At 37.0% G+C, this 110,450-nt stretch overlaps 9 protein-coding genes and 3 pseudogenes across 11 annotated transcripts; 7 read left to right on the top strand and 5 right to left on the bottom strand.

Annotated features, from left to right (window-relative positions):
• Positions 1-7,935: 7,935 nt before the first annotated feature.
• LOC126611617 (probable carboxylesterase 15) lies at positions 7,936-13,745 on the bottom strand (annotated as a pseudogene).
• A 26,047-nt stretch (positions 13,746-39,792) lies between these two features.
• On the top strand, positions 39,793-42,047 carry LOC126613700 (WAT1-related protein At5g07050-like). The gene is made up of 6 exons (XM_050281279.1): positions 39,793-40,200; positions 40,323-40,439; positions 40,568-40,817; positions 40,925-41,086; positions 41,173-41,324; positions 41,619-42,047. Exons 1-6 carry the CDS (start codon positions 39,935-39,937, stop codon positions 41,857-41,859), a joined length of 1,188 nt encoding a protein of 395 aa, XP_050137236.1. The 5' UTR covers positions 39,793-39,934; the 3' UTR covers positions 41,860-42,047.
• Positions 42,048-47,473: 5,426 nt separating this feature from the next.
• On the bottom strand, positions 47,474-49,497 carry LOC126613704 (65-kDa microtubule-associated protein 5-like). Of its 2 annotated transcripts, none has more exons than XM_050281283.1 (3): positions 48,569-49,497; positions 48,416-48,483; positions 47,474-47,996 (listed from the first exon to the last, which is right to left on the bottom strand). In XM_050281283.1, the coding sequence occupies exons 1-3, from the start codon at positions 48,788-48,790 to the stop codon at positions 47,798-47,800; spliced, it is 489 nt and encodes a 162-aa protein (XP_050137240.1). In that variant the 5' UTR covers positions 48,791-49,497; the 3' UTR covers positions 47,474-47,797. The 2 variants fall into 2 exon arrangements, with proteins under 2 accessions (XP_050137240.1, XP_050137241.1); XM_050281284.1 differs by having other exon boundaries at positions 48,957-49,497.
• Positions 49,498-50,555: 1,058 nt separating this feature from the next.
• On the bottom strand, positions 50,556-55,742 carry LOC126613702 (ATP-dependent Clp protease proteolytic subunit 3, chloroplastic-like). Its single transcript, XM_050281281.1, has 5 exons — positions 55,314-55,742; positions 54,862-54,976; positions 51,906-52,081; positions 51,094-51,189; positions 50,556-51,008 (listed from the first exon to the last, which is right to left on the bottom strand). The coding sequence occupies exons 1-5, from the start codon at positions 55,626-55,628 to the stop codon at positions 50,745-50,747; spliced, it is 966 nt and encodes a 321-aa protein (XP_050137238.1). The 5' UTR covers positions 55,629-55,742; the 3' UTR covers positions 50,556-50,744.
• A 1,912-nt stretch (positions 55,743-57,654) lies between these two features.
• On the top strand, positions 57,655-64,261 carry LOC126613699 (uncharacterized). The gene is made up of 7 exons (XM_050281278.1): positions 57,655-58,084; positions 58,748-58,947; positions 59,650-60,294; positions 61,326-61,476; positions 61,741-61,917; positions 62,517-62,686; positions 63,681-64,261. The coding sequence occupies exons 1-7, from the start codon at positions 57,784-57,786 to the stop codon at positions 63,780-63,782; spliced, it is 1,746 nt and encodes a 581-aa protein (XP_050137235.1). The 5' UTR covers positions 57,655-57,783; the 3' UTR covers positions 63,783-64,261.
• Positions 64,262-65,609: 1,348 nt separating this feature from the next.
• Positions 65,610-67,520, top strand: LOC126613703 (cysteine proteinase inhibitor 6-like). The gene is made up of 3 exons (XM_050281282.1): positions 65,610-65,873; positions 65,970-66,341; positions 67,164-67,520. The coding sequence occupies exons 1-3, from the start codon at positions 65,646-65,648 to the stop codon at positions 67,299-67,301; spliced, it is 738 nt and encodes a 245-aa protein (XP_050137239.1). The 5' UTR covers positions 65,610-65,645; the 3' UTR covers positions 67,302-67,520.
• A 1,237-nt stretch (positions 67,521-68,757) lies between these two features.
• Positions 68,758-69,940, top strand: LOC126613706 (cysteine proteinase inhibitor A-like; annotated as a pseudogene).
• Positions 69,941-74,239: 4,299 nt separating this feature from the next.
• On the bottom strand, positions 74,240-76,965 carry LOC126613707 (rust resistance kinase Lr10-like; annotated as a pseudogene).
• A 2-nt stretch (positions 76,966-76,967) lies between these two features.
• Positions 76,968-83,945, top strand: LOC126613698 (rust resistance kinase Lr10-like). Of its 2 annotated transcripts, XM_050281275.1 has the most exons (4): positions 76,968-77,874; positions 82,211-82,246; positions 82,332-82,358; positions 82,576-83,945. In XM_050281275.1, exons 1-4 carry the CDS (start codon positions 77,106-77,108, stop codon positions 83,736-83,738), a joined length of 1,995 nt encoding a protein of 664 aa, XP_050137232.1. In that variant the 5' UTR covers positions 76,968-77,105; the 3' UTR covers positions 83,739-83,945. The 2 variants fall into 2 exon arrangements, with proteins under 2 accessions (XP_050137232.1, XP_050137234.1); XM_050281277.1 differs by lacking the exon at positions 82,332-82,358.
• A 263-nt stretch (positions 83,946-84,208) lies between these two features.
• On the bottom strand, positions 84,209-89,242 carry LOC126613701 (uncharacterized). The gene is made up of 6 exons (XM_050281280.1): positions 88,932-89,242; positions 87,444-87,516; positions 87,251-87,344; positions 85,938-86,060; positions 85,789-85,846; positions 84,209-85,263 (listed from the first exon to the last, which is right to left on the bottom strand). Exons 1-6 carry the CDS (start codon positions 88,962-88,964, stop codon positions 84,667-84,669), a joined length of 978 nt encoding a protein of 325 aa, XP_050137237.1. The 5' UTR covers positions 88,965-89,242; the 3' UTR covers positions 84,209-84,666.
• Positions 89,243-94,067: 4,825 nt separating this feature from the next.
• Positions 94,068-99,114, top strand: LOC126610015 (protein ABA AND ROS SENSITIVE 1-like). The gene is made up of 7 exons (XM_050277985.1): positions 94,068-94,408; positions 95,086-95,185; positions 95,694-95,910; positions 97,193-97,370; positions 98,386-98,461; positions 98,547-98,593; positions 98,701-99,114. Exons 1-7 carry the CDS (start codon positions 94,320-94,322, stop codon positions 98,879-98,881), a joined length of 888 nt encoding a protein of 295 aa, XP_050133942.1. The 5' UTR covers positions 94,068-94,319; the 3' UTR covers positions 98,882-99,114.
• Positions 99,115-105,252: 6,138 nt separating this feature from the next.
• Positions 105,253-106,284, top strand: LOC126603210 (uncharacterized). Its single transcript, XM_050269980.1, has one exon. It carries the CDS (start codon positions 105,253-105,255, stop codon positions 106,282-106,284), a length of 1,032 nt encoding a protein of 343 aa, XP_050125937.1.
• Positions 106,285-110,450: the final 4,166 nt, after the last annotated feature.

Below are 110,450 nucleotides of genomic sequence, written 5' to 3'. Positions count from 1 at the left end.
GTACTCATCTTCAACATCTTATGCTTCTAGAAAAGACACCACATCTGCCTGAGGAACGGATAGGGCAAGTGAGAATGATACAAGGAATCATGTGAAGACAAGCACAACAGAACACATGCCGATTCATCTATTACTTCGTCAACAGCAAAAGTATCCCATATCATCATGGTCGAACGCACTCTTGATTTGATGGACTTGTTTTGACCCTCAAATTCTTGAGTCGGCCTTATACTCTGGAGGAAACCAGAAAACCCTCCAGCCTAGTTCAAGAATAAGTCTGTGGAAAGTTACTCCTTCAAAAGAAAAAGTATCTCATATCATCTCTTCTCTATTTGTTTCTCCTTATCCTTGTTACTGTTTACGACACAAGAAGAATGAGAACAATCAACAGGAAGACGAAGTTGAACCTCCGATCCAGGTTGCTTGCTTGGAAGTCAGATTACTTACCTTGTCTATTACCTCTTTCGGCAAATCTCCTAGCTCGGCGACTTGGGGGACTCCTACTATAGGGTTTTGTATCGCACTTGACCAAGCCTGAAACTACAAGTAAACTTCAAGTGAAATTGATACATTACCTTGTGCATCTTCATCGGTTAAAGATACCACCCCTGGATGGAGGAAAATTACTTCAAGAGAAGATGTCACATCTACGTATGAGACAGATAAGGCAAGTGAAAATGATACCACACTTCGGTACTTAGAAGTTTTGTGATTACTCAATGGCTTGGATCTTGCAAGTCCCCAACCGAGGAGCTTCCCTCACTCGGGAACTTAGGGGAGCACTGTTTGTACCATACTTGACCAATCCTAAAACTACTGAGCACCAATCAACGTTGTACCGTCAAGGACCCAGAAGAGTTTCTCTCCAACCAGGAGGCCAATCATAACGTGACACGTGTCGACATCAGAAGCCAATCATAGTGCGACACGTGTCAACATCAGAAGCCAATCACAACACGACACGTGGCAATGTTAGAATGAAACTAGAAACTCTCTTCTATAAATAGAGATCATTCTCTCACAATATTTCCTAATGTCATTTGTACTAAATCATTCACTTGTACTCACTAAATGAGAGCTTGAACCTATGTACTTATGTAAACCCTTCACAATTAATGAGAACTCCTCTACTCCGTGGACGTAGCCAATCTGGGTGAACCACGTACATCTTGTGTTTGCTTCCCTGTCTCTATCCATTTACATACTTATCAATACTAGTGACGTGAGCAATCTAACGAATGTCACAAACTTAACATTTTCTGTTGTACCAAAGTCCTCGCTGATTTTGTGCATCAACATAAGTAATACAAACATAGTTATTCCACAACGTACTAACCCCCAAAGTTTATGAAAACTAATAGTATAATATGTGATAGGTTTTATGAAAACCCTAGCATGCCATAAAACCTTTCATAAAACATATATCATATATAGTGTGCTAAATAGTGGTATATATATATATATATATATATATATATATATATATATATATATATATTAAGGCATATACATATATATATATAATATTTCATTTGCCCGAAGGCATATAGAACACTTCTTCATTCATCCGAAGGTTCTACATCACACGCCCGTCGGTAGGTCATTCGCCCGTAGGCAAATCATACGCCCGTAGGCAAAACATACGCCCGTAGGCAAAATCATTCGAATAACCACTAAGTAAGTATGTAAGGACATTAACATAATATTTCCAATATATATATATATATATATATATATATATATATATATATATATATAAATCTTGATTAGAGTTTAGTAGCTAAAACGTCATATCTCAAAACATTTTCATAGTATATAGTCATCGATCATATATACTACAAAGAACATGAAAATCGATAAAGTATGGTATTCCAAAATATTCTCAGTAAAGCATGATATCTCATAAAGTGTATATCCAATTTACTCATAAACGTTTCATAAAAAAGTCCAAAGTGAAAGGGGAGAGAGGCTAGGGGACAAAATAATAGGGTGGGCTCTATGTGGCTCACCAATTAAGAATAGAAAGCAAACCCAAAATGAAATATCTAGCCCAAAGTGAAAGTTTACGAAAAAGTCCTTTTGTTTCGTAAAATCCAGGACAGGTTGTCACAACGCGTGATGAATGAAGATTTGTGTGTCGTTTGTGATGAGAAAGTCGAGTCTGTCAAGCATGCCTTACGAGATTGTACATTGGCGAGGGCGGTATGGTTCCGAAGTTTGGGATTGAGGGTGGAGATGGATCATGGGCTATCTCTAGTGTACTAGATTTCTCGGTTGTCAATGCAGCTGTAGTCATCTAGGTTTGAATTTTGCTTAATGTTGTTTTGGGCTCTCTGGAAGCAAAGGAACGACATGGTTTGAAACGGTAGGTCGCTTCCTTTGCATGAGGTTGTGATAAGAGTTGAGGGTTGGTTAATTGAATTTCAAAAGTGGCATAAAAGGGCGGCTAAGAAGACTCGCCGAGAGGTGCAACAGTGGCAGAAACCCGAAGTTGGATGGGTCAAGTGCAACTTTGATGGGGTTGAAGTTGAAATGGGTGTTGAGGGGCCTTTGGGGTGGTTATTCGTAATCACTTAGGGGAGTTTCTGGCTGCTTCTACAGGTCTAATTATGATGACTTAATCTGCATTTCACGCGGAATTGTTAGCTCTTCGAAGTGCAGTTTTATTGGTTATAAATAATTGTCCTCTCGGTTGGAAGTAGACTTGGCATTCGTGTCGTGTTTTCCGTGTTTGTGTCGTTTTCGTGTCATACCCGATATCTTAACGGGTCGTGTCGTGTAACACCCGTTAAAATAAACGGGTAAAATGACCCGACTCGAAATCGACCCGATAATATTAACAGGTAATATGACCCGACCCGTTACCCGTTAAGGAAAATATATTTTAAACCAATAAATAATCAAATGAAAAACATAATACTAAATAAGTATATACATTCCATATTATCACATCCAAAACATAAAAACGCAATTTTGTTTTAAGTATATTTTCGCTTACCTAAAGTCTTTAATAGTTTTTTAATTAATGTAGAAGTGTAAAAAATATAGAAAAAAATATATAAACAGTCGTAATGACAAGCTTTATAACTTTCATGAAGGGCTTAACTTCAAAATTCACCACTATAATCATATAAATCATAGATCAAAATTTAACCGTTGATTGTTGTTTACATTTATGCTTCATTGTTCTCATCAAATTTGGTTTTTTTAGATTTTCTTTTTTGAAAACATGATCTATTAGAGGGTGCAGGTAGATGAACGGTTTGGATCGTTGATATTATATTTAGAGTTTTACGGTTAGTGAAAATATTGCTTGATGTTTATAAAGTTTCTACAAATTATATGACATTGACTCATATTTCAGTTAACCGTAAATATCGAAACGTGATATCATCTTCTTACATCCGCCTGATGATCATGTTTTCAAAAAATAAAATTTTAAAAATGAAATTCAGTCAGAAGAATAAAGTGTAAATAACAATTGACGGTTAAATAAATTTAAGGTTTCACTACTACAAAATTATCTATTGCTGGCGGTCCAAAAACTTTTTTCAACGATCCAACCTTCAAACTTATTTGTACACATTCCAAGATTGCACACGTAAAAAATCGTAAAAAACAAACATTCAAAGATTACGTAACGGAACAAAAGTTTTCGACGGTTATAAATGAAAAATCACAATTTAACGGTTATTTTAGCTCCGATTTTGATGATTTTTTACAAATACACTCCTCGACCCTATAAGAATGTAATGAATAAATTTGATCTTTAATTTAAAGTATTTACACTAGTGGATACCACAAAAACTTATTTTATACTTAATAGAAGTATAATATTAACTCTAAGTGTTTGTTTAATCTACCGTTTTGACGCAATATGCATTCTACAAAACTTTTTTCAACGATCCAACCGTCAAACTTATTTGTACACATTTCGAGATCGCATACGTAAAAAATCGTAAAAAACAAACATTCAGAGATTATGTAATAGAACAAAAGTTTTCGACAGTTATAAACGAAAAATCACAATTTAACGGTAATTTGAGCTCCGATTTTGATGATTTTTTACAAATACACTCATCGACCCTATAAGAATGTAATGAATAAATTGGATCTTTAATTTAAAGAATTTACACTAGTGGATACCACAAAAACTTATTTTATAGTTAATAGAAGTATAATATTAACTCTAAGTGTTTGTTTAATCTACCGTTTTGACGCAATATGCATTCTACGCAACTTTTTTCAATGATCCAACCGTCAAACGTATTTGTACACGTTCCAAGATCGCATACGTTAAAAATCGTAAAAAACAAACATTCAGAGATTGCGTAATGGAACAAAAGTTTTCGACGGTTATAAACGAAAAATCACAATTTAACGGTTATTTCATCTCTAATTTTGATGATTTTTTACAGATACACTCCTCGACCCTATAAGAATGTAATGAATAAATTTGATCTTTAATTTAAAGTATTTACACTAGTGGATACCACAAAAACTTATTTTATACTTAATAGAAGTATAATATTAAGTGTTTGTTTAATATACTGTTTTGACACAATATGCATTCTACAAAACTTTTTTCAACGATCCAACCGTCAAACTTATTTTTACACATTCCGAGATCGTATACGTAAAAAATCATAAAAAACAAACATTCAGAGATTACGTAACGGAACAAAAGTTTTCGACGGTTATAAACGAAAAATCACAATTTAACAGTTATTTTAGCTCCGATTTTGATGATTTTTTACAAATACACTCCTTGACCCTATAAAAATGTAATGAATAAATTTGATCTTTAATTTAAAGTATTTACACTAGTGGATACCATAAAAACTTATTTTATACTTAATAGAAGTATAATATTAACTCTAAGTGTTTGTTTAATCTACCATTTTGACGCAATATGCATTCTACGAAACTTTTTTCAACGATCCAACCGTCAAACTTATTTGTACACATTCCAAGATCGCATACGTAAAAAATCGTAAAAAACAAACATTCAGATATTACGTATGGAACAAAAGTTTTCGACGGTTATAAACGAAAAATCACAATTTAATGATTATTTTATCTCCGATTTTGATGATTTTTTACAGATACACTCCTTGACCCTATAAGAATGTAATGAATAAATTTGATCTTTAATTTAAAGTATTTACACTAGTGGATACCACAAAAACTTATTTTATACTTAATAAAAGTATAATATTAACTCTAAGTGTTTGTTTAATCTACTGTTTTGACGCAATATGCATTCTACAAAACTTTTTTCAATGATCAAACCGTCAAACTTATTTGTACACATTCCGAGATCGCATACGTAAAAAATCATAAAAAATAAACATTCAGAGATAACGTAACGGAACAAAAGTTTTCGACGGTTATAAACGAAAAATCACAATTTAACGGTTATTTGAGTTTCAATTTTGATGATTTTTTACAGATACACTCCTCGACCATATAAGAATGTAATGAATAAATTTGATCTTTAATTTAAAGCATTTACATTTTTTTATATATGAGTGATTGTATATATATTTTTTTTACATGTTTTACACTTCTACAATAATTATTATTAATTTTATTAATTTTGCCCTCAAATAAAAAACATTATTCATGAGGGTTTGAAGGATTTTAAAAATCTAAACGATAATATAAGTGTAACAATTATCTATTCGTAGAGGAATAATGATAAATCACGAGTGTTTATATATTCTTTCACATTTTTCATACTTGTATGTATGTCTTCTTTGTTCTTGCATATACAAATACTATACCAGTATATTTTAATTTTGGACAAGAATATGTTATGTAAAATTTATCCTAGTAATGATAATAAGGAACTCTCATAATAAAAATAAATAATGACTAAAACTTTTTTTTAATTTTTTTATAATTTATATAGAACAATAATACAATACTATATATTTAATATAGAATATATTGTATATATTAATATGACTATTGTATTTTATAATAAATCTTTTAGTAATTAAACTTTAAAATTATTAAAATAATTTTTTTCTTAACGGGTCGAAATGGGTTACCCACGTGTTACCCGCGTGTATACCTGTTAAGAACCCGTTATTAACGGGTTCTTAACGGGTCACCCGATAGTGACCCGATAAGTTATCGTGTTGACCTGAAACCCGTTATTTTCGTGTCGTTTTCGTGTCGTGTCACCGTGTCGTGTCAAAAACTGCCAAGTCTAGTTGGAAGGTTATATTTGAAGGTGATTCTAGCTTGGTGCTGACAACAATGAAGGATCAAGAGGAAGATTGCTCACCTTTGGGTCCTGTAATAAACGATGTTAGATTCTTCCTCAGAGGGATGGCTCACTCGAGGTTTAATCATGTGCAGAAGAGGGTAATTCAGCAGCTCATCGCCTTGCTTATATGGATATTGGGAGTTCTTATGTGGTTTAAGGAGCCTTCGAACTTACTCCAAGATGTTTTAGTTGAGGAAGGAATGTAATTTATTTATTGTTTAGCTGAGGATAGGTTACATTGTTGTGCGGGACACTCTTTTTCCCTTAGACCGAGTTGAAAGTCTCGGCAAGGTTTTTATCGAGACCCAGTATGCACATTATCCTCAGGTTGCATGTATTCTTTGCCTCTTAATGAATATCGTACCGTTTTCTCAAAAATAACCAAGCAAAATTGGACTATACCTCATAAAGGCTCACAAAATTAGACTCATATCAAAATTTTCCCTTATAAAATTAATAAATGCAGCCTTAATTTCTTGCATTATTTTGCAAATGAAGATCACGCTAGTTATTATTAATAAGAAGTATAGGATGTATATATTATATATAATGGGTATACTGAGTAATGTTAGGAATACCAAATTTCTAAACTAATTTTTGTAAACCAAATGATGTGGATGTTGAAGATTGAATTATTATGTGTTAATTACCATGCTTATTTTATATTGATAACACATCATTTTATTTGCAAATTTGATTTAAAAATTTAATCTCCTTATCATATAGCATCTAAATATGTAAGACTTCCTTGATGTGCACCACAAATTGTTCGCTCACCAATTTAGGCAAAAGTCATGAATAATGATATAAACATGACAGCTGTGATAGCGATCCATAGATATAGAGATAATGAAACTTGGCACAAATAAAACCTCAATTTGTATAAGAGTTATAACGTGTTGAAAATAAAATGTGGAGTAAGATAGAATAAAGACAAACGAGAGAGAGTATGGGAGGAGAAATGAGAGTATCATTTCCTTCTTATTAGAGTGTCTATATAGAGGCTTAGGGTCAGTTTGAGATTGTTGTACTTTTTTAATAAATTACTTCTGATGTGCTTTAAGAATAATCAACTATAAAATAAAACAGTTGAGCTTTTGATAAATTGTATTTTCAAAAGTGTGGTAAGTATAAAAAACAGTGTAAAAGCAATGTTATAATGTCATTGTTTAAAATTAATGAGCTTATTACAAGATTTAAAAATATAACAGTGTAAAAGCAATGTCTAGGAGGATAAATAATGTCATTGTTTAAAATTAATGAGTTTATTACAAGATTTAAAAATATTCTAAAGATTGAACTCTGCTCTTTATTAAAGCAGCTTTTAAAATCAACCAATATACTGCTTTTAAAAGCTACTGTGCTTTTAAAAACTACCGTCTGAAACCATTGCTTTTAAAATAAGCATTATATTTTATTTTTACCAAACATTTTTTTACTGCTTAACTTTATAGTAAAGCAGTTTTTAGTAAAATAAAAAAAATGCAATACCAAACTGAGACTTAGCATTTCATAAAAAAAAATATACTAACTAATTACATATTCACTTAGACATGATAAATAATATTTACAACATAAAATGCTTTATTAAAACATCATAGGTAAATAATAAATATAGCCAAAAGTCCCTTCAACCACAAACGTGAGAACATGAATATATTGGTAATTTTATTGAAGACATTCGCAGTCTGAAAACAATCAAAAGGTATGACAATAAAGAAAAATAACGTAAGACACTCTTTGGGCTAGTAAACACTTCTGCAAAGAAAAAAGAAGAAAAAAAAAACTTAGGAAGCCGATAATGTTCCAACAATATATATCTCATCATCTTATCAATGGGATCCCTCACTTTTGTATGCGGATCTAAAAAACATGTGTGGCACACCTCTCTTGCATTAACCAAAGAACAAAATATAAAAAATAAATAAATCGTTACCAAAACCCAAAATTATATAAAAACTGAGAAGGCCAAAGTCCTTCAATCATAGTGGTTCTTGATAAACTGTTTGATCCCTGCAATCAGACGCTCAGTTTCTGCGGCTGTTTCCGGGTCCGTGTCCACAGCAATTATGTTCAGATAAAAGCAATGAGTCACCCCCTCGTTGATTAGAAGTTCCACATCCTTGTTGGCCTTCTTCATGGCCTCAAAGTACTCCATTTGCGTGTCTATGATCAAGTCCTTGGAAGCAACGCAGAGAAGGAACGGCGGAAGCTTCAAATTATCCAACGGTGGGGCCTTGGGACCCATCGGACAAGTTATGGGATGGTTCTTGGTGGACCCCGCTGGAATGGCTAACCCTAACAACTTGTCCACCATGTCTAGGGTAAGGAGAGGTGACTGAGGCTGCTCCAACTCCGACTTACTCCGCTCCACTCGAACAAAACCAGGGTGGATTGGAATCCCGCCGGCAAGTCTTAAGGGACTCAGATCCGCAGTCCTCGCTTGAGCCGCCACGTGGTGGACTATGTTTCCTCCGGAGCTATCTCCAATAAGAAACTCACGGTCATAGTCTGCATGGCTGAGGCGTGGCGTTTTGCTCACCTCGAGCCAATGATCGGAGCCAAAGGAGAGCGGAATAGCCGTCCTCAATGGCAGCCGGGAGACGGTGCTCCGGTGCGAGCCTCTGATAGACAGAGACTATAATGGCATTCATGGAGCGAGATAGTTTAGTGCATATGTGGTAGTACATGTACCAATCAGCTTGAGTTATGCAAAAGCCACCCCCGTGGAAATGGAGGATTATTGGTAGCTTGGTGTCATAACCCTCCGGCTTTCGCTCCGGTAAATAAATTCAGACGCGAAGGCCGGATGATTTGTCGGCAACAACATCTTTTGTGGAAATGCCATCAACAAATTCATCGTGGGCTGCCACGAGTTCCACCATGAACTGTGGTGATGCACAAAACCGGAGGTCTTAAAATAACGTAAATCTGACCGTGAATCTGCAAGTAATGTAAATAACACAAGATGTATCATGGTTCACCCCAAGGTTTGGGCTACGTCCACACTGATTATGTATTTATCTGAGGGAGAGAGAGCTCTGAGAGTGAGAGCTTTGAGAAGGGGTGAGAGGGCCTAGGAATTGGCATCTTCTAATTGTGAGGGTGAGGGGTCCTTTTATAGAATAAGGACTCCTCAATTATTACATATTTGCCCCTTCCTTTATTACATAATTACATTTAAGTCCCTTGAGTATTTATACGATGTCTAAATACGGAGGCCCTAAATATGGTATAAACAGTAGTCCCTCAAGTCTTCAGTCAAGAGAGTCTTTTGGTTGGAGACTTGAAATTCAGTCTATGTGTGGGCCGAAGTAACTAGATGTTGTCTTGAACTGATGCTCGATATGAGGTAGTGCTCAATCTGAAATGATACTCAACTAGAAGTAGCACACGCTGCGAGGCTGTTCGGCTCGTGGCTTATGTTGCCTTGGTTAGCTCGGCTTGTAGCGTTTGAAGGTGAGAGAGTCCCTTTTATAGAATAAGGGCTCACTCCTCAATACATGAATGATGGCTAGAGTTCATGGTCTCTAATGATGGTGAAGGAGTCCCTTTTATAGAATAATGGCTGGCTCCTCAATACATAAATGATAGGTTAGGAGTGATGTTTGCGGCGAGGCGGTTGCTCAGCTAGCGGCGATGCTCTCTAACGAAGGTGAGGGAGTCCCTTTTATAAAATAAGGGCTCGCTCCTCAGTACATGAATAATGGGTTAGGAATGATGCTCATGGCGAGGCGGTTGCTCAGCTGGCGGCGATGCTCTCTAACGAAGGTGAGGGAGTTCCTTTTATAAAATAAGGGCTCGCTCCTCAATACATAAGTGATGGGTTAAGCCCCCCAAGTATTTTTCATGAGTGCTCTCTAATGAAAGTGAGGGAATCCCTTTTATAGAATAAGGGCTCGCTCCTCAGTACATAGATAATGGGCTAAGTCCCCCAAGTATTTTTCATGAGGGCTCTCTAATGAAAGTGAGGGAGTCCCTTTTATAGAATAAGAGTTCGCTCCTCAATACATAGATAATGGGCTAAGTCCCACAAGTATTTTTCATGAGGCCCAGTTGAGGCCCAATATATGGTACATAATGTAGTCCTCCAAGTCTTCGGTCAATAAAGTCTGTTGGCTGGAGACTTCAAATTGAATCCATGCGGTTGTTCGGAGGCGGTATTTGTATACCCTGCACTGAAGCTTTTGTAGGTAAAACTTTGTAAGTGAAGCTTTGAAGCTGAAGCTCTGTAAATGAAGCTTTTGAAGCTAGAGTTTTGTAAATGAAGCTTTTGAAGCTAGAACTCTATAAATGAAGCTTTTGAAGCTAGAGCTTTGTAAATGAAGCTTTCAAAGCTGGAGCTTTGTAAATGAAGCTTTCAAAGCTGGAGCTTTTGTAAATGAAGCTTTTGAAGCTAGAGCTCTGTAAATGAAGTTTTTGAAGCTAGAGTTTTGTAAATGAAGCTTTTGAAGCTGTTTGACATGAATGATGCTCATGAATGTTTATGTTGATTGTCATGAGTGATGCTCATGGATGTTGTCATGAGTGATGCTCATGAATGTTAACATGAGTGATGGTCATGAATGTTGACATGAATGATGGTCATGAATGTTTATGTATGATTGTCATGAGTGATGCTCATGAATGTTTATGTATGAATGACATGAGTAATGCTCATGTATAATTTGGAGTACTTGGCGTACTTTTGATCACCTGGTTGGTGGCATAAAGGAGAGTACAGGTTGTACATTTCATCACCTGGTTGGTGGCATAAAGGAGAGTACAGGTTGTACATTTCATCACCTGGTTGGTGGCATGAATGGCTAGTTGCCAAATGATATTAGAGTACGTGTTGTACATTCATCACCTGGTTGGTGGCATCAATGACTAGTTGCCAAATGATATTAGAGTACGGGTTGTACATTTCATCACCTGGTTGGTAGTAATAGCGGCAGGTTGCCGAATAATTGTGGAGTACTGGGCGTACTTTTGATCACCTGGTTGGTGGTAATAGCGACAAGTTGTCAAATAATTGTAAAGTACTGGGCATACTTTTGATCGCCTGGTTGGAGCTATTTTGGGCTTATGGGCCTTCGCTCTCCACACAATATTCCAGCCATTTTATTTTGGGCTTTGCCCTTTTTTTTTTTTTACCCTCTGATAGGGTTTAAACAGATGTCTCCGAAAAATAGGAAAAATAAATTACATCATACATATGCCAAGAAAAGTAAATCACATCATTCTGGTGGGGTGTTTATTCCTTGCTTTTGCAGGTTTGCGTGCCTGTTATCCATAGCTTTTCTGTGGGTGGTCGACAAAATGAAGAAAGCACCAACTTGCTTCAGCTTTCAACTAAAGAAAGCATAATTCTTTCTTTTCTCTTTTCCTTTTTGCTTTCCTTTTGCTTTGGTTTCTGTTTCCCACTGTGCCTTTCTCTGTCTCTCCACCTCCTTGCAGACTTGCTTTTCCTTTTCCTTTCCACTGCGTTTTATTTTTTGCTTTTTCTTTCCATTGCGTCTGGACACTAGCTGGTGTAGTCCAGCTGTAAAATATATGAGATATGGAGAGAGCTGGCTGGAGAAATGCAATAGCTGAGAGATCTTCATCTGAATGCGGGGCCTCTGTAGACAGAAAGGCCAAGACTAGCTGATGGTTGAAGAATATGGGCTTGCAGCAGGATCGCATGGGCGTGCAGCAAGGCGACATGTCTCTCTCAAAACCCATGAGCAATCGAATGGGCATGCAGCAACATCGTATATATCTCATCCATAAACCCCGAAGCGGCCGACACGGCAAAAGCGTAGGTACAATTGTCGGGTTTAAGATTAGTATTCTTCCGCAAATGGGTGTAGAGAGAAATCGTAAAGGAAGGCGCGGCATTAATGGTGGAGCCTCGGATGACGACATTGTAGAGGAAAAGGTCGGGTCTTGGGATGGAGAGGAAGATGTCACGTGTGTTGCGCATGGCCTTCAGGTCAGAGAACTTATGGGTGAGCTTAGTGACGATCGCCACTCTTGATCAGCACTGGGCTCACCGGCCCAACCCTCGCCCTGTACGGCTTCACGTCCACCATTGACCCGTACCTATATGCTCCGCCGTCGCTTTTGTCACCTTCGGGGTTGTTGTACCAGGTGGCGGTGGCTGGGGGCCAGCGGGGAGCAAAGGTTGAGTTGCGTGGGGGAGGTGGAAGGAGTCGGACCAGATCTGGATGAGGCAATGCAAGTTACGGTGTACTCACCGACCGGAGTTATGACGAAACCCGTCGACAAGTGGAAGATGAAGCGGACGCTCATTGACTTCCTCAAGAACTCGTTTTTCGTCCCCATCACTATCCCCAAAAATGACCTCTAAATCCAGCGGCTTAGAGACCTCAAGAAGCGGAAGCGCGATGACTCCGTGGCTTTTGGTGTTCTCGTGATTCGCGACCTAGGTTTTCTGAAAAAGGGCGGGAAAATAAGTGACGTGGAAGAAGAAGAGGATGCGAAGGAGTTGGAGAGAGAGTTGCCTCTGGTTTGGTGGGAACTCTTCAGATCTGTCGGAAGTGCAGACCATCAGACGACAACTGGGTCCCGGTGCTTAATCTCTCACTGCTCCGGTTTAAACCACTGGGTTGATCATCCTTAACTCTCCACTGGGTGTGATCAGGGGTCAGGTGTAGGGACAACCGTTAGATGCAACGGCTGATGTCCTGGGTTGCGAGGGTGGAAAGGCAGAGGGATTTGTAAAGTGTGTCTTGGCATGCCCAATGGGCTATTTCTAGAACCTGTTTTTTAATGTGGTTTTGGAAATGGATTTTTGGGCTTTTTGAGTTTGAGTTTTTGAAGTTAGAAACAATGTTGAGAGCAAGATTTTTGTTCTTCTTAGATTGTACATGGCTGTGTGTTTGTGTCCATTTCTGGGTTTCTAAAGAGAGAGAGATGGGACTGGGATTTTGGTTTGGTGTTTCTGCAGATTCACGGCAGAGGTGAAAAAAAATGAAAGATAACCGACATAGTTTTTTGTGTCGTTTCCCACAGACGGCACCAAATGTTGATGCACAAAATCGGAGATCTTGGAACAACGTAAATCCGACCGTGAATCTGCAAGTAATGTAAATAACACAAGATGTATCGTGGTTCACCCCAAGGTTTGGGCTACGTCCACACTGATTATGTATTTATCTGAGGAAGAGAGAGTACTGAGAGTGAGAGCTCTGAGAAGGGGGTGAGAGGGCCTAGGAATTGGCCTCCTCCAATTGTGCGGGTGAGGGGTCCTTTTATAGAATAAGGACTCCTCACTTATTACATATTTGCCCCTTTCTTTATTACATAATTACATTTAAGTCCCCCAAGTATTTCTACGAGGTCTAAATACGGAAGCCCTAAATATGGTATAAACAAACAGAATCTCAGGAGGTCCAGTCCACTCTCGATCGACCGAGCCATCGTCGAAGACTCTGAGCCAACCAGACACCTCCTCAACTAGCCCTTTATTTTCACTGACCATGGTGATGGTAATATGGCAACTGTAATTTGATTAAGAATTAAAAAGGTTGGAATGTGAGAGAGTTTGGATTGAGCTACCAGTTTTTATAGGAATATGTCATAGGTGTGACTCCAAAATGATAAAGATAATGCTAAGGTGATTAAATGTGAAACATGGTATGAATAACATTACTCTTATCATGCCACATTACGTAAAAAGGGAAAGATATCCTCTTCGAATCCTTTGCACCTGAGCCTCTTGATCAACAAATCCGAATCTTTAAAATTTGATATTCACACACCTAAGTCACATAATAAGTAACTTAATTTGGTATCGAATTCGCCATGTACGAGATTCGAACTGAAGATCTATTATTTACAAGTAAAGAGGAATATCATCAGACTATAATACTAAGTTGCCTTAAAGAGTTGTTAATAATCTTTTTTTTTTTTTTAGTTTCATTTTTTTAGCAGTTATAAATGAAGAGAAATCACATAGAAAAACAAATAGCATAGAAAAAAAAAATAGAGATCAATGGTGATAGTAGAAATTAAGAGAAATAGATCATTTCCGGATCTCTCCCACTAAGATCACCGGATTAAGTGATCCGGACTTTCCAAATTTCATTTAACAGTCCACCTGTTTTGATCAATTAAAAGCTGTGATAATTTTTAACCGTTAGATAAAATTTGAAAAATCCAAATCACTTGATCCAATGATCTTGATGGAAGAGATCATCTCTGAATCTCTTTCCGAAATTAAGAATATGAAAAGGGTGCACACCATGAAAACCAAAACCTAAAGTGAACCATAATCTCCCGACCATTTTTCACCATCTTTTGTTTTTTTTCATCTGACTATTGAAAGTTAGTATAACATATTTTATTAGAAATTACGAGTGATAGAGTATTACCAGATGGTCAAGTCACAAAGGTTTAATTTTGAAAGCAGCCGTGGGTGCCACGTAAGGGCATATAAATTTTAGACAAATGTTAAGGAAACTCTTTTAAAGTGGAATTTTTTTATAAATTTTTCGTCACCTTATGTTTTTAGCATAATTTTTGTCCCAAAATATGAATTTTGTGTCAAAAACATGAAGTAACGAAGAATTCATGACAAGTTACACTTTAAAAAAGTTTTCTCAAACTTCCTCTGTAATGTTTGGAAGTTGAGGCGAACTGGGACCTTAGAAATTACTTGGGTTAGTTACTCCGAACCAATTAACAATTCCTAATTTTTCTTTAGTCATTTAGACTTGGCCATTACGGAAGACTAGAAAGATAGTGCATGTCGACTCATCGAATCACTTGGTAAGTTAATAAAGTGTTTTAGAGTCAAAATAATCTAAAAATTATGGAGCTGACATATTACTAGAATAAAGCACTTGCCCTACGAGATTTGGCCTGACAAGCCACATTTTGTCAAAGAAAACAATTTGATCCGACAAAATATTTAGATGGTCGTACAAAACTGATCAACATTTAGAATTTTGTCAAATGCTTTGAGTGACAAAAATTTTACAGAGGGCAAGAATGAATTTGTCAGGCAACATTGGCGCCAAACGATAAAAATGGCGCGTATTGTGTAAGCATTTGCTTGATGACCCATAAAGGTTTTGTTGCGCAAAGCCTTAGGGTTTAGAGTTTAAGGTTTCATTTCATTAGGTAAGTTGGTATATTCGTCGGGCAAAGTGAGAGACATGGTTGGCATATTTAATTTTTTCGATAATTTTCGCATCCTACGAAACTAGTTTCCATGATCAACTGCAAACTTTTTTAAATATACTTTGAGATCTGATATGTAAACAACAAAAGCAAATGTATTGAGATTAGGTAACGAGACAAAATCATTCAACGGTTATAAAAAATCATGATTTAATGGTTGGTTTAGCTCAGATTTTGATAATTTTTTACAAATCCACTCCTTTACACTAGAAGAATACAGTGAACAAACCTGATTATCAATTTAAAATACTAGTGGATACAACATAGCTTACATACTACTTAATAGAAGTACAGAATAACTCTAAGTTTTTGTTAAATCTATTGTTTTGACAGGTGCGATGGCAAGTGCCTTCGCCCATGAGCGGTAGGTCTCGGGTTCGAGACTCGGGAGCAGCTTCTCCATGAAATGGGGGTAAGGCTAGCCGACATTCACCTCTCCCAGACCCTGCGTAAAGCGGGAGCCTTGTGCACTGGGTACGACCTTTTTTTTTATTGTTTTTACAGGAGCACATTTACGAAACCAGTTTTTATGATCCAATCGTCAAACTTATTTGAATATGCTTCTAGATCTGATACACCAAAAATTACAAAAAACAAATGTTTAGAGATTAGGTTATGAGATTAAATCCTTCGACGGTTAGAATAAAAAATAATCATGATTTAACAGTCATTTTAGCTTTGATTTTGATGATTTTTTTTATATAAATACACTCATAGACCTCGAAGCATACAATGAACAAACCCGATCATTAGTTTAAAATATTTACACCAATGAATACTGTTAACGCTCAAAATTTACAGGTTAACAAATTAAAATACTTAACTCTTGATGGGCTTTGGGTATGGACTGAAATGAAAACATTGCTAGTTCTCTTTGGAATTGTGTCAAACTCAGGAGGAGTATCCTGAAGTATACTTACTTGATCTTAATGTACTAATTTTCCCTACAATTAGGAGCATTTTTCCCACTGGGTTTTTGCTACTAACTAGGTTTTAACGAGACACCCACCTTGAGCTAATCATATCCTTGATGACGTAGACATTTCATTTGACTTTGCATTACTCACGCATTTTTCCTTAGACTATGGATTTTGTCCCTACTTGGGTTTTTGCCATAGCCTCAGGGTGTTTTATTGTGACTTACTTCCTTATGCAACTTCCTACCTTATTGAGAATAGTGTTGTTCCTAGAATCAATGCCGACGAGTCAACTTCCTCAACTTCTACATGATGCTGAATCTACCTTGAGTATTTACACACTCAAGGGGGAGCGTTATGAACTTTCCTAGTTTAAGTATGATTGTGTAAATCCTAGATTGAATTTTATTCTAATTATTCTTTCCTATATGGACATGTATTCCTTGGGGATGAATGAATTCTTCTCCCTCTTATTACTATAAATAAAGGCACTGCGTATGAGGGAATAACACACACATGCCCCTACGATTCTACAAACACATCTCTTTCTACAATCTGTCCTTGCCACCGGCCCCTTCCCTTTAGTCAGATAAAATAGGCCACAACACTTTTATTGTTTTAATTAACTTAATAATAAAGTTAAAAGAATAACATGGTTAAATTTGAAGTTAAGTTAGAGGTCACTTATCATAAGACTAGAAAGGAGACAAAAGCAAACATGCAATTTGGGACAACAAAATCCTAGGCCCACTAGTTGCATCCATGCATGAACTTTTATTCACTATTGACAAGATTGCCTTTATTAATTGGCAAGGCTCACATTTATTTCACCAACAGTTTAACCACCAAGAAGCCTTTAGATCATCTCAAAATGAAATGTCAAATTCTAAACATAAAATTTAAATCTAAAGGTTTAAGTGGCACCTTGATCGTATTTTAATTTTATCTCCACCTGATATGTCAAATTTAACCTATTATTATTACCTTATTTACTTTTCATATTTGTAATAAATATTTTTTATAAAAATAACAATAATCAAAATGACGAAGAACATTTATTAATCACTAAAAATAGATCTGAAGTTGTTGTCAATCCACATCATGCCACATTGAAATTGGCATTTCTGCTCGAAATCACTAATTTTATCTTTTTATTGCTATTATTGCTAATATGGATTTTTTGACTCCTCCGTTGGAGATGCTCTTAGCGGCATACTACAACTTCTTCGATCTTCGTTTTTCATGGCAAGGAGATAAAGACAAAGAAACTAAAGTAGAATCAATGTGTAAAATTTCTTCAATACGGTCGATATTTTCATAGAAATATCCACACACAAAAAAAAAATGAGAGAATGATATGAAACTAGAGGGAGGGGTGAAGTCTAAACTTCACCTCAGATCGGAGAAATTCTTAAGTTTAGGCTCAAAACGACAGATATCGTCGATCTTTCTGACACATCTGTTAAATATCGAATAAACTCTTACATTTTGTCCAACTAATGTTTGACAATCCCTAAAGTTTCATTTTAAACTCTCATCATTTGCATGGAAAGCAACTTATATCGATATTGTTATATCCGCCGATATTTTCACAAATTTGCATGTTGATATCTCCACCAATACTAATATTTTATACATTGAGTAGAATTAATAACGAATTCCTACCTTTAATATTTCCTAATTTAAGACATATTCATTTACTCAAGAAAACATAATCAAATCCAATCAAGGATTCTCCAAAGATAATTTTTAGGATATTATTATTAATTATAATGATATCTTAGGGGTAATTCTTAAGCATCTTTAAAATATTTCAGCATTTTAAAGATACTTTCTTACTGCATCCAACATTTGACACACTCTAACCAATCAAACGCGAACACATGGCATATGAACCCTACACATGTGGTCGACCATATGCTCCCTATAAGTAGCCTTCCTACAAACAGGTTTTCAATAAGACAATTCAAAACCACTCAAAACTTTCTCAAGCAAACATCCATGTCCCACTCCGTTGGGTGCATGGCTTTGAATGTAACTTAAGTTGTTTAATTTGTTTTGTAGGTATGTCACTGCCATTATATCATGGTCATCATAATTGTATAAATTAAAGTTTTTTTTTTTTTAAAAAGAAAGGAAATTTATGTACGCCACCACCATCATATCATGGTCATCATAATCGTGCCCACAATCACCATAGTGGCCATCACCACCTCTGATCACGATTGCCGCCACCACTTCCACCATCATCACCCCCACCACACCATCTCCGCAGCCATCACCCCACCACCACTCAGTACTCACCACCATGGTTCACTACGTAGGATCGTTAAATCTCTAGGGAACAATACACAAAGACTAATCTCTTGGCATGTACCTACCATTTTTGTACAATGATTGTGGTTTCTATTAATTTGTGGTCCAATGCTGTCTTTTATTGAAAAGTGTAATTAACATGTTTCTCATATGATAGGAAAATCGTGTACTAGCTAAGGTAAAAGTTGAAGAAACCATGCATCATTTTTTGTTGAGATAGGTATAAAACATGAAAAACATACATTGGAAACATTTTGGATAACGGATTTTTGTATAGGGCTTTAGGCCCACTAAATAAGCCCATTTAAAGTTATTCTCTAATTTTGTCATTTGATAATATATACATATCTATAAATATCCCGCGGCATGCATGAGTAAACTAGAAAACTTGATTTTGAATGTATCTACTTCTCTCATCACGGGTATATCGTGGAAATAATTAAGAATCTCTTCTATGTTGAGATATGATAAAACGTCAATTCTGTTATGTGATAACACGTTCATTAAATTACAAACTCTCTGTAGCATAAAATTAATGTTATGATGTTTTCATTTTCTCAAATGATGGACTAGCATTAAACAATCAAGAACGAGCGGTTCCATCTTGGAGGTGATGACTGCGGCTAGGAGGCGTTCCCCATCCTTTCCCGTATCTGTGAGATGTGGAATTCCTTCCTGGCTTGTGACTGGTCTTGGGTTCTAATGTCAGCTAACACAGCAACGGATTTTGGCGCATCACATTATGATGCGGAGATGTGCGACTCTGTCTGAATTGAAAGACCTCCATCTTCACTTGCTGGTATTCATAACAAAGATGACCTTTCATGCCTACTATTTTGTTTGTAGTGGGTTTGGGTTTGACGCCTTGGCTTTGGTTGCATCTGTTTGGACTCCCTGTCTCGCTTTCTGTTAGTTTCCTTGCTTATTAGCCCCTGTTGACTTTCTGTCCTCTTTAGCTCAACCTGGTTCTATATTAATTAGTTTTCCAAAAATAAAAAAGAAGTAGTATGAAGCCACTCAGCCACATCCATGATTACATCCCACACAAAATTGCATTGCACTTTACTTATAGGACACATGTTCTTTTATTTTTTCCATTCACCAGTTGTAAAAAAACTAAAAATAATTTGAACAAAGAATGGGTGTAGATTGGGCCTTTAATCCTATGATAACTCAAATTCTTTTTCGTGGCTAGTCATTCATTAATGAGATAAGTATTTAGAAATCGGAAATTTCATTCAAAATTTTCAATCACACAACCAATACAATGCCATGAGGTTTCATACTTCATTGTGACGCCTCAAAAAGTTAAAGAGCTTTTCTATGAGGCCACTACTACGATGGGTGACTTCCTTCGGCAATTCTCCGTGCTAACTTAGAGCACGTCTAATGGTAATTAAGGGTAAGGATCATGGGTTAAAGACAAATTCTAGCCTCCCAAATTGATTTTAGCCTTCTAAACTTTTTGGTGTCCGTATGGTGAGAGAGGCTAGAAGCTAAAAAGTGTTAAGTGATTAGTTTTCATTAGTAACCATATTTGTGTAAAACTAGCCCCTTGAGTAGTCTTGGGCAAGAACTGGGACTAAACCGCCCAATGCTATTTTAGCCTAGACTAGATGCGTTTCATTAGAAAATTTATTTTTTTCTTTTTGATTTTAAATAACATTTTAGCCTATGCTCATTTGGAGCCACAAATTGACAAGAGCGTCCATATATAGGTCGTTGTTGCATGAAATAAAATTAGGAGACACATTGTATTTAAGCCAATTTTTTTTCTTTCTACCATATAGATTTTTTATTTTGACAAATAATAGGATAATTTACATTATACTCATCTAAACTACGAGAAAAAGATTAGAACACAAGAAATTAGGTGCAAAGGTGAATACACTGAGCTACAAGTCATTTGCAACATAGACCGACTAACAGCTTTTTTTACATAAGCTGTTACCACAAGGACAATGAACAAAAGTCGGTCAAAATTCAAGCAAATATTTTGGGCATGCTTCGCAATGATTTTAGAAGGGCTAAAATTAAATTACACATGGAATATTATAAAAAAAAATTAGTATTTTATAAAAAAGCACTTAGCAAGTAGCAAGTGCTTTTTCAAAAATATAACAAGTCGTCTTCAAAAAGTACTTTGGAATATTTTTCAAAGAAGTAGATATTTTAATGAAAATTAGTAATAGTGCTTCTAACGAAAGTGTAACTTAGTTGCTTCTAAAACTAGTAACGTATGAATCGAATAACTACGCTTACATACTACGGACTCCAAGTGCAGAGAGAGTTATGCAATTTCTAATATTAACAAAGCAACAAAAGACACAATCCTATTGATGAATCGATCATCAAATTAATTAGCACAGCACGCTATGTTTTTTTTTTTGAGTAATTAGGTTTTCATCCTTATTTTTACTACTCTATTGATTAAAACCTTATTACTTTTCAATTTTTGATCAAGGTCCTTTGTATTAATAATATCATTAATTATTTCAATAATAAAATATTTTTTATTTCTAAATATATTCATTTAATATTAAAAATGTTACAATTAGTATATTTATATTTATGGCTAAATTTTTTATCATATATTTTTATTTTTAGTTTGTACCCATTTTTAATTTGCAACCCTTTTTTAATTTGTACCAATTTTCCTTTCAATTTTAATTTGTACCCATATATTAATTTCTTTTTGTGCCCATATTTTTTAAAGTTTTATTTGTATTGTACCCATATTTTTTTATTTATTTGTACCCATTTTTATTTTTGCTAAATGTACCCATTTTGAAGAATGTACCCATGTTTTGATACAATAATTTTTTGGTTATTTTTTATGAATGTACCCATGTTTACACACACACACACTAGTATATTTATATTTTAATATTTTTAATCCCACAAATTATGTTTTTTATTTAAAATCTCATTACTATAAACAACTATAAATTTTAATTTTTAATTTAAAAAATATAGTAACGTACATAGAAATAAATTATCAATTAATTTTAGGGACTTGGATCAAAAATTGAAAACTAACAAAGTTTTAGTCAAAGATTATTCATAACTAGGGACCGCATCCAAAGTCTCCCTTTTTTTTTCTCTCTCTCTCTTTGGCTTGCGACTGTTCTTTCTTGCGGATAATTCAGAACAAAGTGGCCTGAGGATAGGAAAGACAACTTCGACTTCACAAGCAATTGAGTAGAATGAAACACTAAAAAGTAAGATTAAAGCTAGACAAATTTACTGTGGCAAGCAACAAATTTCGATCCATGACGAATAAATTGCGTCAATCATGATATATATAGCACAAAACATATCGCTATCAAAAACTTTAAAAAATATGTGTATATCGCCATCAAGTAAATCACTTTCATTTTTCTAATCAATTATCAAGTATCACTTTCAATTTTTTTTTTAATTATCAAGTATATATCACTTTCATTAAAGAAGAAGATTAACAATTCTTATACATTTTCACCCCAAAACGCTTGAGAATGACAAATTAACAACAAATTGGACAAATTTGGACAAATTTGCAACTTAGTAAGATGACCATTTTTGCGCACAAATTATTGTCACCCTATGTAGTAATATTCCTAGTCTAAACTATACTTGTAGTCCCAATTTCCCAAACTTCCATTGTAAACATGCATTTCACCTCAATTAAAAGAAAATTGGTTGTGCCTTTAGATTCCCTTTTTATTTATAACATTTTATTGTTCTCTTGCTGACCAATGTGGTCTCCTTCATCTAAATGAATTCAACAATGATCAACTAATAGAGCTATCAACCAAAGCTTTAACAAAAAAGGAAAATGTTTATAAGTTAAGTGCTTCTCTTTTTTCTCTTGGAGCATGCGTTTTCGATTAATACGCCATTTGTGCAAGCAATTGCAAAGCTGTTCGATAAGCCAAAACAGAGAAAGCTGTAAAGCAATTGCACGTAATTGTTTTCATGAAAAGATATTCGTCAAATGCGGGGTTAGAGAAATGAATTTTTTTGACCAGACACTTTTCAAAGTGATGATGATCTTGTAGATTCAATAATACAAGGCTTTTTGGTCAAAGAAATTATAACTTTTCCTCTACGTGCATGATCAAAGTTGCAAAAAGACCCAACACAAAATGTTTTGTCCTTTGCTTAAACCCCAATTAAGCATCACGTTGTAGTGGTATGTTTTTCTACTGGCAAGTTGAAAGTTTGAGTTTCGACTCTTATGAATGACGAATGATACCAAATTATTACTAGTTCTTTGTGTATAACTCAACCTCCACTCTCAATATAGTTGTACAAGAAAAGTAAGTTATTGGGTGGAAGAGTAGGTGGACCCTTGAGTACATTTGCTTCTATTGTAGGCAACAAATTTGTACATCAATTAAAAAGATTAAGGAATTTGGCCTGTTGGATCGGAAAGCCTACTCTAGCTAAACAGATGGAAAGTGCCTCCAAAGGAAATGCTCAATTTTCAGAAGATCGTAATGGTGTATTAGGTCATTGTTGTTGTACGTACTTTTTGTATACAAATTAAAAGGTTGCAGCAACTTAGCTCTAAGACGCAACTAAGCAAATGTATATGGGAAATTTTAAGCGCACACACCTGATTTATTTAAAGGTCGGATTAGTTCTATGTTGACCTAAAAATTAATTGAGCAGATATGCATCCATCCCCTCACTCATTTGCTTCCCTCTTTCCCAGTTTTGTCCTGTATTCATGAATTACGTGCACGTAATTGTTATTGTTGGTAATTAACCATTTCGAATTTAAGATGAACCATGCATGCATGATCGTGTATATGCATGAGTCAAGGAAGAGGGAAGAACCCTTGTGCAAATAGGATTACCCTTATTTCAATTAAGTGAAAACTACTTTTGGACCAAACGAAAAAATTAATTAAAGTAACACTTTAATCAAAAGCAACTTAATTTCCAAGAAATTTAAAACCATACACTTAAAACGTGTAGGTCCAAAGTAGAAGAAGATGTCATGCAAATAAATTGATTAAATCAGTTTCTCAAAAAAATAAAAATAAATAAATTGATTAAATCGTGATAGTGATCACTGATCAGCTAAGTAATGGACTTCTATTTCACTAAAAAAAGTTATTGGACTTAATTATGAGATATACATGGACAATCCACCAATTGCAGAAGCCCTATACATTAGAATCAAAATTCTATTAAATGGGGGAGTATGATGGAACAAAATCCTCAGTTGCTCGCGTTCATTATGCTCTCAATTAATTTTTTATTTAAGATTTCTTTTGTCAAAAGGTAGAATGAATGATTTATTTAATGTTAAATACTAACTTAAAAAATGAAGAAACATTGACATCGGTGGCCAAAATATTTAATAAAAGCCCTATGGGTTTAAAATGATCCCATGATTACCGAATTCTCCCTAGCTAGCAGCAAAGGAAGCAATAGTATGTGCTGCCAAGTTGGTATTTTCTGACATTTTTCATTGTTTCCGAACGATCTTCAATATATTACTGCATTTTTTTTTTGGGCCAACTATGCTTGATTCCAACTTTCTAGAATTTAAACCGTAATACCTCAGGTAGGTTGTTGATTAATTAAGCATTTTTTTCTAAGCCCTAATTGTTTGGTAATCAAAGATAGAAGCAACATACGCATGAACAAGACAGCCTTTGCTCTGGTCAGATCAAAGGAAGGTTGTGTATTTGTAAGCTTTAACTATTTCACCTATTGCGCGATGCATCAAAACTGAAGTTGGGATGTCAAACTTCATTGCAAAAACAAGAGAAGAAGAAGGGAGGTGATTGGTTAGAGAAGTATATACGGACATTTTTACCCCTACATTTTGATTGGAAAACAGCTAGGCTTTGAAATATAAGAACCAACAAGCAGATCAGGCGAACACGCCTTGATCGACAAGCTATAAAGTTCACCTATGAAGTAAATATTAACTTTATTTAATACGGAAAAGCTACTGCACAACAAGCGGGAAATCCTCGCGGAATAATGTTATACTTTTCAACTTTTTCATATTACATTTCTATAGTCTTTTTATTAAAGATAGATTTACTAACATATGTATGTCACATTTTTATTAGAGAGGGTAGGTTTCATTATAAAACCAATTGATGATACGTGGAGTAGCGCAACTTATTTATAAGCTCTTGCAAGATTTCTCCTTTTACCAATTAATGTGAGACTCATTTACCCCACATTTTCACGCACCCCCTCACGTGTGATGAATTTTCAAGCCAAACACGTCGACAACATGAATTAGGTGACATGGAGCATATGTAGCCATTGCACTTCATACATGGGCACTAGTAGAAAAAAACTCATCTATCACGGTCGATGCCCGTGGTAGATTGCAATCCACCACAGACACTGTGCCTGTTAGTAATCTGGTTGTGATAGAAAGTCATAGATTCTACCACGGGGTTATGCTCGTTGTCAATTGTAATATAACCACAGATTGTGCCCGTTGTAGATTAAGATCTAACACCACGTGCACTATAACCATTGTGGATTACAAATTGGGCAAGGCTAATGCCCGTTATAAAAAAAAATTCTAAAAATAAAAAAAATTAATAAAATATTGTTTAATAAATGTATTATATAATATTTATAAACAAAATTACACATTTACTATAATATAACTATTAAATAAAAATCATAAATTCAAACATTACAGTTGTGCACTAAACTAAAGCTAACAACAAAACGATGAGATATACAAAGAAATATCAAATTATCCAGAGACCTCCAACAAACAACGACTTTGTCACTTGAAGACTTCACATTTCTTTGAACACCTCCAAACAAAGGACCTTGAGAGTGAACTACTGCCCCTAATGCTTGAGCCTCAGTAATTGTTGCCTCTCTCTATCTAGATGGACATAAGCATATGGATCAAGAACAAAAATCTTGTACCCGAATTAATCACATGTTGTCAATAAATAAGGGAAACCATTATTCTTTTAGATAAGAGGAAAGGCAAAATTCCCAAGTTTTCAACCTGTATAGTTGCAGCAGTCACTGTATCCAAAAGGATGTTGGCAGTGTAACTATTTGACTGCATCTAAAGAAAAATAAACATACAAATTACTTTTACCTCAATACATAAATTAGAAGTTCCTTAACGAACTTGATGCTAAAGTAAAATGAACTTACATCACATCTTGTAACGGTGTCGAGGGGAAAAACCAGGGATAATGGATAAATAAAAAATGGAGAATCGAAGAAAGCAATGAAAGTTGAAAATGAATGCACAGTTACAAATTAGTTTTCTTTGAGAACAAAAAACAAACACCTAGTGTGCAAGTCTGAAAGTTGAAAACCAAGCTCTGATGCTTCACTTGATGATTAAACCTTGATGGTCGTGAGTGCAGACACTGTTCTAAAAATCCCCGCCTAGCGCCGCCTAGGCCCCGCCTAGGCGCTAGGCCCCAGCCCACCGCCTAGACCACCTAGGCACCCGCCTAGACCACCTAGGCACTCGCCTAGACCACCTAGGCACCCGCCTAGCCCGCCTAGGCACCCGCCTAAGTTGCAACTCACTTAGACAGAAAATACATAACTTTCATTTTGCATTTTGTTTTTTTTCCAATAAATTGTAAGAGGCTTGTTGCATACTTGAATGAACAAATATTATATCCTTATTTCACATATTTTCATTATGTTCCAATACTTCATGATATATATGCATTCTCTTTTGTAGTTTATGATGAAATTATATATATTTCAAGTAGAAGCAGACACTTATTTACATGAAATATAATAGATTTACTTAAATCTGCCTAGTCCGCCTAGGCACCCGTCTAGGCGCTAGGCCCCAGCCCGCCGCCCGACTAGCGCCTAGCGACTTTTAGAACCTTGAGTGCAGATATCAGAGAGGCGCACTGCCGTACTTGCTTTTCTCAGAAGTAGAATCAAAGAAAGCAAGCTAGAGTAATTCATTAAAAATCATCTTATATGACTCACTAATCACGATAGAGTGATGATTTGCAAACAAATATGGGAGGACTTGCCCGCTATTAGACAATTATAACTAAACTGAACCTATCATAATGAAATTGTCTATCCCTCCTAAACACAGTCGCCATACTCGCATCAGGACCACATCATACCGCTTCCCATATAAATCTGAACCCAAATCGGATCGGCTTCGGTTGTATCCTCTATACCTATCATCTAAATAGGAGCCGCCGGAGCCACCACTGTGATCGAATTTCAGAGAATTCTCGTATGGATTTTTCATATACAGAACACATACATGAGCATATTGGAACAAGCTTTGGGATTTTTACCTTACAGAAGAAGCTGCGGACTTGGGTGCGCAGTCGACGGAAGGGAGGACGAGTTCGCGAGGAACTCGCCGGGTCTGCAATTAGAGATGGTTTTGTTTCTGATTTCGAAAAGGTTGAATTGGGCTCGAGTATGCAAAGTGGAGGCGTTTGGAAATTTCTGAAGAGAACAGAGAAGCTGCAAGAGAGAAATGAAAATGAGAAGGGAGAGCTAACGCGCTCTCTTTGAAAATAGGAAGTTAGAGATTTTGGGCGCCATGCCAAAATTTTAGCAGCCCTCCAAATTTTTAATCTCCCGCCTCCTCCAAATGTTTTCAATTATGAAGATAAAAACATCCACCACGGGCCAAAGGCGTGGTGAATTCACAAAAGACGGTGTGGTAATTTGAAGTAACTATTACGAGCATATCTCGTGGTAATTATAATATTTTATCACGGATATAAATGTTCGTTGTAGATTATTCGTTTTAAACAACGGGTCAAAATTTGACCGTAGTGAATTAATGCTATCTACCACGAGTTAAACTTGACCGTGGTAATTGAATAGTTTTTACCACAAGCTATATATGTCTGTGATAGAATTGACGTGGTAGATGAACTATTTTGTTCTAGTGGGGCCAACATGGCTCTGATATCATGAATAAATTGGGGTTTCTCCATAAAACCAATCAACAATATGAGTAATCTAACTACTTATAAGCATATGCAAAGCCCTTCTTCCCATCAATGTGAGATTCATTCTCAACAAGCTCCTCACATATGGCGAATTTTCAAGTCTAACACATGGACAACACAACTTGGGTGACCTAGAGCAGGTATGGTCATTGAGCTTCACACGTGGGATAACTTACTCTTATACCATGAAGAAAGTTGAGGTTCTACCATAAAACCAATTGGCAATATAGGCAATAGCCCAACTTACTTATAAGCTTTTGCAAGGTTTCTCCTTTCACCAATGTAGAACTCTTTTACCTCACATTCTCACACAAATATGACATGAAAAATGTGGTAAGAATAGCTTTGCACCATTTCAATCACATTAAAATATAATTTAAACTAAGTGACACATCTACGTTTAAAAAAAAAAGGAAAATGACTTGTCTATTTCGGTAAGTGATTTGTCCAAAATACCCTCACTTACAATTGTGAATCAATCTTTGTAATATATAATTATTACAAATGAAAATAAATATCGTTAGACCGTTGTATTAAGTGGCAATATTTCCTCTACTATTTAGTTTCACCGGCATATTTTCGTAATTACATATTGGATTTTATATACATTAATACATGACCATGACGAGAAAACTAGTTTGCTTTTGGTTTTCTTGGCACTAGAAGCCAGGGAAACTAAATATATTTGCAGTTTGTTTTTTATCTTCTTGCTAGGTAAACTAATTAAAATATAGTAAGTTACCTTCATGACGCTAGCTAGCTAGCAAGGGATAGTGCTTCACAGATTCTGGACAGGGTGACATGAAAGTTAAATCCTATTCAAATGAAGACATTCTAGAAAAACTCTTTGGTAGTAATTTAGAGAAATTATGTCGACCGGAGAAAACACCATAAAGCTTCGAAATAAAGGAAAGGAAAATGATAAATACACATTTTTTTAAGCATGTCATTTACTGCTATTTAATCATATGAATTATTTTTGTTTAATTATTTATTTCGATGGTAAAAAATAAAGGGAACATGTGAGAAGTTTAAAAAAATTGTGTAAAAATTATGTCCGTAGAAGAAAATCAAGAAAGAACAAAAGAAAAGTCAGACAAAGAAAGATATAAGAAACACCTTTGTTTTCTCCCTTTGAGAAACGCCTGGCAAGTTCCAACACAATTACAGCCTTTGCAGGACATGCACCCAAACCCACTCTCCCCACACTTCACTGGCCGGCACACACCACATTTGCACTTGTACTCAATTGGAGTCCAATCACACATTTTTTTGAAGGTGTGAAACACTCAAACACCCACGACAACTCCTTTGCCTCCCCCTGAAATATTGTTTGCTATAATTTCCCTAGACCGATGCTTATGATCCCCTTTCATTTCAAACAAAATGAGCAAACCACTAATATTAGCTACTACTCATTTATTTGTTTTTCTTTCTCCATTGTCCATATGTACAGGTCCCCTCGGAAATTTGTTGAGTCACGTATGATCCACAATTGATATGCAGTGATCAATTATAAAAAGATTGTATCCATGAGATTTTAGTGTGTGTACTGTGCATGTTATGCAGATATGATACTCAGAGGCCTCTAATTCCCGTATGCGATCACAAATCATTTGAGATGATTGGGGAGTGATTAGACGCCCATTTGTACACTTGGTTAATGCTCCACTTGAGAGTTTCCAAGACTTGGTTACCAGCTGACAGTGAGACTAGAACTATGTAGTGGCCAAATGCAGAAGCTGTACCAAGGTTCACTTGCAATCAGGAACAAATGGACATTGCGAGCCCAATGCATTGTATCTATTTCATATATTTCAGGATGTATAGAAAAGCAATAGTGGACATCATCCGCTCAGTGTTTAAAATATTCACGAAATTGTCGATATTTCCATTTAAATATCAAGAAAAATCAAGGATCGATATGGAAATGGAGAGTGAAATGAAGACTTCACTCTATATTGGTGACATATAAAAAAAATCAACGAATATCAATTATTTACCAATTCAGATTAGAAACTTTGCCAGAACCTATTGCAGTTGAACTTTTTTGAGAAATTTTTCTCTAATTTTGACTAAATCTGAGTAAGTTGTTATACCCACTCATTATAAATTTTCATAATTTCCATTGAAAAGCAGTCGATCGATATTTCTATAAATTTGCATAATAATACTTTCACCTATATCGATATTTTAGACACTACAAACACTACGTATAGTGAAACAACATAGTAATAATTTGGGTGGACTCGTCATTCCATGTTTAGCATGTCACGTGTTAGATTACCTAGATGGATATTTGAATGTATCTAGAGATTCGAAGTATTTTAAATTTCTAATCCCATTTCTTCCTATATTTTGCAACACTTAATTTGATCAGATATATTCTGAACTTTTATAGTTATTTACTAATTGTATGTATCTTATAATCAGGTTTTACATTTTAACGTGTTCATTGTCAGTTTAGGATATAGTTATTCATTACATATTAAATCAAACACATTCATAATTCAAGTAATGCTCTTATAAAGGCTATTTAGCTAAAATAGTTTCTAAGATTGACATAACTCATCACTTTGGTTCCTGAAATTTGAAATTGATAGGAGTGGTCCCTGAATTTGTCCACCATCAATCATTTTAGTAATTCCATGAAAAATCTTCATTAAATAAAAGATAAAATGAAAAAATACCTCAAATGTTATCAAATCATTGTGGCCCATTGTTTATTAAATTAAGGGTATGTTTGTCATTTTGGTCCTTATTTAACAGAATTTTCACGAAAATACCAAAATGATTGATGGTGGACAAACTCAGGAACCATTTCTATTGATTTCAAATCTCAGGAATCAAAGTGAGAAGTTATACCAATCGCATGGACTATTATGAATAAAAAGCCTCTTATAAATGAGGAATATGATCTTATTAGTATAAAACTTAAGAGAAATTGAAATTTTCTATGAATCCATAAAATGTCTCTTTACACTCATCTTACTCTTTACACACATATATATTATGTTTAATTAAACTATCAAAAGCTCTTTAAGCTCAATTTACTAACTAAATTACCCTCATAAACCCAATTCAACATGTAAATTTATCTTTACACTCATTTGAAAAATAAAAAACCAAAATCAAAGCATTCTCTCATCTGACATTCTCTTCTTCCAATAGTTGCTTTTAATGGAGTCTCTATCGTCCTCTCTACAACGTTGCTCTCGATAAATCTTAATTTGCTTTGTGTGACCATGTTAAACAAGCCGTCCCTCTAAACTACCCTCTTACATAAATTTACTTTGGTTTCTCCAGCACACTCAATGGTGTATGCATATATATGCACCTAGAAGTAGTTCGAAGGAAGATAGAAGAAAACCTAGTTGAGAGAAACTCCGTTTGGTGAGAAAACTTCTTGTTCGTTTGTACTGGGTGCTGTTATTTTTGGTGTAAGAGAAAGAAGCATGAACATAAACATAAAAATTGTATTGCTAATCAAGTTTTAATAACGTGATTTGTACGGGTTGTTGTCATTTTTTGTAGGGCTGGAAAAAAATACCGAAAATCCCAAACCATACCGAAATCATACCGAAACCAAACCGAAAAAATACCGAACCAAAAATCCTGAAAATTTTAGTACCGAAACCGAACCGATCCCGAATTGTTTGGTATGGGATTCGGTCTTACAATTTGAAATATTCGGTATTCCCGATCCCGAACCGAACTTTATTAATATTATATTAGGTATATTATATATATGTGTGTGTGTATGTGTCTGTGTGCGTCTGTGTGTGTGTGTTGGAATGTGTGTGTGTGTGTGTGTGTGTGTGTGTATGTATATGCGTCAGTGTGTGTGTGTGTGTATATATATATGTATATGTGTCGGTGTGTGTGTGTGTGTGTATATATATATATGTATATGTGTCAGTGTGTGTGTGGTGTGGTGCTGACAAACGTTGCATCAAGCACATGGGAAGGGATGGGTCACGCAAGGCAAGGGTGCTTGCTTTCTGAAGACAGAGCCGTCTCTCTCTCTTCCCTATTTTCTGTCTCATTAGTCATCTCTCTTCTTGATTATCTCCCAGACTCCCTCTCTCTACAACCCATAACCTAACCCTTCATCTCTCTCTTATTTTCTGTCTCGTCTCTCTCTACAACTCATAACCTACCTAATCCTTTATCCCTCTCATTTTTTCTGTCTCATCTCTCTCGTATTCTCTCTCTCTCTCTCTACAACCTAGAAACCACCTAACCTTTCCTTCCACTCAATCCAAAACCAAGCCAAGCATCCCTACTCACTCTCTCTCATTTCATTTCGCCTCTTATCTGCCTTCACTCAGTCTCAGACTCTACCTCTCTTTCTCAGATTTGAAGCTTAGCAGCCACCCACCGTCTAGCAATCTGACTCCGACGAACTATCTCCACTCCGGCCACCACCACACCTCATGGCTTCATCCCCACCTCCGGTTCTCTCCAGTGATTCTCTGTGTGTGTGGGATTTCGAATTGAGGTTAGGGTTTTGAATTGGGGCTTAGGGTTTCGAATTGGGGGCTCGGGTCAGGAGGAGGTCCCTCTCTTCACTCTGCTTCTTTCTCAACCATAAATCTGATAAAGTTGTTAGGATTTCTAGCCGTTAACTGATAGGGTTTACTACTAGGGTTTCCTAGTTTTTAGGATTGTTAATCACGTAAGAGTCCAATAATCCATATACTTGAGGGACAAGCTACATTTCCTTGTTTGACGTAGTCTTTACCACGATTATAGGACCTGTAAAATCGTGGGCAGTTGATTTCCTTTATGTTCGAATGTAAGGCTATTTAATAGCCATGATTGTTGCTTTCATCTAATAAGAATTCTCCCTGGTTTTATGTAAGCTTTCGAACCTTGTGTTACTATACGCTCTTTTCAAGTTTCTGGTTCTAACATCTGGTATCAGAGCCTCACTACGGGGCCTGATCGAAAGCTTGCAACCCAGGTGCGTGAGTGAAGAAACAACAACATGGCGTCTGAGAACAATTTTGTGCAACCAGCCATTCCGAGGTTCGATGGACACTACGACCATTGGAGTATGCTTATGGAGAACTTTCTTCGTTCCAAAGAATATTGGAACTTGGTGGAGATTGGGATCACTGCTGCAGCAGGAGGGTCAGATTCCAGTGAAACACAGAAGAAGACGTTGGATGAACTGAAGTTGAAAGACTTGAAGGCCAAGAACTATTTGTTCCAAGCCATAGATCGGTCAATATTGGAGACCATTCTGAAGAAGGACACTGCCAAGGACATATGGGACTCCTTGAAACAGAAATATCAAGGAACTGCACGTGTAAAACGTGCTCAGTTGCAGGCTCTTCGCAAGGAGTTCGAAGTGCTGCATATGAAGAGTGGAGAAACAATCAATGCCTATTTTGGGAGAACACTGGTTATAGCCAACAAGATGAGAACTCACGGAGAGAAGATGGATGATGTGGTGATTATCGAGAAAATTTTGAGGTCCATGACTTCGAAATTTGACTACGTTGTTTGTTCGATTGAAGAATCAAATGACCTAGATGTTATATCTATCGATGAACTTCAGAGTAGTCTGTTGGTGCACGAGCAAAGGATAAGTCGACATGTGGAGGATGAACAGGCACTCCAAGTTACACATGGAGTCCAGCAAGGAGGACGAGGTCGATAGACTTATCGAGGAAGAGGAAGAGGACGGGGAAGGCAAGGGTTCGATAAGTCAACCCTAGAATGTTACAACTGCCATGACTTAGGGCATTTGCAGTGGGAGTGCCCTAAGAAATCTAAGGAAGAGAAGACACACTATGCAGAGACAAAGGAAGAGATGCTGTTGATGGCACTTGTGGAATTCAGTGAAGCACCAAGAGAGCACACTTGGTTTCTCGACTCGGGGTGCAGCAATCATATGTGTGGTAAGAAAGACCTGTTTAGTGAGTTTGACAGCAGTTTCAAGGAATCTGTGAAGCTTGGAAATAATTCAAGTTTAACTGTGCAAGGCAAGGGAAATGTACGAATAGAGGTGCATGGCATTATACATGTAATCACGGGCGTGTTCTACGTGCTAGATTTGAAGAATAATTTGTTAAGTATTGGTCAGTTGCAAGAGAAGGGGCTCACGGTGCTCATCCAACATGGAAAGTGCAAGATTTTTCATTACGAGAGAGGTCTAATCATGGAGACCAAGATGAGTTCTAATAGAATGTTTGCAGTGTCGGCTCGATGCCCACTAAAGGAACAGAAATGTCTCTCCTCTCAAACCACTGATCAAGCACAACTTTGGCATTGTCGCTATGGGCATCTTAGTTGGAATGAGCTTAAAGTACTTCAACAGAAGCAGATGGTGGAGGGTTTGCCTCAATTTGTCGCATCTCAAAGTGTGTGTGAAGATTGCTTGGTAGGCAGGCAACACCGTGACCCATTTCCTCAAGAAAGTCTGTGGAGAGTCTCTAAGACCCTTCAACTAGTGCATGCCGACATATGCGGACCAATCAACCCCATCTCAAACAGCAATAAAAGGTATCTTATTACCTTTATAGATGATTTCAGCAGGAAAACATGGGTGTACTTCTTGGTGGAGAAATCAGAAGCATTTAGTACATTCAAATCCTACAAAGCACGGGTAGAGAAAGAAACTGGAGCTTTCATACAAAGTCTAAGGACGGATCGAGGTGGAGAGTTTACCTCACATGAGTTTGCAAATTTCTGTCATGAGAATGGGATTCATAGGTAATTAACTGCAGCCTACACTCCTCAACAGAACGGTGTGGCAGAAAGGAAGAATCGCACCATCATGAACATGGTGCGAAGCATGCTGTTGGCCAAACAAATTCCCAAAACCTTTTGGCCTGAAGCAGTAAATTGGGCAGTGCATGTGTTAAATCGATGTCCTACTCTTGCCGTGAAGAGCAAGACACCTGAGGAGGCATGGAATGGACGAAAACCATCTGTGGACCATTTCAGAATCTTTGGTTGCATTGCTCATGCTCATGTACCTGACAGCAAAAGGGTGAAGCTCGATGCCAGGAGCTGTAAATGCATATTTCTTGGGGTAAGTGAAGAATCTAAAGCCTATCGATTGTTTGATCCTGTTTTACAGAAAATAATAGTTAGCCGAGATGTTGTGTTTCAAGAGGATCAACAATGGAGTTGGGGTGACGGTTACAAGGAAGTCATAGTGGCCGATCTTGAATGGGACATTGATGAGGAAAATATCAATATCACTCCCGAGTCTGGAAGTAATGAAGCAGCGGAAGAAACTGAAACCGAGTCTGATCATGGTGGCATGCTAATTGAAGAAGACAGCCAAAGTGACATACTCTCACCTCATTTGGGACGAACTCGAAGACCACCAATTTGGATAAGGGACTATGAAACAGGTCAGGGCCTATCGGATGAAGAGAATGATGACATGGCTCACTTAGCCTTATTCATCGATCAAGACCCCACAACCTTCGAAGATGCAGTGAAATCAGAGAAATGGAGACAAGCTATGGATCAGGAGATACAAGCTATTGAAAAGAACAACACGTAGGAGTTAATGGAGCTGCCACCAGGAGGAAAAACTATTGGAGTAAAGTGGGTGTTTAAGACAAAGCTCAAGGAGAACGGGGAAGTGAATAAGTATAAGGCACGACTAGTTGCTAAAGGTTACTGTAAAAAATATGGGATCGATTATGCAGAGGTGTTTGCACCGGTGGCTCGTCTAAACACCATTAGAATGGTAATTTCTCTTGCTACGCAGAAGAACTGGGAAATCTATCAGCTTGATGTCAAGTCCGTATTTTTGCATGGGGAGATAGATGAAGAAGTGTTTGTTGATCAGCCACCTGGATATGAACAGAAGGGGTAGGAGTCAAGGGTGTATCGACTAAAAAAAGCTTTATATGGACTTAAGCAGGCTCCCCGAGCCTGGTATAGTCGTATAGAGTCATATTTTATTAAGGAAGGATTCACCAAAAGTCCTTATGAGTACACTTTGTTCATCAAAACAAAGGAAGGAGGTAAGATTTTGATAGTGTGTCTTTATGTCGATGACCTTATTTTCACTGGAAATGATGAAATGATGTTTGAACAATTCAAGAAGTCTATGATGCTTGAGTTTGACATGTCTGACCTAGGGAAAATGAGATATTTCCTTGGGATTGAAGTGATACAAGGTTCTGATGGGATCTTCATTGGTCAAAGGAAGTATGCCCAAGAAATCCTGAAGAGATTCAACATGGATCAAAGCAACCCAGTACAAAATCCTGTGGTTCCGGGTTTCAAACTCACAAAGGACGAAGGAGGAGTAGAAGTTGATAGCACGGCTTACAAGCAGATGGTGGGAAGTCTCATGTATCTAACAGCCAAGCGTCCTGATTTAATGTTTATTGGAAGTTTGATCAGTCGATACATGGAGCGACCAACTGAGATTCACTTACAGGCAGTAAAAAGAGTTCTAAGGTACGTTAAAGGGACTACTGACTTGGGGATATTCTACAGGAAGGGAGGAACTAAGGAACTTATTGGGTACACAGATAGTGACTATGTGGGTGATCAAGATGATAGGAAGAGCACCTTCGGTTATGTATTTATGATGAGTTCAGGTGCTGTTTCTTGGTCCTCAAAGAAGCAGCCTGTTGTTACCTTATCCACTACTGAAGCGGAATTCATAGCAGCAGCATCGAGTGCATGCCAAGTTGTTTGGTTAAGAAGGATCATGAAGAGTCTTAATCAGGAGCAATATAGCCCAACCTTGGTGCATTGTGATAATGTTTCGACTATCAAACTTTCAAGGAATCCGGTGATGCATGGTCGAAGCAAGCATATTGATGTAAGGTTTCATTTCCTTCGTGATTTGGTTAAGGATGGAGTTTTAGAGCTGGTGCAATGTTCATCTTAGGAACAAGTCGCAGATGTTCTAACTAAACCACTCAAGGTCGATGTGTTTTTGAAGATACGAGAATTGATGGGAGTTTGCAAGCTTCCAGGAGTAAACTGAATATCTGTAATATTCAGTTTAAGGGAGGATGATAAAGTTGTTAGGATTTCTAGCCGTTAACTGATAGGGTTTACTGCTAGGGTTTCCTAGTTTTTAGGATTGTTAATCACGTAAGAGTCCAATAATCCCTATACTTGAGGGACAAGCTGCATTTCCTTGTTTGACGTAGTCTTTACCACGATTATAGGACCTATAAAATCGTGGGCAGTTGATTTCCTTTATGTTCGAATGTAAGGCTATTTAATAGCCATGATTGTTGCTTTCATCTAATAAGAATTCTCCCTGATTTTATGTAAGCTTTCGAACCTTGTGTTACTATACGCTCTTTTCAAGTTTCTGGTTCTAACAAAATCTTTCACTGATTCACTATCACTATGTCTCTGATTTCAATTTGGATTTTTAATGCAGGTTCGGATGATTTCAATATTAATCTAAGACGATTTGGATTCTGATGATGTTCGGTTTCGGGAAATTCCGAAATACCAAAAATATTTCGGGAATCTCGAAATTTGGGAATCCCGAAATTTCGGTTCGGGATCGGTCATGAGATTTATGTCCCGAAAATTTTCGGTTCGGGATTTGATATGCCATTTTTGGTTCGGTATCCCATACCGAACCAGCCCTAATTTTTTGTTAGGGTTTGATTATTGAGCATGAGTTTATTAATAAATCTTATTTTTATTGTTAATTTCATCTTGTACTTGATGGTAACTATGTAATAGGGTGATAAAAACATTTCACATTTAAAATTTAAGTTAAGTGTATATAACTATATATAGATTATATGATTTCAAATAAAATTTTTCACAACTTATGTGTTTACATGTATACCAGTGGTGGAGCCACTAACGAAATAAAGCATGACAATTATGAACTTTTTTACCGTAAAATACTAATGGGGTGGAGTCAAGTTTAATTGCTGTGTTTTCCACAGTGAAAAATAATAATAATAATAAATCAATCAATTGAATATCTTTTTTTCTTCGTCAACTAATATCCATTCAATAATATAGCATTTGGCTTTCTATATCTCAGTCCTTTCTATCATCACTTTTAAGCTCGAATTTGAAACCTTCTCATTAGGATGTTGTAAAAATTTGGAAAACTCATTAAAAATAAATAGATCAATGCAATTAACAAGTTCGCTTTTTAATTGCTAAATGAAGATATATAACTAAGGAGTAAGAGAAGTAAGCTAAAAGGATATTGGAAAAAGAGAAAAAATTAAAAACCACAACATCGATGGTTAGCATTAAGAAATGAGATGTCCATGCATAAGTTGATCATGATGAATGGAAGTTTTTATATGACGATTTGGCTTTTTAAAAATTTAAAGTTGGATTGATCGGAGGGTGTTGATTTGTTGAGACAAATAAGCACGTCAAGGAACCGATGTTTGCTTTCGCCATGCAATTGGTCGACCTTATTAATTTACTAGCAAATGGGGTTAGTTCTCTGTCATCAAAAGCATACAACACCCTCACCACTTTGATTACCTTGATTGCCTTGTCAAGAGAATGACACGCGTTTTCCACCTCTCCTAGCTCAAATAAGGTCAAACTTATAGGTTGGGAGTTTTTCGTGTATTCGGAAGATCGTTGGTGTTGATCGATAATATTCTCTTTTAAGAAAAGTTTATATTACTTATAGTGGAACATGGAATCTACCTCAGTAATTATAGTTTTATTTCATAAATTTTCGTTGGTGAAAATGTCTTATGGGAGAAATATCTGATAGAGTGACACCGCAAGAAGGATACTGCACTTTAGTTTGTAGGCTAAGGTGACGACTGAAACCACATACTTAAAAATACCATGACATTCTAACACAAGTATGCTTTGTAAACATGAAAATCCTATAGTAAATCAAACAAGAAAATGTATATAAAGTAATATTATTTGTATTAATGTAAACGTAGGGTTACAATCTCACGGGTTTGAAGAAGAATGCGGAAAATTTTCCGAGTCACCTTGAGTGTTTTGAATGTTTTGAGTGCTCAAGAGGTTCAGAGTTTCAAAGCTTCAACATCTGGACGTGATTGATTTTTTGGCCCCTTTTCTTTGTCTTTGAGCCTCGTACTTATAGACTCTCCAAGCTTTGCTCATGAAAAAACCAGGACTTGATTTGTGTCTTAATTCGTGATTTGTGATTTTACTCCATCAATTAATATTTGATTTAATCAAATAAATCAAATTAAAATCAAGCAAATCAATGACTCGTCCGCCCTCGCATGCCATGTAAGCCTTCGTATGCCAAAATTTAATGTGTTAGTGAACATTTAATTTTCCACCGAAATTTGCATGTCTACTTGCTTAACTAAGAATATGAAATTTCAGTTGCTAGACCCCTTTTTTTTTTGTGCTTGTAAACTTTTTTTTTTTTAGTACATCGATATTTTTACAGTAGGAGGAGGGGGAGTTCGCCTAAGCCACATAATGGACAGCCTAATTTGGCATCGAATTCATCATCCATAATATTCGAACCTAAAACCTCTCACTTTTAAGCGAAAAGAAATACCACCAGAACGTATTAAAAAATAAAAAATAAAAAGAAGCCGGTATTGTATGTATGAAGAAAATGTCTTTGTTCATTTTTAGATTCTTGAGAAATGCAAAATCTCAATCTTTTGTTTCTTTGGCAGAAAAGCAAAATCTCAGTCTCTAACTCTAGCGACGTGCGTGTAACTCAAACACAACAAAATTAATAGAAAAGTTTATGTACCTGCAGGTAATTAGGTGAAGAATCGAAACATTATCCGATCGATATGTACCTATGTGTGTGTGTGTATCAATATTTTGATATGTATGTGCAGATCATAATATAAATAAAAAAAGAATGGAATGAAACTACACACATTTTCCATTACTACTATAGGAGGGATATTTTATACCAAAGAAAATACTAAAAGCGATATGATTCTTATATAGGAATCTTTAGCAAAAATTTGGAATATAAATAGAGAGACGGAGAGTATTAAACAAAAAGAAATACTTAATGGAAAGAAAAGAAAAGAAAACGATGTAGAAGTAGGGTTCATTTCGTTAATTCCGACATTATTGTATAGTGGATGTTAAATTTGTGAAAGTTGGGTCGCAAGTTGAGAGTGACGGTGAATGGCACAGTAGTATATATCAATACGAACAGTTCCCTCCCACCTGATATAAATAGGTGTGGCCACTCCCTTACTCCTCTCTAGGGAGAAACACATAATCTCTTTGAGTAGTGGTTTGTTTCCTCTCTGGCCTTGTGTTTTTCTCAGTGAGATATATCAGTTCTAGTTCTAATTAGCTAAGTCCTTTAGTTTTTTTTCTCTTCAAAAATGGAGAAGGCTGGTTGCTTCGGCAGCTTTCTTGAGAGCTCAAAACCCTACTTTGCAATGATCTCTCTGCAATTTGGCTACGCCGGTATGAACATCATTACCAAAGTTTCTCTCAACAGAGGAATGAGTCACTATGTGCTTGTGGTTTATCGACATGCCATTGCTACTGCTATTATAGCCCCATTTGCCTTCTTTTTTGAGAGGAAGAAGCAACCAAAAATGACATTCTCAATGTTCATTCAAATATTTATCCTCGGTCTTCTCGGGTTAGTTACTATATATGTTAAATCAGTTATACAAATTAGTATGTTTCTCTTGTCAGACAATTTGATTAATATTTTCCCCTAACCATAACAACATTATTAACCCTACGCCTTTCATTGTGTAGTCCGGTGATTGACCAAAACTTCTACTATGCCGGGTTGAAGTTTACGTCTCCAACGTTCTCTTGTGCCATGAGCAACATGCTTCCGGCTATGACTTTTGTCCTGGCCGTCATATTCCGGTAAGGGCACAATAACTATCAAATACGTATACATGCAATAATCGCACATTAATTTATGATTTAGTTGTTAATGATCATGATTAATATAGTACATATTAATTAATTTGATTTTTTGGAATGAAAATTAGGATGGAAGTGCTAGACATCAAGAAAGTAAGGTGCCAAGCAAAGGTTCTCGGAACCGTATTGACAGTGGCGGGGGCCATGCTGATGACCTTGTACAGGGGGCCTATTGTAGAGATGTTGTGGTCTAAGTATATTCATCCACGAAAATCATATGTCACAGATACCACTGGAACTGGTGACAAACACTGGTTTTTGGGATCCATTATGCTAACCATTGCTACTCTTGCCTGGGCTTCTTTGTTTGTGTTGCAAGTAAGAGTTATAGAACAAACAAATTCTGCATTTCGATCGTTTTTTAGTTTAAGAAAACTATTTAAAATCTAAAAAATTTGTTTAATTTGTTTGTTGAATTTATGCAGAACAACGCGTTGAAGACCTACAAGAACCATCAGCTGTCTCTTACATCAATGATATGCGGCATAGGAACTCTACAGGCTATTGCTGTTACATTTGTGATGGAACACGAACCCTCCGCCTGGAAAATTGGTTTTGACATGAACCTCCTAGCTGCTGCCTATGCTGTATGTTATAACAACTCACTCTCTCTCTCTCTCTCTCTCTCATGAATAGTGAAACTAACTTTGTTTTTTATTTTCATTTGTTAAAGGGGATTGTCACATCAAGCATTTCATACTATGTACAAGGGCTAGTGATGAAGACAAGAGGTCCTGTATTTGCAACTGCATTTAGCCCTTTGATGATGATCATTGTAGCAATCATGGGTTCCTTCATCCTGGCAGAAAAAATATTTCTTGGAAGGTAATTAATTTTCTATTCCCTTTAAAAACCCCGTCTTTGCATGTATGCCTGTGTAGAACATTTCTATTGCTTTCTAGCACCTTTATCCACAAACACCATTCTCTTAGTGTAAATACACACACCCACACAATTTTGTTCGAGTGATGCTATTTGGGACCTATTTATTGATCACGTTATTGATTACCTCTGTAACATTGTTAATAATAGCCTATAACTATAACATTTTGTTTTCAGTCTTCGTTAACATTTCTAATCCCCTCTTGGCTGATTTGTTAACTTCACCTGTGCGTGCAGTGTACTAGGAGCCGTGTTGATCGTGTTCGGGCTTTATGCAGTCCTGTGGGGTAAACACAAAGAAGGATTGGAGAAGAAAGAGGAGGAGATCCCGGAAGCAATAAAGGGTTCTCAAGTTAACGGCACGTCGATGTCCACCATTAACGGAGATGTTGGAGCTCACTACAAGCTCTCCTCCGTTGCTATTTCAATGCCTATCAAGGAGCCCCCCATGGAAGCCAACCCAAAGCCAACAGCCTAAATTAGAGATCATCATGCATGCATGGCAATGGGCTTTTTTGTCTTTTCAGCACCTCATTTTCTTAAGAGTTTTAGTATTTAAATTTTATGGGGTTTTGCTGTGCTAGCTTTATCATGAATGTAATGTGTTATATATTGTAATGATTTTGAGCTAATGGAATTAAGAGAATCGCATTGCCTCTTTTACAATTCTCAATTGGTCTCTCTCTCTCTCTCTCTCTCTCTCTCACACACACACACATTTGGAATGTTTGTATGTTTGTGACGCGTGGCATAGTTGCTTACGTCTGATTCAGATTCCACTAAGGGATACTGCATGCATGCGTGGTCGACACTGAGATATGTTGGGGCTACCCTTTTAGCTAGTTGAGTCAATATTGGCTAGTTTATGTTCCCAGAATCTTATTTGATTTGTATCCACTATTTGCATCCGATGCCTCCATTCCCTTGATACAATTTAATTCCACCATTATAATATTTCTAGTGCAGAATATGTATATATACGACACCAGCTACCAAATGATTGATTCCTTCATCAATCATATAACAAATCTATACGGTATGCTATATTTAGTACTTCGTGTGCTTATGTAGTATGTATAAACAAAATTACTTTTAGTTTATTTCATTTAATTTTTTATTATATAAACCATAACTCTTATATTTCGTTCTTGCACAGTTGCAAACATATAAACACTATTAATCTTTAACTTGAGTTGCAATTCTTTGCATAAATTAAGTGTTATATATATATATATATATTCTAATTCGTATGAATACAAAATATATAAAAAAATAAAATAAAATAAAATAATAAAATAAAACCTATAGAGCATAATATTTCAATTGGATGACCTGTATTTATTGTATTTCTAGTTATATATAGATAGTAATAAACAAAATATTCTAAATGATTTGAGTCTTGATTTAGCGGCTTAAAGGATGAGTATGAACTTGATAAAGAATAAATTAATCATGCGTATGTTTTCTGACTTTTTCTTCTTATTACTACGTTCGAAAGCGTATCATGTATAGCTTATCACTGTACGTTCGAAATAGCCAGTTAACTGCATGCATAACGTTGCTTGATGAGAAATCAAATCCACTCTAGCACTGCCTTGAATTAGTTCCTCTATCTTTCTTGCATTGTGAAGACAAAACTTCATGTTTGTAAGAAGTCATGACGCGTTGAATTGATATTATCCCAAATTAATCATCAAAGAATAACTATATTAAAATAGCATATGAGGATATAGCTAGGATTTTGTTCTAAAATGCCACAATACAACTGAATGAGATCTACCACTTAATTAATATATGTATCAGTTTATAGACAATAACTTTCTCAATGTTGGAGGCAATATAAGAACAATGGTGCTTTTCACACGCTCTTCTTTACCTTTCACATATTTCTTAATTTTCATAGTCAAATTAAATGAATTTGTAGATGATCGATGACAAAAGTTAACATGGATATGTGAAAGGTAAAAAAACGTGTGTGGATGGCACCACCTATAAAAATATATGTGGTTAATAATGGAAAATATTATATATGTGTGGTTATTAACACACCATAGAAAGATCAGTTTCCTTCAAACTTTTGTGTCCATTATGAAGACAGTACTGTTAAATGTCCCATTCTTGTTTTTTACCTACGAATTCTAAAATTCCATCTGACTGCATACTAACAAAGTTGAAGGTCATATTAATTGGAAGATGATGCATGCGTCGTAAATGGCTGTCATTTTCTATTGCAATGGCTATTCTTTCGCCATCTCTTAGCACCTAATAAATAAATAGTGCATTATTATATGTATAATACTTTCAATAAAATTATTAAGATGATAATTAAGTGCACCATCAAAGTATTTAGCGATTTGATATGTACTTTTAAAATGACTAAAAGAGCTTTAAAAGAAAATGTTTTTTATTTTCAAAAGCACTTGAAGTGTTTCTGCGAAGAAGCATCAGAAAGCACTTCAAGTGTTTTTCAAGATTCACTTGCGTCTTTACCACAAAAGCTTTCAATTATTTTAAAAACACTTCCAAACGAGTTTTAAGTTTGCAAGTCTTGTTGCTCTCAATATTTAAGCTTTCCAAAGGAAAAGAAAAGGAAAAGTTTGTAATATAAATATTCAAGCAACCAATAATACTTTGTTTTAGTCAGTTTTAAATATACCAATAATTGTCTCAATGCTTAGTACAATTAATACAAAGTAATCATTTGATATTATTAAACATAATTTTGGTTACCTAGTCGGCAATGCATTCAGCTTCCAAAGCCCTTTAAATTTGTATATATCTTTCCGACCAATTTCATAAAGTGTGCTTAAAATTCCATGAAATAGTAATTCCATAGGATCTGTACTTAATTCCCATTATCCACCGGACTCCGTCACTCTCCACACAGCATATAAATTTTAAGTGGACAAATTGCATCAGTTCCTTATTACAAAGAATATCACCCACAGCCATGTATATATGCGGATATCTATCTGCTTTCACATCATCAAGTACGCAAGATTACCACAATATATTCTCTCCTTGCACAAAATGGTTGATAATTTTCTGGATTCTTAGTGTCGTGAACAAATTGGATTTGATACGTATATATACATATATCTATATACACACACATATATCCCAGCAGAAAACAAAATCAAGGAAATTAATTTTAAAATGATAATGTTAGACTGTGGAGATATATACTTTGATGATGGCAGCAAAACTTTCAACCTTATCCACATTGACGATATAAGCAAGCATTCTACGCCACAGCATTATATACGATCAATATCAAAGAGTTAACCTCGTTTAATTTTTTTTCTACTTAAAAATAAAAATAAAAAAACAAAACTTATCAAAAAGAAAAATGTATTCACTATTACTTATGTCAACTATATTATATTAATTTGATCTCTTATGTGCACTAAAATATGCAGATATGAACATGCATGTGCTTTAGCTTTGAAACATGCCTGTATTTCAATGAAAGTTTATCGAATAAAACGTTCTTTTGGCTGCTTATAGTATTCAATTATCATCTTTTCACCATATTAGTTCTAGACGTCTCTACAAAAATGTGCCCCACTTGGTTCTGAAAGTGCCCCAACCAGGTTTCATTCCACTCAGAAATTCAGAATCTCTTTTTGTAATATTTTTATATTTTAAAATTTGAGTTGGTATTGATTCAAAGGAGACATTTAATTCACAAAATATATAAAAACGGAAGAAAAAAAGCTCAGAGCTAATTCCTAACTTCCTACTTGTGTTTTAGTTGGATCCTAATCTATGCATGAGCAGCCTGAGTACCAATTTGGGAACATCATGTTGTGGTGCAGATCCTACTCATCAACTATACAAATCATGAACAAAGCCAAAAACAAAAAAAAAACTCAAGTAATGTGTTTACAATGGACGTATCGATTAGTTAAATAATTCCATTTAGATGCACAATATAATATTAATATGTTTGTTAATTATAATATTGTCTCACACACAATAGACATGCCATTGGAGTATCCATCCATTTTTCAGAGTAGAAATAATACAATTACAAGCGTAATTATCTGCATGCATGCATGGCAACCACTAGGGTTTGTTTAATCATATGCAACAACTGTTGATTCTCCACATACTAGTTGTAGCTGCCGTGTGCTGCCTTTTGTAGTAGTGAATGTTGCTAAGTATCATGGAGACACTCTACATTCATCAAAACCAAATCCGTTTAAATTATTCCCACTAGCTGCTACTTTAACTTATATGCTATTCGATTTATGTTTCTCATTTTTCAAATGGAAAATTATAAACACAGCCTTTTTTTTATTACATGCCATTGTTTAATTTTATCTATTGTTTTCATTTAATTTATTCAATCTGATGACAAAAAAAAAAGTGTGTAAAAAGCTAAAAAATATATACGAAAGTCAGCTCTCTTTGCAAATTTTTATGTATGTCGCGCGCATTCGTGTTTCTATCAATCTTAGGGGTTTATATAAAATATTAAGAAAGCAGTTGTTCATGATTAGTTTGGAGAAACTTTATTTTGGTCGAGTTCCATATATGATTAGGAGGAGAGGCACTAAAAGGTAAAACGATTGAAGTATTCAGAACCCACTAATAAATACCTAGCATAAAACAGTTTGAATAAATACATAGCATAAAAAAGTTTGCTCTAGAGGCAAACTCTGATACTTTAACAAGTATTAGAATCCAATACGAAATGTTAAACTATTTCCATCATCAAACCTAATGTACGAAACTTCAAAATACTAATTAAAAACTTCAAAATTGTAACTATAAAAATAAAAAAGGAAAGAACAATTAACTATTAAAAACATAAACAGAAATACTAATGATTAAAAATGAGAGGAATAAGAGTTACTTCTTCCGGATTCGTTGAAAATACGATTCTAGTTTTTCTTCGATCTTAATATTCTTTCGTGAGGATACAATACAAGAGTCTTGCTCTCCTAAGGTTCTCATTTCTAGGACTAAATGCATATTAGCTACAAAATCATATTAGTTTAGATCCAAAACCTTAAAATATTTGACAACTCATTTTCTTACAAGTAACACGTTATATCATATTCAATTATTTTCTTACAAGTAACAGCTTGGGAGGACAAGGAAGAATCAGACCAACATCAACTAACAATTTGCATATCCAAGTAAGTTATGCGGCAGTGTTAGCGAATGATCGATACTCTGCTTCAGTTGATGGCCCTGCTATCTAAGTTGTTTCTTGGCACTCCAACTAATGATGGAGTTGCCCAGGAAAACACAAAACCCACTTGTGGATTTTCTAGCAACATGTCCATTCATCATTTGAAAATGCATTTATAATGAGAGGTGTAGAACATTTAGAAAACCATAGTCCAAGATCCAAAGAGCCTTTGAGATATCTAAGAGTTCGTTTGACTACTTGGAAATGAGATGCCCTGGACTATGAATGAACTGCCATACAAGGTTAACTGCAAAGGATAAGTCTGGTTCATGTGAGATATTGCAATCCACCAACAAGAGATCTATAATCTGCAGGATTCGTAAGTAGAGGAGATGAATGATCCAATTTTGAAGTACTCGGTGGAGTAGAGCAAGGTTTCGCACCATCCATTTTTGCTTTCTTGCCCATATATTTTTGGTCTGAGAAATAAAGATGTCAGTGGAGGATCTTTTAACTTCAAGACCAAGAAAGTAATGTAATGGTCCAAGATCTTTAGTAGGAAACATGGCACTGAGTTTAGAGATAGTATCTTGACATGCTTGAGAAGAAGGTCCAGTCACAATGATATCATCAATATACACTAGAACAAAAACCAGTGAGGGACCCTTTTTGACAAATAATGAGTGATCATTATGGGAACCAATGAAACCAAGAGAATTTAAAGCACCATGTAATTTCTCATACCAAACTCTAAGAGCTTGTTTCAAACTATAGAGGGATTTATGGTGTTGACAGATATGATGAGGCTTACTAGGGTCTTCAAATTAAGCCTGGTGGTTGTTTCATGAAAACAGTCTCTCAAAGATTGTCATGTAAGAAGGTATTTGCTCACATCAAGTTGGTTCAAAAACCAATCACATTGAACTGCTAATGTGAGAAGAAGCCTGGTACTTTCATTGATTGAATAATAATAATCTTACAAGTGGTATTTATACAAAACTCAACACACACACACTTGTGTGGACCGCTAAGCCTAACAAACAAAACTAACTTAGCCAAAACTAACTCAATAAACTAACAAACTATTACAAGAAAATAACAGAATCAAAACCAAGCTAGGTTTTATTTTTTACATGAGAATTGTCCTCATCCTTTCGACGAATTTGTCGATTGGAATCTGGTTAATCGAAACTAGTGATTGAGATGTGCTCTTTAGTTTCTCCGAGAAACTGATTCGTCCTTTGGAAGAGCAACATAGTTAATGGGCATTGCGTTATGTGCCCTTCCGCTTTCTCTGCGTTCCTTCCCAGCTGAGACACTCTATGACGGCCCAAGGGTGTACGTCGACTGATTGGTGTGCCAACCATATTGTTAGCGCTGGTGCTTTGTCCCAGTGGCTTCTTTGTAGAAGGCCTTGAACCAAAGATTGCCTCCTGTTCTGCATTAAATTGTTCTTGAAGCCGTTTTTGCTCCTGTAAAGATTAACCATAGGCCAAATTGTTATCACCTTTCTCCTAATTTCGATTGGCATGCCCCGCACAATCCATGAGAGCAGCAGAAACAATGAATATGCCGAATGAACGGTGATACATAGTGATAGCATGTTTTTATAACTATTATCAAGATGATCTACCATATCCAGGAGTCAGGACAGACACATGGATATGAGGAGACTAAAGTCGCCAAATTGACAAAGAACAATGAGATTATTTCTACTTTTCGGGTAGCAATTAGGCTACATTTAGCATTTTACGCAACAGATTAAACTAAAGGATCATAAGATGGGCATTGTACGTTATTTGCACTGCAGAAAGCATGAAAGTCAAGATGGAAAGGTGTTTCATCTGCATATTAGCGAACGCGTGAGTAGAAGTAGCAAGTCTAAGCATACCCGAAATTTACGCTTATCCTCCTCACTCTCCTGTCGTTGTGCAGTGTACTCCTCCGTAACAGGGGAACCTGGAATGGATGTAGGTGTTGACTAAGCACAGAAGATTAAGAAAACATACAAGTTATAAAAACAAAAACACCTAATAAACCATACAGGATTCCAATTCGTCCACACCAGGTTTGAGGGCAGACAATTGGTCTTCGAGGGTCCCTCTTTCGCTAGAAAAGGAGTCAACTTCCCAAGGGCCGAAACAATGTCCTTGATCTGGGTTTGACCGTCGGGTAAGTACCGGTGCAAATCGGCCCTGTGCTTCCTGGTCATTTCGATCTTCTTCCGGTAAATATCAAGACACTCTTGCTCAAGCTGTAGAAGCATCTTGTCCCTCTGATCCTCACTCTCCCCAATTTCATCCCAAATTATGTGAAATTTTCAAAATCCAAAGTTCCAATTAAACCCTCCTCCTCCTCCTCCGCCGAGAATACCAAAATTCACCTGGAAAACAAAAAGAAACGAAAACCAGATAGAGAGAGAGAAATGGAACCTGCAATTTGCGGAGGAGAGAAGCGCAGGTGGTACGAGAGGGAGAGAGGTACGACGGCTTCACGGTCATCGCGAGTGACGAAATGTTAGGATTGACGCGGCGTCTTTTTGAAGATCTGAGTAGTAGCAGACTAGCAGTAACTGATATTGGAGGAGAAAGGGGACGAACAAAACCCCAGAGAGAGAGAGGGGGAGAGAAATGTGGTGGCGTTACGATTGCGACACCATTTTTCCGGGTTTGTTTGACGAATTAAAATTGGAACCTGGAAGATCCCTAGAGATCGATAGAGATATGGTTAACTGTGAGTTATGAATGCGAGAGGGGGGAGGGGTACGTATTTTTCCAAAAATTGGCGCCAAGAACAGTGCCCTTTGTTTCCGGTTTGTTTTTTTATTTTTCTCTTAACTTTTTCTTTTTTTTTGGGGCCTCCATCAGTGAAATGGATCGGCCGGGCCCGGACCATGAGAGAAAAGGCCTAATAAAGAGAATATGACTTTCACAACTCAAATAAATTACATTACATTGTTGATATTAGCACTCTAAAAATATCATTTTACATTTTTTCATATAGGAATTTTCTCGTGATTTCTTCAGTTTCGGAACCAATTATGACCTTTATGAGGTTTCAATGACACAACTCCCATAAAATAAAACTTAATGAGTCATTTGTTTAGGGTTGCAATTATGGAATTCCTCTTTAGCAACATGCGCTTCAAACCGAATATTTCACAATTTCCCTGCACTTGCAAAAGGAGTGCAAAAGGGTAAATCGAGTGTGACAAGATCTTGTTTATCCCGACGCTAACTTTTTGTTTCCATATCGAAACAAGGGCTTGTTAAGCGATCAGTGTAAAGTGTGTTATATTTTATTGTACCAGTTAGTTACCGCCACTGCTCGCATTATATGTTTCAGGTTTTAACCTAAACCTGTACAACAACTCTATACTCCAAAGTAATCAACATGTTAGTTGAATTGAAGCACCGTGCTTGTACGTATTAGACAAGAGACCTTGAGACCTTACTCCACCGGCATTGTCCTCTTGTCTTGGAGGTTCTTTTGAAGTTACCACATATGGCATCACAAGCGCAACTTGATCTTGATGTTGCATGAAAGGTTTTGCTATCAATCTTCTTGTTGGTTTAGTTTCAGAGGCCGAGTTACTGAACACGGCTCAGCTCCTCACAACTGCTTAATTGTAAATCATAAACTGACATATACACTCAAATTGTAATTTGTTTAGTAAACTCAAAGCGATACGTTTAGATACTTCTTTGCTGGGTTAGGCCTTTCGCGTGTCACGCCGGAACACTCATCGCCGATGTTGCTATACTTGTGGCTGGGGACGCTATTTGGCCAGCCAGTTATCGGAGTATCGTTAGTTTGGTCTGTCTTTAAAGAAAAAACTTGTGCGAATGAACATTGACAAACAAGAAAAGGTCCAAACGCATCCCCATTCCTCTAGCCGGAGGGTTTTGGCCAGCTAAGTACCTAATGAACATAGCCAAACACTTAACAAGTTTGCCGTTTTACTCTGGCCAAAACCCTCCGCCACTAGCAAGGAGTACACGCCAACGATACGATAGAGGACGGAGAAGAAATTCTGTGAAACATCTAAATGTGCCCTTTCCGACACGTAAAATTGAGAAATATGTCAATCTCCGAGCAGATATTGAATAATCTACTTTCACTATTTGACAAATGACCTACGTTACAATACTATGAGGAGTGAGCATTACAACATAATCAAAATAAACCAGAGGTGAAAAGCACAAGACTAGTATAATGTTTCATATAGCAGTGGGTGCTTCCTTTTCCTTCTCAGCCCCTCTCCCATTGTCAGAAACTCTTTGCTCTGAGGGCAAGTTCTTTCTCGATTTCTTGCTCCCTTCAACTTTCCATTGATCCCAGACTCGTGTTCTGGGTGGAGGTGTGAAATCTCCAACGGGCGCAACTAAGCCTGGCTTTCCATCATCGATAACAAAATCAATCAACCCGTAATCCTTAGCTTCCCAAGGATTCATGAAATTATCACGGTCTGTGTCCTCTTCAATCTGCACCAACAAAATAAACTTAAAAAAAGGGGAATGAGACCGTCACAGAATATTTACTATGGAGAGATCTTATCTGATGCCTGACCTGCTCTAAAGGCTTCCCTGTGATTCTTGAAAATATTTTGTTCAATTTAATCTTGTGGTACACCATTTCTCTGATTCGAATACCCATTTCCGTTGCCTGAACTCACATGCAAAAGGGTAAAATAATGAAATGCCGATAAATGTATCAGCCTTGTAAACAAAAAACAATATCTTAACAGCATATTCAAACAATACGTATGTGTCCTCCATGATACAGGTAATGCATGCATCATATGTTAAATACCAAAAGTTTAGCCATCGTTGTAAAAATAAAATAAATCTAAACGAGAACTTGCCAAGTACATAATCTAAGAGCATATCTGCATTGTTCTACCTTCCTGTGCATAAGTTAGAACTTAAAAAGAACATCAAATTTTCAAACCAAAATAGAACGTAGATTCTTACAAAAAAATCAAATTGATGAAATAATGTTCTGAAAGAAGATGCTTACTACCATAGACCATACTTCAAACCAGAGACTATCAGGCTGGGGTGAGCTAATACAAACTTAAAGAACAATGGTCGTCTATAACTTTGTAAGAACAACATATGATAATATATACCATGCCTCAAACCCGAGACTATCAGGCTTGGGGAAACTAAGTTTGTAAATGCATCTTAAGCAACTAATGGTCGGCTACAACTTCGTGATAAAAACACTAGATAACATCATCTACATGCAGTGGAATCAAGGATAAAGATATTGGTATCCGTGAAAAGCCAGATTTATAATCATGTTGAAAACATTATGGAAAACAAACAGTACTTAAAAACATGGACATCAACAGCAATAAGCAGAAAACAAGCACTTACTTTTCCTCCTGCAGTTCCAAGGGGTTGATGGATCATCACTCTTGCATTGGGCATGCAGAATCTCTTTCCCTTAGAGCCTGCAGCAAGGAGAAAGGCCCCCATAGAAGCAGCAAGCCCCAGGCAAACAGTTGAAACATCTGCCTTGCACAATTTCATTGCATCATATATTCCCATTCCTACAAGATGGGGCAGGTTGGTAAGAACATAAAAGAAGAATAATGTGGAGAACTTTAAAAAGAAAAAAAATACTCAATCCAACACACGTCGCATCACAATAACAAGGGAGTGGGGTGAGGCTAAGCTGGAGAACAGCTACTTTGCTTCCCAAAAGCAGAAATAGATAGAAACTTTTTCAATTATTTTATTTGTTTTCAGCAAAACTCATTCAATCTTTTCATTGACACTAGCCTACTCAGCCTTCTGTCCTCTTTTCTTTCCACAAAAATTTCCCGTTCTCTATCTCATTCAAATTTCAATACGCATTACGCATAACAACAGATAAACTGTTGGAGTTTCAGATAAAAGAACCATGTGGACTCAAAACAAAACCCCACGTCAAACATATATCACTCCAATTTTGTTCGATGTTACAAAAGGGACCCAAACGTCAAACCATACATATCTTCTTTGTTCCACACAGTAATCAACTTAGAATCTCCCTCCTCATTCCGTATCACTTGTTAGTTTCTTGTGTTGTTGTTTCCTTTTTAAGTCATTGTTGCTTGTCTAATTCCCCTAGCTAATCGTTTTTGTCCCTTACACTAAAATCATCTTCACATTGGTTTTTATAAGAACATAGAATATGCCTTTGGGGAGCAGACTCACTCTATCCCCAAGCTAATCATCTTTGTTTTTCTTTGTATTTCTTCTTGTTTACTATCATCTTTTTATAACTTTATAAACAAAATTTAGTCTATTCCCAACCAAACCTTTTGCTCGCTACACCTTGCTCACCTACATAAATCCTTTTTACCATGTACTTCAGGCAACTATAGATTTCCAAAACATGTCATGTAGTGGTTTACACTGGGAAGAATTGGACTAAAAGTTCAAAATAATATACAGATATATCGATTCCATTGCACAAACTATCCACCATCCGTGGTAGGTGCTATTGAAGTGTTTTTGTAGAAACTAAAGACTATGCATGATATATATCCTTGAGGTTACTCAAAATGAGTATTTAAAACGATATAAAAGATATCATAGCTTAATTACAATACTGACTCGGAGAATTAAAAAAATTAAAAAATCAAGAAAAAAAAATTTGATGCAAATCCTAGTTATAAAGTGTGTGCTGGTTTAATCTCTCTACCAATATCCCAAAGTTGGTACTGGTTAAATCGTTTAGCATAATCAATGACCATGCACACACACCCTTGAGCTTCCTCAATTAAATTAGACAAAAAGCTTATGAAATATGCAATAGCTTGGATGCAATACATAATTAGAAATTGACAGATTCTATAAATAAACAACACTAGTGACTGGTCTATTCATACCCTACTTTTAATTATCAAGTTGTTGTTATTGTTACATGTCAATAGAAATCAATGGTGTATTATTTTAACTACGCTCTCATATCCAAAGTAGAAGAAAAGAAAATTAATAAAAAGAAATGGACAATCAGATCAAAAAGTCAATACTTATCTTCACAAGGCACACAAAATATATTTATAATAAAATTATACAAACAATATTTTTTTGGTAATGACTTTTTCGTATAAGCCATAGACATTGCTTATACTCCAAAGGCACCGTATATGGCAGAAAAACAGTTGAAACACTTTTCTAGTATGGAAAAAACTCAAAATATTTTTTCAAGTAGGATGGGAAAAAGAAATCTAAACACTTTTTCTTGTAGAAAACTCTAAAATCAAAGGAACATAATGCAATTACTTTATGTCTGCATTCTGAAAGTTTAGTGATTCCATAGGCATTAAAGATTATCAACAATGACACAGATAGCTATCTCTACTTCTCAACTCTCTTTCATTTTTTTTTTTCTCTTCAATTTTTTATGAGGAGAGCAGCTTTGATCAAATAAAAGAGATAAGATACAACACATGGGACAAGGTATCACCTAAAAGAGCAAACATCTAACTTACATCTAAAACAGAAAACCAACACAAAAAATTAATTGCCAACATTGTACTACAAGATAACAGCACCACAACCAAAGAATAGAACGAAAAGATCAATCCAGAAACGCATGGAATTGAATGATCCACCTCCTCCCCATTACACCTTCAAATACCTCCATTTCTCTCCAACCAAACCACCAAAAAGTTTCCTTACACAGCACGCTCTCTAGCACCAAACCCTTTTAGACCTCCGGGAAACATTAATTTTCTTATAACAGAGCATCACAAGAGGCTAGAATTGCCCAACTAAAATCAGCCTGATCCACAAAGAATAAGCATCTGGAGAATGGAGTAGCAAATGGTTAAGCATCTGCATGATTTCTGCACATCAGACAAAGAGCAATTGCCCAAGCTACAATCTTTATCTTAGGTGTTACATTAACCTTTCAAATTGTTTGAGAGGGTCATTCTGAAAAGTTAACACAAGAAGTATATTGACACAACTTCCTGAATAATCTTTTTCTTAGGGATATTCAACGTCTTGGCAGTTTATTCTTCCAGTGCTCTCCTTTTAACATTTCCTCATCCATTATGTTGCAAAAATAAGGTAGTAAATGCATGCAATCCTTTGTGCTTTGTTACCAAAGCCTGGCGTTATGATATGCTGTTCTCATTTACTACTTAACTTGCATGCCAATGCTTCAAGTTATGTTACAATTGACAATTGAAAATCGATTTACCTACTTATGTAATAACAATATGTAGTTTTTTGTATGTCTTGTTATCTCCAATACCAGGGATATATTAGAATCAAAAGCAATGAAAGAAGAGAGGTGCCAGGATCAAACATGCCGAATATATTTAAACCATACCAGCAGTAACAGAACCACCGGGTGAATTGATAAACAATTTAATGTCTTTTTTGGGGTCCTCAGCATCTAGAAATAGAAGTTGGCTTATGATCAAATCCGCGGTCATGTCATCTACCTGCCCACGGGCGGAAATTGAAGAGAGAGTTAAATACAGCAACGCTTCCTCTTCATAAGTTAGTAAACACAACAAACGCACAGTAATCCCCTAAAATTTCTAACTCCTAACTTTCAAGTTTCAACAAACAGAAAAAAAGTGCAAATTTACATACAAGTTCAGTCTTCTAGTAAATAAGAAATACAAACACACACAGTAATCCCATCAAATTTTTAACTTTTAACCTTCAAAAAACAGTAAAGAGTGCAAATTTCACAAGTAGCAGCAAAACCCATGTCGAAAAATTAGATACTGATGCAAGAAAACCAAAATTGAGAGAGAGAGAGAGAGGGAAAACCTGAGAACCCAGAAAGATGATTCTCTGACGGAGAAGCATGTTGGTGGTATCGAGTTCTTCGAATCTGGGCAGCCTTGGAGCCGAAGTAGTAGCCGACGGAAAATCCCAGTTGCTCGACAAGGTTAGTCTTGGGGGAGACGAGCTTTTCATGGCCTTAATTACACAGACGCCACTGCTTCTCCGACGGCAACTGGTAATACCACTGCAGCTGCTGCTGCTGCTGTTGAGGGCAGTGCCCCTCACAATCGGTGAAATGGGCACTTGGGTTTGTGAAGAACACGGCGGCCTTGAAGCTGTGGCTGCGTACGTCATCATCTCTCTCCTGTGAGTGTGCTTTCTCTCTCTTCTTTGTTTCTGAACTTTTTTTCTCCTTTATCTCTGTTTTTTCCTGGGAAAATTGGGATGGAAGGAAAAATGAAAGAGCTTTTTCGACAAAGAGGACAACTGCCAAATCGGCCTTTTTAAGAAGGGCCGGTGCCCAAATGGGCTGGGCTCGGCAGGGTTTTTTGGGCCGTGGATTAGCCCCGGCTGGTAATTAAGTTTTAAGTTTTGATTAAGTTTTAATTTAATTTTGCAAAACTTAAAGTAAAATAATTCTTTTTAGAGTAAGGCCCGGTTGGTAATCTACTTTTTCTTTTCAACACAAGCTGCTTAAAGTTTTGTCACTTAAAATTGCGTCCATTGAAAACAACTCAATTTGGGATTGCACTAACACTGCAAAAGTTGAAGGGTATATTTATTGATTTGTCATCTGAAACTATCTTTTACCATCTGAAGCTAGATTTCTTATTTTATCATTTGAAACTATCAAAAATCAAGTCAGTTCGCTCTATTGGTTAATTATACTTGTAGACGTTAAATGAAAAGGTAGTGTAGGCATTTCATATCATGCTGGTAGAGATGAGTCATTATTATTAGCGAGGTATGAAATTTTCACTTACAAGTTACAACTCTAAAATTGTTAAATTTTTATTAGTGTGGACATAAATGAGGTCAAATCACTTAATTTTGACAGTTTTAAAAGATAAAGTGAGGTTAAAAGACGAAATCAATTTTTTTTTTACCCAAAATGAGTGTGACCTATTTGGGGCTCAATTGTTGACTAACACGTATTTATAAACTTACTTTTTATTAACTTTACTGTCATAAACTTAAGGGTGACTTTGGATGCGGTCCCTATTTATCAACGTTCTTTGATTGAAACCTTATTTATTTTCAATTTTTGATTGAAGTCTATAAAATTAATAGAATAATGCATTTCTATGTAGGTTATTATAATTTTAAATTAAAATTTGATATTTGTAGTTACTTATATTAATGGGCCTCTAAATAAAATACATGATTTGTCTGGAATTGAAAATATTAAAATAAATTATACTTATATAAAAAAAAGTATAATTCATCTTAATGACATGATTTGTCATTAAGATAAATTATATTGAAATAAAACCCATGATTTTTCATTACTTATATTAATGACCTTTTACATACAAAAAATTGGTAATTTTTATATGGTACATTTTACATACTAAAAGTTGGTACATTTTATACAAAAATGGTGGTACGTTTTATATGAAAAAATTGGTACATTATATATATAAAAATAAACAATGTATACATTTCAGATTAAAAAAAAAAAGGATTTACATTAAAAATCAGATACATTTTACATAAAAGAATGGTACTTACAAAAACAAAAATTGGTACATTTTACAATACACAAAGTGGTACATTTTAAAGACAAATGGGTACATTATTAATAACTCATTGGTACAAATAAAAGGTTAAAAAATGAGTACAAATAAAAGTTTAAAAAATGAGCACAAATAAAAATTTAAAAAATATGAACACAAAAAGAATTTAATATATGCGCATAAATTAAAATTGAAAAAAAAATTAGTACGATTTAAATAAAGAATTACAAATTAAAATAGGTACAAATCAAAAATAAAAATATATAATACAAAATTACAGTCATATATATATATATAAAGGATAATAACCTAATTTTGCTTATATTTATTATATTATATATCAAACCATAATTAAGATTACAGGACTGCCAAATTCATTTTGAACGCAGAAAATTGTCTGTCTAACATAGAGCAAATCAATAAACAAGCAAAGTTGAAACCAATCACGTCTCGTCTCCAAGATTAGAACTCTACAATCATGTCAGTCATATTCGTTGGTTCAAATTCAAATGCCCAATTTTCTCATTAAAAAATGAGAGAAAAATACACCTGCACAAACGTGGCACATGCACCACCATTCGCACTTCCAAACAACCAAACAACCAAACAAATCGACACGCGCACACTGAAAGCAAAAGGTCAGACATATCGGCAACTCCAAAAGTCCAACTCCCCAACTTCCAACCCTGTATATCTTGATACTTTATACTTGTATCGATTACGTTCGCACCATTTCTGTTGATCCTGCCCTGTTTCTTCTCTTCTGCTATGAGAAAATGACATCCTCTTCTTCTTCTTCCTCCTGCGGATCAAACACCCTCTTTACACTTCTCTTCCATTTCTCGAGATCCGGAGCTTGCGATTCCGACGAAAGTTGCTGCCGAGTTCTTCTCAGAGATTTGGCCGCCAGAGAATTCAATGCCTTCCTTTGGGTTTCCCTCATCGCCGTCACCGCTCTCTTGCTCGCAAGGGTTTTTAAGCTGCTCTGCTTGTGGGTCAAGGCCAGGTCCATCCCCGGCCCGCCGTGCCCTTCCTTCTACGGCCACCACAAGCTCCTTTCCCGCGAAAATTTTACCGGTCTCTATCTCTAATGCATTTTTTTGTTATTGGAATTTTTCTGGTTATGTATGGTAGATTAGCTTTGCTGTTGGGTTCGGCTCAACTTCTGCTTTTGGTTGCTGGGATGTTAATGGAAGTGAAAGTTTTGCTTATTGTTCCTGTTTCTGTGCTTTCATCAAAATTTAAAATTGAAGTGGGGTTCCAGGAGTATAAGCAAACAAGGTTTTTGGGTTTTCTCAAAAGTATTGAAATTGAAGTAAAGCAGTAGTAATAAGTGTAAAAAGGGTTTCTTTGTTTTCATCAAAATTTAAAATTGAAGTGGAATTCCGGGAACATAAGCAAACAAGGTTTTTGGGTTTTCTAAAAAGTTTTGAAATTGAAGTAGAACAGTAGTAATATGTGTAAAAAAGGTTTCTGGGTTTTCATCAAAATTGAAATTGATGTAGGACACTAGGTATATAAGTTGAAATTTTGAAATTTATGTTGAACACTAGGAATATAAGTTGAAGGAAGGAGAATCGATACAAATTTTGTTGATTTGTTGAGTTTTCCTATGTTCCCGCAAACATGAAGAGGTTGAGGAGTAGAAAATACATCTATTTTTTGGTGACTATGAATTTGTGATTTGGATGATAGAGTGAACAATGTAACTGATTACTCTTTTCGTTTGGCGTTGATCAGATGTGCTATCGGGTTTGCACAAGAAATACGGGTCTGTTATAAAGTTATGGTTGGGTCCTACTGAGCTATTAGTGTCAATAAAGGATCCAATTCTGATCAAAGAGATGCTACTAAAGGCTGCTGATAAATTGCCTTTGACTGGAAGGGCATTCCATTTGGCCTTTGGAAAGTCAAGCCTCTTTGCTTCTTCTTTTGAGATGGTATGAGCTCCATTTTATGCCTCCTCTTTCTCTGCTTTCTTTACTTTTGTATTTGTGATGCTTAGAAGCTTACTATGTTGTACCGGTGTTTAGTGTCTGCATTGAGATTGCATAACATTAATGCCAGAAGAGAAAAAAGCCTGTGTTTCTGTTTCTGCACGTAGGTGCTATTTCTTGGTGGCATTTTATTGACGGAATGTTAAAGGGAAGGAAAAGAAAGCAGTAAAATGACTGCCTTATCAATTATCATCAGCTTATCAGCTGGTCTTACTTGAAACACTTGGGAAAGGACAAAGGGAAGGAAAAGAAAGAAATAAACGAATTTATGGATGTAACTGAACGATTAGTTTGTTGATCTAACCGCTGGTTCTCCTACAGTTTAACTGTAAAATATCAGTCTTCCTCTAACATACTAAAAGGATTTTAAAATTAGATATGTTACTGCCTTGTAGAAAGCACGATTTTTTTTTTCCTAATGTAGTCCCAATTCCTGAACATTGATTGGTCTATGCATGTTACATATGGAATCAAACGAGAAGTTTAATATCTTCCAAACATAAATTTATTATCAATATTTGTTTATCATGTATGATCTTTTGTCAAAGACTGAATGAAAAACTTCACAACTTTTCTTGTGTGATTATTCCCAATTTCATTTGGCAGCATTCATTGCTGTTTCCTGAATGATATTCTCATTTGCAGGTGCAAAAGAGACGGGAAGCATTATTCACAGAATTAAGTGGAAAAATTCTTGAGAGTGAAAATGTGATTCGTAGAAAGGCTGTGGATTCTATCTTGGCGAGAATACAAACTTTTATGGCGAAAGCCAGTGTTGACAGTAAAATGGTTTCTCAACGTATGGCTTTTACCATGCTCGGAGCCACACTCTTTGGAGATGCATTTTTAGCTTGGTCGAACGCAACTATCTATGAGGAGATCCTTATGAAGATAGCTAAGGATGCTCGTCTTTGGGCTTCTTATAATGTTACTCCTGTTTGGAAGCGTGGATTTTGGAAGTACCAGTCTCTGTGCACAAAGCTGAAATGCTTAACACAAGATATTATTCGACAGTGCAAAATAAACTGCATGCTATTTGGTCAGGATCATAGTCACCGTAGTGAAACAGAAAACTGGGGAAAGGAGTTTGCATCTGATGGACCATCTTGCTCTGAAGTTGTAATAGTAAATGACCTAATCTTTCAGGAACTTAATGGCCATCTTAATCCTAGGGAAGAAGAACCATGTAGGAATCTTATGGGCATTATGTTTCATGGATGCCTTACCACAGCTGGTTTGATTAATAATATTTTGGTGAGCCTTGTTACACACCCACAGATACAAGATAAGGTAATCTGCTCTTCTGTCTTCTTTTTGCCTCTCTCTCCGTTGCTCCGTCCGTCTCTGTCTGTGTCCTTTCTAGTTAATGTTTCTGCATGAAATTATCCTGTCAAAACTGACATTTGATCTAGTTGACAGGGCACCTCTTTATGTTCTCTTTCTTGGCTCATTGTGCTTCATGTCTTCATTTTATGATTTTTCTGTCTCCTTTTTTGAAGTCCCTAAACACACCCCCCACCGAAAAAATTAAAGCTTCCCCATATTAGAGACTGCTCTCGCTAATGATAATAATAGTGATAGTTCATTATAATTTGTTGAGTTATAATGATAATTTATTATTCTTATTACAATTCTATTCGTTAGATGGTCGATAGGTTTCATGTGTTATTACATATTCATCTTAAGCAGTATCAGTTTGAGTGACTATATAAGACAATCACTACTTATCATTGTAGGAATGAAAACTCACAATGATATATCGACCAATGTTTTGAAAATTAAACTGATTGGCATGTCCAAACTGAGTCAAATATAGAGGTTGTGGTGGGACAACCGGCAATTTATATGGTACTTTTTTGTTAAATGGTCACTTGGGCTGCAGAACTGAGAATAGATTACTTTATTTTTATGAAAAGCCTATCCAACACTACTAACCTATGTATTGATATTAGGGTGCTGATCACCCATGCCATGTGACATCACGTATCTGTGACATTGTGCAGGCAATCAGAATTCTTGACATATATCATAACTTAGCTAGGGTAGTTGTCTTTCATAGTGGCACAGGGAAATTCATGGCTAGTCTGGTTGTAACTTTGGAGACCCCTATAAGTAAACATGTTAGAAAATCTACTGGGTTTTTGTGATTATAAGGAGACGTGAAAGGAATGATATCCAAAACACATTGCACTTGTGTGATCTGATTGAGTCTTATAATACCTCTTTTGGTTGCTGTTTATAATATTGATGATTGTGCTTTTGTGTGCATCACAAGCATTAACTTGTTATTGTCCTAAATTTCTTTATTTATGTTTCCAAAGATCTACTCGGAGATAACTATGGCACGAAATAGTTCATTGGAAGAAGGCCAACTGGATATTCATAAGATGGTTTTATTACTGGCAACTGTTTACGAATCTGCTCGTCTTGTGCCACCTGGATCTTTGATACAGAGATGTTCTCTCAAACATGGTAAAACTTCTAATCTGTTTCTTAGAAGCTTAATTTTCTGTATCGAGATATCACTCACTCTACATCTCTGCTTTTGTGTGTTGTGTGTGAATTCCGTTCAGATAATGCTCCTTGAGATTCTTACTTATCTTTAGTTGCAGCATACACAATTGTGGTGCTAAGTTCAACATCATTTACCCCCTCTCCCCTCTTCCATGATGGTTGTGATTTCATTTTTTACTAGAATAGGCGTTTAAATTGATTTTCTTTCTTTTCTCTTTGAAGACTTGAATCTTAAAGGTGGTGCAACCATACCTGCTGGAGCAGGGGTGGTTATACCCGTACAGCTGGTACAGATGGATGATTACAACTGGGGAAGTGATGCTGGTGATTTTAATCCATATCGCTTTTTAGCGAAGTCTAGAGAGGGATCTGATATATTGCTCAATAAATCATTCTCAGGTTTCATTCCTACCCATTCCCATGATGTGTATATAGTTTTCAAGTTCGCTTCAGTACATTTTCAGTTATACCAGTATTAACCAATCATACTTTGCCTTTCCCATTTTCTTTGCGAATGCAGCAGCAATATATGGCTTTTACCTTATTACATCATTTACCCTTTCCAATCTTTTATGCTATTTTGTTACACAACTCGCTGATTTTATATTCAATGAATATTCTTGTATAGAACCTGCTTTTTCACGCGAATTTAAAGTTAGTTTGGATATGAATTGACACTTCACTGTCCTAAACTGCATGATAGGGAGTTTACTCTGTACAATATGTTAATAACCGTAGAGAGAATTTTTTTTGATATAAGCATCCTTAATAACCCTAGGCAGTTTAATCTGTATAGAATTAGAACCTGCTTTTTTCATGCGAATTTAGAGTTAGTTTGGATATGAATTGACACATTCACGATCCTAAACTGCATGATGGGGGAGTTTAATCTGTATAATATGTTAATAGCCGTAGAGAGAAATTTGTTTAATATAGCATCACACATCAAGATTTACATGCTGTGTGTGTGACAAAACTTGGTTCTTAATTGTTCTCAGGGCCTGCTGAAAAAATTGTGCATACTGGAGAGAGCTCCTTTGTTTTGAATGATCCAGATAAAAATCCAGCGTTCGTGTCCTTTGGCTCTGGCATTCGTGCCTGCATTGGCCAGAAATTTGTAATTGAAGGAGTTGCAACATTATTCGCTTCATTGCTTGAACACTATGAGGTATGTACTGTTTATTTTTAACTCTCTGTCTGTTTCTCTTTAACTTACTTTATAAGCAATTTTTGTTTTAAAACTTGCTGCGGAAAGAAATTTACTTTCAATGTTAAACTTGGGATAATGAACTTAGATTTGAATGTGTTAAGTCCCTGTATCTTTACACTAGTTTTGAATTCCCGACGTCCAATGACAACTATATTTAAAATTGTGATACAGAGGTGAGCTCACAGATGGGCTCTTGGGGGCTTGAATCACATTTTTCGGTTAAAAGTAAATAATTTATTCAATAAAAATGTTAATAAGTTCAATTTAAATTGTGATATTCTTCTCATAGTTACCGATTTTCTTACATTGAGTTTTTACTTAATTTTTTCGTAATTTTTGACCTGGAATATTTCTGTCAACAGAGATGTTGAATACCTTTTTTTTGTCAGCAACCATTTAGGATTTTCCAAGAAAATAATTTTCATCTCTTGTATCTTGCCTTCATGCACTTTCATTAGTAACTTGATACTGAACATTGACCTAACCACTATACTGTTTTATGGGACTGACGTGCCCATGTGGGACGGAGGGTTTTATAATCGGTGTTTCTTTGGTATTGAGTATCATTCCGAATTGTCAGATCGTTTTCAATTGGTTCCCGCACAAATTATAAGGTTGTGTCTTACGTGGCAAACAAAAAGCACTTGCATGCTTAAACCGGACGCGAAACAACTTTCGTCCTAGAAGAGAAGGAATTGTGGACGAAAGAAGGAATTCTGATGTTAGCTTGTGAAACCATTTTTCATCTATTTCTCAATTTTTTTTCTCTTACTAACCTACTTTTCACACTCTATACATAGATTTTTGCAAGGATGTGCACACGACGTAAACATTTTGGGGTTCATATCTCGTTTATATGTTTGTCTTAGATGTATACTTTAGTAACAACTGCGTAGTTTTTGACATTGCCATATATCTTGTCTAATGTTGTTTAATTGTTAATATATTACAGATAAAGCTCCATCAAGAAGCCGAGGATAACCCGAAACCAAGCAACTTTGCGTTCCAGCTTCTTTCAAGTTCACAGATAGTATTTGTAAAAAGGGACAGTTGAAAGAACGAGGGAGCAGAAAGTCTGTGTTGTGGATATTTGCTGCTTCTTCACATGATTCTGCATTCCCAGGTCACTAATAGGAAGACTTCTCCTGTCTAACTTTTCCCCACCCCGGGTTTTGATGACGGGATCTCTTTTCCGCTCGTTAGCTATTAGATCGGAGGATGTTACGCGAGTAAGTTTTGTGGCTCGTGTTTTTTTCCTCCATCTTTATGATAGCACAAGCGCTTGTTTTATGGACGTGCCAGTTTTTAAAATGTTTTCTATAAGTACTCTGGGACTACCGTTGTAGCAGAGCCTTATCGTTTCCCCCGTCGTTGGATTTGCAGCTTCATCTTATATGTTGAACTTTTTTCTCTCCCGAAACCGAAAGGCCTAAAAAGGGAGTTCATGTTGTGTTTTCAATTAGCTGGGAGAGAATCCCAGTAAATTGTATACATGTATGTTGTACTATTCAATAGAAGTTTTATAGTTACAAATGGCCTTCCCCTGCATTATATGGTATCCCGGGTCACTGTTCGCCGGTTATTCTTCCATTTCCGTTGCTATGTTCCCGGCTTTAGCGTTGTTTGTGAGTGCGCCCTCCTTCCCTGGACTCGCCTCCATGACGAAAGGTTTCAATTTCTCATATTCCGATCATCGGAGAAGTCGCATACAATTTGGTGTTCAATTTCATCTCTCCTCCAAATAGAAATTGTATTATCTTGGGTTCACACAAATAGTTCGCAAGCGTTCGTTCTACTGTACATCAATGCAGGTATGCATTGCGGTTTAAGCGACATGGATGCACCCGTTAAATTCCCTCCAAAGCTGAAAACGATTTCCCAACTCTTGAATTTTTAAGGTCATCTCTAATGGCGGGGTTTAAAGGTTTAAAAGTAAAAAAAATAGCTTGATCTGTTAAAAACCTCATATTTAGCCAAAAGGTATCAAACTAGCTAAATGTAACTCGTGTATTAGTCTATTTTTAAGATTCAACTCTTCAATTGCAATATTATTTCAATTCAACGCTTAAATTTGAAAATATTCAACTTTAGTTTAATTAAATTAATCAATAATTTAAAGTATAAAATTGCTGAGCGAGCTAAGTTTGAAGATGGCCTTGGCTCCTAGACGCTGCATGGCTCACCCTCTTTGCCCACAAATACTATCATCAAAACAGTCTGTCTTGTACAGAACAATTCTCACTCGCTCGTCATGTCATAAGTTTTGGACAGGTACGGTCAGACCCATCTGTCTTTCTTGCACCCTCTCCAAGCATCCGTTCCCAACAAAGTCACTTCCCCTTTGCAAAGTGCCCACCAGGTGTTTGGTGAGGGCAAGGATTCTCTCCGGATTCTATTCGTGGGATTAATTAATCTTGTTCGTTTATTGTATATTGTGCGATCATTTTTCATTAGTTAATCTTTATATTTAATGTAAAATTTAAAATTTAAAATAATTTATAATTATACGATGTACGATAAACGACGCGATTGATTGATCTTCCGGATTCTCACAAAGAGAACCCGAACAGGATCCTCGTCTGTTTGGTGAAATGCCCGACAGAAATGTGGTTCTGTTGGACCTGGTTTCTCTGCCTCCTAGTTCTCATACACGCCCATTCCCTTCTATTTGTGTGGTCACGATTAACTATGATCGCACAAAATAAAAAGAGATGAGAGTGTATGGAAAGTGGAAAGGTAGAGAAGCCGGGTCCGGTTCTGTGTTCAAAACTGCATGAGTTGGGGTTGCTTACCGACTAAGCAAAGTTGGTGCTGGAATCGACACGTGTATGACACGTATCACAAAAATCCCGATCACCGAAAGCAATAAATTCCAATCTGCAGGGGCTCGAAAAAACCCCAAACCCAAAAAACGCAGATGAAATCGGAATCTTATATTTCTCTATTAATTGCTTCCTTCTTCGTCCTCCTCCTCCCCGCATTCTCATCCGCCGCCGAAGAATCATCAACCCCAATCGGCTGCGGCCACACCTCCCACCGCAACATGGCCACACTCGGCGGAGTCCACGAGTCCCACGGCGCCCAAAACAGCGCCGAAGTTGAAGACCTCGCTCGCTTCGCAGTCCAAGAACACAACAACAAGGAGGTACTCAGTTTACCCTCCTTCCCTTTTTTCTTTATCTAGTTATGCAACAATTTCGATTAATTTAACGATTTGGTTAATTAAATTATAATTGTGCAGAATGCTCTGCTCGAATTTGTGAGTGTTGTGAAGGCGAAAGAGCAGGTGGTTGCCGGAACTCTGCACCATCTGACAATCGAGGCGATCGAGGCCGGCAAGAAGAAGCTGTACCAAGCAAAGGTGTGGGTGAAGCCTTGGATGGGCTTCAAGGAAGTGCAGGAGTTCAAGCACGCTGATGAGGAGGAAACGCCGTCGGTTACATCTTCCGATCTTGGCGTCAAGCAAGGCGGTCATCCTCCTGGGTGGCAATCTGTGCCGCCGCATGACCCGCAGGTGCAGGATGCGGCTAACCATGCTGTTAAGTCCCTCCAGCAGAGGTCTAATTCCTTGTTGCCTTATGAGCTTCAAGAAGTTGTTCACGCTCAGGCTGAGGTTTGTGCCCTTTCATTTTCCACTTCAGTATTGGGTGTTAGTATTTGTTTTGAATTGGGTATTAAAATCCACCTAAATGCAATTGGAGGAATTGGGTATTGTGGGTAGTTTCTTGTTGTGTTGAATTGCATGCTAAAATTTTTCGAAATGGATTTCGGAGAATGGGGGGGGGGGGGGGGGGATAGTGTTTGGTTGTGCTAGATTGGCGTTTAAATGCAGTTTGGAGAATTGTATTGTTTCGTGTTGAGAGCGTCGATTTCATTGCAATTTGGAGAACTGGGGATTGGGGGATAGTTTTTGGTTGTGTTGGAATGGGGTTCAAGTTCATTTAAATGCACTTTGAGTAGTGCGTAAAGGGTCCAATATTTGGATGTGTTGAATTGAGTACGAAAAAACCATTAAATGTATTAGAAGATGCGATCTCAAGGCAAAAGTAGTAGAAGATGACCTAGGAAGGCTCGGAAAAAGATTCTTAAGAGAAGTCACAAAGTACTGGGAGCTAACGGAACGCCTGGCGCAAAACCAAGTGCAGTGGTGTTTTAGGATTCATTTAGTCGACCCCATTTTGTGGGACAAGTGTTTTTTGTTGTTGTTGGGATAGGAGGTTTGGATTAGCCTTTAGGCAATTCAGAAGATTAAAACACATTGTTCCCTTGTCAATTTTGCATTCAGTACACACGTCAATTCTTTCGCTCTTTTCTGTTTTGCCGTGTTGTATTTCAAAAATAATATACTCAGTTAAATGTGAATGCTTTCTATAGACATCATCGTTGAGCTCGGTGGGATTAATACTGAATTGTATGTGTAAACTATGGGGAGCAGGTGGCAGAAGAGCATGCAAAGTTTAACATGCTTCTGAAGGTGAAGAGGGGAAGCAAAGAAGAGAAGTTTAAAGCCGAAGTGCATAAGAATATGGAAGGCACCTTCAGTCTGAATCAGATGGAGGCAGATCACTCCTAAATCCAAGTAAACTAACTGAATGCGTGTTCACATGCTTTGCTTGCTTTTAGTACACCTTGTATGTCCCGATACCCAAGACTAAGCTGTATTTGTGTATCTAAATAATGTGTGTGTTTAATGCTAATACTACTTTTTTAAGCTCTGATAAACCATCTCTAGTTGAGAATGCACTTAACAGGAAAACAATGCAAGGTAATGAACAGTTTCTTCTATCTGAAATGATGCTTCGTCCCGCGCTGCCGGGCTATCGGTCAATTTACATTTTTCAATCACCCTTATTGATACTTAATGTAATCATTCGTAGGGAACTGGCAAATAGATCCAGTCTAGCTATATTTAACCTCTTAACTAAACGAAACAAGTGTAGTGAATGGGACGCTGGTTCCATTAGTTTTGTTTTTATTCCTCGAAGACTCGAGGACTTAGAACTAAATGGGTGATATGCTTGCCTAAAATGTAAATAAAGAGCCATTTAGTATTTAGGATTACGGTCTAATGATATTTTTCTTTCACTTGTAAGTGAAGTGAGAGACGGTAGGTTCGATTTTTGCGAATGGCGAATTTGAACCATATTATTCTCATCTTATTGTGAGGTTAAAGCTAACTCTCTCATTTTTAGTGTAAGTAATATCGTTTGTTAAAAAAAGATGTAAATAAAAAGGGTGAAATGAAGGAAGATTGGTTTTAATCGCGTCATTGCTAAAACAGGAACACTAATCTCGAAAAGAAATGCATTGACCAAATAACATGACTAGGTGAAGTATAAGAATGTAAAGAAAACTGTAAATCTAGCACGATTCAAGCCATGAGAGGCATGATAATTCAGATTTAAGCCATGAGAGGCATGATAATGCTATGTAATAAAACCAATGGCATAATATCGAATTGAGTCAAGTAAGCAACGCAAAAACAAATAAACAAACAAGAAGAAAACAAAGTTTACAGACTAAGCAAACAAAATGAAACTCCAACACGTGTCAAGATATCAAAGGATCCTTCCAGAGAGTGTATTAAGACCATCTCCAACCGAAGGAGGGTCAGATGACTCGTTTTAGCCCTTTGGTTCTTCAAGAAATTAATATTTTAATGAACAGCGCAGAGTCATATTTCTTACCATCTCCAACCGATGGCCAAAGGGCCATAGGACTCGTTTTAGCCTTGTCACAAAAAATTATCTCCAACCGAGGGCCAAACATAATTTATTATTTAAATTTAAAAACTACAATAACTTAAATTTAAAAATTACAACTTATATTTAAAAACTTCAACTTAAATTTAAAAACTACAAATTAAATTTAAAAATTACAACAACTTAAATTTATATGGAAAAAAGGAGAATTTTTTAATATATTTTTTTTTTAAATTTGGCCAAATTCAAATCCAATGGATTTGAATATATATATATATATATATATATATATATATATATATATATTTGAATTCAAATCTCTTTCAATCTCTTTTAATTCAAGTTTACAATGAATTCCAACTTTGAATCCTCTTCAAATTCCAACTGGAGGTCCTTATCCAATTCCGAATTGGAAGAAAAATGGGTGCAGATGAGACGAGAAGATGAGGAGTCTGATGAAGAAGATGTAGCATGGCGGCGCAATACACAATATGTGGTAGCCATGGCTGCGGCCATGGTGTGTTAGCCACAAAAGTCCTCTTCTTCTTCTACAGGAAAAAATATAAAAGTCCAAGTACACATAGAGCTCGCCGCATAATCAAATATGGCCGCAGTTGGTACAGTCCGCGATAACGAAGGTTTTGCCAACAACATCGAGACCGAAAGCCTCGCTCGCTTCGCTGTTGATGAACACAACAAGAAGGAGGTACATTCCACTTCCATACCCTTGTTCTTCGCATCAAAATTGTCCATGGATTATTTGTGGCGTCGTAGAAGCACTTTCTAGAGAAGCACCTTCCATATGCTTCTTCATCAAGTGCTTTTTCTTGGATTGTTAATGAAGTTGAATAAAGAAATTTATTGATTAATTGAATAGCCACTGAGTCATAGAAGCACTTTCTAGAAGCACCTGCCGGATGCTTCTTCATGAAGTGCTTTTCTAGTAGACACTTGGATTTTTTATAAAAAAATTCGGTGGCTTCGTAATGAAAGCAATATTAATAGAAGCGCTTATAAGCAAAAGTTCTTCCTAGGATAGAGTCCTAATTATTTATTGATTGATTTGTTGAATATTGTGCAGAATGCTTTGCTGGAGTTTGTGAGGGTAGTGCAATAAAAGGTACAAGTGGTTTCAGGCTCTCCGCACCATCTGAAAATTGAGGCCACCGATGGCGGAAAGAAGAATGTTTATGAAGCCACGGTGTGGGTAAAGCCATGAGAGAACTTCAAGCAAGTGCAGGAGTTCAAGCTTGTTTTGGACTCCTAGTTTGTCTTCAAGGTTTCTGCCCTTTCATTTGTTTTTGTTGTCTTTTAATCTCAATAACTGCAGGTTTACTTGTTTTCGGAGAATTGATATTGATAGAAAGCATATAAGGTTGTAGATTAGGATTTATGATGTTAATGCCAATTTCTCTATTCAACTTTATTGTAACTGCTACTTTAGAATTTTACTGGGGTGATTACTCTACTTGAGAGCTTTAATAATGTATTGACGGAGGGATTCAAGGCTCGATGGAGGCAGTTGACAATAAGAATCTTAATTTCCTTTGTTTACACATAAATTTGATCGTTTAAGATTTCTAAAATTCAATTATAAGCAATGTAGACCCAAAAATAGAATCGATCCCTCAATTTGAAAACTTGGATCCTCTCTCCGGCACAGGGTGCCCTGCTACCTTGCTTTCTCATCTTAACCGTGTATATCCATTGAATATATACTCATTTTGTCCTCCTTTTTCTTGATTCTTGAGTGGTTCCCAGTAATAACATTCCGAATTTGTTAAGTTATTTTTAGTTTCCTCGTAGTGGTGGGCATTTCTGTATTCTTCTTCGTCTCATAGTTGGGAAGGTCAAGGACTGAATCTTCTTACAACAACAACAACAACAACAAAATCTTTTCCCACTAAGTGGGGTCGGCAAGGACTGAATCTTCTTGTTGAAAAAAAGAAGAAAGAATGATAAGAAAGGTCTGTAAAGTAAAAAAACCATTAAAAGTAGGGGTTGGCACGTTTCATGAACTTGAGCTTGCAAGTAAGTCAGTAGACTCTTGTTATGTTTAAAATCAGTATTTAGGTTTTTAAATTTGCATTTAAACCTGTTTCATGCACATGAGCTTGCAATTAAGTCAGTAAACTTTTGTAATGTGTATTGAACATAATAGATATGTTGTGCCCTAATCAATACCAAAACTAGTCAGTACAGTGGTGTTGTGTGCTCGTTTTTCCAATTTGTAATTTTATATCTATGGTATAAGGTGTTTATAACACTTGCTTATGATCTTGATTTCAAATTCTCTCTACTCTCCTCTTCCGTATGCATCTTCTTTGTTGTTTCCTTTTCCTCTTCTGTGGCATCTTCAGTTAATATGTCGTCTCCTTCGCTGAATTGTTCATAAACCCCAGTGGGCTGCAAGCCTGCAACTGCAGCTGCATTCAAATTCTTTCGTCACCTTCGCTGAATTAATTTCGTTGGTATATTTGTCATGTAGTAATCAATCCGTTTTCGACCTATATCAAAGCTCTGCAATCATGAGAGTTCACATCCGTATACCAGTTTCATTGTCGATGTCTATGTAGGAAATGTTCATGTTCCTTGTACCAGGTCATGATGTCATAACTATAAGCTCAAGACGGCACCTATTCCTCGAATCGGGATGAGAGAGTGCAATGCGAATGCCCACAGGTCATGAAAATTATATACTTTGGCAGTTCATTCGGATCCATGTTCTTGAAAGCGGAGCTGACACCCCATCTGATATCGAGTTTATGAACTTAACACTGGTAAATGAATTCTGGTTACTGAAGTCAGCGTTCCGCATCGAATTTATGTTATGTTATCATAATGTTGCTGATCATCCTTAGCAGCATTGACAGTTCCGCATGAACAGTATATGCCAACAAAGGCTACGTAGAATGATATTTAAATTACCACAAGATTAAAAAGATCTTAACTTAGGTATAATCATAAATTTAACTTGTTTATCCTAAATGAAAAACTTAGGTTTATCTTACGAGTTATCAATGGGCTTGTAGCTCAAGTGTTAAAAGAGTGTTTAGTCTTACACTCGTAGTCCTGTGGTGGAATCTGCTCGCCCAAACAATATCATCTTGTGCTTGATTGTGGCCACAGTTAGGGTGAAATTCTCTATAGCCTCTTTAGGCCCGAAATAGTTGAATAATTGTGGCTTGCCACCAGTTGTCTTGTGATGGAATCCGCTCACCCAAACAATATCATCTTGTGCTTGTTTGCGGCCACGGGCAGGATGAAATACTCCATAACCTCTCCGGACCGAAAAGGGGCGGAGAAACGTATGTTGCCCCAGTTGTCCCCCCTAAAAAAAATTAAAAAAAAACAATTTCATCTTGAAATATTTATAATTTTAATTGTGATGTAGATGTTGATTTAAAGTATTTGACAAAATCAAACAAATACGAAATTAAATAAATTTGACAAAATCAAACAAATATGAAATTAAATAAATTCTAGATGGACCAAAATTAGAGGGGGAAAAGTCATACACCAATTAGCTCAGCAAATTAAATGTAATTGGTTAGTAGACCCTCAGATGGAGAGATTTTTCAATGTGATTGGTATATGAGATGGTACATCACGTGTCATTATATAAATAGTGGGATATGTGTGTTAAAAAGTTAATAACTTAAAAAAAATAAAATTTCCCATCACTTATATAAAAACACGTAGTATACCTCCCGTGTTTAGGTCACAATGAAAAATTTATTCCTCTCTTAATCTATATTTAAGAGGAGTGACGGGGGTCAATTGACTCTTCTGGCATTAGCAAGCTCCGGCATTGACTTGGACAACTACGACTAAGTACTGGTTTGGAGTTGTGGAAAAATTAGTTTATTTTATAATTTTTTATGTTTACGGTGTTTAGTAAACTTAACAAAATTGATTATTTTTAGGAAGTTTTGGTGAATAAAGTAGAAAAGTCAAAGCAGCAGCTTCAGTTTTTTTTCAACGGAAAATGTTAGGGAGATCAAAATTTTAAATTAAATTTACAAATCAAATGATATGTCACTAATAGTAAATAAGTACGTTAATCAACGGTTAAGTTATAATTCAATCATCAACAACCAAAATATTTGGCTTGCAAATTTAGTTAAATTTTTTTTTGGTATGCTTAACATTATCCTTTTTCAAAACATGTGGAGCAAATGTTTAATGAAACTTGGCTTTTTAGTCAAAATGGTCTCTGAGATTTGCATAACACATCACTTTTGTTTTTGAGTCACTTGATTTCGTTGAGTATTGAAGAAGTTATGAACGTTTAAATTTTACCTAGTTTCCGGCTAGTTTTCCAGTTTTTCCTCTCACCAGTCAACTTTGAGGCTATTTTCCAACCATCCCTGGCAACCATTGGCCTTCCAAATAGGTATAATCTTATTCTACACTTTACTATCTTCATTTTGATATATTATGGGTCGAATTTGGTTAAGAAACGATTGAGTTACGAAGCTTTGAAAATTGCCCAAACTTCCGGCCAAAAACTCCAGGACACTTAACGGAGTTTTTAACGGAATGACCAAAATGATGGATGGTGGACAATCTCAAGGACCACTTCTATTGATTTGAAATCTCAGGGACCAAAGTGATGTGTTATACAATTCTCAGAAACTATGATTAAAAAGCCATGAAACTTTCTACAATCCAATAACACCCTCGTCACTGTCTCCCAATCACACTCCAAACTTCGCCATTTCAATCTTCGCTCTTCAACCTTGGCACGACAACGATGGAATCAGACCTCGAGCTGTGAATCCAGGAGAGAATCTGGTATGAGTTGGCTGTTCATTTTGGCACTAAAATACTTGAAATTCACAATCATCTGCTCCTCACCATAAGTCAACGTAAACGTGTGGGACTAAGGAAAGCTATTTCTATGGATGTCGAATACTCCGTTCCTTATAGTGGTTGCGAGATGAGTACTACCCTTTACAGCAGGATCGTCATCAATAATTGTAAGCCTTCTTCGTAATCGTGTGGCGAGTATGAATTTCTAGTTCTACTCACATAAATTGTAATCCGTGCATGCATTAGGGCTTGTTGGAGCAATTATGTTTTTATTTAAATATTTTAAATATTTATATTTTAGTTTATTACAAACATTAAATTTAAAACATAATTTGTTATCATCCTTTGATTGTAGACAGTTTTGCATCCCATAAATTCCCATAAATATCCTTGATTTTGTACGGTTTCACACCCTCCAACGTGCATCCCATAAACATCCATGATTTCTTACTGTTTCAAACCCTCCAATGTCTATTTCTTTATATATATATATAGATTATATATAGGTTAGAAAAAGTGCAGAACATAGACGAAGGAAGAAAAGTTTTATATATATTGATTTATAAAAAGCAACATATTGGTAAGGTGTAAGTTCGAAGGTTCTTCCGATGTGCAAGGAAGAATCTTATCAGAAGAAGGTTCTGGGCTGTTTTATCCTGGGGACGACGTGGTGTTTGTGAACTGCTTGCACACTTTGGGCAGAGCCGCGAAACGTCTTAAAGAGAGCGACTTAGTCCGCAACTCATCCCAAGAATCATTCACCACTCAAGGCTTTTTCATTTTTTCGGGTAACTTCGTTCCTTTTGATTTTCAGTTTACAACGTTTCATAGCGTTTTACAAAACAGTTGTTTTCGTTTTACAGAGACGAAAATGAATGTCAACTAGGATGAGTTCGTAAGCAATATAAGCAATCGGGCTATGAATGCAACATATATAAGCAAGAGAAAACTGAAAGCAGCAATAACTAAGAGATAGGATAGATGTATTACACAAACACACTGATTTTCGATATTTTTGACCTCCAATTTGAGTCTATGTTCTCACCAATTTATTCTCAACACTCTAATTTATTTAACATGATTACAAGTTGCAACACAGAGGCAATTATGATCAATCATTTCCAGTCATTCTAATTCGGAGATGATTGGTAACTCTTGGCGATGGCGTCTTGCAAGCATAGTAATACCGTTCCTTACTGAACCAGCGGGGGAGAAAGGATTAGGAGGCAATTTTACATTATCTTCTCCTTCCAACATTTGAACGACAGCTTTCATTGAAGGACGGTCTACTGGATACCATTGGATGCACCATAACCCCACAATTGCAAGTTTTGTGGCAATTTTAGCATCATTCTCTCCCTCAACATGGATACGTATGTCATCCCCTTGTTCCAGAAGATTATAGATCCATTCGGGGAAATAAACTTGCCCGGTATTCTCCTCTGGGACTTGAACATTTTTCTTACCCCCTACCATTTCAAGTAACAACATTCTGAAACTGTAAACATCCGACTTGTAAGACACGGTACCAAAGTTCCTTGAGAACACTTCCGGTGCAATGTATCCCATGGTACCCCTAGCAGTTGTCATGGAAACTGCGCTTTGGTCCTTGGAGCACAACTTGGCAAGACCAAAATCCGAGATTTTTGGGTTGAACTTGTCATCTAAGAGTACATTGTGAGGTTTGATATCGAAATGAAGGATTCGTTGGTCACATCCGTGGTGAAGATACTCAATTCCTTTGGCTATGCTGATAGTAATATGTTGCAGCTTCTCCCAACCAAGGAAATAGTTCTTGCTGTCTGCTGACGATATGAAATTTTGCAGCGAACCGTTTGGTGCAAATTCATAAACTAAGGCTCGCCTAAATCCATCAGCACAATATCCAACCAAGCGAACCACGTTAACATGGTGGATCTGACCTAATGTTCCCACTTCATTGATAAACTCTCCTCCATTTCCTTTGGAATTGTTGAGCATCTTTACAGCAACAAAGATCTCACTCGAAAGCTTTCCTTTGAACACTGTTCCAAATGTTCCCTGTCCCAACTTGTCTCTAAATTTATTTGTAATCCGCTTGATATCTGCATATGAGTACCTTGTAGGCCTGAGAGCTCTGTAGTTTTCCAAAAATTCTTCGATCATGGTTTGGCGCTGCTTTTCTATTTGGTCAGAAGTATATACACGATGGAGTCCAACAAGTATCAGCACAAGTGAAAATGAACCAAGGACTGCACCTGCATATTTTAAGTTCAATTAAGAACCTCTACACTTAACTTCGAAATTTAAGAAGGAAAAATAAAAATCTTTATGGTGAAAGCATGTAGAACGAACCTGTAACAACTAGTTTTTTCACAGTACCTGTAGAAAGATTTCAATCCCATTAGTTCTTCATGTGTACCAAATCATTAAATCATTACATATTTGTTTACAGAACATTCTCAAGTTCTTAATTGCAAAAGGAACATTTTATAACTGCAGAGATTCAGCAGCGGGAGCAAAAGGGCGGTGTCTGACTAACTACTGCATGATTAATGCATAAAAAATGTGAAGAAGCAGTAACAACATGATGCGGATGAAAGACCATACCGTTTCGCTTTACATTGAAGCATTCAGTTTCGGAGTTGGTGCGATTGTTGTTCTTCAGTCTACATCCTTTACCTCTCCTTTCACATCGGTTACATGTTGGTTTGGACCATTCCAAACGAAGAAAATAATTTGGTTCGAATATATCATATGGAACACTGAATGGAAAGTTGTACAACTTGGTACAAGATGTAAGGGGAAGACTGTCAACGAAACTATCTGAAGGTATAGAAAATATGTGATGGCTAGTCCCACTAAGGCAAGGGATTGAATCATAATATACATCTCTTTTTGCTGGTGAACAATTAAATAAGGTATAGTCATATTGGTGCGGCTCTTGGAATATGAAAGCAGAGGAAGATAAATTAAGTTTCTGAAGGTATCTAGGAACACAATGATCTGGATCAAATACTTGAATCACCTGAGATTTGTAGTTGATACTAGTGACGGAGAGCGTAACGGAAACTGGCAGCTCAAGCACCGTGTTGTTGCTTCGATCGCAGGATAAATCAAATCCAGGATAGCCACAGTGACTTGGCTGTTTGTCTTTGAGTCGAAATGGAAATCGGATAGGCGGACCATAGTCTCCGCAGTGTGATTCTGTGCACTCATTTTGGCATGCTCCAAGGTTAATAATGAGACCTACCGTGAACAACAGGATGAAGAAAGAGATTGGCATGTTTGAGTTTACACCAGAATTTCTCATACTCTCCCAAAATCTACCTAAAATAAAATGTATAGTCTTGGCTTCCCTGGAAGAGTTTTCCTACATTTCCCCAGAAGAGTTCTTCTTCCATTTGCTGACTTTTCAGCAGATTAAGACTGAACTGCTGGCTGTCCACATCAAAATACATTTCCCCAGAAGAGTTCTTCCCTTCGCTGACTTTCCACACCAAAATGCATCATTTTGTGTACTTTATGCAAAAGTAAGGAACAATCCTTTTGTCTATTTTACTCACTACTTCACGTCTAGACCGATATTGAATATAGTACGTGTTTTTGACTTAGTAAATTTGGATTATTGTAATTTCGATGAAGTTTCTACTTTATATTTTATATATCTTCGGCACATCCTCTTGTAGCCTGGCTTGTGCTCATGAACTAAAGAGAGGGTCAATGGCCCTCAATTCCACATCAGAAAAGAATCTCACATCGAGGAAAGGAGGGTCTTGCATGTGCTTATAAGTAGTTAATGAAGTTCACAATCATCTACTCCTAACCACAAACTGAGGAAGCTATTAGCATTTGAAACCTCCGGTTTCCTCTCTCTCACCATGGCTGCCATAAGAGTGCTACCCTTTACATCTAGTTTATTCACAGTATTTCTAGTTGTTGGCTTTTTCTGTGTAGTTTGCAGTGCTAAGGATGATCGTCATCACTGTGCACCTTCTTCCTGTGGAATCATCCCCAACATAAGCTACCCCTTCCGACTGAAACATGACCCGGACAACTGTGGTGACCAGTGGTATAACCTGTCTTGTGAGAATAATCGAACAGTATTGTACTTGTATTCAGGAAAATACCATGTCCAGGCAATCAATTATGATAACTACAAAATCCGAGTTGTGGACGCCAATCTTCGTGAGGATGACTGCTCTTCAATGCCTCATTATTCATTGGCTCAATTTAACTTCAGTGACCAGGATCCATATAACATTCGGGAAGGGACAAAAAATAGGAGTGGGAAGTTCAATTACATCGAAATATCGAAGCCTATAATTTTCCTGACATGTGAAACCCAAGTGAATTCTCCTGTCTATGTGGATACTGCACCTTGCACTAGTCCTATGAGCAGCTCAAGTGGCCATGGTTTTGTAAAGATTGGACATTTAAATGCCTCAGATATGAGGGATTTGTGCCGAATAGATCTTACAGTTGCGACATCATGGCCTGGTGCAAAGGACATGAACGTCTCCTACATAGACATCCACAAAGAGCTAGTCTATGGGTTTGAACTTTCATGGTTGCAGAGCAAAAGCAGACATAGTTGGAGTACTTGCTACATCGATTACGACACAGGGAAAGCAGCTTGTAGTTCTAACAGTATGTACTTTCTTATTTTTGGAAAAATCAGTCTCCTTGTCCGGTTTGCTAAAGTTTTTTTTTTTTTTTCATGTCAATATTCTTCTTACATGATCCATACATATTGTTGATGCACAAAACCGGATGGTCTTGGTACAACGTAAATCCGACCGTGAATCTGCATGAAATGTAAATGACACAAGAGTTATCGTGGTTCACCCCAATGTATGGGCTACGTCCACACTGTAGTTGATATTGTTTCTCTGTATGTGTATGGATACAAGTGTTTGGGGAAGTCCCTCGGAGAAAGGAGGGTGGGGGAGAAGGAAAGAGAGCCTCCTGAATTGTATGAGGACTCTCTCTCTAAATGTATGAGAGTTTTGAGCCTTGTAGGATGGCTTGGCTATCTTCCTCTCTCAGAATGAGGGGAGGAGTCCCCTTTTATAGAATAAGGGGCTCCTCCTCTTTTACAAAGTATGGGCTTTTAGTGTGAGGCCCAAATACAAGGCCCAAGTCCCAAATATACGAGGCCCTAAATATGGTATAAACAGTAGTCCCCCAAGTCTTCAGTCAAGAGAGTCTTTTGGCTGGAGACTTGAAATTCAGTCCATGTGTGGGCCGAAGTAACTAAATGTTGTCTAGAACTGATGCTCGATATGAGGCGGTGCCCAATCTGAAATGATGCTCAACTAGAAGTAGCACATGTTGTGAGGCCGCTTTGCTTGTAGCTTATGTTGCCTTGGTTGGCTTGGCTTGTGGCGTTTGAAGGTGAGGGAGTCCCTTTTATAGAATAAGGGCTCACTCCTCAATACATAAATGATGGGCTACAGTTGATGCTCGCGGTGAGGCGGTTGCTCAGTAGGCGGCGATGCTCTCTAATGGTGGTGAGGGAGTCCCTTTTATAGAATAAGGGCTCGCTCCTCAATACATAAATAATGGGCTAGAGTCCCCCAAGTATTTTTCATGAGGCCCAGTTGAGGCCCAATATATGGTACATAATGTAGTCCCCCAAGTCTTCGGTCAATAGAGTCTGTTGGCTGGAGACTTCAAATTGAATCCATGTATGGGCCGAAGTGGCGGTTGTTCGGATGTGGTATTTGTATACCCTGCACTGAAGCTTTGTAAGTGAAGCTTTGCAAGTGAAGCTTTGAAGCTAGAGCTCTGTAAATGAAGCTTTTAAAGCTAGAGCTTTTGTAAATGAAGCTTTTGAAGCTAGAGCTCTGTAAATGAAGTCCTTGAAGCTGATTTGACATGAGTGATGCTCATGCATGTTTATGTTGATTGACATGAGTGATGCTCATGGATGTTGACATGAATGATGCTCATGAATGTTTATGTATGATTGGATGAGTGATGCTCATAAATGTTTATGTATGATTGACATGAGTAATGCTCATGTATGACTTGAAGTACTGGGCATACTTTTGGTCACCTGGTTGGTGATAATCGAGGCAGGTTGCCAAATAATTTTGGAGTACTGGGCGTACTTTTGGTCACCTTGTTGGTGCTATTTTGGGCTTATGGGCCTTCGCCCTCCACACAACATTCCAGCCCATTTATTTTGGGCTTTGCCTTTTTTTTTTTTTTTTTTTTTTTTTTTTTTTTTTACCCTCTGATGGGGTTTATACATATGTCTTCGAAAGATAAGAAAAATAAATTACATCACTTTAATGTAAGGAAACCTTTATCTTCCTTCTAGGTCTTTCCGTAGCTTTCTCATAAAATAGGAACATGCATGATGAAAGTGTGAGCATCTTCTTTGGCTTTAGTAAGATCTCATTTTATCTTTTTCTTTTGCGTTGTCCCCATATGCTCTCGAGGAGAGCCTCCATTTTTCTTTTTCTTTTCTACTTTTGCTTTCTTGTTTTTGTTTTGTTTTTTTTTTTTTTTTGTTTCTCCCACTCCTGTTCTTTCTCTTTTCTCTTTTGGCAAGTGGCAAACGCCAAAGTGGAACAATAATGATATTGTTATAAGACAGCTTATCTATATCTCTACTTTCATCATTGGCAGCAGACAGTGATCTCATCTTTTGCTTTTCTTGGTATCTCCATCAGCATCTTACTTCCTGGCAGGGTCCCATCACCTTGGGTCCCGTCCTCAACTGCTCCAAACTCCAAGAGTGACACAGTGTGAGGTCTTGGATCAAAAAGTTTATTCCCTTCTCCATCATACCGAGCAGCACTAGTAAATGCCAGAATCAAAAAGCAGAGCCAATTTCTAGGCTCCTCATTAGTCGTTTGCCCTTCCACTTAACATAAAATTACCAAATGACCTAACTTAGAGAGCAGCAGGCTCTGAAATCTCTTCGGAAAATGTAGAAGCAGAAGTGAAGGAACGATTCAAAAGCGAGCCGACCCTCCGAGTCGCCATGATCGATAGTTTGCAGTACCACCCTCAATCTCTTACCAAGGTGACAGGTGACGGTTTGGAAGCACTGAAGCTCTTGAGTGAAATCGGGCAACCCGATCGTGTGGTGAAGGATTCGGCTCGTGCCGTAATCGTTGGAGTTCATCCCACCTATTATGCAGATGACCGGCAAGTTCTCGCTGCACACAACGACGATCGCGTTCAGCACACTTGAGCCTGCCGACAGTGAACGCAACGACGTTCTCTCCAATCCTCCTGGCGCGCCCGTAGCCTTTAGCAGCATAACTGGCGTTGAGCTCGTTGCAGCAGCCGAGGAGGTTGAGGCCGGGCTCGGCGATCAGCTGAAGGTGGCTGGTAGGTCCGGCAACGGTGGCATGGATGGCGTTGGTGGCATCTGCAACTCTTTGTTATTATTGTCGAGCACCATGTATAAGAACACTTGATGACTCACTGCAGTACCGAAACATCTTGGCAGTGCTTGAGAAAATGACAAGGCCGATCTGGGCATCACATAGCACAGAAAGCTCATGAGTTTTCTTGATCAGCCCTGCCTGCCGTTTAGCAAAAGTCACTTGCCTTGTGTTTTCGCAAAAGTCTGCTGCTAGATGCGTTCAGTTGCCGCGGTGGTTCTAGTAAGAGTGGTACCAGATACGACGATGTACTAACAAGAGACTTGTGGAGGGAGCTCATCACCACCTCTCTCTTCTTGTTGGTTCCTAATGAATGCTGGCTCAGCCTCCATGGCTGCAGCTGCCTCTTTTGATTCTCATGGCCTCCTCCAACCCCGACAGCTTCTGAGCATACACCACGAGGTTTTTCCGAGAGAACGATTCTTTTCCAAAGGTGGAGAATGAGAAGTTGAGTGGGGCCCTGGCGAAGAGAGTTGACTTCGTTGAACTTAGTAAGGCGTGGCCTTGGCCGCCATGAGAGGGATCTGAGAGTTGTAGACTTGCAGCTGAGCTGCTGCCATGCCCACCAACGATGACGTCAAAGCTTCATACAACCGTTCCCATCCTCCATTTTTTATAACCTGACATATTTGCTCCACAGTTCCGAGCTTCTTCTTCTCCTTCTTCCGATCACGGTCTGTTTGTTGACGAGCATTCACAGTGTGAAGAGGATAGGTGATGAGTTGGGCAATGATCCCTCCGCCAGCTCCGACGAGTCCATTGATCAAAGCGTCGGACATATTTTCTCGATAAAATGTTTTTGAGGGTTTCCTATTTTCTAGGGAAAATGTAGCGAGCCATCGAGGGTACAGAGATCTGAAATTTTTATGGTCGTTGGGGGGAGAGACATTGTTGTTGTCTCTCTCCCCTCTTCTTCTTTCTTCTCTCTTACTGTCTGAAGAGAACTGGAATTTCTAGAGAGAGAAAGAAGGTGTTTGGTGAGGAGGCTGTTTGTAGAGAGAGAGAATGAATCGTTGGGTTTTCTGGGAAAGCTTTAGGTTCCGTTTGGTTTTTGCAGTTTCACGTCGGAGGTGAAAAATTGAAAGAGAACCGACATAGCTTTTCGTGTCGATTCCCACAGACGGCGCCAAATGTTGATGCACAAAACCGGATGGTCTTGGTACAACGTAAATCCGACCGTGAATCTGCATGAAATGTAAATGACACAAGAGTTATCGTGGTTCACCCCAATGTATGGGCTACGTCCACACTGTAGTTGATATTGTTTCTCTGTATGTGTATGGATACAAGTGTTTGGGGAAGTCCCTCGGAGAAAGGAGGGTGGGGGAGAAGGAAAGAGAGCCTCCTGAATTGTATGAGGACTCTCTCTCTAAATGTATGAGAGTTTTGAGCCTTGTAGGATGGCTTGGCTATCTTCCTCTCTCAGAATGAGGGGAGGAGTCCCCTTTTATAGAATAAGGGGCTCCTCCTCTTTTACAAAGTATGGGCTTTTAGTGTGAGGCCCAAATACAAGGCCCAAGTCCCAAATATACGAGGCCCTAAATATGGTATAAACACATATGTTTTCTTGGATGATACAGGCTTCATGAAGATGTTCATTTACGGCTACCTACTACGTGAGAAATTTTATAATTTTCACTTTTTACCATCAGTGAACCCTTCCAAATTATCTCTCTACTTATTTAAATTTGTTTCTTGCAGCTATCTTATATTATTCGCTCTACTTTTGTAAGTATTTCCAGTCTATTTTTAAATGCAAAAGGAATTTTCCATTTGAGACGGTTGAATGCAACTTCGAAATATTTCCTTCGCCCATGAGCGGTAGGTCTCGGGTTCGAGACTTGGGAGCAGCCTCTCCATAAATGGGGGTAAGGCTAGCCGACATTCACCTCTCCCAGACCCTGCGTAAAGTGGGAGCCTTGTGCACTGGGTATGACCTTTACAGTTATATTGGTTTTTGGAGCAAGAACTGTATTCGGCGTTCCGTGTGTTATTGTGTTTTTAATCTATAAATGGAAAAGGCGGCACTTATCAATGTATGTCCTTATTGAAGAATTCTTGCAAAGTCACAACAACCTCATGCCAATAAGGTACTCCTACTCGGACATCAAGAAAATGACTAGAGGATTCAAGGACAAATTGGGCGAAGGAGGTTACGGCTCTGTCTACAAAGGAAAGCTTCGTAGCGGCCGCTTTGTGGGGATTAAGATGCTGGGTAAGTCCAAAGCTACTGGACAAGATTTTATCAATGAAGTTGGTACCATTGGAAGGATTCATCATGTAAACGTGGTGCAACTAATTGGGTACTGTGTCGAGGGGTCAAAGCGTGCTCTTGTATACGAGTTCATGTCAAATGGATCTCTCGATAGACACATATTTTCCAAAGAAGGGCCCGTCTCCTTGAGTTTCAAGAGAGCTTTTGAAATTTCACTTGGTGTGGCTCGTGGCATCGGTTATCTACATCAAGGATGTGACATGCAGATTTTGCATTTTGATATCAAGCCTCACAACATTCTTCTCGATGACAATTATGTTCCCAAGATTTCTGATTTTGGGCTAGCTAGACTCTGTCCATTAGATGATAGCAGCTTAAAGTTGACCGCAGCAAGAGGAACTATCGGATACATAGCTCCTGAGTTATTCTACAAAAATATTGGAGGTGTGTCTAACAAAGCAGACATCTATAGTTTCGGAATGCTACTGATGGAAATTGCAGGCAGAAGAAAGAACTTGAACACAGTTGCAGCACATGAAAGCCAAATTTACTTTCCTTCATGGGTTTATGACCAATTCAGCGAAGGAAACGACATAGAAATTGAAGATGCCACGGAAGAAGAAAATGAGATAACAAAGAAGATGCTTATTGTTGCTCTATGGTGCATCCAATTCAAGCCTAGTGACCGTCCTGCTTCGATGAACAAAGTAGTAGAGATGCTCGAAGGAGAAATTGGGTGTCTTGAAATGCCTCCAAAGCCTTTCCTATACCCACAAGAGAAACCAGTGGTGGATGATGAAGATGATTCAGAAAGAACATGGTCATCAGGACCATCAAAAGATGACGTCCAAGAGTCTCAAAGTTTAATTCAGAATGCTGATGGAATAATGTAGCACCAGTTAGTCTGTGTGACGTTTGGCATAGTCAAGTTGGCTAGATGTTTATGCTCCCCCTTATACATCCAAGTTTGAATCTCCGAGCGTAGTTTACAGTAGATTCATTCGCTCGAATAAAAAGAAGTTGGTGTGTAGCAGTAATAAGATTATATCCTATAGCACAATAATAATTTTCAGCAATGATTTCTGTACTTGTTTTGTCAACACATTATGCTTCTCCCTGTTCTTAATTAGGGCCATATTTTTCTTCCTTGTACTATTTTGTTATTTCCAGTAGGCGATATGCTTTGCCATTCCTCATTAGGCACTTCATGTGGGTTATGGTTAAGGAAGAATCAAATAGGCTGGCTTACCATCGCTGCCGATTCTTTACCCTCATTGCGATGGTACAAACCATTAGCAACGCATATGCATTCCGTTTCATTTCGGAACTTCTTTAGGAGCGAAAAGAGTAAGAGAGAGCAAGGGAAACAAAATCCAGTTCACAGGTCAGAAGATTAATTGAAAAGCCTAACAGAACTACTAGCTTTCACAAGATAACGAGGAGCAAGCTACTAAATGTCCTAGAAATCTATGACAAACATGGTAAATTAAAAGGCAAACCACTCATAGGGCAATCCACCACTATTCAAGGGTGCCAGATTCTTCATACACTGCTAGGAGTCATACTGCAGAGGCTATCCTCTCTGTCATCGTCACGGAAAAGCTACCTCTGGAAATGGATGTTAACAAATGCTACGATACTAACATTGGACAGGATAAGAAATTCCGACTCTCTGTTGGGACAAAGTGCACTGGCCATTTCATCTCCAATTAGGTCACTATTCCACCTTTTGTATTACTTTTATTTAATTTTCCTTCAAGAGCTTTCCACTGATCCTGTTCCCGCTACCCTGCTTTGGGACAATAAGCCATCAAGTGGAATTCAGCCCTCTTCGTCATAATCTTCTTCATCCTCGTCTAGCCTTCTGCTCAGATTTGCAAGTTGAAGAGGATCAATGGCCATTCTATCCACATCAGCGAGAGACCACCCAGGATATTCTTCATGTTTAGGCTCGGAAATAGGTCCGGCTGATGAGGCTTGGGCTGCCATTGGGGCTGCTTGGGATGCCTCTGGGGCTGCTTGGGATGCCATTGCTCCAGCTTGGGCTGCCATTGGGGCTGCTTGGGATGCCACTGGGGCTGCTTGGGATGCCATTGCTCCAGCTTGGGCTGCTCTTGCTGCAGCTTTTGTGTCCTCGTTATCATTTACATCAGCATTCAGATCAAAATTTCGAACTGCTGGATCAGTTTCATCAGGGACAGTGACATTTTCCCTCAATACATCCTTCGACTCGGAAACATCATCCGCCACCATTCCAGGGTTTGGATTAGGTATAATGGTCTGCTGAAGAGATGTGCAGGGTTCAGATTCAGTCTCATGGTGTGAAATCTCTCTTTCAGCTGGCCGACCACGTCCACGGCCTCGTCCTCGACCCCGGCCTCTCCCTCTGCCACTGCTGCTGCCATGGTTTATCTCAAGCTGAAGAGAGAGAGTAAAGTGTTAAACGAAGTTTTTGACATCAGAGAACTCTTTGTATATTGCATTCAGCCCAAGTACAAATAAAACCAACTCAGAACCTCTAAACAAACTTGTATGGATAAATTCACAGAATAATTACATGCTCAACCTGGACATCCTAAGGAAACCAACTCAGAACCTCTAAACAAACTTATGTCTATAAATTCACAGAATATTTACATGCTCAACCTGGACATCCTAAGGAAACCAACTCAGAACCTCTAAACAAACTTATGTCTATAAATTCACAGAATATTTACATGCTCAACCTGGACATCGTAAAGAAACCAAAAGAGGCATCACTCCGGTTAAGAGCTCTCGTGAAAAATTAGAATGAGAAACACAAAACAACACAAAGATCTCAATAACACGGATTTGGTATAATGAGCATGGAAGTTGGTTTTACGTTTTTTTTGGTAAAAGGAAGTGGGTTTTACGTTAAGAACAAGAAGATAATGATTAATTGCAGGGTGCCATTAGAGTTACCATCTTGCTCCTCTTCAATTCTTCATCACTGTCATTGCATTCATCACCTGGTGGTTTTCTGCAAAAAAATATGTCAGTAACTAGATTCAAATGACTATCTCATAAATTAATGATAATGCGAAATAACAAGAATAGACCATCTAACATACCTTCTTTTTGAAATGGTTCGGTCATCAGCAGCAGCATCAGAATGACCATGACCATAGTCCGGAACTCTGCTGACGATGTCCCTCAGAAAATCAAACACATTATAGCTCTGTACACAATGCTTTCTGCAAACAAGGTAGAGAAATTAGATCTGGCTCGCATAACTGGGACCACATGGCATTTTCTATTCAACTCCAGGTGCAAAAAGTTCTTTAAAAGATATGCAGTAAACAGATTTGAGAGAATATTGCAACTAGATAATCTTAATTTAGTTTCAGAAAGATTATTCAGGCACCAAAAAATATATGGTATTCGAACGGCACAAGCTTAAATTAATTATTTCAGTTACTAGAAAATATAAGCTTTTCTTCCCTTAGCTAATTAGATCATTCTTCAGTATGGGACCTGCAATAAAGTTTGGTACACTAATTGCACATTACTATTGATGTGCATTTCTCTAATAATGTTGTATCTAGGAATTACAGTCGATGGAACGATACTGCAAATGGATCCATTTCATTCCCTCATAATTTCATTTATATCCACGTCTTCTGAGATTGTCATCCATCCAAAACGTATCAATTGCTAATTCCATTAATTAGGCTGGATCTGAAGAAATTTAAATGATCTTGAGATAGATGAGCTCTCTTCTTTTCTTATTTCATTAGAAAATACCACAAAAGATGGGTGAATTGACTATTCTAGAATTACAGAATATTCCCATGCAAACTCTTGTTCTAACGGGTTTGATTTGGAAAGATAGAATACCATGCAAAGTACAGATAATTGCTTTGATATTTGTCTAAAAATTAACACTTGTTCTGATATTCAAAGCAGGAAACATAATTTTTGTACATAACCTTGTTCTAATATTCCTCAATCATTCTGCTGCGCTACAAAGGTTAATCTGGGTCATTCTCACTCTTTCATGTTTCTCTGCTTATTGAGAACTTATGTGCTTAGAAGAAAGTTATGTAACCTATATTTAGGATCCTTGAAGTTGGGGAGGAGGTCAGTTTCTGGTGGGATAGAGAGTGCACTTCTAAAATTCATTGTGGGAATAAGGTGCTCAAGAGTTTAAATATAGGGCATCTCTCTCTAATTTAGCAAAATTGGGAAACTGCAGTTTCTGGATACTTTTGTTCTTTTGCACTGTGTATATGTTGTACTAAGATATTAGCCAATAGAATTTTTTCCTGTACAATTGGAGTAATCATTCCCTGCTGTTGTATTTCTTTACTATAAACTTATTCTGTTATTGATACCTTAAAAATAATTAAGTAAACAGATAATCATCGTTCAATCTTTGACTTACAGATGCAGTGAGTTCATGGTTTTAGCTCCTCTTTGGAGGGTTATCTCATAGGTACGGTCACAAAGGTCTTGCAAAAATAGCTCCAACGCTTTAGCTGCATAACATACAAGATGAGAAGTATAAGCAACCAAATAATGAATAACATAACCTGGTGACTGGTATTTTATTAGTCCCGAAAGTTAGAAGTACTGACACACTAAAACAGGCACCGCTAATGCTATCTTCCCAACGTCCTCATCAGCTTGCATAATCTTTTTAATCCGGGCCTGCCAAATTAAAATTGTGTATGAGAATAGGAAGCACAAGGCAAATATCCTACTAGTACTTGTTTAACAAAAAAAATAGCCATCAACATGCTTCATTAAAAGATAAGGGGTTCTCCCGAAATTAGTGCATTTCATACGTGGACACTCTGAGGTAAATGACAAGTGCTATCAAAGATATCCTATATAACATACTCCCACACTTGGCACACAAATACAAAACACAAAAGAAACTAGGGGAAATTTAAATAATCTTTGCTACATGAAAAACCGATAACCAACAAGCAAAAGATTTGTTAGTGAAAGAAAAATCACGGATTGATAAACAACAATGGCAAACAACATCGGAGGCATAGACCATGATTCTTGACACAATCTCTTTTTCTTAAGTGTATACAAAGGAGCTATAAAAAAAGTATAAAAGAGGACTCTGTTCTTTCACATTTCAGTCTTCACCCACAACTTCCACATGCAAATACATGCGATTACAATTTTATGGAGAGTTCCACATAAGAGAACAACTATATACTGAAACAACAGGCTGCTAGCACTTCATAAAGTGCCAAATTATATGTCGATCATCCAAGTTTTCAATCATGAAATTACCAATGCATAACTAAATCTGCATAAAAAAACGTTTCTTCCATTCCTTCTTTCTTTTTTTTTCTTTAAGAAAGTTACAAACATAAGGTTCACAACTGTTGGTCACCTAAACCAGTGCCTTACAGAGGTATTCATGAAACCATGCATAGAATATGGATCACAAAGTAGTTAAGAAAGTGTAAACTTCCGGTTTCTTTCAACCCACGATACAAAACTCTCTAGTTGTTTTACAATCTTCAAAATTAATCCAATCCCAAATCTAAACACTCATTGAAAAAGAATATTTAATAAAACAAGATCAGATTTAGCCCTAAGGGGCCTCAAAAGTCATCACCTAATCTTGACCAATCAGCAAAACCACATCACCACAAGACCAAAGACGCATGTTATCCCCAGAAACAAAACCCCCATGATTTAAGTTCCTATCCACAAACCCTAGATGAAATCATCGATACGAAACAAATCCCAAGACTAAATCAGATAGCCAAAAACAACAAACCCATAACCCAATTCTACCTAAAACCACAATCACAGCAAACAAAAGGACAATACGGCCTAGAAAAACCCGACCCAGATCGAATATCTCAAAAATCCCCAAAAAAAATTGAAACTTTTAACCAAACAATTCAAATCACCGAAACATAAATTCATTAATCTCGCTAATTAATCACACGATTAGCACAAGGAAACTCCAATAATGTAAAATTTCCCTCCTTTTCCTAATTTCCCGTCAACCAAACAAATTAAAACTCGATCTGAGAATAACATAAACCCTAGAAGGAGCGGAAAGAGAGAGAGAAGAAGAGGGGACTTACAGCAGGGAAACGGGTATCCAGCTTCTTCCTCATGGTGTCAGATTTGAAACATTAATTAAATCGAAAAGGCAACACAACAACAAGGAAACCGAAGGAGAATCGAATTTTCAGAGCCACAGAAGAATGATTGCTGCTGATTTCATCATTGTCGTATAAAATCCATCGCAGCCCTCTCAGATCCGAAACGTTTCTTATTTTATTTTTCTTCGGGGAAAATAAAATAAGAAAAATAAAATTTAAGACCAAATTATAATAATTAAAAAAAAAACAAACAAATAAAACTGGTTTTTTTGTTCCAACGGAATATCCGTCCGTACGAGTTTGTACCAAATAGAAACTTAGAGAGATGATAAATGAAGATGGATAGAGAAATTTTTAAGGGAACTTTGACAAAAAAAATTTATGTTCACTTTAACGAAAAATTATATTTTTATATTAAAAAATTAAGTCTCGTATTATTTATTTTATCCTTTATTTTGTCATTATCTTTAAAATTCAAAATTTTCAAATTATTTTCATTAGTTTTCCTAATTTTTAATTGTGACGTAAACACGGGTGGATTTAGTCTCATAATAGTTTAGCAATTATGTAGTTCAAACTCGCATTTGACGAGAATATAACATAAAACCTTTCACTTACAAATGAAGATAAATATTACTAGACCATAGTACTAAGTGGCACGAAATTTTATTTTTTAAGTTATTAATTTTTTTAACACACATATCTCATCATATGTGTGTACCACCTCGTATTCCGGTCACATTAAAAAATCTTACTCACCACTATAAATTATTGTGCTTATCACGAATCTCGAAATTCAAACTTATCTAACGGTGATAAATAGGGTGGTGATTACCATCATTTGAATATGGTGAGCAACAATGAACTCCTAGAACATTGTAGGGCCGCTCCACATGTCACGTTGTGAGTGGTCAGTTTATTCAAAGTGTAAGACTATGATTGTAGTTGGCTATTCAATCTTGACCGTTTAATCTTCAATGGTTGGGATTGTGCCACATATGGTTGTAGTTTATTGGAGTTGTCCTGCACTAATCGTTAGTAGATAGCCAGTGGCGGTTAGTGATTTGAATTATGTTTCGGTGATTTGAATTCTGAGGGTAACACCACCACAATGGTTAGTAGATACAGAACCCCATTATCCAAGGAGCCCCCCAACTTTTGATTGAATATATATATATATATATATTTTTTTTTTCAAATTCTATATTATTTCAAATTATATATGCATACTTAATTAAGTACAAATTTGAAAATATCCAAGTTATTTTCTATTTTAAAGAATATTGTATCTTTTTATATACTTTATTTTTTATTAAAAACTTAAATTTCTTTGACATGTACCATTTTTTTTAATTTCTATACTTATTGTTCAATAGACGATATTGTATTAAAAATCGATTTTTATACTAAATTTTGTACTCACAAAATATACCATGAAGAAAACATATGTTTTAAACATACACAAAAAAAAAGAAACAAAAAAGAAAGGGTATTGTATGTGGCAAATACCCATTTTAATTTTTGCATAAGGACCTTGAAATCTCAGGGCCGCCCCTGTAAATAACACCACCACAACCCTCTTTAATTCGTTAATTGGAAGAAACATCATTGTTTGGTCTTTCTTTTCAACCTACTTGAGTATCCCATACAGTACTTCGAACTTGGAATAAACATAAAGAAATTAACTATACTTCTTTATCTTTTGGGTTATTATGTTGGATCGGTTGGTCAAGACTTTCAGTCTCTACCTCGACCCAATGAAAAAATGAGATCACTTAACCCCCTCAGCACAATCATTGGTGTCTTGTCTTTCACACCATGACTCGAGACTAGTCACTCTTTGAAGATAAGATATAGTAGGTATTGATCTCTTCGAATTGTCAATGCCCAATTGGCAATCTTATGATTAGGAACATTGAGGCTAGTGTATGGAAGAAAAATGTCTCATAAATCTAACTTATTTAGGTCAAGTTCTCATGAGTTTAAGGTCTCATGTGAAATGTTTGTAATCATGATTGACTTTAGGGAACCTTTTAAATAGCTCGAAAAGCAATTGACGTGGCAACACGTAATTGGCTATTTGTGGCAACCAAATGTCAAGCCATCAACAGTAAGGGCAAGTGAGGACATTTGTCAATCAAGTATGTGACCTAATTACAAATTAGAAATGTTCGTTATTAATTAGGCTGAGTCCAAGGACTACTGTAAGTTGTAGGGATAGGATTAAAAAGAAGTCCTAATCCTGAGATACGTACTCTACATATTTTAAGTCCTTAACTATGTTCCTAGTCGTTGGATAATCGAATGGATGCCTGAACATCTGCTAAGGTCAGTTTATGTCATATTCAATAGTAAATCTCAGACAAACTGTGTTGTGACATGGAATAAGCACAAAGGTGCTCATCTCATCTATGAGATCAAGTTCACTAAACATTGACATATAAGTATACCAATGGAAGATTACCTACTTGTCAATCATATCACACTTTTGAATTGTGAATGCAACTAGTTCTTCGATCTGAGGCATCACTTGTTATCTCATGTTAATGAATATGATCTTTGGTCTCACCTCGAAGTTTTTAAACGATACCAAAGCCTTATAATGTGAAGTTTGGGATCATATGCATTAATATGGAGATACATGAATGCAAAAGAAGGAATCTATCACCTTCTAGGTAATCATGAAGGTAGATATGTTGGGAAGTGGACTACTTTACAGGTGTGTGTAAGCGTGGTGGATGATGTAAGTATAAATAATCATATTAACGTGCATGGTTAGTGAAACATTGGATTCCGTTAATCATATTAATTAATCTATGTGATTGTGGTTAATCGACGTACTTATATTTATGAAAAATAAATTAAAAATACATATTCAAGCAAAATATATTAAGAACACATGTACGACTTGTATTACTTTAGAGTTCCGGCCTTTAGATTTTATATGCAGGTGAATTTAATGTTGTTGAGGCTCTCAAGTGTCAGATCTCTACTAGTATCTACATGATTGAATCTTCGGTTGGTGAAGGTAGTCTGCTAGGAAGCTCTTCACCAGTTGATGCGGCAAGGATGTAGAGCGTGGTTCAACAGCTCGCAAACTAAGAACCCATGGTGAAGAGTGATTAAAAGGCATGGATCAAATTAGGCCTGGCATTTTGGACTCAACCCGTTAACCTGACCCGACCCAAATCGTTAATATTTGTATTTGGATGGATGCTTAACAAGTCAGGTCGCTAACGGGTGAACCCGTTAAATAACGGGTCACTTTGGGTCAACCTGTTAGACCCGTTAGTTGATGATATTTTAGTAATTTTAGTAAAGTTTTAATAACAAAAAATAAACTTTATGCAAAAAAAATAATAATAATAATTGTTAACGGGTGTTAACGGGTGATCCATTAGCTTAACGGGTTGGATTCAAGTGACCCGTTAACTTAACGGGTCGGGTTTAACCCGACCCAAACCCAATAAACCCGACCCGTTTACGGGTCTAGATCAAATAGTCTCATTTAAATCAATCTAATAAATCAAAGATTTTATCACAAATTGACTTCAAATCCTAGCATCGTTACTCCTTTTCTTCCTTTCTTGCGAATAACAAAAAGACCATCTCACCACTGACCTTTTCCTTTGGTTGGAGCAGTTGGCAACCCCTTATTCTATGCAATTTTCTTTATCCTTTTTCTCGCTAGAATCTTAGGCTATTCTCTTCATGGGTGACTTGTTTTTTGGGCATGCTTCTCCATTTTCCTAGTGTTCTTCGTCAGTTTCTTAATGTTTATCACCATATTTTGTCTTTGGAAAACCTAACTTTTATCCTCCAATTGTCATGCTTCAACCCTTAGCACACACTGTTGGAATCAAATTTGTGCACCACCATATATGGTGAAGTGCAAGAACGGCCACTTACAAAAGAGAGCAAAGAACCCTGAATTCCTAGGCACCTATGTGGTATCGGTGAAAGAATCTTCGATGGTCAAGTAAGTAAAGGTCTTAAAACTCAAGCAGTGGGCTAGAGAGCGAGAAAGCGAATATATGCAAGGTGCATAATATTAGAATACCTTTTATGAACCCTAAATGGGGTATTTATACTAGCCCGAGATAGTCCTTTAAGGATAGTGAATCTTCATAAAGCTGAGAGAATCCTACCGGAAATCTATTAATAGATACGCTTTCTTTTTAAGATTGAGATTACGTGTGGCCTAAACCAATTTCTAGATTGTAGGAATCTCCAAGATTATAGAAACTAATCCTGATCCCCAGTCCTACATAGTGTGTGTGTGTGTGTTATTTATTTTTTCTAATTTGTTTGAATTTATTATATGTGGTACTGAATAATGAAAATAAAAAAAAATGATTTTTTTACAATCAAGTCTTGTATCAAACAATGAGTTAGATTTAAGTCCAATCCAATCTCATCTAGCTTAGTGTTACACCAAATAATGGACTTGAATTCAAGCCTCACCAATCCATGAATTTTCACTAGTGCACATCAAAAGCGCACATTTAATTTACACATATGAACAAGAGCCGTTAGATTGTGTTAGGTTAAATAATCTAACGACTCTTGTTCATATGTAAACTTAAATGTGCACTTTTGATGTCAATCGAGAAAACTTAAATTTAATCTTATCCGTAAGATCCAATCCCATCAAGCCCACTAAACATTAGACTGTTCAAATCATTTGAGAATTCCTGATACAAACAATCCCATAATTTCATAAACTAAGGGGCATTTTTCAGTTTTTAGCCTTTGTTTCATTTTTTTTTGAAAACTGAAATCTTGTTTAGTAACTACTTTCAGTTTTCAGTTTATAAAAATTATGAAAATTGCAAATCAAAAATTGAAAATTACTTTCTTGAGTTTTCAAAATTTAACCTTAATTTTTCATTTTTTGTTTTTCACTTCTTATTTTTAACTTAAAATTGGAAATAGATAACAAACAAAATTTATATTTCCAATTTTCAAAAGAGTGAAACTAAAAAATGAAAGCGAAATAATTATCAAACCATCCAAAACAATACGGGATGGATCCTCTCAAAAAAAAAAAAGACAAGGAAAAAAAAGGAGACGGATCCTAATGCTTATTCGATTTTGTCACGTGGCGAGAACGCAGTAGTTGTGGGCAGGAAGAAACATTAGTCCTTTCACACACCTGATTACTAATCTCCACGCCGCACGTCCCAACCCTTCCTCCTCCCATCTCCTTCGCTCAGTCTATCGCTCCGCCTACCTCCACCGTCCTCCTCACCTAGTCCTTAGCCACCCACGCCCTCATATCCCCATCACCTCCATCTCTGATCTCTCAGTCACCGCCGAATCCTCTCTCTCATCCTTCGGCAGATATATAATTCATAGATATAAGAGATGGACGCGAAAGCCAGGAACAAGGCGTTGTTTCGTGCGAGATTGAATGCCCAGAAGAAGGACAAGCGCATAGACTCTCCTCTCGTACGGTTAGTCAGTGCCCATGCCTTCTCTCATCAAATTTTGCTTTTTTTTTCTTTCTCAGTGTTTATATGTATGTTGTCTTTGGGGTTTAGATTTTTATGAAGAATTGAAAACTAGAGGTTATGGAGTTTCAGTGTAATGTAATTATCATTATTAAATTGCATTCTGTAGAACCGGTTTCGTGAATTTCGTTTTTCAATTGGATTCTGTAGAACCCTTTTTGTAAGCATTGTGTATTGTTGTTGGTTCTATGATCATAGTATTCCTCAATGTTTAATTGATTGATGCGATGAAATCATGCTCTCGGAGTTTGATCGTGTCAAAAACTTTTAGTTTATCAGGCACAAGTACGAATTTGGTTTGGCAGTCCGTTTCTTCTTTTTACGAAACTTATGATTTGAAATGAAACTTATGAGAGCTGGTTTTGGTTAGAAGTAGGAATTAGCTGAGAAAATGCTGAGTAGGGAACGATCTAATTTATATTTTCTGGAATGCATATGGGAACTAAAGAGATTTATCTTGACATTGTTTATTTCTACCTTCTCGTTATGTATACTATTGTTGCTGTACCTTTTATTGGAACTTTTTCGTATTACTGGTTCTGTTCTGGTGTTGACATATATAGATTGCTAAGCCAGAGTTCCTGACTGCTTCTTTATGTCCCTTTTTGTGATACATACAGGTACAATGAATCTGAGCAGCCTGTGTGCAAGGTTTGTGACATTGCTCTGAAATCTGAATCACAATGGGACGGACATCAAGCATCTCGTAAACATCGTGAGGTGATCATTGTTAATATAGTACTTCCCTATTTGTAAAATTAAGAAACTAAGAGACCTAAACAAACATCTTTTGTCGTGGAAAATTCGAAGTTGATATGAAGGATGCAATTTTTTGAAATATTATGAAGGGGTTAATGCAGCATTTAACCTGCTTTTTGAAAGATAACAAATTAACTCATTTGATCTCAATCAAATTATGCATTGTGATGTTGAAAAATTAAAATACTCTTGAATTCAACCAGGCAATAACTGATATTGTTTGGTTAGTACATCTTCTTGTGTACTAATTTGGGTTGGATATCCCATTCGTCAACATACATTTAATCCATATTTGGCTGAAAGATGAAGCATTTCCTTTACACTTTCTAGGTTTGAAACTGTGATGGGTCTGGGAAGTTGGTGACGTTACTGTTCCACTTGCATTAATCGCAGATGCAGTTCCTTATTCTTTTTCTTTAATATATCTATCCGAATGAGTATTACTAACATAATGTTTATATTGCAATAGGCACTAAGTAATTTCAAAGCTACAGCTGCTGGACTAAACCGAGTCAACAACGGAAAAGCTGAAGCCCGTCCAGAATTGCCAAAACCTAAGCCAGAACATTCTGTGGAGTTGCTTAAACCAGGACCTGAACGCTCTACAGAATTGCCTAGAGAGCAGTCGTCATCTGGGCTTCCTCCAGATTTTTTTGATAACCATGATGCAAAAAAGCAAAATACAGGTGAGAATATCAAATCTATTTGTTTTTCTATATTACTGTTACCACCTTCTCATTGCTTTGTGTGATTCCCTAAGTGGTAAGGACAAGATCAGTTTGATACAGAATTATTTTTTATAAATATTTTTATAAGAACTTGTATAGAGGTTGTAGACTTATATAAGGAAGCGACTATATCCACTAGCCTTTATGCAGGGGTATAGCTTTGTTATTTTATTTATTTCTACAAAGAAAAGGTAGTTTTAATCAAGGAGATCTATGCAGAATTTAGTGGGAAAGTTTTAGTCAAATTCCTTGGTAGGTATAAAAATTATTAGTGGATTATGTAACTCCTTTGGATGGGGAAGACTAAGAAAGCGGGGCAAGGGTGAGTGCATTCAATTCTTTCTTTCCAGAATACTAATATAGATATAACACTGAATATAGGTATATGTGCATCTCTACTAGATCCTTGCCCATTAAGCCTCTTGCTTCATTTGTAATGTAGTTGAAAGCTAGGAACATAAATCCATCATCAATAACTTTTCCTAAAATCACTGCATCAGTTCTGTAAAAGTAAATGGAATTGAAAATCTTTCCACCACAATCTATTTAACCTTAGGATCTATAAGACCGAGATGCTAAAAAAATGCCCAAATGAGAGGCATGCCAGTCATTGAGCCTCTTTGATCGTTTGTAATCTAGCTGAAGGAAGCAAGGGGCTTAAATACAAATTTATACTTCAAAAAAAAAATGAGCACATAACCTTTCTTTAACTGTCCTCAACATTAGGTCATTTTGGGCCGTTTCTTAATGTCATTAGGCTACAATAAACTGTTTAAATTTCTTGTATGGTCACACAGTTTTGGGTTCTATGAGTTAATTATTAAGTTTATGGTTTCATGTTCTTCAAGTGAAGATTGATATAGGTTTCTTCTTATTTAAGCAATAATCCCTTGTTGTTTAATGTAGTAATTACATTTGCATTTTGACAAAACCCAATCTATATATTTTAAAGCTGTTTGTTTCAGGTATAGTTGCCTAGAAGAAAGTTAGTCCTGCTTAGTTGAGACAAGCATAAGATGATGTCATTCGGGAACAGAGAGTTTAACAATAATGTAGTTTATGTCAAAACGATAATTAACTGAAAGCCTAAAATGTAGTTTTGGTCATAAGCACAATATCAAAACAGAAAATCTGTGTAGAGGGTTTGATATTTGCGTTATTTTGGAATTAGTTTTGAACTGTCAATCGTTTTCTTTTTATGATATCTATTATTCTTTCTGACTTAACAATATCATCTTAGGTAGGGAAAAGGTGCAGACAAGAAATATTGAGCCTGCCAGGGACCTTACACAGACATCATCACAGGTTGCCAGTTCAGAGGCCAAGCAAATAAAGGGAGCTCTTCCTGAAGGCTTCTTTGACAACAAGGAGGCTGATTTATCTGCACGAGGAATAAAGCCTGTTAAGCCAGATGTCAAGTAAGTGCACATTTTTCCTTAACTCCTAGATTGTAAAGGCGCTATTTCTTGAAAGTTGTCTTCTTTGTTTTCATTTTTTAGTCTGGTATGAGGTCATTGCAATGGTTCAAATGCCATTCTAGATAGACTTGTTTAGGATAGAATAACTGTGAAAAGGTTCACAGAGAGAGAGAGAGAGAGAGAGAGAGAGAGAGAGAGAGAGAGAGAGAGAGAGAGAGAGAGAGAGAGAGAGTGGGAGAGGGGGGGGGTGGGAGAGAGAGAGAGAGTTGTTCAAATTCCATTCTAGATAGACTTGATCATGAAAAAATAACTCGCTCCCTTCATTGGTCATATCATAATTTGAATGTTTGTTCTTGATGCATTTTCAATTTAATAGAGAGGATGGAAAATGTGCCTCCGGTTCATTCTTGGGAATTCATTTTGGTTTGGCTCTTTCCAATAGTCCTCGGCAGTCGACACAAGTTCACTTCACCAAATTACTATCTGGTATTTTCTGAAGGACAAAGGTATAGGCTGTTTTGAACCTGAGAAAATTGGAACAGACCTATTTGTAAATGAGCAATACATGAAGACATTTGCCTCGAAGATAGTACACATTCGAGGTTCCGTACCTAATATGAGCTTATAGTAAAATACATCAGAAAAAATGAAAATCCAGTACCAGTTCACTTCCTACACAAAAAGGAAGCAATCCTTTGCTGGTGGTCAAGGTGTTGAGTTCTACTGTGAAAGAAGCCATAATTATTATGATTAATTAAAAATAAGAGTAGTTACCCTTGAATTCTCCACGTCAGCGGTTTCCACACATGGTTGTCCATTGACCCAATGATAGCCGTCCCTCCCTTATTGTCTCTGGATTTTCCTGTGTTTTCTTTGCTACTCTTTATTTTTATAGTGCTCATGGTTTATGCTGCCACGGGCTCAAGTTGAAGTGTGGACTAGTTAAGTATGAAAACTGCTGATTGATTTAATATGAAAGCATTGTGATCTTGAGTTTGTAATGACTATATGGCAGAGATGAGTACAGAGAATTTGAGAAGTTGATACAAGAGGACTTGAAGGAGGTCGATAATCGTATGGAAGAAGAGGAGGTGAGGGTTTATTGCGATTGTGCTTGAGATTGATGCTGACTTGTGCGCACTCAGATATTCTTTTGTTGTTGCAATTGTGCTGCAGATTGATGCTGCTGAGACGATAGAAGAGGCTGAATCAGTGGAGCAAAGGTAGTGCAGCAATAAAGTCCTATCTTTCCAAACATTCTTTTCTTTTTTGCAACTCAATTGTCTTTGTTGTTAGTGTTTACCTTCTTCGTTCTCCCTTTGTTTTCCAGGGCATATAGGGAGAAAGTGGAATTGTTGAAAAAGAAGAAAATGGAACTGAAGGCAGCCGGTGCTTCCAAGCGCAGAAGAGTTTCGGATGTCGTAAAAAAGGAGCCTAGTCACGATGAGTCATCAAGTGATAGCGACACGGATGAGAATTTTGCAGTGGATTGGAGAGCACAGCATTTGTGAATGCTCTTGGGGTCTTCTCTACGATCCGTTCTTGACATTTTCGAAACCTGACAATGTAATGTGCCAACTACTTGGTTTTGGATTCCTTGTGCTCTCTAATTGCAATATGGTAATGTACATGTACAATGGGGAGTAAACGAATGAAAAAGCTAAAATGTCTACCCAGCACATTTGGGAATCCCCACAATGTTAAGAAGAAACAATGAGTTGTGGCAAATATATTTTCCAATCGACGACTCGACGTACTTGTTTGTACCTTAAATTTTCTTACAAGCAGAGGTGAATCAATAAATTTACTTAAAAATGGGAATCCCTAAATGAAGCATAGGCTAACAAGTTCAAACATTTTAATTTATATAGAATGGATTAACAATTAATAGAAGACTTTTTATCCCGAAGTGCATGAATCGAAGTATATCATTCTTTTGGTTTCTAAGGTTGAAGATTGATCAATGTCGTCGAAACATTTTAATTTTCTTACATGCAAGCTTGAAACCAACACAGAGAGAAGGTTTCAAAACTTCCCTTTGTAGCGTGCTTTCTGAGCCCTCGTTCGTGCTCCTCCAAGCTCCAAAGCTCCAAGCTCCTTGCTCTTGATATTCCTTGTATGTGTTCTCCTAGGTTCCAAGTTAGGAACCCTCTTAACTTTTTGACACATTTGGAAGACGAAGATGGTGGTGGATGAGATAAGAGAGACGTGAACTATTCTATTGGTCTCTTATGAGTAGGCCTGGCATTTTGGACCCAACCCGTTAACCCGATCCGACCCAACCCGTTAATTTTTGTATTTGGGTGGATGCTTAACGGGGTCGGGTCGTTAACGGGTGAACCCGTTAACAACCCGTTAAATAACGGGTCACTTTGGGTCAACCCCTTAGACCCGTTAGGACCCGTTAACACCCGTTAGCACCCGTTAGTTGATGATATTTTAGTAATTTTAGTAAAGTCTTAATGACAAAAAATAAACTTTATGCAAAAAATAAAAATAATAATAATTGTTAACGGATGAAACGGGTCGGGTTCGGGTGACCCGTTAGCTTAACGGGTTGGGTTCAACCCGACCCAAACCCAATAAACCCGACCCGTTTACAGGTCTACTTATGAGAGGAGGGGACGACAAGGGTGCTGGTGGTGCTTCAATTTTTCTTTTTTGAGTTTTCTAAGCTCTCCTAGGCTTGCATGCATTCATCTCTTCAGAAAGATGAACACAACACTCAATAGAAAGTTTCTTACAAACTCTTACAATCTTAACATGCAAGTTTTGTTTTCTAGAGAGCAACTTCCCCACAAACTCATTGTGAAATGAACTAGTCATCTCCTTCTTAGAGAAGGATGAGCCATGAGTGCATGCATCTGGCTTGCTTATTCCTCGAACGAGCTCAAAACTAGTTGCTTCCAGTTTGAGCTCAGTCAAGACCTCATGGTGTGTTGAAAAACCCAAACCCTAGCATCCATAACGCCAAAAGCAGCAATGCCCTTTTGGGCCTTTTTTCACACTTATGTCAATACTATTACTTGGGTTGGATCAAGTGGGCTTCGGCCCAATGGGCCTTATGAGTCCCAAAACCCTTTTGAGGCCTAGCTGTCTCTTGTTTATGGAGATGACTGAGTCCCAAAATGATTAATTTTCACTATTTCAACTAATAGTTTGCTCGACATTCAAGATTGCATGCAAGCACTCGAGTTGATCACGCTCAGTAAACTCAATCTCTATTGAGCACCTACACACTTGTTTAGTGCTCTCTCTCGAATGGTCTTTGAGACTACCCATGCACCCCTCTATATGCAAACATAGTGTTTACCGATCTTTCTGAAATTTATCAACATCCACTTAATAGCTTCATTGATCGGGAACAACCTTAGGGTAAACACTTAACAAGTCTAAATTTGTCTGGCAAACTTTCACCCACTTTTTTCTAAACAAATCAAAATTTCACATTCTTTTGGCCCGACGAATATTTTAGGTTTGCCTGATGAATGGGTTCGTCGGGAAAAGGTCCTGAGATTTTATAACAGGCACGAGAGCCTTCTTCTTTCTTCCTTACACCTTTTCTCTCATATCTCTCTGTGAAATTCCACCCCCCCCCCCCATCTACAAACTCCATCCCCTCTTAGCTCTCTGTTACTCGTCATCTCTGCCCTCTGTCTCTTCCACACCCTCTCTCTCAAGTTCTCATAGAAGAATGATATAAAACTTTTTCATTTTTTTTTTAATATTATAAACTTTATAATGCGAAATGCTTTGATTTACATGTGAAATGCTGTGAATATTTGTGAATTTGTACGGGTGGGATGAGTTGGGGTGTGTATGGGGAAGAGGATGGGATGGGTTTAGGGTTTAGGCAGGGGGAAGGGGTCGGGACTCGGGGAAGGGGACGGTGGGGTGGGGTGCATATGGAGGTGGGGTGGATATGGGGGCGGGCTAGGCTCGGGTGGGTCGACTTGGGTGGGTAGGATGGTTGGGCTCAGTGGGTGTGCTGGGGTTGGGTGGGCTCTGTTGTTTTTTTTTTTTTAAATTTTCTGTGAAATATTATATTTTTTTTAGGATTTTCAAAATAATTAATAAATTTAAGAAATATTAGAAATTTGTAGGAAATATTAGATACATTAGAATTTTGAAGAAATATTAGATACATTAGAATTTTGAAGAAATATTATAAATTTTTCAAAAATATTAAAAAATTTTGAAATATTGAATTTTTTAGAAATATTAGAAATTTGTAGGATTATTAGAAATTATTAATTTTTTAAGAATATTAAGAATTTTAGGAATATTAGAAATTCTTAGGAAATTTTTGAAACATAGAAAATTTTAGAACATAGTAGATATATTAGAAATTTTAATTTGAATTTTTAAAATATTAGAATTTAAAAAAAAATATTAGAACTTTGTAGGAATCTTAAGAATTATTTATTTTTTTACTAATATCATGAATATTATGAAATAAGAATTTTTGTAAATTATTGTGATTTTTTTTGTAGATGTCATCTCAATTGATCACCAATGGCCCCCGCTTTGCCTCTGGTTCGCGTCATAATGACTTGGTGTTGGCGGCCAAGATGGTTGATTTTCCATTGGCGGGGACCAGCTATACCTAGGTGGCTGAGCCCACTGCATCAGCTTTATAGGTCTGGGAGTGCAATCTGGCCAGCACATTCACTGTTGGAAACAACTTGGCGTCGTGTCAGCCCCAGTCCCTGTTAATGCTGCATAGGCCGATACTGAATCGGTGTTCATGCCCTGGGCAGAGACAAAAAATTCCTTGTCGGGGTGTGAAGAAGGTGAAAGTGAGGGGGATCGCTCGCATATGCAAGTAATGATTGTGATCGTGTATGACCCACAACATCGACGAGCGGATGTCAAAGTCAACAACATGTTGACTCATGACATGAGAGCAATCATCCGCACCAAGTGCTCTGTGAAAGCCCCCACAAGGAAGAAGCTCACCCCCAAGGTGAAGGTGATGATGACAGAGATCTAGGTAAGTATGTTTTATTTAAAAAAAAATTATTATGTTTATTAGTTTTAAAATTATGGTCGATAATCTTAATTGGTTTTTTTTGTTTTGTTTTTTGTACACTTATGTGTCACATAAGAAGGACGAGTATCTCGCCAACCTCTCCAAGCAACAACCGAACATGCCACTGGAGCAGCTAACACCTGATCTACATGTGTCTCTACAATTGATGATGGAAGGGGTTTTGGTGATGGGAAGGCTGAGAGATCCACGACCTAGGAGAGGGTCTAGTTGGGGACCTCAATCAGGGGATCTTCTTCATCTAGCTCTTAGCCTACAAGCATGACGTCTTCTACACCGCAGTAGTCGGAGACAGAGTTAAAGGCCATGTGCCATCCCGAAAAAGTTGCACATCAGCAAGAAGAAGCTCAGGAAGAAGCTGAGCACCTTCAAGAGGATGACTGTCAGCAGTACATGCGAGATATAGCACATGCAATGGCAACCTCTGGCATTTGCATCATCTATCCTCTGAGAGACCTACAGTCGCCATCCCAACAGCTACCCTAGGAGTACTTAGTTTAGGATATTTTACATGCATTCTACTAATATTTCAGTTTTAATATAAATACATATTTTTATATTTATATTTTGAGATTAACAGAATTAAAAGTATTTTTATATTTTGATTTCTTTTGAGATTAACAGAATTAAATACTTAGTTTAGGATATTTTACATGCATTCTACGAATATTTCAGTTTTAATATAAATAAATATTTTTATATTTATATTTTGAGATTAACAGAATTAAAACTATTTTTATATTTTGATTTCTTTTGAGGTTAACAGAATTAAAACTAATTAATTTATTTGAATGCTGTTGGGCAAAGTATTTTTTCTTTTTTATTTATGAAAAATACCACTTTGCTGGACGAAATAGTGAAAAAAATTGTCCGCAATGGTTTAGGATACTATATTAGCTCAGCAAATGGGTTTTAGCGACGAAATTCTTTCGGCGGGTAAATTATATTCATCGGGCCAAGTTGGTCAACGCACTTGACATGATGAAATTGTCATCAATGATTCCGTCGGGCAAAAGTATTTGCCTGGAAGAGTTTTTTATATTTGTCGGGCATATACATTTGTGCGACGACGTTTGCCCGACAAATATTGCCCGACCAAGTTTCGTCAGACAAAACATTAGACGATTAAATCTTAATTGGCCCAACAAAATAATTTCGTCTGGAGAGGATTTTTTTTTGTAGTGTTGAAGGGGAATGTACATAATATTTTCCATGCCAGCTGTAACTTATTACCAAGTTCGATTTCCATGCTCAAATCCAGTATAAGCTACTTAAAGTTCGATGCACTGATTGCCACCCATCTAAAACTCATTATAGAAGATTGGCAAACATGGCATCCATTTGATTGGACAGTCATGATTAATTACTTGTTATAAGAAAGGTGGTTTGAATAAAAAGTACGATATGTCCTTGATTGAAAATTGGTTTAAAGCCCAACTTTTTTCAAATCCGTGGTAGTATGGAACACTTCCATTTTCTTCGCAGCCTAATATTTCTTTCAATTGATTACTCTTTTTAAGAAAATATAGAAATTTTAAATCAAACATTCGAAATATAGAGTCAACTTGTGATGGTGAAATTTCAAAATTTCAAACACCAAAAAGGACGGTTTTTCAGAATTGGATGCCAATTAAGTTGATATACATGCATCTTAATTCCATGTTCACAATGAATACTATTGATACGGTTTAGGAAAAATACTATATATCTTTTTCTGATACTAACGTTACTCAAGTGACAACTAATTTTCAATGTGCATGCATTAAGAGAGTTATATTTTTGAACTTATCTGCAAGCGTTTGATTAAATTTTTGAACTTAATTATCAACTCACAACCTTGAAAGTTAAGACCTGTTCATATCTAATGTTATCAAAGCTGGATTTTTCTGTGTAATTTTTTTCCTTGTAATAAGTTGCATGATTTTTGCTAAGCCAAATTAGGTAGAAAGAAAAACGAGTAGACTTCAAAGTTCAAACTCTTGACTGGAAATATAAAATGGTAATTATAATGAAAGGATAAATTAATAGTTAAATGCAACATATCTTTTTACTGATATTGAACAATTTATAAATAAATTGCGGGTCTTTCTCTGTTATTTATTTTCTTCTTTTGTAATATTATTTGAGTCTAGTGACAAAGACAAGTATAATTTTTTTGTAGTATCATTTGAGTTTAGTAACATTAAAGAACTCTATAATTTGTTTTTATTTTATTTTTTATATTATCTCTGTTTAATAAAGAGGAGGTTTATTTTTTCTCAACACCTATAGTTGATCGTGTGCCACATGAATGATTTTCAACTGAAATTGTCTATTGATTGATGTGGTACACATTGAGGACTGATGCTAGCATTTTCTCCCTACAATTTTACACCTAACTAGATGGATGTATATGCAATTGACTTAAAAAGGAAAGTCTACCCATTCTCTAATATTATTATTATTTTCCATGCATGGTTGTAACTTATAAGCAAATAGGGTTTTTGGTTGCTCAAATCCAGTATAAAGCTACTTAAAAAGCCGATGCACTGATTGTCACCCGTATGAAAACCGCATAGAAGCTTGACTTGTATATCTGCATAAATAGCCGGAATTACATTGTACTTGCAAATTTTGTATTTGGGGGCAAAGTCTTGGTCTCGAAGCCAAATCTCATCAAAAGCTTAGTCACCACTTTAATCTTTTGCTATTATTGTGCATATTACAACTACGATACGAGATTTCTTTCCTAACATGAACGATAAGCATTAACTCAAACCCTTAATAAAAAGGAGTTGATGTCTCCAAACATTTTCATCAAACCCAAGATTTCTTTTCTAATTAGTTCATGAGATGGCAGAAGAATATCAAAGCCCTTTTGAAGCCTCTAACATCTCTGTCGCCTCAGATGGCACTCCACCACCAAAAAAAGATAGCCCTCCTCCTCTCCCTCCTCCTGATCTTCCTGACCAAAAAATGAAGATGAAAATGAAAGAAAAAGTCATTATTGATGATTCTGATGATGAACAACCCAAGCCTAAACAGCCATCCCCGGCAGTCGGATCATCCTTATCACCGACACAAAATTCTCGTCACTTGCTTGATCCGAAGCTTTCCAACAATGACCCTGGTCATGTGTCAGGGGCGTTGTCCTCGAAGGAACTCGTTCTGTTCAACCCTCTGAACCAGGGTTCATCATCGAACCTGGGGGGATTAGGATTATTATCTCAACGCAACGAGCCAAGAGACGAGAACCCGCGTGGTGATGATGGGAAAAAACCCCAAAGTAGGGTTTTTACATGCAACTTTTGCAAGAGAGATTTCTCTACTTCCCAAGCATTGGGAGGGCATCAAAACGCTCACAAACAAGAGCGTGCCTTGGCCAAAAGGCGTCAAGGAGGACTAGGAATGGACCATAATTTATTCGGACATTCCCATCCTTATTATAGCCCATATTCAAGTATCACTCAACACCCTCTCTATGGATCTTATGGTAGATCTCTTGGGATTAGGATGGACTCCATGATTCACAAGCCTTCTTATCCATGGTCCTCCTTGACCTCCGGTTTCGGGCGCTTTGGCCATGGTGTTGGTTCTGGGGGTTGGTCATCATCAAGGCCAGGGGACCTCATGAATAATTTTCAATCCTCCATTGATAGGCTCAACCTTGATGGCCTTCATGCTAATACTACTTCCAGTGGAACATTAGGCCTTCCAGGAACTATCAGTGCTTCAAGGTTTGATCAGGAAATTGGTTCTGCTCGCAACTTTGGTGGTTCAAACTTTGGAATCAACAGGCCAATCATTGGTGGTGATGTTCTTGGCGGTGAGCCTCCAAAACTCGATACAGATACTTCTGGACTTGATTTGTCTCTTAAGCTTTAAATTGGTTGTTTGTTGTTGTTGAATTTTATTTATATATGTAGAACACAGTCACAATGTTTGGTTTAAGTTCGATTAGATGCTAGTTTGTTTGAGTACTGCTTTTAAATTTGTACTTCCATCCACATATCATCTGTTCTTTAGAATATTGTTATGAAAAATTAAATAAGATTATTGTTTTTTTATATTTTGATTGTCTTCTGGGTTTTGTTTTTGTTTCCAAATGACTTGATTAAATAATTTAATTCATCATCAGGCTTTTTAGATGTCCTTTGGGGTTTGATGTCTAAGTGTGATTTAGGAAGATGCAGGCATGATAAAGCTTTTATCACATAATGATTTGAATAGATCATGAGTCTGTGTGTGTGTCAGTGTGTACGTTTTGATTGCACTCAAATAATCATGCGATTTATTGCAAAAATTATTATGTTAGTATAAACCTCTCATAACCTTATAATATTGATCTTTTAAATTTAATGTCCTGGAAATTATTTATTCAATTATTCATTTGCTCATTAAAAAGTTTATGGCTTTCGAAACTGAGATCATGTGATTAAAGCTGATCATGTTTTTTTTATAAAGAGATTTTATTAATAAGCTTAAATAAATTTAGTCCTCATCAAAACGTTATTTAATAATCAAAAGTTTTATGAACTAAGTGGATTGGCTATTTTTTCCCCTCTTCTTCTTAGAAAAAAGTACGATATTCATTAAATTGGTAAAAAAACGTACAAAATGAGGATAGGGTGCTTATTGGGTATCGATAAAAACCTTGCTAGAAATTTCAACCCGAACGAAAGGAAAAAGAGTGTTCCGCACGTACAACTAAGGCTAGTTTTTGTTTCTTTGACAAAATAATCAGTTGACTTATTTCCTTTTCCTAAGAAGGTTAATTAAGCCTAAACCCTAACAGATACAAGATTTTTTTTTAGTGTATGTGGCACATTGAAATGATGGTAAAACAAACACGTGGAGTTCGGAGCGAAGTCAACCAACAAACCTAAGATTGCCATGCTTGTTTGTGAGCCCTTGATTCATTGAATCTTGCATATGGAATCATAAGTTCTTAGGTGCATATATAGCTAGCACTTTGTTGTGATTCTTGTATCATTGTTTTTCCATGAATTAATATAACAATATGGTAATTACTTAGTTGGGATTATCCTAAATCACATAAAACAAAGTTATTATTCATCGTCATCTCCAATCCAGGAGGTCAATCAGGTCCAAACTGATATTCAAGAGGCTTTGACACTAATTTGAATTAGGCTCCAAGTCAACTATTACTTTGTTAAAGGGTGCCTCGCAAGGAGGTTATGTCCGAGAAAGTTGGAGCTAAGGAGCCTGTGTGTTTTTGTGTTTGAAACCTGGGGTTTGGAAGACGGCGGGTGTGTTGAATTGGTGTTTAGGTTTTGGACTCTAGGGTTTTGAACGACGGCGTGGGTAATGATCTGGTGTTGCGTGGTGGATAGGAATTCATGGGGGATCTGGAGACTGAAGGCGTAGTGGAAAAGCTAGGGCAGGCGCTGGGAACCAAACCTTTTCTTACTGATAAGGAGAATGAAGGTGTGATTATTGGAAGGAAAGGCGCTGTTAGGGTTTCATTATGTTCTTTTGGCAAAGGTACTAACTGAGAAAACTGTGAATGCAGAGGTTTTCATTGATAGATTCATGTCTTTATGGCGGGGTAAGGAAGGGGTTTCTATTCGGGATTTAGGTGATCGGCGGTTTCTGATCAGATTTGTTGCTAAGCGGGACATACAGCGAGTGTTAGAGTCGGAGTCCCCTTGGACATTTAGAGAGGATTTTGTCATGGTGAGGGATTGTACAAACATGCATGATGAATGGTGGAAGGAGCTATCCATGGGTGCAATGTGGGTGCAAATTCATAAGGTGCCGCCATTGAGTATGATTGCTGCGGTTGCTATGGCAATAAGGGGAAAATTGGAATGGTGATTACTGTGGACAAATCTGCGAGTTAAGAATGTATTGGCAGGTTCTTAAGGGTTCGTATTCGACTGAATTTACGGGAACCTTTGATGCGTGAGATGATGGTTACATTCCCGGATGAATGATGGGTTTGGGTTCAATTTCAATAGGAAGGACTGCCGAATTATTGTTTTTACTGTGGGAAGTTGGGGCATGCGATTAGGATATGTAGGGCACAACTGATGAGTGGAGAGCAAGGCATGGCTCAAGGAGAGGAATCATCGGTGCACATTATGGCTTTACTATATGAGGGTTTGGAAGCTTGTACAAATTTATGGCGGAATGTTCTTTGATCACCATCGTGGAGGACGAAGAGTTCGAGTTGGGGAGAAGGAAGTGGGAAAGTGGTAGAGGTGCGAAGGGATGTATCACGAGGGGATGCAAGGGGTTGTGCACACGGGGAATGGGAGTGGGAAATTGGATCAGGAGAGTAGACGGGGTAGGAATAATACAGCGGATAAGGGGAGTGGAAGTAGGGAGGGGATTCGGTACCAGGTTTTGGTAGCAGAAAAAGAGGCTCGGAAGGAGTGGGAAAGAGCTTTTGATGTGGGACTTATTGGAAAGGGAGAGACAGTTGCGTCGGGAGTTGTGAATGTGGTCTTAGTTGATTTTGTTGGACCGGAGACGACAAGGGGTGATGATGTGGATGGGAACCGACGAAGGATTCAAGTGGATTTGAACGTTCCAGTAAACATGGAAGAGGAAGGTCTCACTGTTATGATGCAGCAAAGCAGTGGTACGGAAAATGGGCTGTAAGTACGGGATGACTTGTAGGAGGTGGTTTTCGAAGGTGCAGGTTACAATGGGACCCAAGATTCGGATCCTTTTCAGTTGGGTCATACTATTGAGGCAATTAGTCGAGAGAGTAGGCGCAGGAATCGGCGATTTGAGGAAGTGGAGGAGGAGGCTGATGGGATGGGTAGGGAAGTTGCTAGTACCGGTAATAAGTGTGCTCTTGTTTTTTCTGAGGTGGATGAGACCAGCCGTGAAGGGTCTCCACGGTCGCCATGAAAACACTAGTTTGGAACTATCAAGGAATTGGGGGTTCTTTGACAGTTGATGCCTTGGTGGAGCAGGTGAGGCTCCACAACCCCAAGGTAGTGATTTTACTTGAGATAAAAAATAGAAGTGATCGCTACAGTTATTTACTTAAGTTGTTACTGATGGATTTTATGCAACCGGTGGAACCAAAAAGTATTGGTGGAGGTTTGTGTGTGTTTTGGAAAGAAGTGGTGGATATTTCTATTATCGTGTGGACTAATTTTTATATTGAATTGGGTGTGGGTAGTGATTCGATTTAGTCGGATTGGACGCTAATAGCAGTTTATGCAAGTACGGATGCTAAACGACGGAAATGGCAGTGGGAAGAGCTAAGTAAGTGGATTTGGAATTCATGTGGGAACTGTTTGGTGATTAGAGACTTTAATGATATTGTGGATGATGAAGAAAATGAGGGTGGTAATTGTCGGACCATGGCAAGTACGAGAGATTTTCGGGACTTCCTAGCAAACAATGAGCTTCTTGATTTGGGCTTTGAGGGCTATCCTTTTACGTGGAGGAATAAGCGGGATGATGGGTTGATTTAACAAAGGCTTGATTGTGGGGTGGCAACTACTGGATGGATAAGGTTATTCCCTCATGTGAAAATTATACACGTGGTGTTGGAGGGGTCGGATCATTCTATGCTCATTTCGTCTCCTTATACAACCTCCTTGAAAGGCCTAAGATGGTTCCTATATGATTCTAGGTGGGGGAAGAAGCCCGAGTGTAGAGAGATTATCAAGGAGGCTTGGAAGGTTTCAGTGGAGGGATCCTTGGGTTTTAAAGTTTGTGAAAAATTGAAGGAGACTCGGTCTCAGTTGGGTAGGTGGAAGAAGACTACGAAACCGAACTCTAAACGCCATATTGAGGAATTAAGGGACGATATTAGGAAGAGAATGGTTGATGGGAAGGTACAGCATGAGTATAGTAGGGAAAAGGAAAAAGAATTGGTGGTGGCACTCAAGGAGGAAGACGTATATTGGAAAACGAAATCCCGGAATACATGGCCCCATTTAAGTGACAAAAACACAAAGTTTTTCCATGCTCAAACGGTTCAACGGCGTAGAAGTAATAGTTTGCAGGGGTTGGAAGATAAGCATGGGGTTTGGCACACAGAGTCGGTTCGTATGCAGGAGATT

Source organism: Malus sylvestris, chromosome 2 (genome assembly GCF_916048215.2).
Source record: "Malus sylvestris chromosome 2, drMalSylv7.2, whole genome shotgun sequence".
Classification (NCBI taxonomy): domain Eukaryota; kingdom Viridiplantae; phylum Streptophyta; class Magnoliopsida; order Rosales; family Rosaceae; genus Malus; species Malus sylvestris.
Note: the sequence above shows the minus strand (reverse complement) of the source record. Positions and strands in the feature narration are given on the sequence as shown.

What these genes read in the sequence shown, in the direction of transcription:
- LOC126613702 (XM_050281281.1), bottom strand. Translation starts at nt 55,628, where the DNA reads ATGATGACGTACGCAGCCACAGCTTCAAGGCCGCCGTGTTCTTCACAA. An exon ending in TCATCTTTCTGGGTTCTCAG is followed by an intron (nt 54,977 to 55,313) that starts GTTTTCCCTCTC and finishes GCCCGTGGGCAG; the next exon opens with GTAGATGACATGACCGCGGA. An exon ending in TTGGAACTGCAGGAGGAAAA is followed by an intron (nt 51,190 to 51,905) that starts GTAAGTGCTTGT and finishes ATGTGAGTTCAG; the next exon opens with GCAACGGAAATGGGTATTCG.
- LOC126613703 (XM_050281282.1), top strand. Translation starts at nt 65,646, where the DNA reads ATGAAATCGGAATCTTATATTTCTCTATTAATTGCTTCCTTCTTCGTC. An exon ending in AAGAACACAACAACAAGGAG is followed by an intron (nt 65,874 to 65,969) that starts GTACTCAGTTTA and finishes ATAATTGTGCAG; the next exon opens with AATGCTCTGCTCGAATTTGT. An exon ending in TTGTTCACGCTCAGGCTGAG is followed by an intron (nt 66,342 to 67,163) that starts GTTTGTGCCCTT and finishes TATGGGGAGCAG; the next exon opens with GTGGCAGAAGAGCATGCAAA.
- LOC126603210 (XM_050269980.1), top strand. Translation starts at nt 105,253, where the DNA reads ATGGCAGAAGAATATCAAAGCCCTTTTGAAGCCTCTAACATCTCTGTC.
- LOC126613698 (XM_050281275.1), top strand. Translation starts at nt 77,106, where the DNA reads ATGGCTGCCATAAGAGTGCTACCCTTTACATCTAGTTTATTCACAGTA. An exon ending in AGCAGCTTGTAGTTCTAACA is followed by an intron (nt 77,875 to 82,210) that starts GTATGTACTTTC and finishes TGGATGATACAG; the next exon opens with GCTTCATGAAGATGTTCATT. An exon ending in ATATTATTCGCTCTACTTTT is followed by an intron (nt 82,359 to 82,575) that starts GTAAGTATTTCC and finishes TGACCTTTACAG; the next exon opens with TTATATTGGTTTTTGGAGCA.
- LOC126610015 (XM_050277985.1), top strand. Translation starts at nt 94,320, where the DNA reads ATGGACGCGAAAGCCAGGAACAAGGCGTTGTTTCGTGCGAGATTGAAT. An exon ending in ATAGACTCTCCTCTCGTACG is followed by an intron (nt 94,409 to 95,085) that starts GTTAGTCAGTGC and finishes TGATACATACAG; the next exon opens with GTACAATGAATCTGAGCAGC. An exon ending in GCTGAATCAGTGGAGCAAAG is followed by an intron (nt 98,594 to 98,700) that starts GTAGTGCAGCAA and finishes TTTGTTTTCCAG; the next exon opens with GGCATATAGGGAGAAAGTGG.
- LOC126613704 (XM_050281283.1), bottom strand. Translation starts at nt 48,790, where the DNA reads ATGCTTCTACAGCTTGAGCAAGAGTGTCTTGATATTTACCGGAAGAAG. An exon ending in TGTGGACGAATTGGAATCCT is followed by an intron (nt 48,484 to 48,568) that starts GTATGGTTTATT and finishes CATCCATTCCAG; the next exon opens with GTTCCCCTGTTACGGAGGAG. An exon ending in AGGATAAGCGTAAATTTCGG is followed by an intron (nt 47,997 to 48,415) that starts GTATGCTTAGAC and finishes TAATCTTTACAG; the next exon opens with GAGCAAAAACGGCTTCAAGA.
- LOC126613701 (XM_050281280.1), bottom strand. Translation starts at nt 88,964, where the DNA reads ATGAGGAAGAAGCTGGATACCCGTTTCCCTGCT. An exon ending in CGAACCATTTCAAAAAGAAG is followed by an intron (nt 85,847 to 85,937) that starts GTATGTTAGATG and finishes ATTTTTTTGCAG; the next exon opens with AAAACCACCAGGTGATGAAT. An exon ending in AATTGAAGAGGAGCAAGATG is followed by an intron (nt 85,264 to 85,788) that starts GTAACTCTAATG and finishes CTCTCTCTTCAG; the next exon opens with CTTGAGATAAACCATGGCAG.
- LOC126613699 (XM_050281278.1), top strand. Translation starts at nt 57,784, where the DNA reads ATGACATCCTCTTCTTCTTCTTCCTCCTGCGGATCAAACACCCTCTTT. An exon ending in TTGCTTCTTCTTTTGAGATG is followed by an intron (nt 58,948 to 59,649) that starts GTATGAGCTCCA and finishes TCTCATTTGCAG; the next exon opens with GTGCAAAAGAGACGGGAAGC. An exon ending in ACCCACAGATACAAGATAAG is followed by an intron (nt 60,295 to 61,325) that starts GTAATCTGCTCT and finishes ATGTTTCCAAAG; the next exon opens with ATCTACTCGGAGATAACTAT.
- LOC126613700 (XM_050281279.1), top strand. Translation starts at nt 39,935, where the DNA reads ATGGAGAAGGCTGGTTGCTTCGGCAGCTTTCTTGAGAGCTCAAAACCC. An exon ending in TTTATCCTCGGTCTTCTCGG is followed by an intron (nt 40,201 to 40,322) that starts GTTAGTTACTAT and finishes TTCATTGTGTAG; the next exon opens with TCCGGTGATTGACCAAAACT. An exon ending in GTCCTGGCCGTCATATTCCG is followed by an intron (nt 40,440 to 40,567) that starts GTAAGGGCACAA and finishes AATGAAAATTAG; the next exon opens with GATGGAAGTGCTAGACATCA.